The following is a 144,179-nucleotide window of genomic DNA, read 5'->3' on the forward strand; positions in this document are numbered from 1 at the left end:
TGACCAGAGGCCCAGGGGACTCTCACCGTCTACTTCCCCAAGGACACTGCTCCGGGATTTACTAGCCCAGTGTTGGCGGGGACTTTGTAGGACACGGTCACCAGGTAGGATGAACCTGCCTGTAGCTCCGTGGGTCACACGGGTGTGATCTCTAGACACGTGGCCGAGTAACAAAGTAAGGTGACAAATACTGGCTGACACAGGCTCCTGTTCACGTAGGGAGCAGGAGGGAAAAGACGTGTGGCGGGGGAGAGGGAGGGAGGGGGCTAGAGGGAGGGAGGGGGAGAGAGAGAGAGAGGGAGGGGGAGGGAGGGGAGGGAGTGAGGAGGGGGAGGGGGAGAGAGGAAAAGGGAGGGGGAGGGGGAGAGGGGGGAGGGGAGGGAGTGAGGAGGGGGAGAGAGGAAAAGGGAGGGGGAGGAAGAGAGGGGGGAGGGGAGGGAGTGAGGAGGGGGAGAGAGAGAGAAAGGGAGGGGGAGGGAGAGAGGGAGGGAGGGAGGGGGAGGGAGAGAGGGAGGGGGAGGGGGAGAGAGAGAAAGGGAGGGGGAGGGAGAGAGGGAGGGAGGGAGGGGGAGGGAGAGAGGGAGGGAGGGAGGGGGAGGGAGAGAGGGAGGGGGAGGGGGAGAGAGAAAAAGGGAGGGGAGGGAGAGAGGGAGGGAGGGGGAGGGGGAGAGAGAACGAATAAACAAAATCTAAAAAGCATGGCCCAGCAGGCGGAGCAGGAAGCCCCCGGGGGAGGGGGAGAGAAAGTTTCCTGGTGGCGATCCAGTCCCCTGAGTCCTCCCTGTCAGCGGGTCATATTCTACAGAAAGGTAAAGTTTTGTCCCTTCGTGTCTGGGACAGGAAATACACAAAGTGAGCCTAGAACGTCATGCTGTCCCTGAAGATGAGAGCGTCATCCAAGATCCGTGGGGGGCAGGTCCCCAGGGTGCAAGAAGGTCCCCAATGACGTAGTGGAGCTGGCCCAAGGTGGCTCACTGTCACGTCACAGAGCATCTGTGCAGTGACTCAGCATGAAACGCGGCAGAAGTCGAGAGTCCTGCACAGTTCCCACCGCGTGGGTTTTCACGACACCAGCTTGTTTTTCTGAGAACTGATCTTAGGGCGAAGACCCCAAGTGGAAGCTGATTCACTTTGGTATAAAGTCTACTCTGCTGTGATCTAAGAGCCGACGAGGAAGGAGCCTTCATTTACAAAATCCTCAGCCTCTAATGAGGAAGCGACGGACTTCAAACATCACCCCTGTCACCCCCAAAAACGAGTGGGTCCAGGCACCACCACCACAACAAGCAACTGGCAGGAAAGCTAAAGAAGGACTTCCTGAGGGGCGACCGGTCCCCACCCTGTGACCTGGGTGAATCCTAAAGAGAGCGAGCGGGATCTGGTGCGTAGGGAGCTGCCCAGAGCCTGCTCACAGGCCATTCCCTCCTCCCCACCCCACAGGACACACCGGCCCCAACACTGCAGCTCCACAGGCTAAACCTAGAACGTGGGGAAGTCGGCAGACAGACAGACCAGCAGGTTTTTAAATAGATAAACGAGAAGAAAAAGAAAAACCGGGAAGAGGAATTTCAAATGAAAAGATCCAAGGTCCCCGAGGCCCACGTACGGGCACCCGGACTCACCCTGGTTGACACTGGCACTGTCACCGGCTGTGTCAGGGTGTGAAGGGACCTTGTGGGGTGGGACGCTGGGACTACACCTGTGTCAGGGAGAGGTTCTGTGATATTTACAGACAGAAGGGCGTACCGCCAGGGCTGCTTCGAGATGACGAAGGGGGCCAGGCGCCGTGGCGCACGCCTGTCATCCCAGTGGCTCGGGAGGCTGAGGCAGGAGGATGGCGAGTTCAAAGCCAGCCTCAGCCAAAGTGAGGCGCTCAGCAGCTCAGTGAGACCCTGTCTCCAAATAAAGTACAAAAAAGGGCTGGGGGAGGTGCTCAGTGGCCGAGTGCCCCTGAGTTTGTAATGCAGGGAGAGGGGACCCTTGCCTGGCTTGGCCATCCTGGTTGGCCTGGGACTGAAGGGTTCTCGGGACACTGGACATCAGTGCTAACACCAGGAAGGTCCTTGCTGAACTGAGCTGGTTGGCCACCCCAAGAGTGAGCAAGAGTCCACAGGAAACAAGGCTGACCGCAAAGACACTGGCGAGAGCTGGGCTTGGCTCTAATGCCCTCTTGACCATTTTGTTGTTTTGCTGAGGAGGCCCAGGATGGCACTCGGGGGCACCTGGAATCTGAGTACCGACCGCCTCGTGCAGCTGCTGCAAGGATTCCGCCAGACCTGAGCCGAGAGTCCCTGCTTCCAGTGCCCTCCGTTACTGGGTGCGTGACGACACCCGGGCCACTCTCCACCTGCCCCAGTCACCCCTGGGTCGGTGAGGTGCCAGGTGCCCAGGGAGGGCCTCACCCCCGAGCCTGCTGGCGCTGTCCACAGCGGCTCATCTGGATTCGCCAGTGGAAAGCTCCTCTCCGCCCCTGTCCCCCGTCCATCCCCAGTTCTCCTCCCAGGACCCTGCCCGGCAGGTCATGCCTCCTGCTTCTAGGGAACAGTTTGTAAAACAAACGCCACGTCCACGTCCACGTCCACGCATCTTGCCAGATGATTGAGCCGATTCCCAGAGGCCGTGCGCACACAGAGAAACCGACCCGGCCCACTCGGGCAGAGAGACGGGACAGGGGACCTTCACAGGCACCAGGGGCAGGACAGGCAACCAACTGGGCACAGACATCCACAGAACCCAGAGGGGCGCAGCAGCCCCAAACCTAGCTGAGGTCACTCCAGGAACCATCTAGTGACGCCAGCTCTGGCCGGTGCCTTCTGGACCCCCAGTGCCACCATGTCACTGCACATGTGACTGTTCACAAGATTCAGGGTCCCAGGCTTGAGCTTCCGACGGACCGAGTCGATACCTGTCAGCCACAATCAGGGCCCAGCAGGGAGGCCAGACGGGACGTTCTGAAGATGAGTGGGCCGCACCCCGTCAGGGCTGGGCCCGGGCTGGCTTAGCCAAAGTCTCCGCACCACTAACCGCGGGATTGGCCAAGCGGGGAGAGCCTGGCGCTGGGGGGTTCCTGGGCCAGGAGGGACGGGTCAGGGGCTGGGAACCCAGTGTTTGTGGGACCCCGAGTTTCATCATCAACCTGCAGAACATGAGGGGGGTCAAGGAGTCCGAGTCTTGAGACCACCGAGAGCTGCCGCCAGGGAGAACCCTGCGGGGCCTCTGTGGTCCACGGTCACTCCGAAGTGTCTCCTCGACTCCGAAGGAATGGCCCTGGAGAAAGAGCCGGATTTCAAAGAGGATCTGAAGCTCTTTTGGGCGAGTCCAGCAAAGCGGCCTCCAGGGTCACCGTATGTGTCCTTGGCCTTCCTGGGAAGTTGTCCGTCCATCAGTGGTGAATTCTGGAATCGATAAGATACTGAAGTCAATAAATATGCTCTGCAGACGGGGCCTCGTGGGGTCCTCAGACCCTGACTGGCCCCCCCTCCTCCGTCGCCCTGACCGGCCCTCACCTGAACCCCCTCAGCCCTGAGCGCTCAGCTCCAGGCCCAGCGGCGGGCGGCGGAGCTGGAGCAGGGCACCAGGGGCTTCTCACGGGGAGCCTGCTGTGGCTGTGACAGGGAGGAAGCCACGGGAGCTGGGATCTGCTGCGGCAGGCAGCCGATCCCCACGGATGTCACCTGCAACTAACCCCCGGCCAGGAGCTACCTGTCACCCGGGCGGGCACTCAGCTTCTCCCTGCGATGAGGAGCCTTAAGTCCAGCTCCCGGGTGTGCTTTATGCTCAGACTCCTCTGCTGGGTCACCTGTTGGGTGCCAGGAACTGCAGACCCACCCTCTCATCTCACCCCTGGGCTGCTCCGTCCGCATGATGCCACCCGGCTTCCCCTCCCGTGGACGCAGGACCTGGGGCAAGCCGTCTGCAGCATCCATCCCAGCCACGCAGCACGGGAAGCAGCGAAGCCACTGCTCCAACGTGCTGCTTTAAAGAACAGGCTCATAAAGAGGTGGCGCCTTATGTATTTATCTATTTGATGCTGGAGATTGAACTCACCTCCAAAAGGAGTCCGATTACCATTCATATTAACTCCTCATTCCCCCACCCCAGCCCCTGGCCAAAACAAATCCAGTCTCTGCCTCTACACATCTTCCTACTCTGGAAATTTCCTAGAAAGAGATCAATGTGTTCCTTTTGATTCTGGCCCCCCTCACATAGCAAAATGCTTTCATGCCCCATCTGTGTCATGCTGTAGGAGGTATCAGGACTGTGTTCCTTTTCATGGTTCTCTAATATTCCAGTGAGGGGATAGACCAGATTTGTTTATTGGTTCATTGATGGCTGAACATTTGTTTCCACTGTTCTTGTGACTAATATGTCATGAACATCCAGAATAAGTTTTTTGTATGGGCGTTATGTTTTTAATTATTTTCTGAGTATGTACCTAAGAGTAGGATTTGGGGGTTAGATGGTAACTGTATTTTAAACTCCTCAGGAACTGCCAATGTGCTTTTTGCAGTGGCTGTTTGTGCCATTTACATTCTCACCAGCCAAGCAAGAGGTCCGGTTTCCATACATCCTCTCCACTGCTTGTTACTGTCTTGTTATGATTATTATACCCATCTGTGCAGGTGTGATATGGTATCTTATTGCAACGTTGATTTGCATTTCCCTAATGATGAATGATGTGGAGCATTTCTTCCATGTGCCTTTTGGCCATTGATGTACCTTTTTATTGCTATTCTTTTGAGGCAGGGTCTCACTAAGTTGCTGAGGCTGGCCTCAAACTTGCAATCCTCCTGCCTTAGCCTCCCAAATCATTGGGATTACAATCATGCATCACTGCACCCAGCTCCGTGATGTATCTTCTTTGGAGAAAATTCTATTCAGATTATTCACTCATTTTTAAACTGGCTTGTCCTTTTAATGTTGAGTTGTAGGAGGGCTTTATAAATTCCGTACACAAACCTCTCATCAGATATATCTTTGGAAACGTGCTTGCTTCCACTCTGTAAGTTGTCTTTGCGCTTTCTGGATGGCATCCTTTGAAGCATGAAAGTTTTACATCTTTGCTGGGCACTTTGGTACATGCCTGTCAACCAGAGACCCGGGAGGCTGGGGTAGGAGGATCACAAGTTCAAGGCCAACCCAGCAACTTAGAGAGGCCCTAAGCAATTTAGCAAGATCTTGTCTCCAAATAAAAAATAAAAAAGGCTGGGGGGGGGGTGTGGCTCAGGGTTAAGCCATCCTGGGTTGAATCCCCAGCACCCCCCCCCAAAAAAAAACCCATAAAATGTTTTATTTTTTATGGAATCAAATTTTTGTCCTTTTTTTCCTCCTTTATGCTCTGGTGTCATATTTAAGAAACTGGTGCTTCATCAAATGTCACCAAGATTTATTGCTGTTTTCTTCTAAGGATTTTGGAACTTAACTCACAGATTTAAGTCTCTGATCTATTTTAAGTAAATTTTTGCACATTATAGGTGGGGTTATAACTTTTTTTTTTTGCTTGCATATATACATATGTTGAAAAGATTATCCTCTCCCCTTGCTGAATTACCTGGATACTTTTGTACAAAACACAGGGTTTATTTGTGGACAGTGGATTTCTCCCACTGGTCTATGTGTCTATACTTGAGCCAACATCACACTATCCTGATTAGTGTAGATTTGTAGTCAGTTTTGAAATAGGGACGTCTGAGTCCTTCAAGACCCCTTTTCATGAACTTTTTTGGATATTCTGGGTCCTTTGTATTTCCATATGAATTTTAGGATCATCTTAACTCATGCAAAAAAAAATGTACCTGGGATTTTGATGAGGACAGCACTAAACCTCTCGATCACTTTTCATTTTAAAACTATTAAGTCCTCCCACTTATACACAGGACCTAAGTTTCCACTTAGCTAGTCCTGCATTCCAATGATGTTTTCTAGGTTTCAGGATGTAAGTCCCATACTTCCTTTATTATATTTATTTCTCAGTATTTTATTGTTGCTGATAACTTTGTACATGGAATTGATTCCTTAATTGACTGATGGATTGCTAATGCCTAGCGTGGACTGAAATAGAACTGATTTTTGTAGAGCACTGTTATATCCTGCAAACTCACTGAACTCACTTATTAATTTTAAGAGATTTTTATATGTGAATTTTTTTAGGATTTCTGAACTGCGTAACCAAATGCTCCAGTGGACCTTTCTGGGTTGGGTGATGTTCTATTGATTTTCACCACTTATCATCAATCCCCCCATTCCCCCAGCCCAGGGAGACATTCCCCTCCCATTCCCGATCTGTGGCCTTTTGGGAAGTGCCAGCTCTGGGGATGGGGACAGGCATAGGATACAAGCCTGTCCATCAGATCCACCTGGGCTGCACGGTGTGTCCAGGGCTGGGCACAGGGCACCTTTTAGAACCAATGGGTTGCCATCTCAGAACTTTCCAAAACCTGCCATCGGGTCCCAATTTTTTCTTTTCTGCTGGACTTCAGAGTCAGTACAGGAGGAGAGAGACTGCGTCTGAGGCCACCACTTCAACCCAGCGTCGGATACCCTTGACTCTTCAAGTGTGTGATCTCATGAATTCTCTCTCTGCCTCAAACCCCTCTGATGAGACCCTGGACTGTGTGTAAGTCACCGAGACCTTAAGAGGCCACAGTATGCTTTCTTTTTTAATTGTTTAGTTGTAGATAGACACAATATCTTTATTTATTTCTTTTTATGGGGTGCTGAGGCTTGAACCCAGCGCCTCACACGTGCTGGGCAAGTGCTCTACCACTGAGCCCCCGTCCTGATAGTCTGTTTTTTCTTTGCAGCTCCTAAGGGGTTTATTTTAAGTGAGTGGTCTAGCGAGGACGGTGGAGTGAACGGCTTTAAACAATACCGCCATGCTTTACTTTGCCATTCTGTGCAGGAAGCTCCAGCCAAGGAAACTGATTTTCACTAGAGGCACATATCTGAATTATTTAGCTCCACGTTTGGCGACGCTCTCTGCTTAAGCTCCGCGTGCAGCCCCTCGGTGCCTCATCTCACATATAGCGGCTCAGGCTTCTTCTTCTCCAAGCAGTTCTGCTAATGGTGACTTGGTGGCCGCGGGTCTGAGGCCATGCAGACTCATCTCTATCATACTTTTAAGCTAATCCCTTAGGTGGAAAGGGCCAGCTTATGTTTATCAGAAGGCTCTTTTGTACTGAGTTTTGCATCACATCCCACAGTATTAAGCAAGGAAAAAAAATCCTTCCAATTACCAGTTTCCCCCTTCCCACGGCTCAGGAACTCCAACCTTGAATTCCAGGGAGAGAAGGCTGCCCTCAGCTTGGTTTAACATTCACGGGGAGCTGCAGAGGGTCTCACCTCTTGGTACTACAAACCATCCCTGTGGCTCAGTTCTTCTGGCTGAGAGGGAACAGGAAATTCCTCCAGGGAAGGAGGCTCCTTTATCTCCCAGTTGTGGATGTATTTAGACAGAGGGGATTAAGGAAGTCAGACCACAGTCCTCCCCTGATTAAACGGTGTTCATTTATTAATTGGCATCTTTACGGTGCTCTCCTAAGGCAGACAATAGCATTTTAACAGCTTGGATTTGCAATTCCTCAAACGTGAATCCAGAATGTGCCTTGAGGACTCAGCGGAATGTGCCCACAGGGAAAGTACTGGACCACTGGGAGCCTCGGACTCCTCTTCCGTAAAATAGAGTTCATAATGAAACCTAATTGTTTTTGAAGACTTCATGGAAACCTGCCATAAGATACACTTAGTTCTTGGTGCTCCTTAAATATTATGATGTCGTTCTTCTTTTCTCTCATCAACAGAGGGAATGACAGACCTGGCTGCTTTCCTGTAAGAAGGTATTGGACACCGTGCACCCTCAAAACCCAGGTGACCTGCATGGGCAACCCTGCTAGACTTGAGCCAGCCTCAGCCAAGGTGGCATTATCTGGTCCCCCAGCCTCCTTAAAGGAACAGGCTTTTCAGCACCTCATGGGATCTACTGCAACCCTCTAAATGCCAGGGATGTCAGCTCTGCCATCACATGTTGACTTCTGCAAGTATTTCCTGTATGCAAAATGTATAAAAATAGTAAAATAAATGAAATGTTCATGCAAAATACAGAAAAGCACACAAAACTACATTTTTAAGTAGGTGCCGGTTGCTAGTTTCCCCTCCTGCCTGCCTTTCCTGGTCCCCAGCCTCCGAGGGAGCCGCCACTCAACTTCCCAGGTCTTTGTTTTTCTCGCACCAGGTCGACCGAAAGCCTCTCTTGTGAAATTTGGCCAGAAATGGCAAAGAATCGTGAGTGGACTCCACCGAGCAGCCGTCGGGATGAGGCGTCCCAGGCGGTGGGCACCGTGCGCGTGGCCATGGGCCGCCCAGCGGTGACGGATCTGCTCCGGGCACCTGAGCGCCGGCGGGGGACAGCCGCGCTGCGGGGGAGCCAGGCTGGGCGAGCGCACTGCTCCTGCGCGCACGGAAGGCCAGGGCCACTGCCAGGTGGCCGAGACCCGGGAGGCAAGGACAACGAGTTCTGCCCACTGAAGGGAGGGAGGGATTCAGCAGAGGTCACCTCCGGGAGGAAGGAATGGCGAGGTCCCCCTGCCCCCAGCGCTTCCGGTCCCCCCGTTGGTCTATCCCTTACTCTCGCCGAGGAAAAGTGCCTCCCGTGGGCTCCTTCGGCTGGAGACCGTCCTGATTAAAGCCATTCGTCAGAGGCAGGTCGTGCCCATGTGAGAGCGCAAGAATGGCGTCAGGGAGGCTCCCCGCGGGCGCGGATTCCGCCGGGAGGGTCCCTGTGCTCGGTGACCAGGCCGCGTGGCTCGCTTTAGTGGGATTTTAAAATACACGCGGTAACGGGATTAAGTCTGATTAAAAGGGAGACACTTTTGGAATCTTCTAAGAGAGGAAAGCTCATCAGATCTCAGCCTCTTTTAGGGGAGGAAAAGAAGACCCCACTCTTCCTCTCCTGTGTATTCAGCCAATGGTCATCAGAGACGCGCTCTGCCCCGAGGGCGGAGGACAGCGGTGGACAGCAGGAGAGCCACGGGCGTCTCTGCAGGGTGCCCAGGCTGGCGGGGGAGCTCAAACCCAGCCCCGTACGACTCCAAGTTCAGTTATGATCAGGACAGAGGTGTCAAAGGGGAGGCACGGAGCCCCTCTCCTGGGGATACCCGGGAGCGCACCCCAACCTGGGCCATGGAGGAGGTCTTCTGGGGAAGTGGCGTCCAGCAAACACTGACAGATGAGCGCCAGGAAACAGTGGGGTCAGGAAGGGAAGTGGATGCCCAGAAAAGACTCTGGCATCTTCCACGGCTCTGACCAGCCGCAGCAAGTTAGGTGACTGGATCCGCAGAGGCACCTGGAGGTCCTGGAAGAGCCGACAGAGGCCACTGCTCCTGGCCTGGATCCGGTTTGCAAGGCTGGGTCAGGCGTGCAAGGCCTCGGTCGGGATTCGGCTCCAGCCCGAGAGCCCTGGGGAGCCACTGAAGGCTTCTAGGCAAGGAATGGCGAGCAGCTGTGAAAGCTCCCCCCAGTGTCAATGTGAAGGGGGACTCAATAGAGCACGGAGGAGTAGAGATTCAGGGGGTACTGGGGCGGGGGGAGAAGAGCCAGCCTTGGAAATCGGCTGAATATAGAACTGACCGGTGGGTCGTTGGATGTCATGACCATAAGATACTCTAGAAGGAAGATTCTGCTTTAGAGAAAATATCTTTGGCCTTGGGGGAAATTTCCAGTCATGGTCTCACAGCGACCACCTCTGAGCTTCCTCCAGGTGGAACAGAAGGGGAGTTGGCTCCGCAGACACCGGAATGTGACATTACCATTGGGCATGGTCTGGTGATGCTGGGAAAATAAGTCTGAGTGTCTAGCACACGACTAAAGGGTGGTCACCTTGTTCAAGTTGTCAGCCCCCGGGAGGGTGGGAGATGGCTCGTCCTTGGTGCACCCAGAGCCCAAGAGCAGGATGCACTGACGGTACCTGGAGCCATGTTTCAATGCTGAGCGTCACCAAGAAATTGCAGACTTGTACGGTTTCCTGTGTACAGGTAAGTTCCCGTCCTCACTCTGTCCTCAGCTCTGACTCTGAGATCCTGACTTCCTCTCCCGAGGTTCACTACCCTCATCCACTAGATGGAATCGCCAGGGGCACTCTGTGTGCGAGACTCTGAACCATCGTATTGATCATAAGACAGCGGCACAGGTTCCAGAGTGCCTCAGACGCACCAGCAACTGTTCAAATCCCTTCTACTTCCCCATTCGTCCTAGGCACTACCCTTGCGCTCATTTTACAGATGACAGAACTGAGGCCCAAAGACCCAGGGGTCACCCAAGTGAGTGCTATCTAAGACTCAAAACCCAGCAGCCTGAGTGGGTACCAGAGGAAAAGAAGTTTCCATAAACACAGGAGTCAACACGATGCAGAAAGAGAAGCTGACATTTATGCTAATCACCTTCTGAGATGCTACACTCTCCATAAATCCAGAGGGGAAAAACCCAACTCGACAGGACGGTGGCACCACGCACTGAAAAACGGACCAGCGAGCCCTGCGGACGAGGGGCGCAGGCCGCTGGACGTCCACCCCACAGCTTCCCAACACCCTCTGCCCCTCGCCTTTCCACAGAGCAACAACAACTTCAATTTATAGGCCAACCCATCACAGCCCAGCCTGGCAAGGTCCCTTGCTGGCGACGAAGTGCCGGGGTTTAATGGCACCATGTGTCACACCGGGCTAATGACGGAAAGTGGACACAACAGTGCGCCTCCGGCCTGGAGTTACAGGACAGGACTCGGGCAGTCTCCTCTTTCACTTGGTCTGTGCTGTGGCAGGGTTGAGGGGGTGGGACCTTTAAGAGATGGGGCCCAGTGGGAAATCACAAGACGGGTCCCTCCCCAGGGGTCTGATCTCCTGTCTCTCCGTGTGATCTCCCCCTTTCTACACACCCCCACCATGATGCCGTTTGCCGAGAGATCCTCACCAGAGCACAACCAAGGCCAGCACCATGCCCTTGAACTTCCAGAACTGTGAACTAAGTAAACCTCTTTTCTTTATGAAGTGCTCAGCCTCGGGCGTTTCATTACAGTAGCAGAGATGGACTATATTACGATGACATTGTACAATGAGGAAATGGAGCCACAGTAAGTGTGATAGCAGGTTGACTCGGCTACTAGGTAGAGACAGGATCGAAACCAGGCCTGGACTCTGAAGAGTTCCTACCCCCTCTATGTCATGATGAAAGGGTAGCCGTCGATGCTTACGGAATACAGATAAGTGTCTCAGAAACTTCCACAGAGTGGGGTGTGTAGTCAGGGAGTAACTAGGCGATTCAAACCTCCCATCCCTCTCTTAGCACTCACAGCCCACCCCTGGATGAGAATCCCGACTGTGGCCAGTCACCTTTAGTGGACAGTCGTGTGTTTTTCCTCTTTCCAGCTTATTGAAAGGGGAGAAAAAAACACGTGTCCATTGTTGCTGTAGGACCGAGGTCCTCAAAACTGCATGTAATTTAGACTAAACCCCCGAGAACTTTTGAATCACTAATGTCCGTGCCCCACCTTGGATAGATTAAATGACTCCTGGGGATGGACGTTGGTGATTCCAAGATGTGGTCCACATTGAGAAGCACTGGTCCACTCTCCTCAGTGAAGAGCAACCGAGGGGTGCTCCAGGCCCACCCCCCACCCCCCACCCCACTTCCTTAGAGGTGCAGATATTGAGGGGGTTGGGTGTGTAGATTCTAATTTAAATCAATCAACATTGTGTGCATACCTCCTCCTACTTGGGAAAGACCAAGGGGCACAAAGCACAACCTTCATGGTCAGAAAGGTGATGATGCAGCCCAGACGTGAGTGTGCAACATAGTTACCATATGTAAGAAAGTACCATAGAGATGAGGAGGAGCCGGAAGACTGTCAGGAAGAGAGGCCTTGATGGAAAGAGTGACTCTCTGGGCAGCCAAGGAAAATACCATGGAGGAACAGAGGAAAGAGGCTGAGAAAAGCAGAGCAAGAAGCGAGAAAGCAAAGACAGCGTCTCTGATTGTTCTTCACCTTTCTATTTCAAGGTCATTGGAGAGTCTCCTGCAGTTGTAAGAGTTAATGGAGAGAAATCCCCTGAATCCTTCTCCTCCCAGTTTCCCCCAATGGTAACTGTTAGTCAGTTTTCAATCATTGCAACAAAATATCTGGGATAAGGAACTTAAAAGATTGAGGTGGACTCAGCGTCAGAGGTTTCAGACCCTGGTCACTTGGTTCCATTGGACTGGGCCCGGGGCCAGGCAGAAAATTATGGTGGAGGGGGAGCTGCTCAGCTCAGGGGGCCAGGAAGGAGAGCCACCACCAGGGGTCAGGGACAAACACACCCTCAAAGGCTCGCCACCGGTGACCCACTTCCCCCAACGATGCCCTGCCTCCGAGATGACCCTCCACCTCCCCAGGAGGCCCATGAAGCTCCCAACACGTGAGCTTCGGGCGGCCATTCAAGGTCCAAACCACAGCAGTAACAGCTCGCTGACCTGCAGTGCGGATCCCATCGCGTGTTCTTTTTGATCAAAGGCTTCGAGGACGAGGGACAGATTTCAAAAAGGAAAAGAAGTCGACTGCCCTCTCAGATCGCTTAATGACAAGCAGGATCAACGGTTTATCTTCCACCTGGGACAAGGGACAAGACGCTGTTGACCTTGGAAGGGACACTGCCCAGGAGGAGAGGGGAGGGAGACGATCGCCGCTGGACGGGATGCAGGTGAAATGGATGGCTGGTGAGGCTCATCAGGCCCGGGCCGACGGCAGCTAAGTGGGTGGGTAGTAGCTTCCCAGAAGAGGTCTTCATCTCATTAAAGTTTAATGTAAAACAGCTTAAGCATTTTATCACAAATCTCAATTTCCTTCCTAGTAGGAGACTGTGGATCACATCATGAAAAAAACCTCTGTCTCCAGCCAGGTTCAGGACGATTTTTCTCTACCATCAGCCAGGTCGCCAAGGACAGTGTGGGCGACCCAACCTGAGTTCTGTGTTTCCTTTGTTTTGTTTTGATTCTCACTCTCAATGTGGTCATCTGATAGAGACTTTCAGTTGTTTTTTTTTTTTTTTAATTTGTGCATTATAGTTAGATGTCATATAGGGGTTCATCTTAGCATGATCATATAAGCATGCAAGATAATTTGTTCCATTTCCAAAAGAAGTGAAATCAGCATACGGTAGTGATACAGGCACGTCATTGTTTATAGCAGCACAAGTCACAATAGCCAAGAGGAGATGACGGATAAAGAAGGTATGGCGTATAAGCACAACAGAGTCTTATTCAGCCATAAAGAAGAAAGAAATTAATATGTCGTGCACACCTGTGATCCCAGCGGCTCAGGAGGCTGAGGCAGGAGGATCCCCAGTTCAAAGCCAGCCTCAACGAAAGCAAGGCCCTGAGCAACTCAGTGAGACCCTGTCTCTAAATGAAATACAGAATAGGTCTGGGGATGGGGCTCAGGGGTGGAGTGCCCCTGAGTGCAATCCCCAGTACCCCCTACCCACAAAAGAAGAAGAATGAAATTATGCATTTGCTGGTTCATGGATGGAACAGGAGGACATCGTGCTAAGTGACAAAAGCCACCCTCAGAACATCAAGAGGGAATGTCTTCTCTCATATGCAGAAATTAGACCAAAATAATGGCGGGAAAGGGTGAGGGAATTCCAGTGTAATTCAAAGGCCGTCAGGGGAGCAGAGGAAGGGAACTGATGGGAGGGAGGAGCACCAGGGCAGGAGAGGAGGGGTGGGATGAAATTGCCTGGTTTGAGTTTTGGAAGGAACAAGATGCTGAGACCTGAAGCCCTGGGGAAGATGACCCAAGAGGGGACCTCCCGGGTGACGGACCACCAACCCAAGCTGTGACACAAGAGGCTGGATACCTGTGATTCGTGACTTCCAAACAAGACCGTGATTCCTCTGGATTCTTCTCTTTGACAGTGAGCTTTCTTCCCTGGGGTGTGCACACAGTGGAGTTTTATTCAGCCAGAAAGAAGAACGAAGCTGCGTCATTGGCAGGAAAATGGGTGGAACTTTGGAACATTAAGTGAAATGAGTCAGACTCAGCAGGTCGAGGGTCATGTTTTCTCTCATGTGCGGAAAAAGGAGAAGAAAGGTGGGGAGAAGCTCTTGGAAATCGAAGGGAGATCCGTAGAGAAAAAGGACCAGGCGGGTGGAGGAGGGCAGGCGTGGGGGAGGTCCAGGGGAGCGACACTGGTGGAATCACACTGCCCCAGCCTGTGCGCGTACGACGGTGTGACAACAGATCCCGCCACGGGGTGCAAACTGCAGGCACCAATAAAATATGGAAAAGAAAAAACTGGTTCCAGAATAAGAGAGAAAAAGATTTAAGCCTACCCCAAAGAGCTGCAGGTGAAGGAAATGAAAGAGAGAGAGATTAGGAATCAGAGGTGACGTTGCATGTGCTGTGGGTGATGCTCACGATGGGTTTCCAGCTTCTGAGTGCTCTCTGTAAGGTCCGTGTACTTTCTCATTCTAGATTTCAGCTCTGCCTTGCCGTGTCACATGTTCTCATTTACGTTTCCGTGGTAGTCAAGTTCAAGGTCCCCTGTTTCTCAAAGCACAGACTCCGAATTAATGGAGGCACCTTTAACTACCAGCTCTCCCACCACCCGCTACTGAGAACCCGACCATCCAACCCCTTGTCGCCTCAGTGGCCCCATCATTGAACAAGGATCAAGGCACCTTCCAAAGACCTGTGGAGATTAAAGAAGACCGTGGGGCTCAAAGAGTGACACCTGACCCAAACACACGGCTGTTCTGATTGTAAACACGCCTTCGTTGGCCTCTGCTTCAATCCCCACTCTCATTTCAGAGTCGGTGATCTATAATTAACCATGTTTTCTGAGGTTAGAGAAGAATAAAGTATGGGGTTAGAGAAGAAAAAAAAAACGTGGGGAAATGTCTCATCCGTTGAGAGAAGCCGGTGACATCCTCCAAAGAGGACAATGTCTCTTGAGATGATGATGAACATTGGGGGTTTTATTATTTTTTTCCTTAAATTCTGGTAAGATTTCCTGTGAAGCTACATATCACTGTGCCAAAAAAAAAAAAAAAAAAAAAAAGCGATGCAAAAACTTCCAGAACCAAGATCATCAGTCCCATTCTGAGGCACGGGCGCCGTGGAGATCTGGAGATGGCACCTTCCGACGACACTGTAATTTAGAGTTTACCAAACAGTTGCCTGGATTCTGTTTCATTTTGGAAACGGATGACAGCCATTCGAGGCAGGTCTTATCCCTGCAATTTTACGGATGAGGAAATTAAGGCTCAGAGAAAGCCCGGTGCCACCCAATACAGAGTGGTCCCAGCCTGGACAGAGGTCTTCTGGCCCCAAGCATTAAGCCTGCCCTACAAATAGCTCTGCAGATGAGGCTCAGCCTGATGCGGATATTTTCTCCATTTCTCAGACTCTGTTCCCGACTCCTTGGCTCCAAGCCTGCACATCTGGAGCTCACCGAAGTGCAGGGAGGTCAGTGCCGCGCCCTCATGGTGCAGACTGTGAAACCAAGTCTTCAGTCATTCAAGTCCAAGGTCACCTTTGTGAACTAGCACTTGGGTGATGCTGGAGATTCAACCAAGCTCATCATTTCTTGATTCTAAATCGAGCGTCCTCACCCACTCACTATAAAACACTGCCTCACAGGTGACTTTTTTTTCCTCGTCCTGGAATTTCACATTCTCTCTCAGTTTGGGTGGCAGAGACCTGTGTGCTGTTACGGTCAGGGGAGAACACGGGTCCATCTGCTTGTGCACGCAGACGGGAACAGAAGGAAAAACTAAGGCCGATTAGTCAATATCGGGCACATGTCCCACAAGAAGAAGGTCCCTGTGAGTGCAGGTACCTGCACACGTTGTCCTTCATGATGGGCGGGGGGGGGGGGAGGTGCAGGAGGGAAACTGCACAGCAGCCGAGCTACGGGCTTCAAACAGAAGGGGAAAGGAACAACTTCTAGAGACAGGCAGTGCGTTGGGAGGCCTCCCAGAAAGATGCCATTGTCCCAGAATGGGAAAAGGGCGTAGGCCTTGGGCCTGAGGGAGCAGAGTCTCTCTGTTCTTAAGGACAGGACAGAGAGGCTGAGAGGCTGAGGGCTCAGGAACGGGCGGGCACAGGAGCCACTGGGAATGGGGATCCGCCTGGACGCAGGCATCTTGCTTCTAGGGTTTGCCTTGGGAAAAATCTTGCTAGAGGGGGCAAGTGAGAGTAGTGGTATGTGTGTGTGTGGGGGTGGCGGGGGTGGTGTGTGTCTGTGTGCACCAACTGTCTGATCTTTGTGGGAAAGAGCTAAGAGCTTTGGGAGCCCAGGACCCGCACCCGCCAGACCACCTACTGCACCAACAGGTTACTCAGGGGAGAAGAGAAACTGGGAGGCTGGGATTGGCAGCAGGGTACACCCAGCCCGTGCAGAGAGGACCACCCTGCATCGTTCAAATGACCACAGGAGGAAGGACTCCAGGGAGGGGACCACACAGTCTCACAGCAGAGGTTTCAGAGATATCTAATTTAGGTCATAAAAGGAATGTGACCCGGCTTCTACCTTCAAGGAGGACAGTGGCTTCTATCACACTCCATCTTCTGACCATAACAACCATAAAACCTGGTGAACTGTTTGCAGATGCTGCCTGGAGCCCTGGAGGGACAACCACACAGTGAGGCCAGATCAGGCAAAGACGAGGACACACCGAGGGAGCCCACAAGCCAATGCACAGAGCCACGCGGCCCAGCGGAGAGCAGCAGCTTAGAACTCGCAATTCACTTACTATGACACAAGGTTCAGCTTCAGGACATCAAGTCTAAGATCTTGGAGGAAAAAAGAGGATTTCTGAGAATTGAGCCAAAGATTCTACCCTACTAAGATTCCCTGGAGACATCTGTCAGTGACACTCACACACCCCACAGGGAAATGCCAAGTACCCAAAGAGAAAGCATAGGAAGAAGATAAAAATGAGGATGGCAGAGATAAAGTTGTGGTCCAGGAATGCAAAAGAGAATGGGACCTGGCGAGAGGGAAAATAAACAGGCTCACTGGCCCGACATGGCCAGTGGCAGTGACTTTGGATGGAGGGTCACACTTCAGGAGTTCAGACAGAGCCGGCTCTCACTGAATCGAATCCTGGCCTCCATGAAAGCAAGCTAACCTGCTCCTGTGCTTTCTCTGTGCCAGAAAATCAAGTAAATCCTGGAGGAAGATCATATTGTGCAGAGGCTCTAATATTTTTCATAGAAAATATCCAACATCCTCCGAAATACAAAATAAAACACACAAAACAACCTAGGCATCCTGGGAAATAGAACCCATTAACTAAAAACCCAAAGACAATGCTAACTAGACTGGGGAAAATCCAAGTATTGAATTATTGTACACAGACTCTCAAAGAATGATTGTTATTTATAAAATCACACAAGAAGGTGGAGAATTTGTAATTGGAGTGGAACCTCTAAGAGAAAAGCAAAGGAAAATCCTAACGTTAAAAACTGGTAACTCCAGTTTAGAATTCAGGAATGATTTTAGCAGAAGATAAGACAGAGCCAAGGAAATTGACGGACGGCTCATAAGTAGGATATATAGAGGTTGAGACATGAAGGGTGAAACACGGATAATACGACCCATGGGACGTGACAACAAAGTCTAACAAGGTGTAATGACAGTCTCAGAGAGAGAATGGAAAAGGTGGAGAGGAAATATTCAAAGAGATACGGAATCGAAAATTTCCAAAAGTCACGGAAGAGCAAAGCACGGATTTAAGAAGCTCTTACAAACGCTGAGAGGAAATGAGTGAAAAATAAAATATCGAGGCACAGGGTTGAAACCAAAGACGAGGGAAAGGCTGGACATGGGCAGCCAGGGGAAAGAAGAGGCGCGTCACTTTCCCAGGAACAGCAACAAGATGAACAGCAGACTTCTCCATCGAAACAATAGAAACTAAAAGACAATGAAAGAGCATCTGCAAGAGACTGACAGAAAATAACTGCCATCCCCCAAGTTCCACCCACAGCACCAAAGTGAGGGTAGAATAAATACATCCCTGGATAAGCAGTGAAAAGATTTACGTAGAGCAGACTGATACGAGGGGGAAGTTAAAGGGGACTCTTCAGGTAGAAGAAATCCTTGTGGAGAGATCCTGGAGGAAACGTCCAGAATAAGGAAAGAGCATCAGCCAGGACAAGTTTGCAAGTGAATCTAAATGAATAGGGACTGTGACACACTGGTCGTGCGTCCCGTTGTATTGACTGCATTTTCGGAATTAAAACGTATCGCAAAGATGACCTAAGGGGCTAAATAGAAGTCAAGTGTTGTAAGGCTCTTCCTTTGAGAAACTACAAAAGTGTTTATAGACAGCAGACCTTGATAAGTTAATAATGCACATTAATTTCTATCAGAGCCACTAAGAGGAAAATGAAAGAATGTATGAAAACAAGCTAAAAATGGGCAAAAAGGGAGGAACCAAAGATCTCTGATTGATCCAAAAGAAAGTAAATATATACAAAAACATGGTGATAACATTTTTTTAACATACATGTTTTAGTAATTCACATTAAATATCAATGCACTAAATAATATGATTAAAAGGTATTTTTAACCTCAATAAAAGTGGCTAAGACCACACTGCTCGCGAACATAGACTTAAACACCCTAACCGTAAAAATATAGAAAGTTGGTGAAATGACAGGAATGTCACAGTATACTAAAGCCAAGGTCTGTGACAAGTACATCAATATACAGTAGAGTCATGCAAAGGGACCTTACTCGGAGATTAGAGCAAAGTCCCACTAGACAAAGGTCACAGATGAATTCCACAGGCCAAAATGCTGAACACCGATGTCACCACTGAGTGGGCATGAGCAGTATGACTCCATCCATTAAAAAAAATTAAGAATGGGCAAAACTAGTGAATGTCAAAATAATGTACATTTCTAAAGGAGGCAATGACCAAGGCACATGGCATCTTCCGGGCCTCCAGGTGATATCACCCAGCTGTGGGCCCACATCTGAACATTCTCCAAGCAGTACACTTGGGATTTGTTCATTTTTCTTTTTTATGACCTATGTTCCACTTCAATACGATGGTTTTAAATGAATGGGATTCCATTTCACACACCCAGCTCCTGGATAAGGGTGTGTGGTCCATTTTTAATCATGTGACTATGATAGACATCTAACAAGCCACAAATAGGTTAGGACCACTACTGCTATGGCTTCCGTGTTTGTCCCCAGAATCTGTGTGTTGAAAACTTAAGCCCTAAAATCGTGTGTGAAGAACTGGAGGCGAAATTTGGGGACGTGACTGGAGCTTGCAGTCTTGGCTCTCATGATGGGGTACTGAACTAAAGAGCTACGGAGGAGCAACTTTGTCATATAAAAGCAAGCTCTCTGGCATGCTTGCTCTGTGTCACCATGTGACCTTCTTTCCAACGGCATGACCCAGCAGGAAGGCCCTCACCAGAGGCTGGGCCTGGGCCAGCACCATGATCTTGGACTTCCCAGGCTCCCAAACTATGAAATAAATAAACCTCTCCTCTTTCGGACATGATCCAGTCTCAGGTATTTTGTTATAGCCGCAGAAAGTGGGCTAAGACATCTATTAATTACTCCTATTATAATCCCCATTTTACAGATCTTCAGGAGGAAGATAAATAATGCCCCCAAAGACACATACATCAGTAGGAGGCATCCTCTCCCTCTCTCTCTCTCTCTCTCTCTCTCTCTCTCTCTCTCTCTCCCTCTTGCTCCTGTTCCCTCTTCCCTCCCTCCCCTTTATCCTTCTCTCCACTCTCCATCGCACGTGGGAATCACTTGGGGAGATTTTTTAAAAATCCCAATGTTCAGACTGCAGCCCAAACCAATTAAATCAGAACGTCTGGAGTGGGATGCAGGCGACAATCGTACTTTTAAATGAAAAGCAGCTGCTGTTGTATGACGGTCATTCGAAGATATGGAAGCTAAAGCCACGTCAGGTCGTAACTCATATGTGAAGTTGAATTAATTAAATGGGAAAAAAAAATCAGAATTTGAAGCCCAACGTGATGAGCTCAAGAATTATATATACCTTCCAGCACCTCCCAGGGACCAGGAACTTCGGATTCCTTTCCAGAGACTCCATCTTAAAGATATACCCCCCACTTTATCAGTTCAGTGGGGGGGGGGCAAAGGTAGGGGGTCTGGAGTTTTAGGAAGCCTGACCTTCTTCCTCAGAAATCCTTGGAGGTAGGTGGTCACCCAGTCTAAGAAACCAGTGCCAAGGAGGAGGACGTAACTTCTACCCCAGGCCCCTGTTCTGGAACCAGGGCCCTGGCCCCGACTCTTGTAAGCAGGCCCCCCAAGGACTGCCTTGTGGGCAGCTGAAGTAGAATTGCCGTCCACCTCCAGAGTGACAAGTGACTACATCACACTGTGCACGCACATTGGCAGGTTGGAAGATACTCAAGGGCAACAGGGAAATATCTCTCTCTCTCTCTCTCTCTCTCTCTCTCTCTCTCTCTCTCTCTCTCTCTCTCTCTCTCTCTCTCTCTCTCCCTCTCTCTCGCAGTGCTGGAGAGCTCAAGATTGAACCCAGCACCTGGCACATGCGAGGAAAGCGTTATACCGCAGAGCTACACCCCCAGCCCTTCACATCAAAATACTGTAACCGTAAATGTTGGCAAAAAAAAAAAAAAAAAAACACATCCTGAGAAATTATTCTTAGAAAATTTCTATTACCCAAATCTCAGTATGGAAGAGATAAAAGAGAAGAATGTTTGTACAAGCTTCATCAGTTAAGGGTGTTACAATGCCTGTTTCCAGCCACGGGAAGGAAAAAAAAAGAAATCTATGAAGTTCTTTCAAACATACATTTAAAGCCACAAAATGGATTTTGAGTGTAAATTAAAGCAGAAAAAATTCTTCCAGGTGTCTCCCTGTACCTGACTGTGGTGTGTCCCTGAGAAGTAGGATGGAGGCCCCCTTCTGGGGAAGAGCCACGTGTTTCTCCAGCCTCCTCTGTGCGCCCACTCCCCAGTTCCCTGAAAGGTCTGCTTTCCCAAGAGCTAACCCCCACACCTTCCCTATATCAGCTTTCCTGCTTCACCTACTCCTTTGAAATTCAAATGAAATTGGCAAAGACATATACCATATGCTGCAGAGAAGCTCAGCAGCCATCTCCACCTCTGGGGATCCCTGAGATGTCAGGAAAGGGTTGTTACAATCACCGGATGATTCCTCGCTCAGGTGAGACCACCGAATGGGTGGACCAGCTCCCCCTCTGCCCATGTCTGTGCGTATTCCCAGTCCTTAACCCAGGCTGCATGGACAGCAGGCTTCTAAAAATATGCCACACTGAAGGTTTTTTTTTTAAATCCTAGCAGCGAAGCACCTCACAGTATTCAAATTCCATCAACCTCTCTGCCTGCCAACGGAAGAGTGTTTCCCAAGGACCACCTCACTCACCCCCATTTTCTCTCTTCTTCCGCCTCCCAGAATTTCTGCTTTGTTTTGCTCCACGCTAGCAAAAAAAATCCCAGGTTACTGCTACTCTCTTTGGCAGATCTGCTTTCAGGATCTGTTTCACGGCTACCTCCCTCACCATGCCTTACCAACTCTCTGCTCTCCAAACCCAAGGGGTCTATTCTGAGCTGTTTTTCTAAACAAAAGTAGCTTTCCTCCTGAAATCCTGCTGTCAGATGTAAAGTGGTTAGTTCTTTACCATGTGTCCATCAAATGGTATGAGATCCCTTTTCCTTCTGCACTCAACCAGCAGGTGGTACCTAATCTCTGCCAGCACCGCTGTACTCGGGATATAGTGGGTGAAGGTGACAAAGTTCCTAATTTTATCATGCTCCCCCTAAAGGGGGTTCAATAAATGCTCATTTGCTTGAAAAAAAAATCTAGTAAAGTCTTGTGCATTAATGGATGAACCAAGGGCATTATTTCCACACGGATGATCTGGATCTCAGTTATATGTGTAATAATGATTCTTTCTATGCTCCTTTGGATTTTCCCGTAGGTTCTCTCCTGCCTTAAATAGGGGACCACAGGCTACAGACACAATGCTCTTAACCATCCCTGCTAAAAACCACTTCATCAAAATTACCAACGCTCCTCATTTCCTCTGCAAAACACACTGCCCTCCACTGAAGGCGGAAATCTTGTGGCTAATAGACAACTCTTAATTCTTCTGCAAGATTAACCAGCCAACTACCAGTTCTAATTATATCAGAGAGGCAAGCTTCTGTATTTGTCCAAATAAAAACAGTTTCTCCCCAAGTGAGCTCTAATGCAAGCTGTTGGGGGAAAAAAAATAAAGTCATTCTATTTCCTTCCTATCACATGCAGATGACTTGCTGCTTCAGAAAAACTTTGCCAAAAAAAAAAAAAATCTCTCCTCGGTGTAGAGTATGACTATAATATGCAGAAAGAAAATTGAAGTAGTTATTAACAGCATCAGCTACCTATTCCTGAGTAATAGGTCCCCTCATTCTTAATGGGTTAAAGCAATGAGCTATGATTCTGTTATTTCTCAGAGGTCTTTGAGTGAGCAAAGAAGTTCTATGAATGTACTCAGCCAAAAAGGTCACCTTGCACTGCCTGGTCAAGGGCAGACTTACCTGTCTTGTGATTGGTTGACTGTGGGCGGGAGCAAAGCCTTAGGCATCCTGGGAGAGGTTGGCTATTGACGGATGCAAAGCCATCCTGTCTTGTGACTGGTTGTCTGTTGGCGGTGATTCCCTGCGCCCTGTCAATCTCCTCCTCCCCCAGGCTGGACCACGCCTGATGGACAGTGTCCTAGGAGAGAAAGTAGAAAGTACAAGGCTGATGGAGATCTAGGTTCAAAACGGACACATTGTCACTTCCACGACATTCTAATGGCCTAAGTAACTTGTAAGGCGTTAGGGACAATCTTGGATCTCCCCGGCCCCAGACTTCCAGTGTGACTGTATTGAGAAAGAGGGCTTCAAGAGATCATTAAGATGAAATAAGGTCAAGAAGCAGGGGACTTCATCCAGCAGAACTGGTCTCCTTATGAGAAGAAGGGATACCAGGAATGTCTACCGACAGAGAAAAGACCATGGGAGGACCCCAGAGGGGGCAGCCATCCAGAGGCCAAGAGAGAGGCCTCGGGAAAACGGAACATGCCAACACCTTGATCCTGAACTTCCAGCCTTCAGGACTGAGAGAAAATAAATTTCTGTTCTTTAAGCCACCCGGTCTGTGGCATTTTGTTATAGCATCCTGGTCAAATTCATATACAAAATGAACCCCTATTCAAGGGGCAGAGAAACACAGTCCATCCATTTATGAAAGGAGCTATAAGTTCATCTTCAAGGGCTGTGGCTCTGGGGGGTGGGCAATAGAAGCCATTAGCTTCATCAGCGTGCCCCCTTGATGGAGGTATCGTTATCAACACTTTGTGTATCTCAAATATATCTGTTAATTTTAATACTCAAAAGAAGGTCAGTGGGTTCCCTTGTGTTTTGGAGACAGAAAGTCCTACAGGACAATCACTGGCACTCAAAAAATCAAGATAAATCACCTGAGCTACATCAAAATGCTGAAAATATTCACAGGCTTGGTCACAGGTCTGATCTAGAGCTGGGGACCTGTGCGCGTAAAGCAGGGTGAGAAAGATCCCCCCCCACCAGGACGCAACCAGTAATGATATCGTGTCTAAAGGAATAGAGGGGTGGGATGGCACAGTGAGAGAAATCTCTCTCCCACACACTCCACACTCTCCTCTAAGGAAGGACAAGTGGGCAGCAGGACAGAGAGAAGCCACAAGAGGTTTCAGGCTTTTGGTCACTAAAGAAGAGGGGAAAAAGATACCATCAAATCTCCCTCTCATGCACTCTGGTCCTGTACGGTGGGAACAGTCGTCACCCTCAGAAGATCTGGAAGGAGGAAAGCAGAACTGGAGGAGACAGAGAACTTTCCAGAAGCCCACAAGCTGGTGGCTGGTGATGGAGCAATCAGATAGGACATCAGATAGGATCAGTCACTGCTCCAGTGACCTGACATGGAAACAGTCGAAGCAATCTTGAGAAAAACCACCACCACAAAGCTGGACACATCATGCTACTCCATTTCAAAATATACCACAAAGCTGTTGCCATCAAAACAGTATGGCACTAGTATAAAAAAATGCATAGACCAATGGAACAGAATGGAGAATCTGGAAATCAACCCATGCATTTACGGCCAACTGATTTTAAACAAAGATGCAAAGAATGTGCTGTGGAAACCAGATCGCCACTGGGTCTCTCTGTGTCTGGGAATGAAAACAGAGCTTGGTCTCACACCGCAGGTAAATGGATGAAAGGCGTGAGTCTAAGATTTGAAACTGCTGAGCTCATACAAGCCCACGCAGGGGCAATGCTCCACACCATTGCTCTGGGAAACGGTGTTCTGTTTGTTGCTCTGGGTCAGACCCCAGAACCACAGGCTAACAGTCTAGACAGATGGGATCACATCCAACCAAAACACAGCTGCTGAGCAAGGGCAGCAATAATAGAGAGAGAATCCATGGAATCGGAAAATGCATTTGCATCTGACAAATATGTTAATATTGAAAATATGTAGGGATGAATATTCAAAATACATAGTGAATTCAACTCACTAATAAAAATAATTTTTTAAATGAGCAAAGATATTCCTCAAAATAAAACGTACCATTAGGCACACGTATGCAAAAGGCATAATAAATCCCGGTACTAAGCATGATCTCCATGCACCAATAAAAATATAAAAAGGAAAACATACAAGTGGGAATCAGGTGTATGGAAAAAATGCCCAATTCACTGGTCATCGGGGAAATGCAAATTAAAATTACAATGAGCTAGCGCCTCGTACCTGTTGGAAAGGCTTTTATCCAAAGGACAAAGGACACGTTGGTGAGACTAGAGAAGGGGGAGTCCTCGCATGTTGTTGGGAATGTGAAGTAGCACAGCCATTATGGAGAACCATCTGAGGCTCTGCAGAAAAACCAGAACTGGGACTCCCACCATATGATGCAGATGATATAGATGCTGGAGATATAGAGATGATATGAATACGATCTACTATAATAAAAGCTTGTATTTTGGGTCCCTTATCAAGTAAAATAAAGGTTATATATATATATGAAATTAATATTAATTTTGTTGAATGTATACACACACACAACATGGATGAATCTGGAGAGCAGCATGTGAGGTGAGATAATCCAGGCACAGGAAGACGAATCCAGCATGGTCTTACTTACGTGTGGAGTCTAACACAGTTGCAGCTGGGCAGAAGGAGATTGGGGTTGAGTTGATTAAAAAAGATAAGGGCTGGGGATGTGGCTCAAGCGGTAAAACGCTCGCCTGGCAAGCACGGGGCGTTGGGTTCAATCCTCAGCACCACATAAAAAATAAAATAAAATAAAGATGTTGTGTCCACTGAAAACTGAAAAATAAATATGAAAGAATTCTTTCTCTCTTCTCTCTCTCTTTAAAAAAAAAAAAGATAAAATTCCAACTAAGAAAATTCCAACAAGAAAATAAGATCAGCAGATCTACTGTAAATCACGATGGCTCTAGTTAATACAAACATTATATATGTTAAAATTGCTTACAAGTGTTCTCACCACACCAAAAAGATGAAATATGTGAAATACATGAGGTACACATTAATTATTTTTGATTTATTCATTCTACAGTGCACACGTGTATCAAAACATCAGGTTGTAAATCACAAATAGGAACAATTTTTATTTTTTGATGAAAATGAATTTGAAAGATACTGAATTTCAACATCTTCTTATGACTTCTTTTTTTTTTTAAAAAAAAAAAACTCAGTCGAAGAATAATGTGGGTTTATTAAAAAGATGCAGAAGATAATTCAAAGGTGCTCCTACCAGCCAAATCTAGGGAATTTGAGCCTAAAAAGTAAAAATTTTAAAAGTTGGGGCTGGGGCTGGGGCTCAGTGGTAGAGTGCTCGCCTACCATGCATGAGGCACTGGGTTCAATCCTCAGCATCACATAAATGTAAAATAAAGACATTGCATTCACTTAAAACTAAAAAATAAATATTAAAAAAAGTTGAATCAATTAAAACCTATTAAGCATGAGTGTGTGATTCTATACTGACAATAAACTCAAAATTGGATGAAAACAAAAGTTTCAAAATATCACTACGCAAAATATTTATTATAAGTGAATAAATACTAAATTCATGGTGGCAAGCCACCCTAGACAACCGACCAACGTGAGTGAGCATTATCAGTCAAGGAACAAATTAAAACTACAATCCTCCGCAGGAAGAACCTCACTTCACTTCTCTGGTATTTCTGCCAAAGCTGGAGAGTCTACATCTAATCAAAATGAAAGAGTAGGCCATCCAAGTTCTACAAGATAATCTTAAAATTTGTCCAAATTTCAAATGTCAAAGAAAGATGGAGGAACCTTCTCAGATGAGTAAAACCAAACTGAACACGTGATTCTTCTTATAAAGAGCAGTTGGGGAGCAACTTGAGGACCTGAGTCTGAAGATTATGTGTTAACGATGGATAGATGTGTATTTCTAATTTTTATGTTAGTATTGAGGCTGTCTGAGGGAATATCCCTGCACTTATGAAACACAAGTTGAAGTATTAAGAGACGATGGGATATATCCTTTGGGGAATTTACTCTCCAATACCTCAAGAAACGAGTTTTGTTGTTGTTGTTGTTGGTTTGGACTTAGAATTTTTTGGAATGTTTCAGGTTATTTTAAAATAAAAAGAAGCAATATTATTTTCAATAACCTCAAAATATCAGATAGCTAGGAATAAATTTAATGAAATGCAAGACCTACCCATTAAAAACCACAAGACATTGCAGAGAAAAGTCAAAGAGCTGAATAAATAGTTCCACGGTGTCCACAGATCAGAAGACTCAATATTATTGATGGAGTCATTGTTCCTAAATCAGTAGATATACCCCCCAACATGATTCCTATCAAAATTCCTTCAGGCTGTTTATTAACATCGATTTTAAATTTACATGGTAAATAAATGAAACAATGTTGAAAAAGATTGACCAAGCTGGAGAACTAACATCCTTTGATTTCAAGTCTGATTCTAAATCTACTGTAATCGAGACAGTCTGAGAGTAGGATTGAAGGATTGAAAACTACAAAATACCTTATATACAAACAATATGAAAAATTGTGGTATATATGTGTATTAGTAATTGTAATGCAAAAAAAAATGCATAATATAATGACATAAAAAATAAAATTTAAAAAAAAGAAAACTACATCAATGGAACAGAAAAGAGACTATAGAAACAGACCACATTCATATATGGTCAGCTGATTCTATATAAAGATGCCAAGTCACTCCAATGTGGTCAAGAACACCCTTGTAACAACTGTTGAGAAAACAACTGAATTTTTATAGGAAAAGAAAATAAATGATTCCTTTACTCTCTATACACAAAAATTATTTCAAGATCTATTATATACTTTGACATAAAACTCATAATCATAAACTTCTAGAAAAAAATATTTTCATGAGCTTGGGCACACAAAGATTTTTGTCTTAACAGGATACAAAAAGTATAAATCATAAATGAAATTTTTTTTAAATTTGGAGATTCATCAAAATTAAATTTTTCTGCTTATCAAAAGATACCATTAAGAAAACAAATAGACAATCACAGATTTGGAAATATATTTACATCTATATAGATCATAGATTTATATCCAAAATATAGAAGTTCCCAGTCCCTCTTATCCAGAGTTCTATTTTCTGCTGTTTCAGTTACCTGAAAAGCAATTTCAGTCTGAAAATACTAAATGGAAAATTCCAGAAATAATTCAAATAATGAATTTTAAATTGCACACTATTCTGAATAATGTGATGAAATGTTGTATCATCCCATTCCATCCCCCCGGGAGATGAATCACCCAGAGTATCTATGCTGTATACATTACCTACCCGTTAGCTACTCAGTAGCCACCTTAGTCATCAGATCTCCTGTCGTGGTATCACAGCGTTTGTGTTAAAGTAACCTTTATTTTACTTGATAAGGGTCCCCCAACGTATAAGCTTTTATTATAGTAGATCGTTATAATCATTCTGATTTATCATCAGCTATTGTTATTTCCTTAATGTGTCTAATTTACAAGTCCGACTTCATCTTTAATATGTCTATATAAGAGAAAACACAGTACTTGCAGGGTTCAGTGCTATTCACAGTTTCAGACATCTATTAGGGTCTTGAAATCCATCCCATGCAGAAAAGCGGGGACTATTCTACACAAAAACCTGCACATCCGTATTTTCTCAAACAAGGAACCAGATTTTTCAAAACAGACAAAAACGTTTCAATGGATGCTTCACAAAAAAGATAGATGAATAATCAAGAAGCATTTTCAAAAGGACTCCGTGTCATTAGACATGGGGGAAATGCAAATCCACAGCCCATAATCAGTTAGCACTTGACACCTGCTGAAACGGAGCAGATAAACAAGACCAGATGTTGGGAAGGATGTGGAGCAACTGGCGCTCTCACAGGTTGATCGCGTGGCAGCATGATGTCACAGTGGCTCTTAGAGCTAGGTGGCACTTTCTGTAGGAGTTCCTAGGTCCCCCCACGATCCAGCTCTTCTTGAGTATTTACCAAAGAAATGAAAACCCGAGTCCCTTCAGGCATAACACACCGTAGTCCCAAAGCCAACAGAAATCAGAAAATTAAAAAAAAAAAAAAAATCCAACCATAGGAGTGACCACATCCTGGGAATCCACCTACAGATAAGAACCATCCTGAGTTGGGGACAGGTATCAGGTCACGGAGGTGGGGAAGGAATGGACTTGAAAGGAGCCAGAGGGTTGGTGGGCTGCTGGCGGCTGCGTCATTCTGAGCAGTGATTTAAAACTGTTGTCCTGGACACTTCAGATCTGGGCACTCCAGCGAGTGTTACTGCTGTCTCGATGAATAAGACAACTCTCCCGTGTCCAACACGGAACCTATTTCAGATTAGTGCAATTTTCAGTGCTTAGCTTTCTTGGTTTCGTTTTTTACTTCCTGAGAGCACAATGCTTGAAAACCCAGAAACTGAGCACACGATACACAAACACACAATGCGCAACTCGGTTGCTGCCGAATGGTTGTCACCCCCAACAGAACAGAAGGGACAGTAAGCCGTCCCGATGAACGAGCCGTGGGCCAGACGCCAAGGACATCAGGGTTGGCGCCCAACGGTAAGAACCGTCCCGTGCATGATTTGGTGATGATAGGGTCAAGGCTACGGCCGTGTGCTGCAGAGTGACATTTCGGTCAACCGTCGTCCACAGATACTTCCCTGAGCCACTGGTCTGGAGGTGAAACGGTGGACGTTTTTCCCCATGCCAGTCTAGACATGGCCTTGCATGGTCCCTCCTCACTTTAGCTCTGTCCCTAAGCGTCACAAGGTCATGTTCCCTCCCGTGACTCAGGCAACACGGAGATTGGAGAGGAACACTTGACGCAGCTCCCCCCACATGTGGCCACCCACCCCTGGTCTTGGGGACTTGGCAAGCTAAGCACACGAGGCCATGGCAAGTGGCCCGGGTATGGGCCAGGATTGCAGCCAGGAGGGCACACGCTTTCTGTGAACAAGACTGTCAACCAGCAAACAGGCATTTACTTATTGGGGGGATCCCGCATGACCGAGGTTGCCAGTCTGCAGCCCCCAGTTCTCATTGAATGCCCCTCAGGCGTGCAGTGGTTCAACAAGCTTAAAACACGAGTCTTTTCCAGAGACGGGAACAGACCCTGTGGCCCCCCTGCCCGAGAGCCCGGAAGACAGAGCCAACCGCGGAGGTGGAGAGCCACCGAAGCGAGGAAAATGCTCCTTTGACATCTGAGAACTCTCTGCCCTGAGCCTGTAACCGTCAGACAATCCCACGTTTCCTCACCAAAGCCCCCAAGGCCCATATCTCTCCTCACTCTCCGATATCAGTGGGACCCTCTTCTCTTATCACAGTGCAGTGAAAGACCTCTGGACTTCGTCACGGGTGCCACTGGGACCCCCAGACCGTTGTTCGCTGAGCCAGGAAGAACAGAGAGCAAAGGTGACAATTGCCTCCCCCCCAACAAAACCCCACAAGCTCAAACCTCATTCACACACTCGTCCTCTGGGCAAAGCGACAGCCATTTAAAATAATCTAACGTGGATCTTCCTGGAATGACACGAATAGGAGTTGAGGATTGGTTACTCCCTGCTCCCTGCGGCCACCTCTGCTGGAAGCCCGCCAGGAACCAAATCAGTTGAACAGTCTCTTTAAAAGAAATGGAGATTAGCAGGTGTTAAAGGCAGATTAGCAACCAAATGAGTTTCTCCCTGGCACAATCAGTATTCAAAGAGGACGGGCTTCGGGGAGAACTTGGACTGCTGCTGGCAGCCTGTTCTGGCAAGACGACGTGGTGCCTGGATTCGCCAGGACTTAGAGAGCTCAAGACACCCGCGTGCCTGGTGTTGGCAGCAGGCAGGTACTCGGGACCCGTCAGGGACGGGCGGCAGGGTCACAGCAGGTTGGGTTTGGCTTTTCAGGAGGCGCATCTGAAAGTTCCATCTTTGTACTTTTTTTTTTTCTCCTTGATTCTCATTCTGGGTTCTTGATCTGGGTCCTGACTCTCATTCCCAGGCTCCTGTCTGTGGTCTGTCCTCTCTGGACCCCGAGGTTCGCCTGTGGGGCTGGGAGGGTAGAGGGAAGGGTTTGAATAGACTCAGATGAAACGACCCTGGGGGCGCCCATCCAGATCACGGGTACCGCAGAGCTGCCCGCCCTGGAGGCTGGGAGTCCCCGGCACCAGCAGGCCAGCAGACTCCCCGGGTAGCACACGGCTGCCTTCTTGCCGTATCCTCTTGTGGCTGGGAGAGATCATCTCTTACGTCTCTTGTCCTGAAGGCACCAGTCCCATTCACGATGACTTGGTTAGATCTTGAATGTCTTCCAAAGGCCATGTGAAAGCTTTAGTGCTGGGGCGGTGGTACTGGAAGGTATGGAACCTTCCAGAGTGAAATTGGTGGGAGGTCCTTGGGTCGTTGGATGCATGGCCCTGAAGAGACCCTTCAGAGAAAGGGATCCGAGCCTCTTCTTCTCTCTTTTTGGTTTGATAGCACTCCCAGCAGGACATGCTCTCTCAACACAGGCCAAAGCAGCGGAGCCAAATTGCTCATAGATTGAAACCAAATCAAAACTATGGGCCAAAATAAACCTTTTCTCTTTATAAATTAATCATCTCAGTCATTTTGTTATAGTGACAGAAAGCTAACTAATGCAGAGATACACCCTTATGACCCACCTCCAAATACCATTACAATGGGGATTAGATTTCAACAGATAAACTTTGGGAGAGACACAAACACCAAATCCATGGTCATAGGTTTTTATAGATAAAGGAAAAAAAAATCTCTTTATTAAGTACCTAGTATATACCAGGCCCTTTGGAAATTGATTTTAACCCAAAAGACCTGATCCACATTAGATTTGCCATGAGAGAAACTAAAGACAGACCAAATTCCTTATTTCTTTTCTTCCCAATGGTTTTGTTATTTCCTTCTTAATGTTATTTTGAATTTGTTTTGGCTCAAATTATATTATACCCTTGTCATCTCCATTAGCTAAAATGTATTTATGGCTGATTATGCATGCAGAAAATAAATTAAATATCTGAATAACATTACCAGTAATTGGTGAAATTGCCTCATGTTTTCCCATCCTTACAACTAAAAAGGCATCAACAAATGACCGGGAAAACAAAGGGATAATCCATTATAATTGTCCATATTACCATAGAGATAGGACAGACACAATTATGGGCAATTTCAGTGTCTAAAAATCAAGTACGATGAAAATTATATTGAAGTTAACAACAACAACAAAAAAATCACTTGTGCCGTTGCTCCAAACCAAGGGGTAGTCAGGAGAGTAGACGCCAGGCCCGCCCTGCAACCCAGCCGCGACTCGGAGGCTGACATTGAATTGCTTAAGTTCCTACAAAACATCAACCGCAGCTGAAGGGCTCATTTGGATTTGCTTGGGTGATTCCCCATGATAGGGCTTCCCTGGCCACCCTGCTGGTTGATGGGTGAGACATTTGTGCTGATTCAGAGAGAGATCCTAGTGGGTTTTGTACCGCATCCAGCACAGCCTGGTCTACTTATGTTTCAGGCTCTACACTGGATCAGGGTGGTGTCACCACTACTGAGGCTGCTCACTTGTGGGTTTTCATGATGATCCGAATGCATAATATTTAATAACCATCATGGCACCGAGATTGTGCCATGGAGAAGGATGTCAGATGTTGCGATAGAGCAGGGTCCTGGGACCCCTTTCTGGGCAGGATCAGCAGAGGCCCCAGTAATGTGGATTCACAGAGAAGCTATTTACCAAACAACATGGAAGTCTTTTAATAGTTTAACAGTCGTACCACTGTGCCCCAGCTAAATATCAGCACTGAAGGAACACACACACACACACACACACACACACACAAGACCAAAGGCTGGGGCCTCTCATTTTACCTCTGTTATCTGGGTGGTTTGGCTCAGCATCCTGCCAGGTGAACATGCCAGGAAAGTGTACCCTGGAGGGCCCTGGCAGGTGACATGGCAGCCCAGGCCAAAGGCCATGTCTACAAGGCAACACCTTCTTTCTCAGCATCAACACCTTGAAAGCCACCATCCTAACTCACAACAGCAGAGGCCCTGCCGCAGTCTGGCTGGGCACAATTCACGAGCCACTTATTAAGCAGAAATGAACTTTATTTTTAGAACACACAGGCCACACCACACAGCTCTTCAGGAACTCCCTCAGAGCCCAACTGCCACCACCAGCTTCCCACAAGCCTCTCAACCCCCCACTCCTCCTGCTCTTGAGGCCGATTGGTTGGGTCACATGGGCAGAGCCAAAAGAGTCCCCCAGTGAGCAGCTCCGTGGTCTGAAAGGGCGGGGAAACAGCCCAATGAGCATCACCACAGAGGAGCCAATCAGCTGGCAGCTGGAAGCTTGCTGGGGCCGCTGTGAGCCAATCATCAGCCGGCAGCTGGAAGTTTGCTGGCAGCTGGAAGTTTGCTGGGGCCCCTTCAGCTGTGGCTCTCAACATCTCCCCCTCTCTGTTTAAACAACAAGCATGTGGCTTAGGGACCGTGCCTGCTTAGGTTGTCCAATACTACATATGGTCCTAACCCGTCATCGGATGAGCTGACCTCAAGGCGTCAGCCTCCTGTCTTAGGTTGGTACCATGCAATTGGATCTTACCCATCATTGACTACCGGTCCAGCATACAGCCACACCTGTAGATAAGCCTTTGTACCAGTGGGGGGATGGGGGGGTGAGGTTCTTTGCCTCATCTCTGTTGGCCCCCAAATTTTAGCTGAATGACCATCACAAGCAGAAGGGAGGAGGATACACCAAGCCAACTGACGGCTCCTTTTGGAAAAATTGTACCACCGATGACACCATCAGCAAAAATACCCCAACACTACCACAAGTCGCTGCACCAACAGATAGTTCACAATGCATAACAAATGATACATAGTCCAGGCAAGTGCTGCAAGCAGTTCAGTGATAGCTATTGCAGAAGCTGTAGATTGGTTTTATCTTTGTCTTCACCTGCACTGGGATGAAGATAGGAATTTTGGCAATAATGGCTAAAGAAAAAATTATGTAACATTCCAGTAGGCACTAAAAGAAAGCAATTTTCTGAACAATTTACATTATCCTGAACAGAATTATTAAATATATTGAAAAGGAAAGGTGAAAGTAAACAAACACATCTGTTAACCTCCTTTTTTGTTTACATATTAAAACAATCCTCAACAGCTGTTTACCCAATTTAAATTAAACCATTTAAATCACGTGAATAAAAAAGAAAATTTGGATCTATTTTTTCATGAGTGCTCATCATATATGATAAATGGACATATATCCATGTACATACAAACATACAACACAAAACACAAACATACAACATACAAACATACAACACAAAACACAAGTGTGCACACGTAATATAATACATACAACACATAACATAATAGTAAAGGCCTTATAACTTTTTACAGGTGAAATCTCCATTGCAATGTTTAAAAACTCTATAGTCAAAAAATAGAACTTATCAGCAAAACATTAACCTAGGTCTGTATGAGCTGTATGATGTGGGAAAGGGCAATAATAAAGTAGATATTGAAAAAAAAATCCTGGTTTCATTAGCCTCCAGGTGTGGGAGAACCACTGTCGAAGATGTAATGATAGCCAAACTGGAGTTCTGGATATCAGCTGTAATGGATTTGAGCAAAATCATCTTCTTTTTGGTCTGTAGAAATCGCTTTAGTTAATCTCTCTGGAATCCAAATCAGCTGCTGTTCTCCCTGTGGAAACACACAAACAGACACCCGACTCCAGACAACCACTGGGTCAGGACCTTTCCATTGTCCTGTTAGAATATCCTTTCAAAGTACCTTGGGCTTATGTACATTTTTTGGACACATATGCCTTTCTGCAGCACTAAGCCTTGATGAACCCAAATTTTAAAAGTTTAGCATAAAAAGGGTTATTTTAAGTTTATCTTTGGGGGATATATACCCCTTCCCAATTCCCTCTTTTTGCTTTAATAAGTACATTTTAATAGTTTGATAAGCTCTTTCAACTATGCCTTGTCCTTGTAGATTGTATGGGATTCCTGTTATATGAGTAATGCCAAATGATGAGCAAAATTGTTTAAAAGAGGTAGAAGTGTAGCCAGGACCATTATTTTAATTGTTTTGGAACGCCCACAGTGGCAAAATTTTGTAAGCAATGAGCTATAATATCTTTAATTTTTTCTCTGGTATGAAGGGAGCCCATCAAAAATCCAGAAGAAGTATCAACTGTAACATGCAAATATTTTAATTTTCCAAATTCTGGCAAGTGTGTGACATCCATCTGCCAAATATGGTTAGGTATCAATCCTCTAGGATTGACTCCAATCAATCTTGTGGTGTAACTTGTGGTAAAAAGGTCACACAATTTTGACATTGTTTTATTATTTGTCTAGCTTGTTCCTTAGTTATTTTAAAATGCTTTTGTAAAGTATTAGCATTAACATGGAACCTTTTATGAAAATTTGTAGCTTCTTCTAGTGTAGAGAAAATATGTATGTCATGTGTAGTTTTATCTGCTAAATCATTGCCCAAACTAAGGGCTCCAGGCAATCCTGTATGTGCCCTGATATTTCCTATAAAGAATGGATCTTTTCTGTCCCAGATTAGACTTTGTATAGTGGAAAACAAAGAGAAAACAGTAGAGGAAGGGGAACTCCTACCAGCATCTTCAAGGGATACTATAGCATTAACTATATACTGACTATTGGAAAATAAATTAAATACAGAATCTTTAAACATCATAAAAGCTTGTAATACTGCATTAAGCTCTACCTTTTGAGCTGATTGTTTGGGTACTAAAAATGTAAAAGTTTGATCAGGTGTAACTATTGCTGCTGAATCATTATTTGACCCATCAGTGAATATATTTGGAGCATTCATGATAGGTGTTTTTCTTGTCATTTTTGGAAAAATTACAGGAAGCGATGACCAAAAAGACAATAAAGGATTAGATGGTAAGTAGTTATGAAATGAAACATTAGATTTGCACATGATTATTGCCCAAGTATTTGACTCATTAACTAACTTATCAATTTGATCCATAGTATATGGAGTAATAATTTTATTGGGAAAAATTCCAAACACTCCCTTTGCTGCTTTTATTCCTTTGAGTATTAATTGTCCTACAGCCTCAGGATACCTAGTAAGAATAGTGTTAGGAGAATAAGATAAATGTATCCATAATAATGGACCTTCTTGCCAAAATACTCCTATAGGAATATTTTTTGTTGGTAGTACAATAAATACTAAAGGCAAACTTATATCAATTCTATCCAAATGCATATTTTCCATATATGTTTCAATGATTTTTAATGACTTGCTTCAGGCGTTAACATTCGGGGTGAATTTGGATCTGATGGACCTTTTAGGATATCAAATAAAGGTCCCAACTCTCCTGTCGATATGCCTAGATAAGGCCTTATCCAATTTATGTCTCCTAATAACTTTTGAAAGTTGTTAAGTGATTTGAGTTAATCTACTCATATTTGAATTTTTGGTGGATGGACCATGGTTGAGGATAATAGAACTCCTAAATAATTAATTGGAAAATTTAATTGTACTTTATCTATTGCTATCTCTAGATTATAATATTTAATAAGTTTGTAAGTGTGGCATAACATTCTAGCAATGTGTTTTTATCTTTGTGTGCTAATAATAAATCATCCATATAGTGAAATATTTGTAGTTCAGGATTTTGATTTCTAAGTGGCTGGATTACTTTGTTAACATAAATTTGACACATAGTTGGGATGTTAGCCATACCTTGAGGGAGTATTTTCAATTCATATCTCTGATCGGGACCTTCATGATTCAGTGCAGGGATAGTAAATGAAAAACGTGGACTATCCTCAGGATGAATTGGAATTGAAAAAAAAAACAATCTTTAATATCTATAACTAAAACAAACCAAGTTTTTGGCAAAGCAGACAATTGAGGAATCCCTGATTGAGCAGGTCCCATAATAACCATCTCATTATTAATGGCTCTTAAATCTTGCAATAATCTCCATTTACCAGATTTCTTTTTGATGACAAAAATGGGAGTATTATCGGGAGATACAGAAGGTTGTATATGTCCTTCCGCTAATTGTTGTTTGACCAGGTCATGGGCTACTTGTATCTTTTCTTTAGTCAAGGGCCACTGAGGAACCCATACTGGTCTTTCTGATTTCCAAGTAATTTTTATTGTCTCAGTGACCCCTCCTGAAAATCCAATCCATGTCTGTCTGTTCCTTGATCTATTTGTATTGGTGCTGCTATACCTTGTTCTTGTTCTCCAAATCTTTTTCCTTTCCTAAAACCTTGGTTTTAGGAAATAAAACCTAATAGTGGACACATTTGAATTGATGTTATTTGTTAATGTTAGTCCTAATTGATCTAGGACATCTCGTCCCCATAAATTTACAGGAAGATGATCCAATACATATGGCTGTATGGCCCACCAAATGCTGAGCACAATTCACAAGCCACGTGTCAAGCAGAAAAGAACTTTATTTTTAGAACACACACACCCCACCACAGGAGCTCTTCAGGAACTCCCTCAGAGCCCAACTGCCACCACCAGCTTCCCTCAAGCCTCTCAACCCCCCCCACTCCTCCTGCTCTTGAGGCCGATTGGCTGGGTCACGTGGGTGGAGCCAAAAGAGTCCCCCAATGAGCAGCTCCATGGTCTGAAAGGGCGGGGAAACAGCCCAATGAGCATTACCGCAGAGGAGCCAATCAGCTGGCAGCTGGAAGTTTGCTGGGGCCGCTGTGAGCCAATCAGCTGGAAGTTTGCTGGAGTCCCTTGGCTGTGGCCCTCAACAAGGCCCAACCTCTGTCACCACCATTTTGGCTTTTAAAGCCAAACTCATGTGAAGTTGAACAGAAAGGAAGATTTCAAATCCACCCAAAGAGAAAGATGAGAGAGAAGCGGGGGAGGGGGGAGGCCTTATTTATGTTCTATATAGAGAAAGAGAATCCTTTCCTTTCCATGGTTGCTATCAGAGGGAGCTTTATAAAGCTCAAATCAACTCAAATCATGTCAAGTCACTCCTCAAAATTCTTTAATGGCTCACCACCACCAATTCCTTAATATGGTGGACAGGGGACTTCATGATGGAGTCTTGCCCTGATTCCTATTGCCCAGATCTGGCATCCAAGCAATAGTGAACCACTTGCAGTATGGGGACATATCATGTTGTTCCATACCCGGCACCCCCAAATTGGGTGATAATCCGCTACAACCCACATATCGAATATTGGAACTGGTTGCCAAAAGATGACCTGGTTGCCTTCAAGCAAGCACCCTGAGCACCACAAGGTCTGCCACATGCTATAATTACCTTGTTGCACTGAGCGGTCAATATAACCAGGAAGTTCTAAAGAATTCAAAATGGCAGCCAGGCTCTCACAGATCTTTATTTAGGGGAAATGAAGGTGTATCCGATGTAGTCTAAGATTGTATGTCAAAAATGAGCAGGAGTTAAAACTAAATCCTGATCATATCCAGGACTGGTAAGTAAGGAGTTACTAGGATGTTCATACTCTGCCAGTGGAAATGCAAAATGGTACCACCATGTGGGAATCCATTCGGCAGCTTGTTAAAAAAGGTGAATCTACCAGATGACCCCCGACCACTCCAGTCTGCCGTACTTATTTACCCAAGAGAAAAGAAAGTGCATGTCCATGTAGGCCTTGTACCCACACGTTTGTCAAAGCCTTATTTGTGGTAGCTTAAAGATGGAAACAAATTAGATGCTCCCTGTGAAACAACAGAAGGAGATACAGGCGCACCCACGCCAGAGAATTCTACCAAGCAAGGAAAAACAGAGGGACCATTGGTACGCGCAACAGCGAGGGTCAGTCTCCAACTAAAGATTCCCAGGGACCGTAACCATACAAAATTCTAGGAAATGCCAATTAATCTGTAGCAACAGAAAGCAAGTCGGATCTTCCTAGAAACAGAAGGAGGAAGACAGGAGAGATTATCAAAGAGCAGAGAGAAACTGCGGAGGGCACAGCTATATTCAACACTTTCAATGTGATGGCGTTTTCCAAGGTGCTTAGGTGAGTGAAACCTCCCCAGACCCTACGCTTTAAATGTGTGCACTTTATTTCGTTTCAATGATACGTTAATCAAGCCACCAAAAAAAGAAAAAAGATTTAAAAACTGAGCAAAGGGGCACACTCTATGACCAAAGACTCTTTGTAGATTGGGAAGTGACAACGACATATTAAGAAGGTGAGATGGGAATGCTGTGGTTTGGGAAGTATGCATAAGAGGTTGAGAATGGTAACACTTCAGAAGGAAAAACAGAAGACACAAAAGTCTCCTGGTCCAGCCTGTCCAACGCCAAAATAAACTGCCCCCCCCCCCCGGGCAGCGAGGCCCCGGGGTCCCCAGAAGTACTAATTGGACGGTCATGAAACAGACCTGGAGATGGGCTCTCGCTGGTGGGGCCACCGTCCTCTGAGCGCTCCAGGATTCTGGTGTTTGCTTGTTCACCAGGTGGCACTGTCGGGGAGCAGGAGCGGGCAGTGAACTCTCTGCTCAGAATAAAGGAAGGGAGAGAATTCAAAGGCCTGGGACTTCAAAGGAGGCCAGTTGAAAGGAAACCGGCTCCTCTTCAGACAGAGGAGTCGCACGTGGGGACAGAGAGGAGCTGTGCCTCTGGGGGGCTGGGAGGCAGGGAGAGAATCTCAGGGAGCGGCTGGGCCCCGGGGCTGGGGGCAGAGGCCCCGGGAGGCGGGGACAGAGGCCGAGGTCATCAGGGGGTGTGGGCAGGGGTGGGGAAGCCGGATCTCGGGTGATTTCCTCGCAGACAGGAATGATCCGGAATGATCTAAAGGACAAAACCCACCCGTGGTCAGAAACGTCCAGTGGCTTCCTGTGGCACCCAGAGGACCATTACAGTTCTCCATCGGGGAAGCCGCAGGCCGTGGAGAAATGTGAACAACACGGGTGACACTTAAAAACAAAGGCGGCCTGGTCCGGAGGGCGTCCCTCCATGGGGACAGTGAATCAAAGGTCCTCGGAAGCCATCCCGGGTCCCACCCTGGCCTACGGGGAGAAAGGGACGATGGCTGAAAGCCGAGGGGCTCCGAGGAGGAGCAGTTGTGCCCCCAACCCCCAAGAGGCACAGGGGAAAGCAATCAAGTGCCATTGACCAAAAGACAAAAAGACGACCAAAAGACACCGAAAAGATGAAACCAATTTGGGTAAAAGAAAAAGGAGGTCGGCTCCCTGGTGCCTGGACGCCAAGGTCAGCATGAGGCACCTGGCCCTGCTCCCCATCCCACATGCCTCCTGGGCCCTGGGAGGGAGGACGGCCAACTCCCTGTCCACCCCGCAGTCCTCCCCCAGAGAGGACCAAGGGACAGCACAAGGCCCAGAGAGCAAGTCCTCCTGGGGCACGGTTTCCTAAAGGGCAGGGAGAGGGCAGGGAGAGGGTCCCGGGGTGACCACCCTCTTCAAACACTTCCCAGGCACCCGCCCCTCTCCTAGTGGGCAGTGGGCCTCATCCCTGGACTGGGTGGTCGCTCAGGTCAGACCTGTCCTCAGAGCCAACAGTCCGCGGTTCCAGGGAGGAGGAGGAAGAAGCTGAGAGCTATGACTCCCGACACTCCCGACACCAGACCTGTGGGTTCCAACAACCCATGATCCAGCTCGGACACCACCTGGGACTCCAGGGGGTCATCTCCAGTCCGACACTCACCACCCGGACTTGGCATCGGACCCCACAAGTTCAGGGCTGGGTTTCATAGGACTGCTCCCACGTCAGAGGCCAGCGGAAAGCTCTGGGTCTCCTGTCCCCGTGACCAACCGGATAGACCTGGAGGTTCCCACAGCCCTGTGGAGGGACCCTCCTGGGACACCGTTAACCTGCTGCAGAGGATACAGATGAGCCGTGGGCAGAGGGACACCCAGGTCAGGGTCCAGAAGGATCCTGAGCACAGGAGCCTGTGTCCCCCTGAAGCTGGCCTGTGCCATCCTCGTGGCACATGGGTGCCACCAACTCGGAAGCCTTCATGCGGCTTTGGCTTAGAGGGTTCCGCGGAGGATCCACGTCGTGGGCAATGGATCCTCCACCAGCTCCACCTCCAACCGCTCTCCCCTCCCTAAAAGGCAGGGGACGGGCTGGAAGTCCCAACCCTCTCCTCACATGGTTGGTTCCTCTGGCCCCCAGCTCCCTCCATCCCAGTGAGCCCAGGAGTGACCGAAAGGAGCTGAACCTCGGTATCAACAGGGACCCTCGTTTGGGAGTGTTTGGGGGGTGTCTGAGCAGCTATCAACGAGAGGAAGCCGTGGGGTTGGTGGGGGGAGCTCCTCAGTCAGGATCCTGGGGGGGAGGAGAGGGGCCTGGTAGGGTTTGTCCCCCCACTCCTAAGTGGTGAGAAAATCCACAGAGGGCCGCGGAGATGACCAGGTCCTCAGGCACGCCCCTCTTTCCCGTGACAATAAGCAACGCCGTCCTCGTTCCACACAGAACCCTAAACTCCGCAGCTAGTGCCGGGACCCAGGCGTTTCCAGAGAGTTCTCCGTCCCCGCCCCATCTCACCTCTCTGCACGCACGGAGACGCCTTCTAATTGTCACCACATCGTCACGGCAATCTCAAAAGAGAGAGTGAGCCAAAGGCCACCAGGGTCTTCTCTAAGCGGAAGACAAGGCGGAAAGCACAAGTGTGGGGTGGTGGCCGGGTCTCAGGATGTGGCCTCAGAAGACCCGGGTCCAGACTCGGCCCCACCCTGAAACTCCACCACCCCCCCTTCATCTGGGAAACCGAGTCCCTGACGAAGCCCCGGGCTGTGGTTTGGATGTCAGGTGTCCCCCAAAAGGTCACGGGGGAGGCAAAGGCCTTTAGAGGAGAAGTGACTGGGTTGTGACACCCCCGCCACACGGTGCGCTGAGCCACTGATGGGGGTTAACTGGGGGGCGCCTGCAGGCAGACGCGGGCGAGGGCCGTGCCTTTGGGTTTTTACTCTGTCCATGGTCAGCCGCCTTCGACTCTCTCTGCTTCCTGGTCATCCTGTCTTGAACATCATCCCTCTGCTGACCCTTCCGCCATGATGTCCTGCCTCCCCTTGGGCAGCACAGTGGAGTGGGCCGTCTGTGGGCTGAGACCCCAAATGAGCAGGTCCTCCTCTAACTCTTCTTGTCGGGTCTCTTGGTCACCGCGGTGGAAAAGCCGAGTGAAGCCACACGGAAGCACCTTAGCCACTGCGCACGGACACACACGTCTTACACGGTGGCACTCTGAGTTGTCACAGCACACCAGCCCTGAACCGGCCCAGGGGTCCTCTATCCAGGGTGATTTTGTCCCTCAGGGGACGCTATCTGGAGACATGTTTCGTTACCAAAAGTTGAGAGAGGGGTTGCTGCTGACCTCTAGTGAGGAGAGACCAGGAATGCGGCCGAGCCTCCTCCTCCGATCCTCAGGATGGCCACTTGTGACGGAGAATCACCCAGCCCCACCTGTCAATAGCACCCAGGCCGAGAGGCACGGGTTCGGAATGAGCTGATGTGTTCCGACAGTTCAGGAACAGAGTCGGCGTTCCACGGATATTTATTAAATAAATACCCAAACACACCAAGAAGGCGTCGAGTTCAATCATGTGCCTAACAGGAGGTATCAATGTCAGAGTAAGTCAGCAAGCCCGGGAGACTGAGGAAAGAGCCACTTCCTTGCACCTCAAAGAAGCAAGTGTGGTCCACGGACCACCTGCTGCTGGAAGGCGGCACCCTGGACCCATAGGATCAGCCCCTGTATTTTAACGAGATCCCGGGTGCTTCATAGGCACATTCAGGTTTGACAGGCACCATCCGAAAATCTACCCTGTCGAGTTGAAAATTTCCCAATTGTGGTTCTAGGTTCCAACCAATTTGTGCAGAAGCCAAGGTCCCCTCGAGGTCAGCCCTGACACAGCCTCCCTCTTGGCTATGAGACCTGTCAACCCACAGGTAGCCTCTCCCACTGGACACTCTCCATGTGGGTACCAGACTCCGTGTCTCCCAGGCATGAGCAGGGCGTGCGCGCTCTCTCTGTTCACCAAGCTGACTCTAATGAGAGGCGGCATATCATCAATACCCCCTACGCAGAATCTGCACGGAACGCCACAGCTGAAAGGTTCCTGGAAGAAGAAAAGAAAATCCTATTGCGACTTTCATTTGGAGTTTGATCGCTTCATTGCCTTTTACCCTCCGGGCTAAGGGGCAACCAAGAAAAGTAGAATCTGCAGGATGCTGGGCACCCGGGTCCCTGTCCATCTGGGATGCTGCCTGGACTGTGTCCTCCTGCACGGGGACAGGGAAACATGCTCTGCCTCAGCCCAATGCCACAAGCCCACCAAGCGGGACCATCACATTCTTCCTCCAGAGAATATGGGGACATCAGAATCCAGAGTTTACTGAGCACTGGGCTAAGTACCAAGGCACGGCTCTGAGTGTGAAATATCAAATTCCTCATTTTCTAGATCAGGAAACTTAAGCACAAAGAAGTTCAGCCACTTTCCCAAGGTCCTGTACCTAGAAAGTGAGCGGCGAGGCTGAGATTGGAACCCAGAGGTCTGGCTTCCGAGTTGGTGCCCTCACCCCCTGTTCCGTTCCGTTTCCACTTTATGAGAATCAATGAGGTGGAACTTCAGCCCTGAGGAAATACCCACCCTGGTAAAGGAGACACACAGCAGCTAAGGTGTGTCATCCACAGGCACGTGGAGCGAAGAAGCACGGGTTTGCTCCACCTGGGACCGACACATCCTCCCTTCTTCCCCATCCTTTGTCTAGTTTGGCTCGGTGGTTTGGAATCCAAAAACAGAACATGCCAGGCACCTTCTAGGTAGTCATTAGATACTGTTAAAAGAATAAATAGATAAATCCAGGAGTGGCGCACACCTGTCATCCCAGAGGCTCAGGAGGCTGAGGCAGGAGGATGGCAAGTTCAAAGCCAGCCTCAGCAAAAGCGAGGTGCTAAGCAACTCAGTGAGACCCTGTCTCTAAATAAAATACAAAATAGGGCTGGGGATGGGGCTCAGTGGTCGAGGGCCCCTGAGTTCCATCCCTGGTACCTCCCTGCCAAAAAAGTAATAATAATAAAAAGTAGATAAAATATTTGACAAATGATTGGACCTGTTTCTGCAGTGAGACTCTTCTCACGCTGCAGATGAAACAGCCTCAGTGTGAACATTTGCTTTCCTCTTTCCGCCAGCGCCGTCCCGGAGCCCCACCTTATCTGTGGAATAGCTCCTGTCCCCAGCTCCACCTGGGTCGTTCCCACTGGTTCTGTGATGACCTCACACTGCAAAGCCCCGGCCTCAGCTGACCAGCCAGGCTGAGCTCCTGAAGCATGCCCGGCCCATGAGCACCTTTCTTTAGGAATTTTGGAATCAGGAGAAGGAAAACCACAGCCATCTCTCCAGGTAGATGAAGCCACGGGGTGGGGGGGGGGGGCTGGGGAGGGAGATCTGCGGGCATTTTCCTCATTTTCATCCCAGGGACGCAGGCAGCCCGTCTGCGTCACCAGAGCTGCATGAAGCTTTATGCTAATGCACAGCCAAGACCCAAAGATGAGAGAGAGAGAGAAATTACTCCTGACGTCGTTCAAGTCTCCGTTTCAAGACACTTACCCTCTCTTGAGCTGTCATATCTCTCTCTCTCTCTCTCTCTCTCTCTCTCTCTCTCTCTCTCTCTCTCTCTCTCTCTCTCTCTTATTAAATATTGGGAAGGGAGGTAATTAGACCCCAAAAGGTGACGTTCCACCTGGAGGGGCTCAATTTTATTGAGCCGCACCAGCTGAAGGAATCCGGTTCCTTCTGTGCCCGACTTCTCCCAGTGGCTCTCTTCTTGGCCAGTGTGACGGGCGTTCATGGGTGATGGACGAGCAAGGTGCTTCTTACATTTCTCAGAGCACAAGGGCCTGCCAAGTTGACACACTGGCCTCCCGTGTTTGCGGGTGCCATGAGCCATCTCCCAGGGTCTGCTCACCTGGATGGTCTCGGCACTCAGATCCTGCTCCTGCGGGGCTGAAAGACCGTCGCCGGGGCTCTCCCCAAGCATCTGATTTATACACGGTGGTTCTGCGTGCCCGTCGCAAGCTATGTCACAGGAACACTGAGGCTCCATGGAGAGAGCCCTTCGGATCCCCTGGACCTCTATTTTCTGCATCTTGCTCCGAGGATCCTCAACCACCACCAAGAAGGGATGGGGTGGTCCTTTTCCCGGCTTCTGCCGCCGTGGCAGCTCTCCCTGCCGTTTTATATCCTTGGGTTTTGCACAGAATATGTGCAACATTCCGACACCCTCTAGTTTATTTCTTCAAAAATTGAAAAAGGCAAATATGTCCCGTAAAATTAATGTTCATGATCTCCTAATGGGTCCTGACCTCAAGTGTGAAGAACATGACCTTGGCAGGCCCACAAAGCCCTTCCCGGCTGGAATTTGCATCAGATGAATTGATGAAGCCCAAGGTCACAAATTGGCTCCCACAGATAGGAAGAGACATTTAATTTGAGACCCACGTGGTTGGCTAGCATAATGTTCAGAAACAAAAAGCTTCATTTCCCAAAGCTGCAAATAGAGATTTGCACACTCTGGGGCTTGGGTGGGGGGCAGAGAAGTAAGCAGCAAGGTGGGTGACGCAGGATCTGTGTCCCCTTATAGCTGCAAATGGCTGGAGCTGAGTGGGGGGCCTGAGCCGGATCCTTCTATTCCAGGCCTTTCCCGAAATAGAAATTCTGGTCAGGAAGCAATGCCAAGCCCACACGACTCACCCCGGGGTCCCCAAGTCCCTTCCCACCCTAAACCCCATCTCCCTCTCGATTCTGCAAGCCGGGGCCTCTCTCCTTTTGATCAATGCCCTTTTGCTAAGATGCAGGTCAGTGTAATTCTCTGAAAGGTTAGGAGGACAGAGGGCTCCAAGAGGGCTCGCTTATTATTTCAAATGCCACCATCCCGTTCTCTGGCATGCACAGAGTTATTTACAACTTGACTCCCGTCACACCTGCCGTGTCTGACCTGCCTCCCCCGCCCACCATCTCTCCAGCCCCCAAATGGGAGTTGGTGGCCAAGAGCCGCCCCTCCCGAGCCAGGGTGGTCTCTAACCTAAGAGGGGAGCCACAGCAATGGGTCATTTCTGTACCCAGCCGCACTTTCAAAGTCATCAATACAATGCACCTATTTGGAGGCGTGTGGGGGTGTGGACTGTATCCACGTGGCTGCAGAAGCCAAGGTTAGAAACCCAGTACTGACGTTGTAAACTAGTGAGCTACAAAACAGAATCCTTTCCTCCTCTCCATAACGTGCGGCATATGGTTTAAGAGGTGGGTCATTTCAGTTAAAGAAGCACTTCAGGGACAAATATCCCTCCCGGAAGATGGCCAGCCCTCTGTCCACTCCCTCCGGCCAGCCAGAGGCTGAGGAACGGGCAGCATCGGCACTTCCTACAAGGGACTGGTATCCAGGAATAAAAACTTCATTTCCTGATAAATCTGGAAAGTGCCGATTTAAATAAATTCAGACCCGGCTCTTTATTGCAGAATCGGTCAGAGCTCTCAGTACCATGAACGAGGGATCGAGGTAGACGCGACCTGCAACATTTCCCAAACTCCAAGAACCAGGCAACTCCTGAACCTGGGAGTTCCGCCGCCCTCGTGTTCTTCCAAATCCACCACAGGAGATTCCGATCTGAGTCCTTCTGTGGGATCAAGCATCGATGAGGTCGTGAAGCAGATAAGAACCACACGAAGATCCCACTTCCCACCCCGAGGATGACCAGGACCACAGATTGATACGACGACAACGAGAGTTGGCAAGGACGCAGAGGTACGGGACCCTCCCACCTGGCTGGTGAGACCGTGAAAACATGCAGCTGCTCTGGGAGAAGTCTAGAAGCTTCTTATGAAGATCCAACGTGCAGCATGACCCAGAGATTCCGACTCCTAGAAGGAAAATACCTCTCTGCATGTAAACGTTCCCAGCAGCTTTATTCAAAATAGACCCAAATAAGAAACGACCCAAATGCCCGTCCGGGGGTGAGTGGGTGAGTGCGATCTGTCTTTTCAAGGTTGTTATCAACCAGCAACAAAGAGGCAGGTGGAGCCGATCCACATGAACCTCAAGCGCATCCCGATAAGGGGACAAAGCCAGGCAGGAAAGACCCCTTGTTGTATGGTCCCATTTGTAGGAGAAGCCCCAAATGGTAAACACAGAAAGGGAGTAGGTTGGTGGCCGCCGGGGGATGGGACAGGGACTATGTATAAATGGGCAGGAGAGATCTCACTGAAGGGACGCAACTATTCTAAGACTAGATTGTGGTCATGGCTGCCGAACGGTAAATTTTCACAAAATAAATAAAAATCATGACATTTCAAATGAGCGAATTTTACAGTATGTAAATCATACATCGATAAAGTTGTTTTTAAAAGAATGCTATTGCCCATGAATGAAATAAAATTTTATCCACCTAAAAAAAAAAAAAAAAAAAAAAGTTCCCTTCCGATTTTACGCTCAGCCCTGTGCTTGCTGGAGATAGTAAGGAAGATTTCAGGCACTAAGTTCTGCTTCCCATTTCGGAGCGTTGAGCAAACTTTGAGTTCAAGCACCTGCCTTTTGAGTGGTGCTCAGAAGCCTGGATGGAATGAATTGATGGGAGAGAGGGTCCCGTGCACAGGTATCTGCACCCTGGAAGTCCCCCTGAGCTCTGTTTGCACCCTGGACAGAACCAGACCCAGCTCTCGGGCGTATTCAAATGGAGTCATTTATTAGAATTCCAGGGCCCGAAGTAGACGTGCTCGGGGAGGGAGGCTGGACTCTTTGATCCGCCTGGTTCCACTCTGACTTCTGTCTAATTAGCAAAGCTTTTGAGGCGGCGTGATAAGCATGCAGGGCACCGCCGCACACGTCTGGCCACTGACTAATTAATTAATTTTTGACTTTGAGCAGTGACACTTAATTTGAAAACTTTCTACCATCCACGGATGAACATGGGAAAAAGTAGGGCAAGAGATTCTTAAATATGCTAAAGGTGCTATTCCAACTCCCGCCGATTTCCGAGAGGGCCCAGCGGGTCAGGGAGTTACATAAAGCCAGGGACGGTGGCTGGGGAGGGCCAGGTCAGCTCCAGGTCCAGGGTATGCTGGGCTCAGCCACCTGGCCTCTCTCTTCCCTTCCTCATTGGATCTGAAATCCAGTGGTCTCCTCAGCAGCAGCCTTGTTTATTGAGCACTGACTGTATACATGGTCCGCACAGAAAAAAAAAAAAAAGTGTGTAGAGGGGTAAGACCCAAAATGATTCACAGACAGGAAAATAGGAGCAGGGACCAAGTGTCCAGAAGATGATTAGATGACCAATGTCCAGACCTGGGGTCTGCAGGTGACACCCCGTAGGCCAAAGCCAGCCCACACCAGGGCTCACAGATCCTGCTCTAGGTGGGCTTTGTTTTATTTTCGGTACCAGGGATTGAACCCGGGGTGCTCTACCCCTGAGCCACATCCCCCAACCCTTTTTATTCTTCATTTAGAGGCAGGGTCTCACTAAGTTGCTGAGGCTGGCCTTGAACTTGCCATCCTCCCACCTCAGCCTCCAGAGTAGGCGGGATTCCAGGCTGGTGCCACCGCACCTGGCTCCCAGGTGGGGTGTAACATGGTCATGTGTTAGAGGAGGAAACGGAGGCTTAGAAAGCTGACCCCTGACCCATAAAGTCCCAGAACTGGTGTGTGGAACCAGGCTCACCTGCGACCTCACACCAGGTTTCCTATCATGTCAACATCATCTGACAAGAGGCTCCAGGGTGTCTCCTTTGTAAAGGGTCGGGGGCGGGCCTTGGGGACAGTTTGAGAGTGACATGTTTGATGAAGTCTGTTTAGTCATCTCTAAGCTGCAAGAGCAGCCCCCCTCATGAATGGCCCCCTCTGAGCAGGTCCAAATACCAGGCCACCCAACTTAACAGACTTTTACCAAAGTGTGGGGGGGGCTTCGAGATTTTTCCGAGAGAAGGTCACTACGGCCCTGAACCCCAGATCTCCCCAGTTCCAGATGCGAAAAGCGCCCCTTCCCCTATCAAAGGCCTTCTCCTGGTTTTCCATCCAATATCTCCCCTCAGAAAATAAAAACCCACCCCACCCACCCACAGCCTCCACCCTCCAAGGTGCAGACCCGCGTCGCTCTAAGAGCCTGCATTGCCACCAAGGCCGGTCGGACGGGCACCAAGTCCTGTCTCCAGCCTCGGGGAAGAGACCCAGCCTGGCCCCATTTCCCTCCCGGCGAGATTCTCCCCCCCTGACCACCTCCAGCATAGGGAAAGGAACTCGGTTGCTCACGAGCAACCGTGTTTCAAGTCTTTTTGGGCCCAAATCCATGTTTGGAGAACATGTTCCCTCCAGCTCCACCCAGGCCAGTCTGCAGAACACAATCTCAGCTTTCGTCACTAAATGGAACTCCGCATTTCAGGCCACCGCTCCTGCATGTGTGTGAGCATTAACCAAGGCCACCAGGAGCTCACAGGGCATCCTGTGACCAAATTAGAAAATCGCACCTCTTCCCCAGCAGATATTCCACTCGCCTGCACGTGGCTTTGTGGGAATTAGAACGAAGCACCCCCTCTCAGCATGGGTGTGAGCCACACTGGGATCCAAGGTGGGGCAGAGAGAGGGCTTTGGAGTAATGTCACTCTTGCGCAGTGAGCAACCTGCCCAGCTGTCTAGGACTGTACCTGGCTTTTCCAGCGAATACTCATCACTGTTTGACTAAAGGACACGTTCTGATGACACTCTCATACAAAGTTCTGGCCTGAAAAAAAGCGAAACTGATAGCCACCATTATCAAAAACAAAGGCAGGGGGAAATCACTGGAATTTTCAATAGAATAATTTGAAAATCTTGCTCTGAATTCACAACTCAGCCAGCTTTCTGCCGTGGGATTGGAGACATGTCACCTGCCTTGTCTCTGGTTTTCATTTGTAAATCAGAAGCATCCACGCTGGCACTCCTAAGATCGCAAAGACGTCCAACAAAACCTCTGCTTAGAAAACAGAGTAGCCGGTCAACATCCAATGCCAGGTGGGTGTTAAGCCATAACCACATCAAAGGACAGAACGGGTGGGTGGTATCCTCCACACTTTCAGGGGAAGCCACCGCTCCGTCCTGGCTGCTTGTGGCCACAGTATTCTTCAAGGGGAAAAAAAAAAGGTCATTCAAGCAATAAAGGGTTTCTAATGTGGAAGCTAATTAGTCCTCAAAGCCTTTTGGTCCCGACTATCAATTAGAGTAAGGTGCAAACCCTCTCTCCCCTCAACCGCATCCCCTTGAACTGTAAGTGGGGCTTATCGGGGTCGCTTTAAAGACTTCCGCAGAACACCCCACATCCCAGCCGGGCTGTCTACACTCGCGCCTTTCACCACTGCAATGTGCCATCCGACATCGGGGACGGCGCTGGGCGTGAAAACCAAATGCAAAGCTCATTTTTCTTTGTCTGAGGCTCCCGGTGGTAGGAGGAGATGTTAGACACCCTGCACGGGGGTTTGTCTTTGCAACCCACCCAAGCAGAGATGTGCACCCCTCTCTGGGAAGGCGAGTTATTGACAAGACGCATTTTTTGAAAGCAGCTTCCTCTGCATGTAACGGGAGGGCATCGGGGGCAGAGAGACGCCTCCCGGAGCAGTTTAAGGCAGGATCGATGCCTGTGTCAAAGGCGGCGATAAGACACGCTGTGCTTATCAAAAACGGAGGGCCTGATGACGGGGTTCACATGTGGCAGGAAGATAAGGAGAGCCGGGCTCTTCTCTGCCTCTCTCCCCTGCTCGAAGATCCTGTTTTAATTTCCCACCCTGCATGGGACGCGCTGGGTCCCGGTGGAGACCACGGAGCCGCGCTCAATGCCTTTTCTAATCTCACTGTAAATGTTTCCGGGAGATGATAAGCAGACGCTGGACCTCGGTGCTATTTGGGGAGAGAATGCACAAGCCTGTGTCGGAGACCTGAAAGGAGGCGGAAGGTTCTGGAAAACACTCTGAGCACCTGAGAAAGGAGTGGTGGGAGGGCTGAGCTGCAGGTTGAGAATGCAGGCAGTGCTTTGAGCGTTTGCATGAGTAACGTCACCTCCTGGGAACGGAGGCGCCTCTTCTACAGAGCAGGGGGAGGTGGACCGGGCCATCACCACGCATCTGTCCATCTAGAGCAACCCCTGCCCGCTCCTCTCGGCTGATAATGCTACAGTCACCTGGGTTGCATTATCCCAATTGCATAATGTCTCAGCTTGGGCTGCTGTAGCGGCTGGTGGAAACAACACGGTGTTTTGTTTGTTTTTCTCACGTTTCTAGAGACTGGAATCCAAGATCAGGGGGTCATCAGATTGCATTCCTGGTGAGGACACTTTCTGGCTTGCAGACAGCTACCAGTCACTGTGTCACCACACGACAAAGAGGCAGAAACCTGGCTCTCTTGCCCTTACAAGGGCGCTAATCCTGTCACTGGGGCTCCATCCTCGGCCCTCACGCAAACCCCGTTTCCTCCCCGTGGCCCTGCCTCTTAATGACATCACGCTGGGGGTTAGGCTTCATATATGAATTTGGAGGGTCCATAACCCAGGACCAAAGCTCCCTGCGAGATCCTTCTGCAAGATCAAGGAGCTTCCAGAATCTGCCCAGGAAAGCCGAAGGCCGCTGGTGGCTCCCGACCGCTCCTCCCTCCAGCTTGGCCATTGTCCCCACTGCTGCTCCTCAGGCAGAGTGCCACTGTCCCTTTGCTTATCCCAAGCCAGGAGGGTGCTCCTAAGGCTCCCATCCTAGCTTGGGTCTGCTCTGCTTTTCCTTGATGACAATCAAAGCCACCTTCTGTTCCCTTTGTCCAAACCCGAGATCAAACCTGCCCATGTGAAAAAGGGATTTCTGTTTCCCTACTCCGCTCCTTGGCTTTCTGTCCTGTTGCACGGAAAGCGGTGGCTTGGCCTTGAGAACGATCCTAAGGCCACGTTGGGGCTGAGACCAGAAGAGAACTCTGATTGATTAGTGATGTCTGCCACGGGTGCTGCGTGGGAGAGCACGGCGGACACCCAGAGCTGGCCCTCCCCGAGGCTGAGCCTCCACCACGGCTCCCACACACCGCTGGTGCCCTGGGGTGAGCGAGGGTGCTTACTTATTTATTGTAGCTACCGATATTTTATGACTATTCTTACAGTGACTCCAAATAAGTCGTACCGATTCTCGTGCCCCATGGGAGATTGTGACGGTCCCTCTGCCTGCTTGAGACGTGGATGGCGTGCAATCCAGAGAGAGCTGGGTCATCATCTTCTACGACTTCTTTTTTAAACGAATGAACTATGTATTTCTGGAATTTTCTACATGACTTAATTTTTTAAATAAAAGTGACACAGGAGGGCACACGACATAATGTTTTGATAGACATACGCATGGTAAATGACCACTGCGGTCAGGCACGTTCACCCACCCATCTCTTCAGTTACCTTTGGGTGTGATGTTGAACCTACTCTCTTACCAAGTTTGCAGGACACCCCTCCCTTACTTGAAGGCTCAACCTTCTCAGACCCCCCACCAGGGATGCCTAAAACCTGGGACAGCACCAAATCCTGTATCTACTAGGCTGTACCCTGTACGTGCATACTAATGGCAAAGCTTAACTTACAAATTAAGTACAGTAAGAGGTTAATAATAATCACTATAATAAATAAAAAACAATTAGAACAACATCGTGCAATAACCATCCTTTAAAACTCATGGACTGTTTATTTCTGGAATCTTCCATTTAACATTTTGGACTATGGTAACCAACCTCCAAAAGCAAAGCCAACTGTGCCTAATGTAGTGTGGTTGGGTTCGACACCTAATGCCACCAAAGTGAGGCTCAGCACATAGTTCCTGACGGCAGCCCTCAGGCCATCCTTCCAGCTCTAGATGGCATCCGCCTCCATCCTGCGACTGTAGGGCCCTTTCCCCAGCGTGGACCCTCTCCCCCACCAAACACCCTCTGTCTCTATGCATTTCCTTGTCCGTTTCGACACAGTGAGGTCACGCAGTGTCTCCTTCTGTGCCTGGCCCAGTCCACTTAGCAGAATACCCGCCCCCAGGTGGTTTCAAGGGCACATCCCGGACCTGCACCAGACACTCTGGTCTATTAAGCCCAGAGTGGGCGTGGCACCTCGCCGTAGGGATGACCCGAGGGGATTCTGGGACCAGAACCGTGCTGCAAAGATCTGGGAGGAAACTGGCTCCCTGCGTCCCAGCTTGAGCAGCCTGAGGTTCTAAGTGGGCCTCAGGAGTGTGCCCCCCGCTACCTCTATGGAAGAGGGGATGTCAGTGTCTGAAGCCAAAGGGGTGAAGATTCCTTCCCTTAAATTCCCTTCTTACTGTCCTGGAGACTGAGAAGTCAAGTTCAAGACTCTGGAAGGTTCGGGGTCCGCGGAAGACCCTCCTCTTGGCTGGCTGACGACCTCCTTCTTGCTGTGTCCAAGGGACCTCCCCCAGGTCTCTTCCGAAAGGCACGACTCGTCAGGGGTCCCCTCTTCCTGAGACCCCACCTCCCGACACCCCCATGCTGGGGACTAGCTTTGACCATGTGGATTTCTGAGAGACAGAATCTCAGTCTAGAGCAAAGACTGACCCAGGAGGACACCGGCCACAAAAATGTCGACTCCCGAGCTTCAGGCCAGGTTCACTGAGCCAGAATATTCCCAAAAGAAGTCCGGGGAAGTGCCGGGCGTGGAGGTCTCCCAGCTGAAAGCCAGGGAGCCCCCTGAGTATCGGTGCCCACCTTCTGGGCACCACGACCCTCCCTCCCTCCACAGCACCTCGCTCGGAGGCAACACACAGCGACACAGGGAAGGGTCTCTAGGATGTGGGCACTGAGGGACGGGAAAGTGTCCCATTGAGAGAGATGGATACTGGGGAGAGAATCCATGAGCCCGTTTGCCGCACAGACCTTCACACCTCGTAGGGTATAAAGGCGGGTCAGTGGGTCACTGTTCCAGGGCCCAGCCCTGTCCCTCTCCAGCAGGGCCATCTCAAGAGCTGGAACCCGGCCCTGGTTCTCTTGACTCTGCCCCAACCATGAGACGGAGGGTCTGAAGGCAGGAAGTTAAGGGGAGACAGCAGCCCTGCCTGGCTTAGGGGGGGCCCAGTCAGCCCCCTGGAGACAGGTGGCTCTTCCAACTGAGCCAGAGCAGAGCCCGGGACACCAGCTGACATCCCTGAGGACAAGACCTCCCTCCGAGCCCTCACCAGACTAAAAGAGAAAGGAAAGAGAACAGGGGGGGGAGACAGTAAGGGGACATTGTGCCTCCTCGCAGGATGGCACTTGGGATAATGCAGGATTCAGAACAAACGCTGAACGACTTGCAGACTGCGTCTTCCTGGAACTTTTCTCCCGGCTCCTCTGTTTGTTGGCTCTAATCGAGAGCCGTGTGTGCCTCCTGGGTTCACGTGGCACGCCACCTTCACTCGCTCCAAATGACTTGGGTGGCGGGATGTGGCTTCCGTCAGCTGCAGAGCGCATTTTATGTCTCCGGAACTAGAGAGCAATCTCTTTCTAACTACCATCGCGTGCAGAAATGGCTTCGGCGCTCAGGTACGACTGGCAGCTCCGGAGGAACGGGAGGGTCGTGCCTGGGTCAAAGACGCAGGGACCGTGGAGCAGATGGCCCTCGCGTTGCCTCCCGGGAAACCGGCTCTGAGCAGACAGAACACAGCACCCAGGGGAAAAGCAGATTAAAAGACCCAGACCGTGGCCAGAGAAGGAGGATTGTGCACTCGAGCATCCTGTGGAGCCAGAAGGAGCATCACCTGCTGCAGCTTCCAGGTCAAAAACTCAGGAAGCCTCATCCTCCTTGATTGTCCTGCTGTGAGCCCACCCCACCCAGCAGTCTGAAAACACTCAACACGCCCACCTTTGACACCCTCACCCTGGGAAGTTTAAAATAGTCCAGGGCCGGGCACAGTGGTACACGTCTGTAATCCCAGTGGCTCAGGAGGCTGAGGCAGGAGGATCACAAGTTCAAAGCCAGCCTCAGCAACTTAGTGAGGCCCTAAGCAACTCAAGGAGACCCTATCTCAAAAAAAAAAAAAAAAAGGTCGGGGGCGCTGGGGATGTGGCTCAGTGGTCGAGCATCCCTGGGTTCAATACGTGGTACAAAAACTAAAAACGAGAATCAGTCCTGGGTTGGTTCAGATCCTTCAGGATAAATATTCCAGCATTTCCAAGGTTCAGACTCTATACCAGGACTACTCTGTCTCCCATGAAGTGTCACACGGGCGCAGGAGACAGTGTGTGTGACCTCACAGGAGGAGCAGGAGGAGGAAGACTCAGCTCCGTCACACATGGGCAGATCTTCCTGGTGTCTGCAACGGCACAGCCAGACTGGCCTGTCCCCCGTGTCTCTTTGACATCCAGGTCCTGGAACTTCTTGGTGAAGTCTGTGGTTCCGGCCACTTGCTTCTGGTTACAAAGGCTCTGTCCTCTGAGTCCTTCTCGCTCGGACCTCAGTGGAAGTCCATAGGGTTTCTCTGCACCTCCACCTCTCCCTGGCAGGTCCCGGGCTGCAGGGATTCCATCACCCACGTCCCTCATCCAAACTGAACGTGGGCTTCTGAAGGACAGAGCTGTGCAGCTCTCCACTCTGCACCGCAGAGACAAAGAAGGGTGTCGCACCCTGCGCCGAGAGGCCCCTACCCTTCTCTATTTCTTTCTTTTTTTTTGGTACCTAAGGATGCTTAACCACTGAGCCACATCCCCATCCCCAGCCCTTTTTATTTTTTATTTAGAGACAGGGTCTCACTAAGTTGCTCAGGGCCTCGCTAAGTTGCTGAGGCTGGCCTTGAACTTGTGATCCTCCTGCCTCAGCCTCCGGAGCTGCTGGGATCACAGGCGTGCACCACCGTGCCCCGGCCTCTCCCTGTTTCTAATATCACTCCTGGTCCTTCGTGGGGGGGCCATCAGGACCCTCCGACCCCCACACTCCCACTCCCTCCGGCCTCCTCCTCTACTGCTCCCCTGTGGCTTCCCCTAGCCCCCGATTTGCTGGGCGCAGAGATCTGTCCTGCGACTCTGTGGTCGTGGTTAGCGGGACCAGCTCCTGGGTGTGCAGAAAGTTCTTTGGGAACTTAGAAAGAAAGGGCAGATCAAAGGCACAGACCTCTTTATTTTCTTAATGAAGTCTGGCTCTGAAGAGAACTGTCTGGCTGTTTCCTGAAGCAAGGAGACACCCTGAGCCACCGCCAGGAGTCCCTTCCCTCCTTTCCATGGGGCCCCGGCGTCCCTCCTGAGGGCAGTAAGCCCCTCTGGGTTAGCCTTTGTAATCCAAGGGGCCCTCTGAGGAAAGAGGCGACTCCTGAGGGAATACCGAATCACCGAGAGGTATTTCTAAAATGACAGTGTAACGTGCTCGTCATCCCCGGGAGCTGGTGTGTGTGCGCGTGTCGTGTGCGAATCTGTTGTACAAATGACCCACGTTCTTCACGGGGGTCTGCAAACGATGGTTCACAGGCCTCATGTTTAGTTATTATTATTATTATTATTATTATTATTATTATTATTATTATCGCATTTCTGTTCTTTTAATGGGCTTTTTTTTTTCCGATTTAAAAACATGTGTGGAAGCCCACGTAACCCGGCGCTCACCATCGTCACCATCTTAGAGCACACAGCTCCGGGTCACTGAATGCACCCATGATGGGTGACTGTCAGCACCGTCCACCTCCACACGTCTTGTGAGAGTCACCCTCTGCTCCCATCCCACAAATGACTCCCCCTCCCCCAAGCCCCTGGGAGCCACCACCTGTCCCTTCTGTTTCTGAACTTGATGACTCTAAATATCTGGACACGAGTCTTTCCTGGTTCACTTCACTCTACGTAATGATGCCAAGTTCAGCCCTGTCACAGGATACGCCACGATGTCCGTCTTTTTCTGCAGGCTGAATAATCACCCACCCCCTGCGCATGGCACACGTTGCTTGTCCATTCCTCCGCCCACGGACACTCGGCGGCTTCTGCGTTTCAGCTACTCTGCCTAACACCGCTCCGCGACTACCCCTTCCAGACCCTGTTTCGTTCGGATCACCCCTGTTCTGCGTGGCCAGAAACCAGGCTTCCGTTTTTCAGCGTCTGGGAGAAGAAAAGCAAAAGGAGAAGAATCTTTTGCAGCACGTGGAAATTCTGGAATTCAACCGTCAAGAGGCATAAATAATGTTTCCTTGGAACCTAACAAAGCCCACGCCTTTTCGTTTTGTCTCTGGTTGCTTCTTCTTGGTCTGTGACAGGGACAGACCACACAGTTCACAAAGCCTTTGAGGACCTGTCCTTTTAAAACCTGCCCAGCCCTTGTCTACCCTGGCCAGCACTGGGTTCTACATCTCAGACCTGTGTTGGAGATCACCGCACGTCACGCGCGTGGATCTACTCCGTTCTTCTTTCCAAAGGTTGTTTCCAGAGTTTAGAGATGATAAGCCACAGCATAATGAATATTCCTAGGCATCTAACTTTCTCATAGAGCCCCACGCCCCTTGGCATCTGTCCATCCATACAGACACACACATACGCCCAGGACGAGGAGCCCCAGGAGACGGTGACCTTGTCTATTTATCTTCATGGCCCCAGAGCAGAACAAAATGAAAACATCAATCGATTCCTTTCAATGAGTACCTCTGGTTCTAAACGGGACATTAAAGCTGATTTAGAAGTCCCCGCAAAAGTCCGACAAGGTCCAGACAAAGAGATCTGAACTTCAGGAAGTCCCGCGTCCTTTAGTGTCTCTTCCCTCCTTTATACGTTTATCTGTGCGCCTCCCCCGCTCCCCCTCTTTCCCCAGCCATCTGAGCTGTGTTGAGCAGTCATCCCAAGATAGCAGATTCCTCTGTGACAAGATTTAATTAAACTTCCAGCAAAATAATTAGCAGGGCTATCTTAAAAGACGATTTTAAAATACCAGAGTGATACCAAGGAGCAAATAGAGTGAACACTGTCATCGGAGATCAAAGCCATCAGAAGACGTGACTGCAAACCTAACCTCGAGCCGCGGCCTTAATGAAGAAGTACACGCCGGAGCCGTTGTGATGTCCTCCCTCCAGGGTCCCATCGACAAATTCATTTGACATGGAAAATTTCCCAGAGGAAGCTTAAAAATGGTAAATTTCCATTAATTACAGAGCCAAGAAGGTCCTCTTCGTAATTTATGATCCATTTGGAAACTTGGGGGGAAAGCCGAAGCTGCCTCTCATCACACAGACGATCCTGGGCTTGCCGTCAGCCAGTGGCTGCTCGCCCCCGAGGGGGCTGATATGGAGCCAGACACTTGGTCCAGCCACGTCCACTGTGGGGGCGGCTGGGGATATCCTGGAGTGAGGCCCAACCAGCCCAGCTGTGACGTGGGACTCTAGGGAAGCATGGGCCAGAGTTCAAGGGGGTCAAAGTCAGAAGCTTCGGTTTGACCCTCTGCTCCTCCAGTGGGCCAGTCCATGGTCAGCACGTGGTCCTTGGTCCTCTTGGAGCCTCACGATTCACCTGTATGATGGGGGCCAGATTCCCCTCCTCACCTCTTGTGGGAGGAGCAAGAGGGGCTGTTGCTCTCAGCCCGGTGACGGGGCTGTGATTCCATTCTCGAGTCTGTAGTTGAATTGTGCTTTATTTATTTTTTTCCTGTGCTGAGAATATATTTATAAAAGTCTGTTTACTCTTTGGGGATGCAGGTCCAACTACTTTCCAAGTAGCGGTGACCAACGATCGCCCTCCGGAAATTTCTTTCGTACTTAGAAAATCCCGATTGTTGTTATCCCGCACGAGAGATATTAATATCTACTATTTAGGCACTTAGTGTTGAGCACGCGGCTAAGTGCCTTTGGAGCCTGTGCTATTATTATCATCCCTATTTTGTGAGTAAGAAAGTATTTTTCTGGATCCACAATTTTTTTAACCTCTCTGCCTCGTGCCCAGGACGTGTCTGGGCTCCCACCTAAGTCTGTCACCCACCTCCCCAACATCAGCCAACCACTAATCAGACACCCACAGACCCTGCTCCTAGGTCCTCATCCTCCCTATTGGAGGGACACACACCTCAAGGGGCAGGACGGCCAAACAGGCAGGCTCACACTTGCCTAGAGTCACACAGTGACCACACCACACGTGGCGGGTGCCATAAAGGCTGGGATTCCATGTTCTTGGCGGAACTCCACCCCCTCGGAGGGGGACCTGAGCCCACCTACTCCAAGACGCAGCTTCTCCTTGGGAATACAACCTCCCCTCACTGGGCTGTGGTGAGGAGAAAATGAATGAGAGGCCCGGGGACCCTAGGACCCAGGCTGGGACCTTCTCTGGCACCGCCAGCCCAGCCAGCCGGCCAGCCCCCACTGCTACTGTTGTTTCCCAGCATGCAAAGCTCTGTCTGGTGAGCTCCTTCTCCTGGGGGGTGGGTGGGGGTGTGAGCACCAGCTGAACCAAATTAACCTCAGGAAGCTATTACCTTTAAATCTTGATGGCAAGCATGCAATCTCATCCTCTCCGTCCCGTTAATACTTCTGCTTATTATTTTATTTTTTTTCTTAAACAGGGTTAGATTGTCTGCCACACAACAGCAAGTTCAATAGGGAAAGCAGACGGGCGGGGAAATCGGTTCCAGCCACGGACGGACGATGCCTCTCGTGCCTCCAGCAGCCTCTGCGGCCGGCCCTCGGCTGACCCTTTTCACCTCCCACCCGCCCTCGGGCTCCCTTTAATTTTCCTAGGAGCAGCGCTGGGTCAATCCACCACCTCCGGTGACCTTGCCAGCAAAACCAGGCCCCGGAGTGGGATTCCAAGTTCAGGGAGTTTCCAATGCAATTTAGACTCAGCGCTCACGTCCGCGCTGTGGTCAGCACCCGGCCTTCGCCTAAGTGATTTGCATATGCAGAACAATATTCTCTGAAGCTTTGGCCCATGGAGGGGTGATTTGCATTCAGGAAAGGCTAATACTCCAGTCTTAGCAATTATTGAAACACATCCAGTCGGTACTCTAATAAATTATCTTAACCCAATTACTGAAAACATTGCAAAACATTACTGCGCACCCAAGACCATCCTGCCCAGGAATCCTTATTGGCAGGGTAATTAAAGGCAGGCTCGCTATGGCTTCTGCTCAAATATTCGGGTGTTTTGTGCCATCAGAGTTGGCACTCTTGGGCGGTGACAGGAGAGAGATCTGTTACTTGCATTATCCATCCCTGCCTTTGTGACTCCTTACTTAGGGGATCACCCCCAACTAGGGTCCCCCGAATGCACCTACAGATTCCTTTCTACTCCAGTTCTTCTTGCTGACGTACCTACGTAGGCCCTGTCTGCTTCCCTCCAACCCTTCCTTCTCTATTTAAAGCAAAAGATGGGTGCTTCTGATGGTCCAGAAACTTCTGCATTATTAATAAATTGTACAGAAGCATAGCAGGCCATGATATCTCCATCCCAAAGGATAAGAAAATTGATGATTCCCAAAACCACACAAACCTCTAAAGTTCACATAGGTGGATAAGTGTCACAGCCAGGATCAAAGCCGGGTCTGGTGGTTCCCAGTTCCCTCTTGAATCGTATCTCTCAACTGCCTATATGCGTCAGGCACTGTAGTAGGTCCTGAGGATAAGTTCATAAGCAAAGTCAGGAAGACGCTCCGTGCCCACGGATCTTGTATCTGCTCCTCAGTGTATGAGTCAGGGTTCATCCATTTGCCGAGGTAACAAGCAAACCTGTCACTTCAATGCAACAGAACCAACATTTCTTTCTCCTTTGTGCCACACATCAACGGGCATTGACTGGGACCACAGCAAGTCACATGTGCACGGCTAACTTTAGAGCCCATGGGGAAATACAAAGCTACTTGGGGACTGGAAGCAGAATGTTGGAAATGTCTGGTGGTGAGCCCAACTTCAGCGCCCGCCAGAGGGGAGCGAGCTGCTTTCAGAACAGCGGATGGGAGCTCTGCCGGGAATCCACAGTCCAGTCACAGTCCTGGCCCTCGTTCCCGGTGCTCCATTTACAAACCCAGCATGCATCGCCAAGGGCTATCTCTATCAGACCACAGGGATCCCAGCATCCAGCCCTGATCTGATCCCAGGAAGCAGTGACTCTCACTCCTTCATAATTAGGCTTGTCCCCACGCCCCCAGTGTGCACCAGGCAGCTGGAGTCCTGAGCCAAGATCTAAGGGTGGAGGCGGACCTGCGACCACCGGCAGAACAGGCCTAGCAACCGGCGGAGGGGCAGAGCCACCCCAGCGCCTGCAAGGTAGGTGGACCTGCGACCCACCGGCAGAACAGGCCCAGCGGCCTGACAGCGTGGTAGATGCATCCCCCCGGTTGGGGGAGGGGCAGAGCCACCACCCTTGCCTGCTAGGTAGGTGGACCTGCGACCACCAACAGAACAGGCCCAGCAATCCGCGCAGGGGCAGAGCCACCCCAGCACCTGCAAGGTAGGCGGACCTGCAACCGACAGACAGATCAGGCCCAGCGGCCCGTGGAGGGGCAGAGCCGCCGCCTGCACCTGCAAGGTAGGTGGACCTGCTACCAACCGGCAGAACAGGCCCAACAGCCTGCCGGTGTGGTAGGCACATTGCCCCAATTGGAGGAGGGGCAGAGCCGCCGCCCGCGCCTTTGAGGGAGACTTTTCAACTATAGAAGAGCAATATAAATATATAGGGGAAAAAGTCAATAACACAACAGTTTCACCAAGCAGAAAGAAACGCAAGCAGTATGAAAAGACAAAGAAAGGACCACAAGCAATGCAGGTCAACTCAACGTTAGAAGAGGTAATATCTGCAGCAGATGGAATGTCAGATAAAGAATTCAGGATATACATGCTTCAGATGATCTGGAGTGTCAAGGAAGACATTAGACAGTAAAATCAGACAATGAAAGATCACTTCGACAATGAATTACATAAACAAATCCAAGAAGCAAAAGATCATCTATACAGGGAGATAGAGGTTATAAAAAACAAACAGAAATCCTAGAAATGCAGGAAGCAATAAACCAACTTAAAAACTCAATTGAGAATACTACCAGCAGAGTAGAACACTTAGAAGATAGAACATCAGACAATGAAGACAAAGTATTTCAACTTGAAAAGAACATAGACAGCTCAGCAAGAGTGTTAAGAAACCATGAGCACAACATCCAAGAAATATGGGATAACACAAAGAGGCCAAACTTAAGAGTCATTGGGATACAGGAAGGAATAGAGGTCCAAGCCAAAGGAATGAGCAATCTATCCAATGAAATAATACGAGAAAACTTCCCAGACTTGAAGAATGAGACAGAATCCCAAATCCTAGAAGCCTACAGGACACCGAATGTGCACAATCATAAGAGATCCACACCTAGACACATTATAATGAAGATGCCCAACATACAGAATAAGGAGAGAATTTTAAAAGCTACAAGAGAAAGGAAGCAGATTACATTTAGGGGTAAACCAATCAGGATAACAGCTGATCTTTCAACACAGACTCAGAAAGCTAGAAGATCCTGGAATAACATATTTCAAACACTGAAAGAAAATGGGTTCCAACCAAGAATCGTGTATCCAGCGATATTAAGCTTCAGGATGGAAGATGAAATTAAAACCTTCCATGATAAACAAAAGTTAAAAGAATTTGCAGCTAGAAAACCATCTCTTCAAAACATCCTTGGCAAAACATTACAGGAAGAGGAAAAGAAAAATAACAATGAAAACCAACAGTGGGAGGTAGTACAGTAAAGGGGGAAAAAATAATCAAAGAGGAAAAACAATCCATGTTAAGTAACATAAATAAACAAATATGGCTGGAAGAACAACCAATATCTCAATAATAACCCTAAATGTTAATGGCTTAAACTCACCAATTAAGAGACACAGGCTAGTAGAATGGATCACAAAACAAGACCTAACAATATGCTGCCTACAGGAGATGCATTTGATAGGAAAAGACATACATAGACTGAAGGTGAAAGGTTGGGAAAAACCATATCACTTATATGGACTTCGGAAACAATCAGGAGTGTCCATACTCATATCAAATAAAATAGACTTCAAGCCAAAGTTAATCAAAAGGGATAAAGAGGGACACTACATACTGCTCAAGGGAACCATACACCAAGACATAACAATCATAAGTATATATGCCCCAAACAGGGTTGCCCTCTCTCACCACTTCTGTTCAATATAGTTCTCGAAACACTGGCCAGAGCAATTAGATAGACGAAAGAAATTAAAGGCATAAAAATAGGATAAGAAGAACTTAAATTATCACTATTTGCAGATGACATGATTCTATACCTAGCAGACCCAAAAGGGTCTACAAAGAAACTATTAGAGCTAATAAATGAATTCAGCAAAGTGGCAGGATATAAAATCAACACACATAAATCAAAGGCTTTTCTGTATATCAGCAACAAATCCTCTAAAATGGAAATGAGGACAACCACTCCATTCACAATATCCTCAAAAAAAAAATAAAATACTTGGGAATCAACCTAACAAAAGAGGTGAAAGACTTATACAATGAAAACTACAGAACCCTAAAGAGAGAAATTGAAGAAGATCTTAGAAGATGGAAAAATATACCCCGTTCATGGATAGGCAGAACTAACATCATCAAAATGGCAATATTACCAAAAGTTCTCTATAGGTTTAATGCAATGCCAATCAAAATCCCAACGGCATTTCTTGTAGAAATAGATAACAGAATCATGAAATTCATATGGAAAAATAAAAGACCCAGAATAGCAAAAACAACTCTAAGCAGGAAGTGTGAATCAGGCAGTATAGCGATACCAGACCTCAAACTATACTACAGAGCAATAGTAACAAAAACATCATGGTACTGGTATCAAAAAAGGCAGGTGGACCAGTGGTACAGAATAAAGGACATAGAGACTAATCCACAAAACTACAACTATCTTATATTTGATAAAGGGGCTAAAAGCATACAATGGAGGAAGGATAGCATCTTCAACAAATGGTGCTGGGAAAACTGGAAATCCATATGCAATAAAATGAAACTGAATCCCTTTCTCTCACCATGCACAAAAGTTAACTCAAAATGGATCAAGGAGCTTGATATCAAATCAGAGACACAACATCTGATAGAAGAAAAAGTTGGCTACGATCTACATACTGTGGGGTCGGTCTCCAAATTCCTCAATAGGACACCCATAGCACAAGAGTTAATAACTAGAATCAACAAATGGGACTTACTCAAACTAAAAAGTTTTTTTCTCAGCAAAAGAAACAATAAGAGAGGTAAATAGGGAGCCTATATCATGGGAACAAATCTTTACCCCTCACACTTCAGATAGAGCCCTAATATCCAGAGTATACAAAGAACTCAAAAAATTAAACAATAAGAAAACGAATAACCCAATCAACAAATGGGCCAAGGACCTGAATAGATGCTTCTCAGAGGAGGACATACAATCAATCAATAAGTACATGAAAAAATGCTCACCATCTCTAGCAGTCAGAGAAATGCAAATCAAAACCACCCTAAGATACCATTTCACTCCAGTAAGATTGGCAGCCATTATGAAGTCAAACAACAACAAGTGCTGGAGAGGATGTGAGGAAAAGCGTACACTTGTACATTGCTGGTGGGACTGCAAATTGGTGCAGCCAATTTGGAAAGCAGTATGGAGATTTCTTGGAAAGCTGGGAATGGAACCACCATTTGACCCAGCTATTCCCCTTCTCGGTCTATTCCCTAAAGACCTAAAAAGAGCATGCTACAGGGACACTGCTACATCGATGTTCATAGCAGCACAATTCACAATAGCAAGACTGTGGAACCAACCTAGATGCCCTTCAATAGATGAATGGATAAAAAAAATGTGGCATTTATACACAATGGAGTATTACTCTGCATTAAAAAATGACAAAATCATAGAATTTGCAGGGAAATGGATGGCATTAGAGCAGATTGTGCTAAGTGAAGCTAGCCAAGCCCTAAAAAACAAATGCCAAATGTTTTCTTTGATATAAGGAGAGTAACTAAGAACAGAGTTGGGACGAAGAGCATGAGAAGAAGATTAACATTAAACAGGGGTGAGAGGTGGGAGGGAAAAGGAAAGAGAAGGGAAATTGCATGGAAATGGAAGGAGACCCTCAGGGTTATACAAAATTACATACAAAAGGAAGTGAGGGGAAAGGGAAAAATAATACAAGGGGGAGAAATGAATTACAGTAGAGGAGGTAGAGAGAGAAGAGGGGAGGGGAGGGGAGGGGGATAGTAGAGGATAGGAAAGGCAGCAGAATACATCAGACACTAGGATGGCAATATGTAAAACAGTGGATGTGTAACAGATGTGATGCTGCAATCTGTATACGGGGTAAAAATGGGAGTTCATAACCCACTTGAATCAAAGTGTGAAATATGATATGTTAAGAACTGTGTAATGTTTTGAACAACCAACAATAAAAATTTAAAAAAAAAGAAATAATAACTAAAAAAAGGACTGGGGATGTGGCTCAAGTGGTAGCGCGCTCGCCTAGCGTGCGTGCGGCCCGGGTTCGATCCTCAGCACCACATACAAACGAAGATGAAGATGTTGTGTCCGCCAAGAACTAAGAAAAAATAAATAAATGTTAAAATTCTCTCTCTCTGTCCCCCTCTCTCTCTCACTCTCTCTTTAAAAAAATAAAATAAAATAACTAAAAAACAATAAAGTATTTGAAGAACTGTGGAAAAAAAAAAAAGATCTAAGGGTGTAAATGACTGCAGCCTGGAGCCGGGGCCTGGAAGTGGCGGGCGGCTCTGCTTGTTGGATTAACTCTTTAGAATCACGGGAAGGTCTGGGTTCCCTCAGCGGCACAGGGTGTGGTTGTCACCACCACATTGATGACATGGTCTGCCACTTGTTCCCCTCCCTCAGACCCTAGGCTAAGCCGTATCATCTAATTTAATCTGCACACTGATGCCAACAGCAGCATGTCAACGGGTCCATCTTACAGATGGGGACAGGAGGGGAAGGATCCACCACAGCTCCTGAGCAAGGCTAAGTCCTTGTGACACCTGAACACTAGGGCAGCCAGGGTGCCATCAGAAGACCCACAGCAAAACCCTGATTCCCTGACCCAACAGCTAAGGAGGCCAAAGTCATGCCGAACTGGGGACAGAGATAAGCCAAGTGTTCCAGAGTCCAAGGCAAAAGTGACTGAACTCAACTCAAATCCAAATCCACCCGCACTGAATGTGAGAAAAGAAACTGATTTTCAGGTACCAGAACGTCAAACAAGTCCACTCTGAGTCCCCATATCGAACATGGCCTAAATTCAAGACATCATCTCCTTTAACCTTTCCAGCATGGCCACAAGTTGATTATTTTCTGAATAAGAACTCTGAGTCTCAGAGAGGTTGAGTAAGTTGCCCAAGGCCACACAGCTTGTAACAGGCAGAGCTCCCCTGTGAATCCTGGGCCTCCTGGCTCCGGATTTCCTCCTCCTCCACTGTGGTGTTTGCAGAGGAGTCTCAGAGAAAAGCCAGGCAAGCCACTGTACAGAGAGAGAGAGACAGACAGACAGACAGACAGACGTGATTGTCTCCATAGTACAGCATCAACCCAGAAGTGGGTTTGACTCCTCCTCTAAGCAACAGGGAGAAGAGGAGGAAGGAGGAGAGGAGAGAGAAGGAAGCCAGAGGCGGCCACCCTCACTGCCCTGCCCAGTCAGGAAGCGCCCCGTGAGGACGAGGTCCGCGGACCGCGCATGCAGGGCCCCACAGAATCCCCACAGAGAGCCCCCAGGGCAGGAGCTGCTGCTGTCCCCACTCTGCGGACCAGAGAGCGATGCTCGGGAAGGCCCAGGAGCCTGCTGGCCGGTGCAAGAGCCTGGACTCAACCCCACCTGAGGGCAGAGTCCCTTCCCTGCACCACCCAGCTTCCAGCCAGAAGTAAAGACGGACGGGGTGGGCTTGGTCTCTTTCAGAAGGGGGCCCCTGGTCCCCTGTGCCTGGCCACCTGGCCACCTGCCCTGGCCATCCATCCGCGTTCTCTTCCTCGGGGTGCGGCCCTCCCCAGATGCCTCCTGGCCACGTGGCCGCCTCCAGGGCACCAATCCGCTCTCTCTGCAGCCGCCTGCTCCCAGCTCGGCCCCGCCCATGGCCTGGCCCTGCCCACGGCCCCGCCCCTCCCCAGGAACGCCCCCAACCTCACCTGCCCCAGGACCCTGTTCTCAGCTGGGCCCCTGGAGGGGCAGACCTGGGACGCCCCACGCCCCCTGCTCGCGTCTCTGCTGCTGGACACACACTTCTGACCTCGGCTTCTCGGCCTCCGATGTGGGAGAAGCAGGGGAGGTGACAGGAGGGACCTGGGGATCCGGGCGTCTGGAGAAGGCGGCCAACTTGGCCAGGCTGGCAGCCCGCGGCCGCCCCCGCGTCCACCTGCCCCCGGCCCTGTGCACTTGGGTAATTAAGAACAGATGGCCCTCGCCTGGCCAAGCCTCATTAACTCCCTAATGCTGCCCTTCTGCAGGCTGGATGGTCGGCCGGAAAAGCCAGCTTTGGAGGTCATCTGATTAAATGGTGCGGGGCGCAGAGGGCTGCCCACGCCCCCTCTCCGGCCAGCAGCTGCCCCTGTCGCTTCCTCTGGACTGGCGCGGTGGCCAGATGGGCTGGAGCCGGGGCCGGGATGTGCCTGACGGGGAATGTCGGAGTGAAATGGCTCAGGAGGCCGCACACCGCCCTGTGTCCTGCTCGGCCACTTCATGTGGGTCTCCGTGGTATCACCTGCCCAGTGGCGATCGGGACAAAGTAACATTCTGCTTTTCTAACAGCAGTTGTCCTCCCTTGAATGATAATGATTCCAGCAGTAACTAGGACGCTGCTCCCAACCTTCACGCGCGTTGCTCTATCAATCTTTGTAACTGCCCTTGGAGATAGGACTGTCCACCGTCCCCATTTTACAGATGAGAAAAACCGAGCCTGGCAGGAATTAAGTCCTGGGCCAAGTTCACTTATCTGGCAAGCGTGGCTCCCCCAAGGCCTGACCTCTCACCGGGATTGCACTGAAGGGGAGGCGTCAATGTAAGGACTTGTGGGGGACCCAGTGGTCCACAGCAACCGCCATGCTGCAATGCCCCATGCCACCTACCCCCAGAGATGTCAGATCTCAGGGGCAAAGAAGAAAACTGCTAGCCTCCCTGGTCCTGTCCTGGGGATACCAAGGCCTCTTTGGCTTCCTACAAACAAAACTAACTGAAAAACAGTAAAAGACTTCAACCAGTCCACTCTGCACCCAGATCCGGAAATGCAAAGCTTGTACAGGAACCTGCAGGTTCTTTGCAAAGCCTCCTGGTCACGAGAACAAGGGAAAGATACGCACAGGTACTTGTTTTGGATGAAATTGATTTACCAAGGAAACAGAAGCTACTGTGTCCTTGGTGGGTGAAAAAAATCCAAGAAACTCAGGCACCTGTGCTTCATTTGATCAGTGGGCACATCAGTGAGCTCCAGGTGACCCTCATGACACAGGCAGAGGATATGGGATCCAGGGAGCCTGAGCTGGGGCCAGGAAACCCACTGGCCACATGTACCATTAGGGTTGGCAGATGCCAGGGGAATTCAGTGCCACTTGGGGCACTGACGTGATGGATCACTCAGAAATAGTTAGTTACCTGATTCTGAAATTTTAAAAATGGTTTTGGAGCTGGATATGGTGGCACACACCTGTAATCCCAGCTATTCCAGAGGCTGAGGCAGGAGGATCTCAAATCCAAAGCCAGCCTCAGCAACTTTAGCAAGGCCCTGTCTTAAAATAATCTTGTTAAAGGACTGGGATGTGGCTCAGTGGCAGAGCACTGACCTAGCATTCTCAGGGCCCTGGGTCCCATCCCCAGCACCACAAAAAGAAAATGCCTCTCACAAAAATCAAAGTTCCTGGGAGAGCCCCAGCTGCTGTCCAAGTGTACCGCTTTGTCCCCTGTGCTTTAAGCCCCGTGCTGCCCACTCTTACCCAGCAAGACCACCTCTCCTCTTAAACAAATGGATGCCCAGCCCACCAGCGATGCTGTGGAATGACCCTGTGACATCTCTTGGATCCGACCCTCTACTGTCCCCTCACCCCTCTGTCTTTGGAGGGGAGAGGATGGGCTGGAGAAGTCCCAAGACCGGGGATTGCAAGCAGCCTTCTGAAAATAGAAAAGGCAAGAAAACCAAGTCTCACCATTGCCTCCAGAGTGAACACAGTCCTGCTGACCCATTTCAAACTTCCATATAATACATTTGTGTTATTTTAAGCCACCAAATGTGTGATGATTTATGATGGCAGCAGTAGAAAATGACTAAGTCACAAGGCAAGTTGATGCCCTCCTGTAATCCTAGCAACTCGGGAGGCTGAGGCAGGAGGATGGCAGGTTGGAGGCTAGCCTCAACAACTTAGTGAGAACTAGCCTCAAAATAAAAAAAAAATAATAAAAATAAAGATGGTTAGGGATGTGGCTCAGTGGTAAAGCATCTCTGGGTTCAATCCCCAGTACAGAGAGAGAGAGAACTACTAAGTCACTTAACCTAAATGTCATTGCCACCATTGATGTACACGTGGACATTATTTTCCCAAAACACACCACTCCTCACCCCTTGCTTTGATTTAGTTTCCCCCACCACTTACCATCTGACAATCAGAGTAAATAAGGGATATGGCACCTGTGTCCCGCAGGTCCAGAAATGGAGATATCACCAAGATGGCAGCGAGTCTATTTTAGTCATGACCATAACCCTTTAACAAGCTGCTGGTTCGGCAATATTGAGCATTCAAAGAGACAGGCACTAAACTGGTTGCCTGCAAACTTTCCTCATCTTAGCACTTATTCATTCTGTTCTTATATCTAGAAAAAAAAAAAAAAAAACTCTCTCCCACCTCTGGACTAGTTCTCTGCTACATCGTTTCACGACTGCAGCGCTACTTTGTGTTGTCCCATCGGCATGCCCAGGAGCCACGGGGCCAGCGCTACGGCGTTCTATACATCTGAGCCGAGAGTTGTCAGTTTTCCAACCCGTCACGAGCCCTCACATTTTATTTGATTGCAAATATGTCTAATTCCCCGTTCACTGAAGCAGTAAGAAGAAAGAGAAAAAAAACGCCACTCAAGTCGTCTGTGATTTACAAAGCAAATCTGCCCATCAGAAATATTCATCTTCAGAAGATGGTGGGATCCAGCCGGTTTCTAAAAGGGAAAAGAAAGAAACCCCCGTGGGTCCTGGTCCCCTCTGTAGCATTGTGTGCAAACCTTCTGAAAGCCGTTTGAGGCCGAGGCTAATCATTTTGCTTCGAGGGGCTCATTTCCTGGGGCTGGTGGCACTTTGGCTGCTGAAGATGGGCCCAGCAGGCAGGAGAGCAGGCTGTGGCGGGAGTCCTTCGTGGGGAAAGGAAGCAGGAAACCCACAGCCCGTCTCCCCGGGTTCGCTAATGAGAATTCCAGGAGTGCGGGACCTCGGGTCCCTTTGAAATCTTTACAACAGTCAGATAACAGAGATGTCCCTAAGAGGGAATGTACAAGGACATATTGAAATTACATTATTTTCACTTTAGATAACCGAGTAGAGAAACCTGAGACGAGACGCTAAATTAGATGAGTTGGGGGGGATCTGGGTAGAGGAAGCGCTCCTGCTTCGGAATCGCCTGAGTCACAGACGGCCCTCGTCCTACCAGGTCACAGAGCAGCCCTCCTGGTCTACGTCCTCACCCACGTGTGAACCCCTGGAGGTAGGGGCCATGTGCCGGTTGTCTCTGCACTCCTGGAAGCCAGCATCCTGCCCTTCATATTCTAGATACTGTGTTAAATGAACAAATAGGTGCCTGAGTGAGTGAGCGGATGAATGGACAGATGGAAGGATAGACGGACAGATGGCGAGGTGGGTAGATGGATGGATTGATGGGTGGATGGGTTGTGGGGTGGATTGTGGAGTGGGTGGATGGATGGATAAATGGATGGATAGAAAGTGAGGTAGGTGGATGGATTGATGGGTGGATGAGTTGTGGGGAGGGTGGATTGTGGGGTGGGTGGATTGTGGGGTGGGTGGATTACAGAGTGGATGGGTTGTGGGGAGGGTGGATTGTAGGGTGGATGGTTTATGGGGTGGGTAGATTGTGGGGTGGGTGGATTGTGGGGTGGATGGGTTGTGGGGTGGGTGGATTATGGGGTGGGTGGGTGCATAGATGAATGGATGGATAGACAGTGAGATAGGTGGGTGGATGGATTGCTGGGTGGATGGTGGGGTGGGTAGGTGGATGGACAGAAGGAGAGATGGATGGATAAATAGTGGTGTGGGTGGGGGATGGATGGATGGACGGACAGTGTGGTGGGTAGGTGGGTGGATGGACAGAGGGTAAGATGGATAGAAGGATGCTCAGAGAAGGGAGGGAGAAGTTGTTGGATGGATGGATGGATGGATGGATGCCTGGGTGGATGCCTGGGTGCATGCTTACTTTACCTCACTGCCCCTGTCCCACCGTTGAGGAATGTGTACTGGACAGTCTCTCTAACTCTTCAGGACCAAGCAGACCCCAGGCCTCAACTTCCGTCCCACAGGGACAACATCTTGCTTTTTGGGTTCCATGGTTGAATCTCCATCAACATTGGATTCAAACAAAGGATTCTCTGGATCAAAAGGTTTGCAAATTGCTAAATGTCTAGAACATTTTTGAGCCCACGGACAATGTTGCTTAAGACAACATGAGAACAAAAAGGAATTGTCTTTTAGGACTTTGAGAAGCCAGACCCGAGTATTGTAGTTTCTATTTACATGGAGGTGACTGGCCACCACCACCCGCTGCACCTGGACCATCAACTGTTCCTGGAAGCAAAAGAAGTCTCAGAGGAAATTGATAACATCTGCTCTGGTCATCTAGGGCTGTTCAACAAACTGCCCCAACTCTGTGTGTAAAGAGCGGCGGGTTTGTTAGGTCAGTTTCTGCAGATGAGGTGCAGGTCCGCTGGGCGGTCTGACTCAGTCTCTAACAAGGGCCTGAAGGAATGATAGAGGGTGTGGACACCTGAGGTGGAGCCTGGTTGAGCACCCTGGGGGTGATGTGGTCAGAAGCAAAGGGGTAGGATTTAGCCAGACACCCCGGCTGCTCTGGTCGGAGTTCACCTGCTTGCTCTCTAATCGTGCTGAAAGCTTCGTCCCTATTATAACCATATGAGGACGCAGTGAGACCTTTAAAGATGGCGCCTGGCCTGAGGTGGTCAAGTCATGAGGACGCTGAGTTCCCAGGCCAGTTGCTGAACTCCGCAGAGTCCGAGTTTGCTCTGGTATGGGGTAGTAAAAGGACTTTCTGGGAAGCGTGTCACGAGAGTCAAATGAGATGATGCTGATGAACATATTGCCAAGTGCCTAATGAGTAGTAGCAGGAGTCGTCACCGTCATTATTGCCAGTGATAGTAAGCGGCAGATCCAAGATCTGAAAACATGTGTCTTCATCTATTTGAAGATAATAACCCGAGACTGGGTGCTGGATAGAGATAAGAGGTTTATTGGGAACTCCTGGTTTGGGAGCCTGAAAAATCCAAGCTTGGGTCGCCACCCCCTGGTGAAGGTCTCATGCTCTGTCAGAATATGGCGGATGGGATCGCCGGGTGGGAGGGAGTGGGGGAAGCCAAACACGTGGGGTACACCTGCTCTATGACAGCACACTCTCCTGGTCACTGGTCTCGTCCCCTTAGACCTTACTCCCTGTCTCTAGGGTTGGGACTTTGTCCAACAGAGTTCTCCTGAACACTCTCTGCCTCCCTCACTGGGCCCTCAGGACACCTGGAGGTAGGTGCTTGGAGAAGATGCCCTGGGGGCCCTCACCCTTTCTCGCAGGGCATGCAAACCCAGCGCCAGCCAACAGCATCCGTGTTCTTTTGCCGGGGCCTCCTTGTACTGCCAAAGCCTGCCTCGACCTCCTGCCCAGCAGGCGGGGCCCGGCCTCCCCTGGGAGCTTCCCCCGCAGATGCTGAGACTCCAGCCTGTTCACCCTCCCAGAGGGACACTTAGGGATGTCCCGCGCAATGTCCCCCACAGTGGCCCAGAGTGATTCCCATCTGTTTCCTCCAGGGTGGTGGCTTATTAACACATCCTTTGTGCGCATCTGTCTATCTGACTTTCCTTCTCCTCCCCCACCCCTAAATAAATCACTTGCATCCAAATCCCTTATCTTAATCCCTCACTTTTGATAAAACCCAAACTAAGATGATACTATTATCATTACCAACATCATTCCTATTTTCAGATGAGACAACAGAGGCACAGAACAGTGAAGCAACTTGTCCCAGGTCACGCAGCTGAGAAGCAATGGTTGGGATTCACACCCAGGGAGTCTGTTCCTAGGGTGCCTAGTGATGATCCCATTTTTCTTTCTGACCACGCTGGGTAAATGGAGTAGAATGGTTGCCTTCTGGTGCCGAAGCTAACCCAACTACACCAAAGCACTTAGGGAAACCAGTGGCCAGGTGTGCAAATGGTTTTGGGTATTCCTAAAAAGACCAGCCCGATTCTCTACAGGACAGGTCAGCTCCCCAGCCCAGCCGGCTCCAGTCCCACTGAAAGATGTGATTACGGAAACCATGTTAACGGTGTGTGTTATCTTGCTGCCGCGATTCTGGTGTGCTTGTAAACCTAAAACCGTAATTGCCAAAGAGAACTCATCTCCCACAAATCAAGCCCCTCTGTATTGACAATTACATCCAGCGTTGCATGGAATTTAATGCCTAAATAATGAAGTCAAAGAACAAAGCTAGACAGCGAGCATTTGAATATACTTGATTGATTCATTTCTTGCTCCCGTTTAATAACCCACTTAGTCGGTGCCGCTTAAGTGCAGCAGACTTAGAAAGAACATAACACACCAGAGAGACAACATTTCACAGATTAATAACTGGATGTGGGTACAAGCTGGCGCTCCCTAATAGCAGCTTCAAAAATAGGTTATCGTCAAAAATCTGGATTTAATGTTCCAAAATGGGGATTCGTGCTTTTCTTTTATATGGTTCTATACTTATCACCGCAGGCTAATGAAACATAAATCAGAAATCAGAAGCTAATAAATGCAATTCTGGGGGAGTTTTCTTTTTTAAATTTAATATCTTCCAAGATCGTGATCTTTGTTCAACTTCTTTAATGTTCAAATTACAATGTGTGAATATTAAGCATATTCGTTTATGACTGAACTCTCTAAAAAGTTAATTTATGAACCCAGCAGACTGATACACACGCACCATTTAAAGAAGGGTATGACCACAGTTCATTTATATCAATTTCTCCAGAATAGAGATAAACACTCGGAAACTGCCTGTATGAATAAAGCCTTGGGCCTGTGGATCTGGCTGGTTGGAGCGACTGGTGCAGAGGGAGATAGACAATTAAATGATATTGACTCAGTGTTTAAAGCACTTTTGGCAGGAATGTGGCTTTGGGGAATGTCCTCTTAAGCTCCTTTCTTGCCGTTGGGATAAAGTAAAAGAGTGGCCAGCCCAAGAAGAGGCACATTTGCAAAGTCAGACAGAGAGAAAATGGGCCTCGTCCCCAGTCCGTGTTCTCCTGGTGAGATAATTTCACAAAGTCCTCTAGGTAAAATGTCTCCCTGATAAATTCAGCATTAATGTGAGTCACATTTAGACCTTTTACTCGTTGTGAGATTTAGTATCTTTTGCCCTGTTAACCACCAAATGGCCAAGCCATCAAGCAGGAGGAGAGCTGCCCGGCATGTTTCCAAGTGTCCAGCCAGCCTATGGGGACACATGGCTGACTCTAGGGAAGTGAAAGAAGGGAGGCGTTTCTCACCAGGGATAAAGTATCCAGGTCTGGAGAGAATCTGCTTCATTCATTCTGTGAGTTATCGACTTTGGCCATGGTATCATTTTTTTAAATGCATCATCATGTCGTGTAGGTAAACAAATTCAAAATATGGAAATGTAAAACTAGCATTCAGGTCAGTGTAAATAGGAGGGCAAAATAGAATGCAGAAATTAACTTCTCAAGACTCTACACATCTATTCCGTTCGACGCCTTTGACTCTGAGCTCCCTAGCAGTCAAGTCATAAAGGGAAACTGAATCCATTTTGGGGGTTCCTGGGTAGAGTGGACATTTCCTACCTCTGAGCAAGGATGGCTACAAACCTGTACAATGTCTCCAGAAAGCTGGTGGCCACTCCCCCCCACCCCACCCCCACATACTGCCAATGGGCACATGCCTTTGCCTGAGTACAAAATGTCTTTGTGCAACTGACCGATACATTTCCCCATCTCTGGGTGGAAGCAGCCCTGTGACAGCTGCCTGTACCCTGTCATCCTCTCTCCAGAAGGACGCACCAAGGACGCACAGCTTGGCACGTCAATGCTGGCTTCACATCAGCCTCCGCAGATGCCTTTGGCGGGATTGTGCATAAGAACCTGGATTTAGTCGAAGATTTTTCATGCAGTGTTTCCCAGGGGACCGTGGGGAGACGGGAGGGACGGAGGTCTCCACAAGAGGACGCATCTTCAGAGCCTCGTAAGAGCCAAGATTTGTTCTAAAGGACATTTAGAGGGAAGAGGGAAAGAGAGGGGAAGAACTGGGGAATGAGGTGGGCCAAGTTGCACTAGATGCATAGAAGAACGTCACACAATGTGTCCCGATTTCTTGTATAACATAATGATTAAAAAATAAATAAATACAAGCAAGACCCATAAAGTACAGAAAGGGAATGTGGGGGGAGGGTAGGGGTAGTGCTAGGGATTGAAATGGAGAAAACTATCTCCTATGCACTTATGAAATCTGTCAAAATGAACCTATTGGGGATAACTATAATTTTAAAGTTTTTAGTTTAAAAATAAATAAATAATAGAGGAAAATGAAGGAGGAAAGGTCGAAAGGAGTTTAGACAATGGGGTCCACAAATTCCCAGTGGTATAGTTAGGCTGTCCAGCAAGGGGCAGGGTCTTGTGTGTGTGCTTCAGCTAATCATCCAAGTTCCAGTTCTCTCGAGGTCCAGGATATCACAGGAGAGATCAGAGATGGTGCAAAGCATTCATCTCAGCCCATTCTGCAGAAGCCATCGATAGAACCACATCCAGACCAGGAGCAGGGCTGCCAAGACTGTGAGAGTCTCCAATGGTGGACAATAGTGGCCGGGGGCAGAGGGATGAGAAAGGAGGACCATTTCTACTTTCTTTTATTTCAATAAAACCTTCTCTTTTTTTTTTTAGAGTGTCCTGTGTTAGGGAGCTTGATTTAAAGACTCATTCGGATGGGCTCAAGAGCATAGAAACAAGCTATAAATTCTGAAGGTGGCCCAGAAATCCTGTGGTTACGTGGAATAGAGGGTAACCCGAATGGGAGTGGCTTCAAAAGGATGCCAGAGTCCTGTCCCTTGGCAGAGGAGAAGGAAGAGAACAGGAGGGATGCGAGTCCTAGAACTTGCTCCTTTTGCCAACCTCCAGGATCCTCTGACACTGTAAATCCAACCAGGGACAGAGACCCCAGGTTGGAACACTGGGCTGTATTTCTTCAACATGGTGTCACTCAAAGGGAGGGCCCCTAGTCCTGTAAAAGTCCCTCCCTCCAGAGTGCCCAGGGAGGAGGAGCCGGTTGTCAATAAAACAGATCTGGCCAACCAGAAAACAGTATGCAAATCACCACCGCACTGATTGGACACAAGCTGGAAACCAGGACAGGAGTGCCAACCAATACCGTTGCGATAGGGTTTAACCCTTCCATTCGGTGCAAAGACCGTGTTTATTCCGAAGTTAAATTCTTTGTAAAGAATGTCTTTACATTCCCAGTTTATGGAGCTGGCAGGAAAGATTTCATCCAAGATTTCATCCTGGACTAACTGATATTCCAACTACAGAAAGCTCGCCTGGGCAAGAGAAAAAAAATCAGGTTGAACAGAAACTAATTCCTCTCGTTCCCAGAGTGTTGTTCATGACCCCTGATATTATGGTCAACATCTGGAAGGAACAAGGAGTAATTGCAGCGGTGCCTTCAGGAGTTTCCGCTATTTACATATAAATAGTTCTGACCGGACCTGGCCACCAGCAATGGTTAATTTAATTTACTATCCCCTGGCCAAAGAATAGTCATTGGTTTTCCAGCACTTTTAACCTTGGTAGACCCTTGGGAAATAAAAATTAGATTGAGAGAAAATTACCAGTGCTGGAGAACAGTATAAAAGTGACAGTAACATATATAAACCTCCGGCAGGAGTGGAATAAAGTGGCATATTATTGTTTGCAGGCTCCCAAAGTTCCATATTTCTTGGGTGATTTACACAGGCACTGTTGTCTCACCCCCCCTCCCTGGAGTCATTCCGGAGGCTCCAGGCGGTCTCTCCCAAGGTACACATCCATGTTACTGTCACCGAGGGGACGCATTACCTGGCTAAGCAGCGAGGGATGTTTGGACAAAGGGCCATGAGAAAATGGGGCGCCACAAATCCTAATTTAAAGAGGTGTCAGGAAATACAGGAAAGACGGACACCATCCCTGCCTCCACGGTGGTGTGTGTGAGCGTGTGTGTGTGTGTGTGTGTGTGTGTGCATGTGTGTCAAGAGGTATCCAGGTTAAGTATCTGCCGTGGCCCCAGCGGTCACTTTCACGTTTTCTATATAATTCTTCTTATTATTTTTTTACTTTACAGCCATCTTTTTTGTTGTTATTGTTTTTGAGATATTCGTGAGAGTCGGGTGTATTTTGACATACATACAGGAATGCAACCCGTTCCAATTAGGATCCCATTCTTGTGGTTGTACATTAATCTCCAGGATATACAGAGAACTCAAAAACACTACACACACACACACACACACACACACACACACACCTACAGCTATTTCTCTTCTCTGGACCTTTGCTTTGGGACTCTTCCTTTGCTCCTGTGGCCACCCCTCCCCACCTGTTTTGCCTGTCTAGCTCCTGATCTGCCCCATGAAACAGACCAGGCATCCCTCCTTTAGGAACCTTCCCCCCATGACCTCCAGGCCAGATGAGCACCATCATTAACATCAACGTCCTGAAGTGGACACTGATGTCTGCGTCCATGCATTCTTGCATCTCTCCATGTTACCTTCAGAAACCATCATGAGACTGTAATGTCCTTTACAGAACAGAAGAAGTCAGCCCAGGAAAAGCAGCTAGGATTCAAAACAAGGTGGAGGGAGACGCAGGAGAGTGGGGAGATCCCCACCTGACGTCCCCAACAGGACAGGCTTCCCAGCACGGGCTTTCCCTCTGCTGCACCAACCACAATCCTGTCCTTATTCTATTTGTATAATAATTTGACAAATGCACACACACACACACACACACACACACACACACACACACACACACACACGCCGCCACCGACAGAGGCGATCACAGTTAACTTTGGATGATTTCATTTTGACCAGCACCATTGTGAGGGGGAGTCACAGTGTTGGGGTGAGGGACACTGGGCTGCTGCAGGAGAAGGGGCCCAAGGTGCTGCACTGGACCTCGGGGGAGACAGAGGGACGGTATGACCATAAGAGATTTGATTTTTCAGGTCACCTGCCGTGGGCAAGGGGACCCAGACCCACTCCTGTGTTTCCCCCACAGCTTCTCAAGCCAACTCTGCTTATCTCAAGGTGTCTCTTGAGTGAGTGGATGTTCCCTTGCAGGCAGTGGGGAGAGAAGCTAAAGGGTAGGGTAAGTGAGCAACCGACAGCCAGATGTTAAAGAAATGGGGCGAATGATCCTCACCAAGACAGCTGCTAACCAGTTATGCAGGTACCGCAGGGCAGAGGGAAGGAGCCTGAGTTTATTTTGATGCAATCATGTCAACGTTTCTTAGCATTCATCGTGCAACAGTTCACATGACAATCAATGTCACGGCAGAGGGGGCAGTTGGTGCCTTTTCTCTTTTATAGACAAAGGAGGAAGAAACAGAGCGAGAAGGTAAATACATTCAGCCAGTAAGTGTTAGAACCTGGATCGGGTTCCCTGTCTGTCTTTCCGCTGTGTTTCCCTGTCTCCTAAAAATGGCTGCACAGTTGCTAAAGAAGGGAGAAGAGGACTGTGTGCACAGATGTAGAGAGGAGGTGGGAGTCGGTACCCCTGACTCAGAACGGCCTTCCGCAAGTTAGCCGTTACCACCTTTTCTTCCTCCAGAGAGCCAAACTGGAGCCGCTGCTGGAGAAACAGATAACCAAGGGTTTGAGGATTTGCAGGACTCATTCTGCCATCATCATCGGGGGGTGTCAGACAGCATGGGGGGGGCGGTGTGGGAGGCAGGCTCAGGAATCCGGCAGATCCTGGTGTGAATCATGGCTCTGATTTACCACCCCAAACAGTTCAACTCTAAATTTCCCTTTAGAAACAATAATCATAAACATAAATTTAATGATTAGTCAAAAGAGGAGCAGCCTCTGTGAGTCGGGGAACAACTGTCGCTGGAGAATAATAACCCTAAATCTCCTTCCCCGGGGCCCTCGCAGCTCGGCAGTCCGCAGAGCGTAGGAGCTCCATCTTTTAATTTCCTTAATTCCTAAAAATAAACTAAAAGCTTCTGGTGTCTACGGGACGAATATTAATTTGGTGAAAGAGACGATATTGATCTTGGAGATGGTTTTGTGACCTTGGGCACATGGCCTCGCCTCTGTGAGGCCGGAGGTCTGTGAATATGAAGGTGACCATCACCCACAACCGCTCGTCCCGTGGATGAAGGAAGAGAATGTGCGTGACACTTGGAGCTCCGCATAGGCACAAGGCGGGCCTTCGGGGACAGGGCGCGATGGTGATGGTGGTGACATTAATGACAGGTTGGTGGTGATGCGGTGGCTCAGGCAGTGGAGGGGGAGGCGATAATGACCAAGACCAATACTACAGGAAGACAGCCATGAGCGGCGACTGTGATAGCACATGTTTTCTGGTGACAATGACACCGACGTGGGTGACACAAGAGAGGAAGAAGGAAAGGAAGGAGCAGAGAACAGGAGGAGGAAAGAAGAGGCGTCCTGGAGGCAGCAGGCGCCACTCACGGGCAACTGGTCTCACGGGCTGTGCCGGTCACTTTGCATCGCTGTGAACAGGACAGCTTAGAGGAAAGGGGTAATTTGGGTCCTGGTCTCAGAGGTTCAGTCCGTGGTCGGCCGACTCCATTGCTCTGGGCTGGAGGTGAGGCAGAGCATACGGCGGGAGGGGGTGGCAGAGGGAAGCAGCTCAGGACGCGGCCACCAGGAAGCACAGAGAGCTCCATTCACCGTGGACAAAATAAAGACCCAGAGGCCTGTGTCCAGTGACCTGCTTCCTTCAGCCACCCCTGGCCTGCCCCCAGGTACCACCCTGCTAATCCATTCCGGTGGGTTGATGCCTCTGAACATCCCTGCAGGACTCACCCTGAGCTTTGGGGGAACACCACAAATCCAGCCCATAAAGCACGCCCAGACCTAAGGTGCTCTGTCCCTCCATCGAGAACAGACAGCCCCAGGGGGAAATGCCAACCACAGCAATGGACACGGCCGCTGCCACCCCTCTCCGCTGCTTCGTCCCCGCCCTCCCCTCTCGCCAGGGTGAGAGGGGAATTACAACTGGGATCCTCGACTCTGGGTGGACTGGGGCCGGCCTCGGAGGCCCCTGGCCAAATCCCTTCCTGGTATCATCTTCTTTTATGAAATGGAAATGGAGCCTTGTCAAGAGTCACAAGGACGTCAAGTGGGCCACTAAGATCATGGAGGCAGATGTGCCCCGAGCTGTCCCGAGGGCCAACTCTGAGTGTCTTAATTCCTGATAATTATAAAGTGCAGGTTGATCCGAATGGTTAAAAGCATGAATTCTGGCGAGTCACTGAACCTCTCTCTGAATCTCTGCAGGATGAAATGATGCGGATCTGGTTCATGTCTTTAGTCAGCTGTGACCAAGAGACCTGACAAGAACAACGCAGAGGATGAGAAGTTCATTGGGGGCTCACGGGTTTAGAAGTCTCTGTCTATAGACGTCTGACCCCAATGCTCCGGGCCCGGGGGGAGGCAGAGCATCGTGGTGGAGGGGTGTGGTGGAGAAAGGCCGCTCAGGACAGGGCCAGGAAGAAGCAGAGAGAGAGAGAGAGAGAGAGAGAGAGAGCGGAAAAAATAGAAACCTCAAAGTCACACCCCTGTGACTCACCTCCTCGGCTCACACCCTCCCTGCCCACAGTTGCCACCCAGCTAAGGCACAGCAGTGGGCTAGTGCCCCTGTCGGGCTGAAGCTCTCGTTATCGATCCGTTCACCTCTGAACCTTCTGGCACTGTCTCACACATCAGCTTCTGGGGGGACATCTCCTATGCAAGCCCCGACAGTAGTCCCACCATTATCAGATGGTACCAAGTCTTCATGGAAGTGGTCTACGAGAAGGCCTCAATGTGGCATCTCTCTTGCAGTGCGCCTCGGTCACAGCTGATGTTGTTACTAGGCGGAAGACAAAGATTTCAAAATACGTCCAAAACATAAACATTATCATGTGGATCTCCTGCTCAAAACTTTCAGTAATTTCCTCGTAGCTGTAAGGATAAGTCCCTGGCTGGCAAGACCCTTCAAAACCTTGCTCCTGCCGACCTCTCTCCACAGATTGAAGCTGCCTACACGGCTCCATTCCTCCCTGGCCTCAAGCACTCCCCAGGTGGCCCCCAGGTTGAGCCTCCTGAAACACTCAGCCCAGCACCAGGAGCTGCCCACGCCACGCGCTCACAGCCCCCTGGAGCCTCCCCATCACAGCGCAGGTGGGAATCCCCGGGGTATTCATCGGTTTCCTCGATGACTTTGGATGGAGCTGGACTCCTGCCGGTTCCTCCTCACACCACAGTCCGTTTTCCAGGAACTTATAGCCTCAGGAGTAAAAGCACTGCCATCCCCGTAGAGGTGAGGCCCACCGAGTCGCAGTAGCCTTGCGAGTGGGCAGTCTGTATGACCTTCCTCCCGGGACAGCAGGGGCAGGAGTGGAAACTGGGTCCAAGCGGACCATCTCACGCTGTGGACCAAGTCAGGAAAATGTTTCAGGCTCACTATGGTGTGAGCCAGTTAGAAAGGCCAGTGGCAGGGCCCTGGGCCCCCAGACCATGGTATGAAACCAAGAACCCAGGGACAGCTAGGAACAAACGACAGGTCACGCATGGCAAGTAAACCTGGAGAAATTTCTGAGCCTGAAGGGAGGTGATTTTCTAATTTTATATAAATAGCAAAAAAAAACCTGTTATGGCTTGGACCTTTCATGTCCCCTGTCAAGGTCATGCGGTAGGCAATGTTGAGAGGTGAGATTATGTGATGAGACCTGTAACCTCACAGTGGATTAATCCATTTGGTGGATTACAATATGGATGGACTAGTGGGTGGTCACTGTAGGCAGGTGGAGCACGTTTGGAAGAAGAGGTCACTGGGGGTGTGGCCTGCACTCCACCTGTCCATGGACCCCCCCTCCCACTCACCCTCGGCTTCCCAAAGCCCCGCAGCCTTCTCCAACAGCCCCTTCGACCATCAGGCCAAGAGCCATTCATTTGGCTGGCCAGGGACTGAGCCTCTGAAACTGGGAGCCCCAAATAAACATTTCCTCATCTAATTTGTCTTCTCAGGTATTTTGGTCCCAGTGGTGAAAAGCTGGTTAACACCAACTCAGGGGCCATGTTGTCCTAGAGTATTTGAGGTCGTGTTTTGTGGGCCACCCTAAGGGGACTGTCTTGTAAGAACTGAACCCATATAGACACGTAGAATGGAGGTAGTATTGGAGAGAAAGATCAGGATGATAACATTATTTTTTTAAAAAAAATCCCTGGATCCAGCCAAACCTGAAGCTAAACATCCTCCAGTATCTTCATTTATGCAAAGCGATAAATTCCTTTTTGTGGTTTTTTTAAGCAACGTGAATTAGGTTTCTTGCAGCCAGAAAGTTTTGATGGGTACATGATAGCAGATGCCAGTGTGCGTGAGAGGTGGGAAACAGGTCCCACTTCCCAATCTCCTGACTCCCACTCCAGTGGGTTCATTTCAACACACGTCAGACAGGAAAGATGTCCTGGTGGAGATGTCTTTTGTTTTAGCCAAAGAACAACGTTGCCAGCAAAGACCTGGATTTTGCTCCAAGAAACCCCTGCTGGTTGAGATATTACTAAAGGAGAGTGTGTGCCGGAGGGAGGGACGCGGCCCAGGGATGTGGAAAGTCAACAGAACAGCCCTGGAGGGCCAGATGGCGCCCAGGCAGCTGTGACTTGATAGAGGCGCTCCATTTGGCAGGACCAGGGAGAGCCCAGCACGGCGGCACCAATTAGCAGCCCTCTTTGGAGAGAGGGTGATTAGAGCGCGTCCTGCCATCCAGCCTCATGCAACCACTACAGATAATGGTTCTCCAGTCTCCGTAGTGACATGCAGACACGCTTTATATGATTTTAAAAGAGCAGAGCAGAACCGTCTGGAATGATCCCACGGTGCTGGAGGGACGGCAGATTGGAACGAATTCTCTAGAAAGCAACCTTGCCATAGGTATTAAGAACCTTTAAAATAAAATTTAAAAATAAAAAATAAAGAAAGAAAGAAACCTCATGATATTTGATTCTGGACTCATCCTCCACCCCTGTAAAAATCTACCCTGAGACGGTAATCAGAGACGCAAACACGGATTTCTGCAAAAAGATATTCTTCACACCATTATTTATAGTAGCAATGAAAGGAGGTGGAGGAAGCACCCAATGCCAAAGGCAGTGAATGAATAAAATACACTATGGCATCCACCCACAGGGTGGAAAATGAGGATACTATCAGAATTTGATTAGCAAGGATCTTAAAGGACATGGGTCATTTCGCCTACCATGGGGGGTGAAAAGGCAAGACACAAATCTCATATGTGATGAACAGTAACTAAATACACCACGTGAGTCTTCACTTTTGACTTGGATTGCGACGGCAAGACGCTGGAGTTGGGGGAAATGCCCCCCCACCTTTGTGGGTTTCCTGGCATTGGGCCAACTGTCTGGGGCCAAAGAAGAATCAAGGAGGTGGCAGAAGAGTCCCTGAGAAACTAATCAAAGAGGTGCCGGGAGGTGACAGTGCCCAGCCCTGGCCCTGGTGCTCTGGGACTCCCCGGGAGGAGGTCTAGGTGGAATTTGGAAGGTGGGAAGCGCTGCTTCTTCAGGGAGCCTGGCCCTTGCCTGAGAGGGTGTCAAAGGCTGCAGCGAGACACTCTCCATTTCCCCCTCAAACCACACCAGCGACATCGCCGTTCTCACTCCATATTTAGGGCATGTGAGATTCTCTCTCATCAGTCCTGCCTTATCAGACAGGGTCGCCACTCGAAATAGCAAGGGGTGACTTACATTCCAACATGAATTAATTCAGATAAAGCCAAATCTTGAAAGTCCATGCCTCAGCCCCACTAGCCACCGGGTGAGCGCTCAGAAGCCACGTCTTGGCGGGGCGGACCCCCCACGTGTGCACCGTGGCCTTGTGAGAGAGCGGCGCGGACTCCCTGAGGTCCTGCTCACGGGACCCCCAGTTCCCAGCGCACATGCCTGGCGGGTCCCAGTGGGTGAAAGCGTGAGCTGAAAGAGAGCAGTCAGGTGTTCACACAGGAGGCCTCGCTGTGTAGCAAAGAAAAGTTCTTGCACACTCACACACACTCACACACACACACAAATACCCAGCACCACCGAGATCCAGCCGTGAATGTACTTGGTAAAGAACCAGCAGAGACAGTGAGGAAGGAGCTCTGACTTCTAAGGGGCATCTAAACAGTGAGGACAACAGGACACAAGTCAGATCCACCTTCCCCGGATCAGAGCTGAACCAGCAGCCGGACACCCCTGTCCCTGGGGCCAGGGTGCCTGGTGTGACAGAACTGGAGAACTATCACACTTGGCATCTTTTCTCTTGACAGCTAGAAGAGTTTGAAATCCTGGCCATGAGTGTAGACGTGAGTGTTCTGAGCCTTAGGGCTCCGGAGGACCCGTGCTCTCCTACCTTGGTATACTCTTGTCCCCTCCCTGCAAGGGACAACAATTCAGGAACTTCAATGTGAAACTCTGTGAAATGGTACCCTAACCCCCATTCCTACCTAGAAGAGGGGCTCGTACAAATGTTGAATTAACAACAATCCTTAGTCGTGCAGGGCTACCGACGGGGAGCACCACTCATTCATCCACCAGACGTTTAACTGAGCACATAGTGGCTGCGAGGCACGGTTCTCGGGGCCTGTGAACAAAACGGAAGTAAGGCAAACCACCTGCCTTCCCCGAGCTGGCCTGCAGCCCTCCGGGATGGACATGAGAATCACCTGGCGAGCTCTGAGGAGTCCCAGTTCTTAGACCACACCCCTCAGAAACCGTAGTCCAAGGTGAGGACGAGAACTTCTTTATAAAGTTTCCCAGGGGGGTCCAGAGGTGGTCACCTTGGCAGTCACCTGAGAACTGCTCTTCTAAACCAGGGGTTCTCAAAGCGTGGCCCCAGGACCAGCAGTTAGGGGCGTCGCCTGGGAACCGTCAGACATTCAGCTCCTCAAATCTCCCCCCCCACAGAAGTGCAGAATCAGAACCTCCTGGGGCGGGTCCAGCGAGCTGGGTCTTAACCAGAGGTGAGTCTGACACCTGCTGACGTCTGGGAACCTCCACCCTGAGCACAACCATCTGGAGGGGCGAGCTTAACCCTGCTCTCCGTCTTTTCCCATCCGCGCCAGGTCCCCACACCCAGAGAGGAACCAGGGGAGCAGTGACGAGGGGGTACCCGATGGCCCTCTCGTGGCCTTCCAAGTCTCTCTCCAGGCTCTCGGGGTGCTGGCTCGCTTACCTGGGCTCCTTGCCCCACCCAGTCTCCCATCTCTCCTCCCCGGCTGCCGTGAGCCCCAACGGTGGGAAACTGCAGGTGACCTCTATCATTTTCTGCTGTCCTGGTCCCCCCACAGGGCTGCTCAGAAAGGGCACACAGCAGTAGAGAGAGGCAGGACCCAGAGGGCACACACAGAGACCCTCGTGTCCCCTGGCGCAGGGAAAACACCCTCCCTATCGTGACACGACGTCACAACCCCCCACAATCCCCTGGGGGGCACGCACCGCCTCTGCACACTCACGCATCACAGTGATTCCCAGGGGTGTCTGCCTGGCGGCCTCACCTGGGAGCGTTAAGAAGTCCCGGTGCCAGGCTCACCCCAGGTAACTCGGGCTCTCTGGACTCGCAGCCCAGGTGGGGGGGTGTGGGTTGAAGACACCCAGGGAACCCGGCATGCAATGGGGGTTGAGAACCGCCGCTGGACACCAGGGTCCTGCCATGGACGGAAGGGAGGAGGAGGTCAGTCTCTGCTTCCTCTAGAAAGGAAGGGACAAGAGGGAATTTTCCAAGGGCCCCAGGCACCTGGATGCGGATGGCCCAGACCTCCTCTGGGTGTTTCCTGCCCGTGTCCTGCTCACTAGTCAACGACCGCAGGGAAGACACCTCCATCCAGCCAGGTTGGGATCACGGGCACAGCACAACAGGGGGCGTCACCTGTGAAGAGCACTTGGTGTCTCGGGAAGCGACAGGGAGCGGGGACTGAGCAGGCAGGGCCTGTGCACGTGGTCAGGGGCGGGCTGCAGGGACACAGGGCTCCGCTCTGGATGCGGGGTGTCCACAGGGAGCACGACTCTGGCTGGCCATCTCCCTGGCTTGTCCAGGGGCCACGAGGAGGAAAGCAGGCCTAAACCTACCATCAACGAAGCCGCAGACGTCACTCACGGCCTTGACGAGGTTTGACAAAGTGCAGAGTGGACTTGTGTCTGTCTTGCTCTACAACAACCACGAGAGGCCTCTCATCTGCTGCTGGCTGTGAAATGGTTCGTGTACAATGGGATGAGCTGTGGGCTCCAGGCAGCTCCCCACGGCCAGGGCCGCTTCCCCCTGTGTCCTCCTCTGTGCTCCATGTTAACCTTCTACCGCCCTTGGCTTGTTAAACCGGTTCCTGCTTCCGCGAGGTGACCAATTTCACCTTTTCCAGTTCCTCTGCATCACCCAGCAGAGTGCGGGGGCTGCAGACAAGGGCACCTTCACAGTGTGAAAAGTTCATCGGGTTTAAATTTCATATCGCGGGGCCCATCGCGCAGGTCCCACTCTGCACTTGCTCAGTGCACAACCTGGGCCAAGGACTCAACTGCTCTGGGTCTCAGGTGGGGACCCAAGTCCCCGTCCAGCTCACTAGATTCCTGGAGGCAAGAAAAGGAGGCAACTCTGCAACCCTGAGGACCTGACAAAGCAGCAGATTCTCAAGAAATACCGTCAATGGAGTGGAGAGGGGATCACTTTGACCATCTTGGTCAAGGGCAGCACAGGACATTAGCTTAAAGGACCCTCTCAAAACGCTAAAGTGGGCGCAGGAAGACGGGCAACAGGTGCAATTATCATGCCCCGGGTGACCCTCCCGCTTTTGAAAACAGCATTGGAGGGTTGGATTGGCCTAGAAAGCTGATCTCTCACATTTCCTGAGCGCTTATCATGTGCTAGGCACGGCGGTACAAAGGCAGGGGGGAAAAATATACCCAACTTCTACCCCAAAACACTCCGAGTTTATTGGAAGAAAGAGACTCAAACCAAACAAACGCAAGTTCCCATTCCTAACGGTGGAAGCCGAGCAGGGAGGAGTGAACTCTGTCGAGGACTGGGGAGGAAGCCTGGATGTCAGGAAAGACCACGCAAGGAAGGAGGAATGTTTCAGTTGGGGTTCTGAAGGATGTGGAGGAGCTCTCCAGGCCGATAAATGAGAACGTGTTAGGGGAAGGCGATCCCCAGCAGCGGGGGCTACAGGGGCAAAGGTAGAAAAGCATGCAATACCCTGATGTCTCTGGGATCTTGAGACCCCACTCAAAGGTCAGTCCCTGCGAGGGGTTTGAGATCCCAGGTCCACCGTTACTGTTTCTTTGTAAATCAGGAAAGCAACGGATGAACTCTGGAGCTGTTCTTCCCAGGTGTTTCAGCCACTGCTACAGACCTCCCGCCATTACAGAAGCAGAACCTAATGTATAGTCTGCATTTCTTGATAGTTAGGGTGACGCCGTGGTTTTGGTCTTCTTGCTTATTGATAACCGTGGAATTAACTTGATGGCTAATTGGTTCCAATGCTTAAAACCAAGTTCTGTGAACAATGACCGCATCAACACTGAGTGTCTTGGGTTTTCTCTCCAACCCTTAGTCAGCTGCCGTTGTCTTTACACAATTTACTCAGGAAGAGTAGCACCCAAGGGCGCAAGAAGAGGCCCTCCCCAGCCTCTTCTTCTGCGTTTGGTGTCCAGAAAGCCGAGCTGGGTTTTTTGGTGTTAAGATTACAGGCCACCAGAGAGGCCTGGGCCCTTCCCCAGACTTTTCTCTTTTAGCAGAAACTCAGAAGCTAATGCAGGGGCAGCTGCCAGGGGCTTTGGGCTTCACAGACTGTGGACTGAACCTCCCCTGGGCCACTGAAAGGGATCTACTTGGCCAGAGTGAGGCTCTTAGGACATGCTACATGCGCTTCAGAGAAGTGGGCGCCCCTCCGAGTGGCTACTCTCTGCAGCCCCCCGGGTTGGCTCCACTCCTTAAATAACCCCTGCAGCCACCCCCACGTAACAGCTGTGACCAGTGGCAGCTGAGCTCACTGACAGCGAGCTCTCCTGGGTGACTGAGGGAATGACCAAAACGCAGACGCCATGACACATACCCAGAGGCCACTCTGGACAATTCAGTCTGACAATCCATCGAGCACCAGAGATTTATTTCTCATGGTTCTGGAGGCCGGAAGTCCGAGTTCAAGGTACCTGCATGATTAGGTTCTGCCAAGGACCCTCTCACGGCTACAGGCAGCCAACTGCATGCCGCGATCCCCTGGTGAAAAGAGGGCACTGATACCATTTGGGAGGGTCCCATCCTCCAGAGGGCACTAATACCATTTGGGAGGGCCCCACCCTCCTGAGGGCACTAATACCATTTGGAAGAGCCCCACCCTCCTGAGGGCACTAATACCATTTGGGAGGGCCCCACCCTCCTGAGGGCACTAATACCATTTGGGAGGGCCCCACCCCACCCTCATGATCTCACCTAAGCCAAATCACCTCCCGAAGGTGCTACCTCCAATACCATCACATTGGGAGTTAGGATTCCAACCTGTGGATTTGAGGAGGACACAAATATTCAGTCCAATGCAGATTCCAGATGAAATTGTTCCATGAAATGGGAACATATGGGGGGGGGGGAACACGTTCTAAAGCAATCTGTTATACACATGATTGAAATGGTCATGTGATCTAAATAAATTAAATGATAGAGACTTGACTTTCTCATCCACATCTCTAGAAGTTCATATTTTCACGTTGATAAAGAGAAAGAAAAAGGATTATTATTATTTTTTTTTTGCATCACTTTTTGCATCACTGTGACCAAAACACCTGACAAGAACAACTTAGAGGAGGAAACGTTTATCCGGGGCTCACGGTTTCAGGGGTATCAGTTCATGGATGGCGATTCCACGGCTCTGGGCCTGAGGTGAGGCAGCACATCATGGCAGAGAGTCCAGCTGGGGACAGCTGCTCGGCTCAAGTGGGGTCAGGAAGCAGAGCAAAGGAGGGAAAGAGGGAAAGAGAGAAGGGGTCTCCAGGAAGATGCAGTCCCCAGGGACCCACCTCCTCCAGCCACCCCCCACCTGCCCACAGTCACCACCAGTGACTCCATTCGCACCAGGACGGACCGACTTGGCCCCAGCCCTCGCGGAACCTTCCATCTTCACAGATTCCTGCATTAACCACAGATTCGGGGGACACCAAGTGAATGTCAGCTGCTGAGAAGTCACGTGGATGGCGCGTACCCCAGATGGGACACACGGGGAAGGGCGTGGCAAGTCTGTGACACCTGACCAGTACTCTCCACAACTATCCAGGTCATGAAAAGCAAGAAAAAGCTGAGAAACACCACAGATGAGAGGGAGAGTTGGGAGACACGACATCTAAGTATAATGTGCTGTGCCGGGGGACATCCTGGATCAGACTAAAAGGGGCAGCAATGGGGAAAAAATAATGGGCAAAATCTGCATAAAATCCGGAGTTTGCTAAGTACACTGTGGTGAAGGAAGGTGCTCACCACAGAAGAATCTAGAACTGTCGATACTATCTTGGCAACTTTCCTGCAAACATAAAATTATTCCAAAATAACAAACGAGTTTTGAATTTAAGGTCACGCGCTGTCATTCCCCACACTGGAAGCGGATAGGGACCTCCCGGAGCTGTGGCCACGGCCCCTGAGCCTGCTCCGCTGCCCCACCCCCTGCACCTCCTAAGGGAGGCAGGAGAACCCCGTCCACTCTCTTTATTTCCCCTTTGTCTAGATGTGCCTGGGATTTGTGACTATTAAATTGCTGCCCTGTTAATACAGCCAGAAATCTTGATGGTGGCTTTTCCCACAGGTGGGCCAATAAAGTCCCCCAAAGCAAAGAGGGAGAGGTTCCTCTGAGCCTCTGAGATGTGCTCACGGCCAGCCCCGGCCAGCCGGAGGGAGAGAGAGCAGAGGGGAGCATGCACCCCCCCCTCCTCCCCGGAGCTCTTCGTGGGCTGCAAGCTTGCACCAGAGACCCTGCGTTTCCCACCCTTTTCTCTCTCCCTCCAAGAAGCAGGCCCCACGGTGTGGGCGAGGTGGACGTTTCGCAAACCCTGTCCCCAGCTCTGTAGTTTTATTTCCCGAGGTTAACGGTCTAAATAAATGGGCCCTGTCTCGCCTCTGCGAAGCGGCTTGAAAAATGACGTTTTAGAGTCAACATAGATCAGATGGGTACTTCCTTCCTTGGAAAGTTCTCCTCGGCAGAAATTCTCACTCTACCTAATGAACCAATATTAGTTTAACTACATGTTGTTAATTAAAAGCAGAGTTTTATGCAGGCTTCCCCCCCCCCTTGCGGGGAAGGAAAGAATGTTGTACTTCAAAGTTCCTGAAACAGAAACAGCATTCCCAGGATGTAAAAGCCTCTCTTAGTGGAACTGGGGAAATATCTTTGAAGGGGTGTCCTACTCTTGGGGACCTCGTTCTCCTTCCAAGCAAGATCTGACCACGGATACTCTCCGTGGCTCAGGTCACTTAGATCTCCTGTGGGCAAGAAGACCTTTGTCCTAGGTTCTCAATCTTCTTGTTTTCACCCCAAACCATGGTCCTGGTCAGTCAACGGGAACTGTGTGCGTCGCAGGAAACCAAAGCCGCCACCTCTGACCATTCCAGCCAGAGATTTAAAGAAGCACCGTCCCTGGGGGCTTCGAGAAAGAAGCCCTGAAATGAGAATTCGATGGACGGTAATTTGTTAGGAGGTGAAGGGTGTGTGTTTTGAGACAAGTTGCCCCTCTGCTAACTGGGGCTTGGCCACACTGGTTCACTGGGGGGCAGTGAGGAGCACACACCTCAGGTCCTCCGTCCCAAGAGCTCGGTGGCCACTCACCTTCCAACTCCAGTTCCTTTAATTTCCAAGCCCTTCCGGTCTCTGGGAAGAGGGGACTCTGGTGACCTCAGGGAGCCTCTAGGCAAAGAGACACCGACCCCAGGAGTTGACAGTTGGGCCATCTTCCAGAAGGGGTGAGAACTCGGGGGAGGTGGCAGCCTGCCAGCCCCCCAGCTCAGCAGTGGTCCCAGCAGAGATGGGGACGGAGCCCAGCCTGCCCGCCAGGCCAGCCAGTCCCTTTTCTGTCTTTGACAGCAAGAGGTGGCCCACCTGGGGTCCAGGACAGTGCCGTGTGACCAGCTCTGGCACCGCATGGGTAGGACTCGACGCCGCCCCTCTGTGTGTGGTAAGAAAGCAGCTGCATCAGCAGAACTGGTCATGCCACTGATGGTGACCTGGGGAGAGCACGTGGTCACTCTGAAACCCCACGTCCTCTCTCTTGTGGTGGGGAGAATAACATGCCGTGTCATCAGGACCTATCTTGAATGAAAGCTGTTACGGCCTCAAGTTGACAACAGAAGAACTCGGGGGTCCATGTTGCCGGGAGAAGGAAACAAGGCCATGTCCCCAAGAGGTAAACAGCATCTGTGATGGTCTCGATGTCTGTGTCCCCCAGAATTCACACAGTGAGGCCCTAACCCCTACTCTTAGGTACCGTAGGTGGAGCCTTCGGAAGGTAACTAAGGTTGGGTGACGTTATGAGGGCGGAGCTTTGTCAAAGGCCTGAGAAGCCTTATCAGAAGACAAAGAGGCAGGAGAACTGTCCCTCTCCAAGGACACACACCAAGGACACAGCGAGAAGGCAGCGGTCCACCAGCCAGGAAGAGGAGCCTCCCCTGACGCTGGACCGTGAGCGTCCTGGCCTCTAGGACAGCGAGAAATGGTGTCTCCTGTTTAACCCAGGGTCTGGGGTTGGTTACAACAGCCCTGGCCGCGACAGCGTCCTGCAAAGATCAGGCGCCGCTCCTGAGGACTCAGCCGGGGAAGCCTCCTGAAGACCGAGCCCAGGAGCCTAGAGCAGCCGTCCTGGGGTCTCAGGGGATGCTGATTAATGTAGGAAAACGGACTCTAGGTCCCAAGGGTTGCGAGAAACAGAGACTAAATCGACCCTGGATCCTAGTTCTGATCTTGGTTTTAGGAAAAAAAAAAAAAGAAGTTTAAAATACATTTGGTGACAACTGCAGAAGTTTGAAGGGGGACTCGGGGAGCAGGTGGAGGGAAGGAATCTGTGCTCCTCTGTCAGGTGGGAGAAGCCACCTCCTGCGCAGGAGAGCCATCGTGGAGACTCAGATGCGCATACTTAGAGGGGCCATGTCGGGGTGTCTGACTTTCATTTAAAATGATGAAGACGAGGGAAAATGCTCACAGGTGCTAAGCAGAAGGCTCCGGGGTGTTTGTGACCCGTGTTTTGTGGACTTTCCTACGATGTTTGAAAAAGTTCATAATAAGGATATTTAAACGTTTCTAAGGAATTCTTACATATCCGAACATCAGAAAAGACGACAACCTAACTGGAATGTACCTAGCTGTTTATGTGGAACCTGGATCGTTTATTTTTTAATTGAAACTTTTATTGCAATAAGGATAGATTCACATGCAGTTGTGAGAAATGGTACCGTGTCCCTGGATAGCGTTTACCTCCTTGTCCCCAGGGCTGCCCTTCTCTACTTTAGTTCCTTCCAAAAGCTGAGAAGCTTTGCTCTTCATGTGAGTTGATCATTGAGAGTCCGATTCATTTAAGAGTTTTGTTCACGGATGGTATTTTTCCCTGATGATTTTAAATGCTGCCTTGAACACAAGGCACACACGTGTGTGTGTGTGTGTGTGTGTGTGTGTGTGTGTGTGTGTTACAGGAAAGGAGGAGGGGGAGATGGGGTTCTGGACGCCCCTCTCTTACCTTACTGTCAGGCCTCCGCCCGTCCCACAGCGTCTCAACAGATATGTGTGGAGGAAAAGCTTTGAAATCAGAGCCTCGACCCTTTTCTACTTCAGAATTTTCCTCCCTTCTCTCTGCCCATTATTCCTCTGAATGCTTTTGCAAAATAGTTTACTAAGTACCATCAAAGTCATTGTTTGTATTTTGATTGTAAAAGTGCACTATTTGGAGAGAAATTTACATGCCAATAAGATGCAGTCTTCTCCTGAGATGGAAAACATCCCGAGTCCAGGAAAATTGCTTTTATGAAACATCTAAACAGGGCGAGGTTTTTATGCACTCACCCCAGCATGAGAAGACTGCCCACAGAGAGCCCCTGGGGCTGGAATAGGCCCTTCTGCCTGTCATCAGGTACAACTCCCAGGTGCCACCAGGTGTCCCTGTGGATGGGAGTGAGCTGCTGCTTCCTGCTGCTGGTCCGTGCTCCGCCCAGAAACCCAGGAATGCCTGAGTCCTATCCTGTCATTCGCACAGTGAGCTTTATCCAGCAGAGGCAATGGCCGGTGGGCAAGGGGGGACAGCGCGGAGATGGGAGAAGTCATCCAGGAATGCCCTGAAGGATCCTCCTTGCCTAGAGGCACTGGGACCTTGTAGCTCCAGCACTGAGCTCCAGCAAGGGCTCTCCTTCCCCTCCATCATCCAGACCACGGACAACCTGGAGGTGAGCCAAGAGAGACGGAGGAGGAGGAGGAAGACCAGCAGAGGGGGAAAATTCTAGTCTCACCTGCCTGATCCACTGTAAGCCAGAAAGAAGTAGAAATAAAAGAAGGAGAAGAAGAAGAGGTGGAGACATTGGTGGAACTGACACTAACTCTCTAACAGGAATCCCAAGAGGACAGTGAAAGAAGGAACGAGGCTCGTCGTTGGAGTAAATGCCCCTTTATTGAGGAACAGCTCTGCATATTTATAGAGCCGGGGGGTAGTCTGACAGTTGACATGGGGTGCTTTTTGATTGGTGGGTAAGGATCAGATGAGCAGCAGGGCTAGTCTGATTGGTGGGTAAGGATCAGGTGAGCAGCAGGGCTAGTCTGATTGGTGGGTAAGGATCAGGTGAGCAGCAGGGCTAGTCTGATTGGTGGGTAAGGATCATGTGAGCCAGCAGGGCTCACCATTGGACGGCTCTTCTTGGGAGATGGGGAAGTTAGTCTTTGGAGCCCGGACGACTCCCAACAGACAGAGCGTGGAATTCCACCTTTAGGACACATTATTCCCTGAAACCAATTAAAACCACTCAGTGAACGTTACAGGTGCCCATCAATCAGGACAGCACCTTCTCCTTCCTTGGGCAGGGAGTCAGGAAGCTGGTCAGAGGTGGTGGACACGGTGTGGGCAGGTGAGCTGACTCAGTTTCCCTGCCCACAACTGTTGATACACTATTTTGCCGCAGTCTGGCTGGGCACAATTCAGGAGCCACTTGTCAAGCAGGAACGAACTTTATTTTTAGAACACACACGCCACACCACACAAGCTCTTCAGGAAAACCCTCAGAGCCCAACTGCCACCACCGGCTTCCCACAAGCCTCTCAACCCCCCACTCCTCCTGCTCTTGAGACCGATTGGCTCGGTCGTGTGAGCGGAGCCAAAAGAGTCCCCCAATGAGCAGCTCTGTGGTCTGAAAGGGTAGGGAAACAGCCCAATGAGCATCACCGCAGAGGAGCCAATCAGCTGGCAGCTGGAAGTTTGCTGGGGCCCCTTCGTCTGTGGCTCTCAACACTATTTCCTCTCTCACTATTCACATATCAAATATTATTTAGCAGAGATATCTTTGAAGGATTGGTTCTAGGACTCCATCCCACCTGCAACACCAAATTCTATAGACATTAAAGTCCATTATATAAAATTGTTTCATATTTGCATATAACTAACACATTTCAATCATTTCTAGATTAATTATAATAACTAAAACAATATAAATGCTATGTGAAGAGTTGTTATACTGTGTTATTTAGGGAAGGATGGCAAAGAAAAAAGTCTGCACATTGTATTAGTCTGTTTTCTGTTACCATAATGAAGTACCTAAGGAGGGGTACTTTATAAAATAAAAAGGTTTACTTAGCTCACAGACTTGGAGAAGTAAGAGCATGGAGCTGGCATTGGTTGGGGTCTGGTGAGGGTCTTGTGGCCATATTCAGCATAATAGCAGAAGGGTCATGGGAGGGAGAGAGTAAATGGTAAGACAGAAAGCCAGAGAAAAGGTAAGGTCCTGCCTTGTTCCTTTATAACAATGCTTGCCCAAGAGCTAACCCAGGTTCCCACAAGAACTACATGAGTCCCTTTCCAGGGAAGTGTCCCCAAAGACCTCCCACTAGGCTCCACCTCTTTAAGGTCCCTGCACCTCAACAAGACCACACTGAGGACCAAGCCCCCAACCCATGGAGCCCTGAAGGATAAACCACACCCAAACCACAGCACGCGTAAGCAGTACAGATGGAATTTTAAAAGAATATTTTCCATCCATATTTGGTTGAATCTGCAAATGAAGAGCCCACAGATATGGAGGCCTGAGTGTACCACCTGTTCTCACTGTTCATGAATTCACCTACTCACTAAAATTTCCTGTAAGCCCTCAGTCAATACTTGTGGCCCAGAGGTCATCTTTGGACAGAGAAGCAAAAAAAAAAATTGAGTCGGCCAACAGGCACACATTCCCGGCTGAGTACCTTTGAATTTCAGCCGATACGACAAATGAGCATCCTTTTTGCAATTTATTTAGTCCTGTGGTTTTTGTGGGTTTTGCTAGTAACTTTGCTGCTTAAAATGCCCCCCCAAATGTCGTTCAGAAGTGCCGTCTAGAGTTCAGAAGCCCTAGAAGGCGGAGATGTGCCTTACGGCCCGTGTGTTAGGTAAGCTGCGGTCAGGCAGGAGTTAGGGTGCCGTTGGCCGCGTGTTCAATGTTAGTGAGTCAACAGTGTGAGTGAAAGGTGTCTCTAAGGAGAAGCACCCGCCCGCAAGGTTATGGGTCGGTCTGCTGATGGAATGTTGTGGGTCACAGGAAGCTCACCCTGGGTCTTCCCCCGGGGTCAGTACGTCCCACTGCCGTGTCCACAGTGACTCCTTAGAATGTTACTACTGCGAATGAGGAGAATCAACCGTCCCTATGAAGTTATACCTTATGTGAAGGGCTGGGGTAGGATGGGCAAAAAGAGGCAGCCCTGTCCACTTGGCAGATGAGCCAGACCCCACCATCCACACAAGTCAACACGCGATGACGGGGAGAGACTGCACTGGAAGCCCAGAGACCTGGGTGGGGTTAGGGCGTATTTCCTCATTCGATTGAACGTGTTGGCATTTGGGTGTTTTCTGCATCTCTGCACTTTTGACAGGAGGAAGCTCTCTCCCCGATGCCTGAGAAGATATTCTGCTCCCCTGGGCTATTCTAGACCGTCCTTACCCTGTAAAGCCCGGGACCCTGATGAATCCATGCTGAACACCCAGGCCACCCCAGGAGGCTCTGGGCTGGACAGTCAGTTAGAACTCTCTTGGTTTCACCCTGACGTTGCTGCCTGTTTCTTTAATCTTCCACCCGGTGGTTTGGACCTTTTTCAGAGTTTGTGTCTCCCCTTCTATTAAAAATAACAATAATAAAGGAAGGAAGGAGGACCACACAACCACTGCGACTCCACACCTCCAGTGCGGGACCTGGGGCTGCAGACACAGGGCGCCACCTTGCACTTGGTGAGCTGAAACACATGGCGCACGCACGCACCTCCCTTCAGCCCAAGTGTGACTCCAAAGTCAATTAATTTACGTTCAATTATTTATTCGGCTGTAAGGCCTTCTCCAAATTACTAATAGATAACCCTAGGAGGAGACGGAAGCCAACACGTGGTGCTAATGTGAGACGGTTTTATGGGCAAATTCCTGGCTGGTGGCAGGGCCCCCCCCCCGGGGGGGTGATTTAGTACAAGGAAAGCCGGGCGGTGGGGCCCCTGTTTAATTAGCTCTTTAACTTATTTAATGGTGCATCCTGGGTGTCGAAAGCTGTTATTGTTTAAGGGTTTAATGTGCCATACGATTCGGGGAGAGGAGACTGGGAAGGAAAAAGGTAAAAGGCTTTCAGGACCCAAGTTCTTGGTGACAACGACTCCGCGCCCCAAGCCATCCTGCTGAGCACCCCTCGCCTTCTCCTTCCCCCTTTTGCACGTCAGGTTTTGGGGGGAAAATCTTGCTTTTTTTTTTTTTGGTAACTTCACGCAGCATTTGCCCTCGGAAGTTCACTTCCCAACCCGACAGTTACGTTAGGTCCCGCTTCCTGTCTCAGCACATTCAAAATCAACAAGCAGCTATTTTTCTCCCCTCTCAGGTTGTTCTTAATTTGGGGTAAAAGTCAGTCCAGAAAGGAGCAGCAGGAAATGAATTATTGGGCTGTAACTGAACTTTCTGTGCGTTTCCAGATCTCATTGTAAAGCACAGGTACCAGCTGAGTCTCGGGACCCCGGGGTCCCCCTTCCCCTGGGGTCCCCTGCAGGCATGCATGGCTCCTCCACTCTCTGCAGAGCAGACCTGTTCCCAGTCCCTGCTGGGAGAGAGTGGGAATCAAGTGCAGCTGCCTGTCCTCTGGGGCCCAGCACGTGGTCCCCGTGAGCAGCGCAGGAGGGTCAGGCGCAAGCCACCACCGTTTTTCCCTGTTCTCTGTCCCCACTGCCAGCAATGCCAAGATATCACCCCAAATTCAGCTCCCCCTGGTATTTCTCCTCTCATTCCAGTTCTGCGCCTCTTTTGGCCTCTTCCAGATGAGCCAAATCCTAGATCGGGGAGTTGGGAACATGGGAGAGAAGGCAAAGACACCTCCATTCCACTCTCCGTCCTTTACAGGGGTGGAAACTGAGGTTCAAGGGCATGTTTGGGCCAGAGTCAGGACTAACCCCCAGGACATCACAACAGTCAACCAGCCCCTGCTCACCAGGACGAGGTGGCCTGGTGGGGCTCACTGACTGGCATTCCTGGGCTGAGTGTGACAGGCAGGTGTACAGTGGGGACATGGGGTTAAGGGAATAATTCTAAACTCTGGTCCTACTGTGCTGATCCTCACGTGCTTTCTTCTAAAAAGCAATTTTCACGCAGCCCCGCCTGGCTTACGTCCACAGGAAGTCTCAGTCCTCAGCAAACAACCTGCTGTCCGCAGGAGAGACGCAGGCCCAGGTGCAGATTAAGAAGAAGACAACTTACCCTGAATTCCAGAGGACCTTTGGGACCCTGAGGCAGGCGAGATCCCAGAACTCGGGGACGTGAAGATAGTTCCTTCTAACCGTAAAATCTGTAAGAACAGGTTCCAGTTAAAACTAGTCCACGTTGACAAAGTGACCTGGAGTGGTCACGCACCATGGGTACTTGAAAACACGATGTTGTCCTGCTATCAGTCAAAAGTCAAGAGGCGGACCTGCCTGGGACTCGGGAAACTTCTCTGGGGCCCCCAGTCAAACTGGAAGGCAGGAGAGGTACACCGTCCTTCTCCTAGGGGACCCAGTTCCTCTCCTGAGCGTGTCTCCTTCCCTGTTCCTGTCCCTTCAGCCAGCTCATGCCTGCTGCGCTTAGCAACCTGCCTGAAGTCTTCCCGGCGTGATCACAAGGATCAGGGTGAAAAGCACCGCTGTGGTCCCGGCTCAGCAGCAGGGCTCAGGCCCTGTGACAAGCAGACACGAGTAGGGCGTTTCCAGACGGGGCTTCTTCCCGGAGGGGAATCCTGAAATTCCTCAGAGTGATGTGGAGTTCACTAACCACTGTCCTCGAGCTGGTGGCTTTCCCCGCCTCAGCGTTCTCATCCACAGTGGGGACGATAACAGCATTCTTGCAAGGGTCCAATGACACAGTGAAAATAAAGCATCTAGCAGCGTTTTTTACATAAGTAAGTGCTCAGTGGATGTTAGATACCAATGTATCACCACCACCACCATCAACGCCATCCTCACCATCACCACCATCAACACCATCACTATCAACACCACCATCACCACCACCATCACAACCAACACCATCACCACCATCACCACCATCATCACCATCACCACAATCACTATCATCACCATCAACACCATCAACACCATCAACACCATCAACACCAACATCACCATCATCACCATTGCCATCATCACCACTATCACCACCATCACCATCACCATCATCACCATCATCACCATCACCATCATCACTACCACCACCATCACCATCACCATCTTCACTACCACCACCATCACCATCATCACTATCATCACCATCACCATCATCATTACCACCACCATCATCACCATCAATACCATCATCACCATCAATACCATCATCACCATCAATACCATCATCACCATCACCACCATCATCACCATCATCACCATCACCATCATCACTACCACCACCATCACCACTATCAATACCATCATCACCACCATCACCACCACCACCATCACCATCATCACCACCATCACCTTCATCACCACCATCACCATCATCACCACCATCATCACCATCACCACCATCACCACCACCACCATCACCACCATCATCACCATCACCACCATCACCATCACCACCATCACCATCACCACCATCACCATCATCACCATCACCACCATCACCATCATCACCACCATCACCATCATCACCACCATCATCACCATCACCACCATCACCACCACCACCATCACCACCATCACCACCATCACCACCATCACCATCATCACCACCATCACCATCACCACCATCACCATCACCACCATCACCATCATCACCACCACCCCCATCAACACCACCATCACCATCGCATCATGACACTCCCTCCTTCGTGATGGGAATGACGTTTTATTAGCTCTCCTCCTTCTGTGGGAAAATACTAGGCAGTGAATCAACATTTGCTGAATGAATAAACTCAATGAAAGGATGTACAGTATAATTGGAAAAACCTCCACAAGATGCCGCACTCTACCTTGAGTCCCAACAGACCACTAACGGTGACAGCAGGAACTGCTGAGAGGGCCAGGTGACCTCCTTCCCCTACTGTGGCAGGGTGGTGGCTTTGGATAGACCTCTGCTGCACTAACTGCTCTCCCTGCTCCTTTTCTTCCCAGACACTGCTGAGGCGCAGAGGGACACTTGCCCGGATTGACGACATCACTCTGTCAACGAGAGAAAGCTGAAGGGAAAAGACTGGGGCTGCCAGACCCCACACAAGGAGCCCACTTAAATGTGAATTCCAAACAGACAACAAAAGAAAGTTCTAGCATGTCTCCTGTGCCGCATGAGCCTCCGCTGTTGTTGGTATTTTGTTTTGTGGCTGAGTCTGGCGATCCTTCAGGATTGCCCCTGCCCCTTCTTGGCAGAGGAAACATAGGTAATTTAGGAATTTCTGTTTGACCAACTTTGACTGGAGCTTCTCTGTATTAAAAGGGATAAAACAAGACCACATATAAAGCCAAGGATCTCCCTGAGAAGAAATGGATGTAGCCTCAGTGAGTTGACGTTTCCATCGCTTGATATCTGCCCTTTACCCCCCCCCCCGACCTGGTTGTCACAGGATGCTGGACATCAGGGTGTCTGGCCAGCAGAAGAATCACAGCAAGGGCTGAGATTTCACAGAGGGAAGCCAGGGCACTATCAGATCCCCACGGAGATCGCCATGTTTTAATAAACCCTTCCCAAAACTCGGCGGGGCATTATACCTGTACTCATTTTACCACCTGGGAACACCTTAGTGCTTAGGATACAGGGAGACACTCCCCAGCCCCATAAGACTATACGCCAAACCCTGGCATAGCTACTTCATCTTAGAACAATCCTACGAAACAGAAGTTGAGGTGCAGAGAACTGAAAACCAACTCAAGATTCCAGAATCCCCATTTTTTACCAGGATAAAGGAACACTTACAATATGACCTAGTCGCCCGGCTCTTGGTTATTTCCTCTGAACAAATAAACACTGAGGTTCATGCACGTGTTGCCTATACGCAAATGTTAAAGCCTTTTTTTTCGTAAGTACCCCCAAATAGAAATGTCCTCGGGTGGGTATTGGGTTACCTGACCCGCGGTACCCGCACACCGTGGAATACCACCCAGCCAAGAAAAGAGCAAACTGTTGATAAAAAAAAAAACTGAGATGAAGCTCCAAGGCATGCTTCTGAATAAAAGAAATTAGTCTCAAAACGTCATTTCCTGTGCCGTTCCGTTCCTATGACGTTCTCGGAAAGATAAAGCGACGCTAAGAGAAAACTGGATTTGAGGTTGCCAGGGGTCAAGGAGGGGGTTTGGAGTGGGATAAGAAAGGAGAGCATGAGCCAGCTCCCTGGGAGAAAGGAAGGACAGACGGACGGACGGACGGACGGACGGAAGAGAGGAGGAGAGCCTGGGTTGGCCAAGGTGAGGGACTGCCCTCTGTCTGATGGTGGTGGCTCCGACATGAATTTTGTGCCTGTTCAGTTATGGAACTCCACACAACACAGAAAAACATCGATTTTAGTGTTCGATAATTTTAAAAATAAAATTAACTTTGAAAAAAAAAAAAACGGAGGCAGCAAACTTGAGATCCAAAGCTTTACCTCTTCAACCCTGCAAAACAGCTCCTGAAGACAGCCGTGATATAGCCCACAAAGCTGTTGGAGGTGGCGGGAACGGCGACAGGTATGTGTTAAAATCCCTGCCGTCTCCAACGTGTATATGTACTGAGTAGTATGGAAACACAGCCAGGGGTCAAGTGCATCCTCTGTGTATGCAAAGACGCATCTTGAACATGTACACATTGAATATTCTATATCCACACATAGATTTGGGGATTTTTCCTCTTCTGAGAGTTTACCAGAGCATCTGGGGAGTCCTGTGGGAATACCTTGAGTTTGGGGCCTCTGGCGCTTGATTTCCTTAATTGCTCCATGCCCCAGACCAGCTGGGAGCGCGGCCAATCATCTCTACTAACAAAGTCACCGCTGATGGAAGCCACCATTTTCCTGACCTCCCGCAGGGAGACTTTCCAGTCCCCCTTAAAGGCCTGCGCCCAACCCTGCCAGGAGTCCCAGGTGCATCCACACTGGCCTGCTGCCTCGATGGCCTCTGTCAGTGTCCACTGGTCACCTCGCACTCAGTGTGGCTGAAAGGCACTGGCGACTTCCTGTCTCCTATAGAAAAAGGGAAAAAAACCTCCAAATAAGAACAAATTTCCTTTCCCATCTCAGTAGGTGGCACCGAGGTTCCCCCAGCTGCTCCAACCAAAACCAGACATCACTCAGGGCTCCTCCCACCGCCGGTCCCACCCTCCATCAAACCCACAGCCTCTGTCCATCCTCCCTGCGCTCCCCTGACCCTGGTCCCCACCTCCCAAGACAGAACGGGGAGGCCTTTGCTTGGACGTTCTGGATTTCACACGTGGCCTTCATCTGCAGAGCGAGCTGCTCCTTAAATGAAAACCGCCTCCCGCCCTCAAACCCTGCACGGCTTCCTTTGTCACATCCAGGGCCGTCCTTGCCAGACCATCTCTGATTTGTCCCTTGCCTGCTTCTCTGGGCCCGTCTCTTGGCATGTCCCATTACTCAGGCTCAGCCACCTTGGCCCGTTCACTGTGCACTCAGTTGGACAAGCCCAGCCCTGCTCCGGGGCCCCTGTCCCGACCGAGCCCTGGGTCTGTCTGAGCCACTCCTCCCCTGCAGCCCGGCTCGCCTCTCCTTAGCTCTGAACTCTTCCCACGGGACCTCTGTAACCACCCGACCCAAAAGAGCCCACGGCGGCACACTGAAATCCATCTCCTTATCTCCCCCAGGAACCCAGTTATCTTTATTCATAGAAACAAACAGCCCTCTGTTGACAAGCCTCACAGCACAGGGCTCCTGTCTGTCTCAGTCTCGGCGATGGCCTCGGCACCGGGAAACGTGCCTCGCATCTGTGCGGCCCATGTCTGATCAACAGTGGATTGGAGGGGAAGCGTGGGCCGCGTGGGCCAAGGAAAATAATTGGGAAATCTTTGCAGAAACTCTCGCCGGCTGCCTAAGCGGGCTGACAGATGCCAAGAGACTCATGGAGACCAGGAAGGAAAAAAAAAATCCTAAGGTACAAACGAGCTCCGTGAAAACCTAGAGCCCAGGGACAAGAGTGACCTTATCTTTGTGTGGCAGCGCCCACCCTGAGCTCTTAGGAGCCTCTTCCTCACCAATCAGGCCCCCTTTTCGGAGAGCAGAGACGGTGGCGGGGATTCAGGAAATGAATGAGTGTGTTTATTGGGGTCACCTCCCCCGAGACCCACCACTTGTCTCCTGGAAGTTACATCTGTCTCCAAAGGAGGGAAAGAGCCTCTGGGAGGGGCAATTTACCCGGATGAACTTAACATATCGGACGATGTTGATTTATGGTGACAATTAAGAGCATATTACCAAAGTCTATTTCACCATGAACTTCCTTGGGGACAGGATAACTTTTAAATCTTCTGGCTGCTCCCTCCCTCAAGGCTTGGATCTTGGCTAAGGACTTAGAGATTATAAATTTAACCAAGGATGAAAACCACAAGGAGAGTCTTCAGCAGCAAATAATGAGTCTAACCAGCATCTCAACTTCTTGGCAAGATTCACAGCGCTTCTCCGCCTGCGGCCAGGGGATCTTTTATTCTGAAGTTTATAGCCTCTGTCACTTACGTTTTTAGCTCCAGATTGTGAGAGTCTGGCCCTTGGATTCTTCACGGAAGCCAGGGTGTATCCCTTCGGCAACACTTTCCTTCTGAGAACTGTTTTGGAGAACGGGAGAGAGAGAGACCAGAAAGCAAGGGCTGCCATTTCCAGAGACGGACACCGATGGCTTGAACACACCGCTGGAGATACAGTTCCCCGGATGCACACTTGTCCGACCCCAAAGCCTGACGGCTAGATTTCCAAGACTCTGGCTTAGAAGAACCCTGGGACTGATTGGTTCTCTGACTCTAGACTTGGAGTCTCACCCCTGGTACAGCTGAGTTACCTTTGTGATCGCCCGTCCACAGCAAAGGAAGAAGAGCAAAAGCTAGTCACTGTCTACTGACCGTTGAAGTGACAGAATCTGAGAGCCAATCACTTCTGGGTCAAGTGTTCCCAAAGCATGGTCAGAGACGGCCTCCACCAGCATCACCTGGGGTACACTTATTGGAGGAAAAGCCCCCTACACCAGACCTACGGAATCAAAATCTACAGGGTCGGGGTTTAGGACTCTGCGTCCTCTACCTGGTATAGAAATTCTTCCTATGCATGCTAAACCTTGGGAACCTCTGACCAAGACTGGTTGGGGTGGACGAGAGCCACGTGGGACAGCCGGACCAGGTGGAGACCTCAGACATCACTCTGAGCACCTCCCTCTTCCTTTGGTTATTTCCCTCTGAGAATGTAACCTGTGATGGGAGCCCCCCCAGACAGAAAGGGAGATGAAATCTATTTTTTTTTTTAGGAAAGTTCATCTCTGAAACGTTTAGCCTCCCTTTGACTACCTCCTAACAGGACAGCCTTTCCATACAACCCTGCTGCAGTTTTGAGATGAAATACGGATCACGCTTATACCTGGCGCTGTGCTACTTGATAGAATATTTCCTTAAGCTAAAATAACTTGAGAATCTACAGGCCATACTTGCTTATCTCTTCCTTATCTGTTTTCACCCTCTCCAAGGGGACTGTCAGAGAAGGGCTGCGTCCCCAGACAATAAATACCATGAATACCAGAATATGACTGCAAATGAGAGTCCAAATTCTCCATATCAGCAGGTCACGAGACCTTCAGAGACCTTCGGAGCCTGGCATGAACCAAAGGGTTAATGTTCATCCAGTGTAAAGAGCATTATTCACACACTCACACACACAAACCCGGGGAACGTCCTGTTTGGCAGGTGCTGGCAGAAGATGGTGGATTGACAGGTACCAAGTCTACCATCCTGGGCACCCAGATCTTAACCACCATGTTCAGAAAGTATTTAGAAACCCCGACATCCATCCACAACAATGCGCATATTTCTCTCCGGGGTGCATTTCTATAACGTGAATCGGATGCGACATGGCACCATGAGATGATGATGGGGATGACCTGTCTTGGGAGCTTGCTTCCTGCTCAAGACGTTCACATGCACCCACAGCGTTAGGAGTGAGGTCTGATCTTCTAAATCTCCGTTTTCCAGATGAGATGAAAGTCAAACCCACGAGAGACTCACTGAGGTCTGCAGCAGAGAAGCCAGGGCGACTGGATTGGAAAACACCTCACTTCAGAGGCAACCGCTTCCAAAGAGGACCCGTGGTAAGTGCTGGAGCTCGGCGGGCCATGCAGGACCACACGGCAGGACCACACGGCACGACCCCTCCGCTCTGCACTGTGCCGGGAAAGCAGCCGTAGCCCACGGGAAAGGAGTGGGCGCGGCTCTGTGCCAATAAAACTTCATTCAGAGGCAGAGGAATTTGAATCTCCTAGAATCTTCATGTCTTCACAGATCATTTGGGACTTTTTTCCCCCCGACATTTTTAAAACGTAAAAACGATCTGCACATGGTCCACTCTGGAATGGGTTTGGGGCTGGATTTGACCTGCAGGCTGCAGTTTGCAGATCTGTCCACAGAACAGATTCTTGGAGGTCTGGACCCTGCCCTTCTGTGCCACGTGTGGTCCTGAGGTCACGGCTGGGGGCTTCTGCGTGGCCCGCTCCTGCTCACCGAGGTTTGCTGCCTTGATTGACAGGAGGCGGGCCCTGATTCACAGGTCCCTATGTCACCTGACATTTATTGACCCATGCTCGGGGCTAGGTACCGGGGCCACCACGTTGGGTCCGCACTGTCACTGAGCTAATACCTCAGTGGGAACAAGGGACAAATAAGCAAGGACTCTACTTACAGGACAAGGAACTGGGATGAGGGGTGAGGCCGTGTCACGGCATCCCGTGGAAGCGACTTTAGAAGGACATTTGGGGCACAGGTGGCTCCACCAGGAGAGGTCCTCCATCGAAGCCAGGGGAACACAGAGACTGAGCCTTCTAAGAGTCACGTGCACGTAAGTGTTTACCCACAGGCTGTCCAAGACTCTGTCCCCGGCTGGTGGTACCCTTGGGAGGTGATGGGACCTTCAGGAAGGGGAACCCATTTGGAAGACGTAGTCATTAGGGTGGGGTGCCCTTGAGGCGTGCATTGGGACCCTGGTTGGTAGGTCTCTCTCTCTCTCCCTCTCCCTGCCTCCTGGTCAGCACGAAGTGAGTAGAGCTTCCCTCTGTCACATGCGTCCATCATGAAGTGCTGCCTCCCTTCAGGCCCAAAAGCAACGGGGCCAAGGGACTATGAACTGAAATCTCTGAACCCGAGAGCCTTTTAAGTTGCTCATCTCAGGAATTTTGTCATAGCAACAAAAACCTGACTGATACATACACCTAATAACACAATAAGGTACAGTGACATCCCGCCACCTTCGCCATAGGACCTAACTGAACCGACCGTCACCTTTTTCAGGCCCACTCACACATTGCTGGTGGGACTGCAAATTGGTGCAACCACTCTGGAAAGCAGTATGGAGATTCCTCAGGAAACTTGGAACGGAATCACCATTTGACCCAAGTGTCCCACTCCTTGGTTTATGCCCAAAGGATTTAAGATAGCATTGCACAGTGATGCAGCCACATCAATGTTCATAGCAGCTCAATTCACAACCACTGAGCTATGGAACCAACCTAGGTGTCCTTCAATAGAAGGGTCTTGGGGATCGGCTTATGTCTCTTAGCATGATGGTCTCCAGTTCCATCCACTTACCAGTAAATGCCACAATTTCATTCTTGTTTATGGCTGAGGAATATTCCATTGTGTATGTACCACAATTTCTTTATCCATTCACCTGTTGAAGGGCACCCAGGTTGGTTCCATAGCTTAGCTACTGTGAACTGAAGTGTTATTAACATTGATGCGACCACATCTCTATAGTATTCAGCCCCAATGTTGTGTCATGAAATGAATATCTCTTCCTAAAAGCAAACCAGTCATCATACATGGGTTCCTAGCCTTTCATTAAAACATGGTTGAATTCTTGCATATTCTAGTAAGTGTTATTCCATGGTATTTTAATTCCATTGCTTTAAATTTTTCAAAACAACACAATCAAGTTATAACACCATTAAAATAATGATCGATCATTAGATATCACCACACTGGTATTCCATTTGAGGCATTTCGCTGTATTTCCTTTTCTAAAGAATCACAGATTTACACGTTTGCATGTGTGATGTCTGTGGGGGGAGAATCCATCATCCACCTACCCAGCAAACGGCCACTTAGGTGTGTGAGGCCAGTCGTATTTGTGAAGTTTCTACGCTGAGCCAGTCTCTGGGATAAGCCTTACTCTGAAAGTTTTCCAAACCAGATTCAGTCTTTAAGCTTCCAGCGCCAACCATCATGGCGCCACGAATCGCAAATATTGTTTGACTCCCTAGAACGGCAATTTCCTATGAGTCCACCAGTTCATAGGAAAATACGTTTGATGATTTCAATGCACAGGAAGGGGAACTGTAACCTGAGATGACAGCCAGGCGCGGGACACGTGAGGTTCTCTGCAAAATCACCACCGGGAACTTGAGTGCTGGTTGGGGATGGGTTTTACTGGTTGGGTACTAACTGGTGGCCCTCATCCCAATGCCAGAGGGAAGCGGGGAGGATGGGTTTGGGATGCGATCCAAAGATGCTCCCAACTGGGAGAGAAAACAAGGGAAGGGTGAGATCATTCAAGTCAGAAGGAAGAGAACCTGCAGCTGCCCTAGGAGGAGCTGGTAAAGGAAGATTTTTAAAAAGCAAAGTGGACAGGGAGAGAGACGAGGCTCCAGTCGGGAGCACAGGCCGGGCCCCAGCAGCCGGATCCAGCAGGAGTCCGTGGGCTGCAGAGGAGTGAGCCCACTTCCTGGGATCCCCGAAGGCTCCGGCCGTGGCTTATCCCCGTTCCTGAGCATGAATCATGGCATCATCCGATCTCCCCTCAGAAGTGGAGGGATCCTATTCAACAAAATAGATCAGCAGGACATTTTGCTGTCACCAGAGCCTGGAGTCAGAAACGCTTTAATTGGCTGAGAAAACTCCCTTATGTCCAAAGTGGGGAAACGGAATCAGGAGAAAAAGCAGCAACACACTTTGGACTCACAAAATAATGCACTCGGAGGGGGAAGGTCTCCCAGTGCCCGTCCTCCTAAAATTGCCTACAGGGACAAACACTGATCTTTGGTGATTAGAAATAAAAGCGCTTTCCTGTGGCCCTTGGAAAAGGGTCAGAGAAGATGTGGACATCTTCTGGTGACAGTAATTACTGGTGACAGTAATCCTGTCCTGGGTCAATCATCCCACAGTATCCAGGACAGCACAGACCTGGCCACATCATCTCCTTGAACATGGCTTCCCCAGGAGGGTGGGTGGGTGCCACCGTTATTCCTCTATGAGGACACCACGGCATCAGAGAGGTCCAGAGGATTCCCAGCGGCTACCCGACTCGTGTACAGAAGAAGGATGTCCATGAGGCCTGAGCTCGTGTCTCCAGCCATCCCAGGAGCCCCAGTGGCATGAATTCTCTCCTGGAGAAAAGAACAAGGAGCTTGAGCAGCTTAGGGAAGGGGCACCTGCCTACCTAGGAGGAGAGGTCTGTGTGGGCTTCTTCCTTTATTCAGCTAACTCTGCCCCATACTGACTATCCCCTGTGAGACTCAAAGCCTACGGACTGGGAACATGGAGGGACAGAGGGGAAACCCACAAACTCTGCGGGAAGAAGAGCTACTGAGAAGGAAGAATAGAACGGGAGGAAGGGAAGGGGTATTACCCCTGCCCCAGAGGCATCTATTTACCCTTCCCCAGAAGTCCCCCTTCATCTGGACATTAGCTTCTCCCAGCCAAAAAGCCCAAAGAAGAATTAAAGAGAAACATCTCAAAGTAAGACTAGTCCTTCCTCATTTATCCATTCATTCATTTTTAAAATATGATATGTAATTATTATGTAATCATTACATGTATTTTGGGGATACAGTGTGATATTTTAGTCAGCACACACTACGTGCAATGATCAAATCCAGGTCATGAACATTTCTGTCACCTCAAACATTTATCGTTCTTTGCGTTGGAAACATTCAAAATCTCCCCTTCTTGCTGATTTTGACACATACACTAAAATCACCTAGAGCTGCCCTCCTGTGATAAGTAACACCAAAACTCACAACTCCTAAGGGCGATCTTGGACCCGCTGGCCTACTTCTCCACCCCCTCTCACCCCCATCCCCTCTCCCCTCTAGTAACCCGCCTTTCTCCCTCCGTATCTAGGAGGTCAACGTTGTGTTTCCACCTGTGAGTGAGGATACGTGGAGTTTGTCTTTCTGTGCCTGGCTCATTCTACTTAACGTAATGTCCTCTGAGCTCATCTGTGTTGCCACAAATGGCAGGATTTCCTTTTAATGACCTAATAATGACCCACTGTGCTCATATGCCCCCCCCATTTTCCTGATCCGGTCACCCACCGATGGCCCCTTAGGTGGACTCCACGTCTTGGTGGTTGGAGACGGTGCTGCCGACCTTCTTGCTGTGACATGGATTCCTGGAGCATCTTCTGTGCCAGGCTCTGTCTGTCTGGGGCCCCTGGGATAGAGCCATGGTGCAAAGAGAGATCCCATCCCACCTGAGGTCCGCCTCCTACTGAGGGGTGGTCATCAGCAAACAAAATGAGTCACTCAAGAATAAGATGTTCTAGGGTTGCCTAAAAGGTGGTCTAGGAAGGGCGACTCGCATAGAGAAAGAGGAACTAGTGAAATGTTCGCACTAGCCAGGCTCAGAAAGTTCAGGGCAAATGTTTTCTCTCATATACAAAAAGCTACGGCAAAATAAAGAAAATAAAGGGGAGGTGGAACCCCATGAAGACAGAGACGAGTGGAGTAGAGGCGGCGGGGGGCGGAGGGGGAGAGGGAACGCGTGTTGCTGTGAGCACAGTGGGTGGAAGAGGCAGATGCCCAGCACTCGTGGGCGCTCAGTCACACTGGGTCAACCAACCAGGGTTGTCCATCATAACCTGCTGCCGTGAGGAACACGTTCCTCGGTGCCATCCAGTACCATCGCCACTAGCCGCACGTGGCTGTTGAGCACTTGAGACACAGCCGGCGCAATGGAGGAACCTGATCTTTAATTTTGGGCCCATGGCCGCCATATTGAATAGCACACCACTCTCATCTGCACTCTCCCATCCTGAGGTGGCCATGTGAGGTTGTCTCACACTGGTGCCGCTGTCCTTGGGGCTCACATTTTCCATGTTCCTACAGGCGGAGGTCAACCTTGATAAATAGCTCAGAGGAGCCTCCATGTCCCAGGATGAGGACCGTGCCAAGGCTCCCGGGAGACCCTGGGAGTGGGCACTCAGGGTCTGAAATCCCTCTTGTCCCTCTATAAGTCCAATTTTGGGTCATGGTAATAGCTACCATTGATTACATTCTTACCGTGTGCCAGGGTCCATTTTGGAGCTTTATCTCACTTCCTCCTATTGGAACTCTGTGAGGTAGACACGGCCACCATCCCCTTCGTACAGACGGTAAGAGGAGGCTCGAAAGCCGTGTGTCGAGAATCCTGCGAATCATGAACAGCGGGTCCTGGATTTGAACCCAAGCGGGCCGAGTCCCAGATTGATTCTGGGTCCTCCAAGTTCTGTGCCTGGTTCTGGGTCCTCCAAGTTCTAAAGAAAGGCCACGGACTCTGCACAGAAGGGAATAGTGGAGGAGGCTCCCACAGCTCACGTTGCCAAAGAGATCACACTTGTAAATGGGAAGATAAACAAGGGAACTAGGAGGCTAAAATCACCCCACATCTCACCCCAACAAGAATCCACCCGGGGAGGTCTCTCCCTCCTCCACAGCCCGCTCCCTTGTCCCTGCAGCTCCAGATCCACAGCCTGGGAAGGCCCATGTCATTGGTTGGACTTGTCCAAGAGCCCGTCCTGTCCTCCAGGACTTATGGAAGACGCAGACTGGCCTCTCAGCTTCTAGAGCAGGTGAGATGGGTGGACGCTGCGCAGACAGATCATCGTCGGCACCAACCACCCCCACCCGCTGACCTCTGATCAAGGCTGGCCCTAGCGGGCCACGGTGCACCTTGCGCTACCAAGTGTTGCTTCTGGTCAACTGAGCACAGCCGGACTCCAGACTCCTGATCTGACCCTAGAGAAAGCCCCATTCAGGTTTATTTCTTCTTCAAAGGAACATTTCCCATGCTCCCGTCACTCAAATGCTATCGTCACGATTTTCAGTCGTATGGGGGCATCTATTATTTGCTTAATATTCGTCTTCAAAGAGATCCTACATTTTTATTGGATTTAACAAGAGACCTTTCTATTACTTCTGAGAATACGGGGCTGTGTCTTGTCCCCGAGTGGTCACTAAAATCAGCATAAAACCCTGAAAAAGGCTCTCAAGTTCACCCAGGAACCATCCAAACACATCTTCCACTCTAGGAGAGGCTGCTGAGTCTAAAATATCACCGTCCAGTTCCCCGTGAGGTTCCAGGGTTGGGGAAGAGTGGTGACGTCCGGAGAGAGCGGAGGAGACTCAGCTGTCATCCCCAGCATTCAGAGCTGGGGGCCCCGGGACATGTCCTCCACATTCTCTCTCCTTCCTCCTTTGGTTTAACCGAGTCCCACGGTGCCTTTGAGCCCCTCCGCGCCTCCTCTGGTTACCCAAAATTCTCTTTAGGATTAACATGGGCTCCCTTCTAAGAAACCGGCAACAGTCTGTTTATGTGCATATGTGTGCATGTGCATGTGCGTGTGCGTGTGTGCGTGTGTGCGTGTGTGTGTGTGTGTGTGTGTACAAATGAACAAATACGAGCCTTCTAAAAATTTTTTTAAAAAAATTAAAAAGACAAGAAAAGAAGGGAGGGAGGTGGGGGGGGGAGTATGAAACTAGAGGAATTTTATTCAGAAGGGACCGACCCCTTTCCTTGCGGTTAAAGTGAGGAGCAAACCTCTTTACAAAGCACACCTCTACCTAGGACCACCTTTGCCCTGCGAGTTTATAAACGCTGCATAAAACCACCTTCTCTCTGCACCGAGAGCCCTGTAAACAGACCTGCTATGACTGCAGAGCAGGAGGGCAGTCAGCAGTTGGCAGGACAAAGTCCTTTGAAGGAACCTGGGAAGGATGCGCCTGCGCTGTACCCTGCTCTCTCTCTCTGCATCCCCTTCCTCCCCTCCCCGCCCTCCTTCTCTCCTCCTCCTCTTCCTCCATTCTCTCCTCCTTTCTATCTCTTCTAGAAGAGGAGGGTGAGCAGGAGGCCATGGGTCATTCTGGATCCCGTACCAAAGATGCTTTCTTGGTACAAGAGCAAGCTACTGGGCTGGTCTCCCTAATCCGGGGCTACCAACAGCAACCTCTCTCATCGAGAAGGGGGTGGACCGCGGGAAGTCCTCATAGTCTTCCTGCTCAATACAGTTGATTAAATGAGTTCGTCAATTAAGTAAGAGGCCACACGGATGCAGACCAATACCCACGCCAACACAGCGAGAGCCTGGCACAAGGAAATTCAGACAGGGAAGGGCTCCCAAGTCAGGCAGGAGCATCGGCATTGAGTGCCGCCCGAGTTCAGCAGACGTCTGTTGACCCATGAGCTCTGAGGAACCAGAAAGGTTTCTCAGGATTTTATAAAAACAGTCGACGCACTTCACCAAAAGATGCTCAGACCTTGGGAGAGCTTGAAGGGCTCTCTGACTCAAAAGATCTTTCCTCCCACAGAGTCAGAGGGAAAAGGGATGTTCCCATGCTCCACAGATGAGCAAGACGGCGGGGTGCACCGAGTGGGCTCCGTCAACCTCCCGTTTCTCAATCATTCCAAAGCACCCAAAGGACCAAGAAGATGGGGAGACAGGATTGGAAGCCCCACCCTGGGCTCGCACGAGGAGGCTTTAGGATGGTCAAAAGGACACTGAACTTGGAGCCTAAAAAACTGGGTGGGGGCCAGGCGTGGAGGCACACACCTGTAATTCCAGTGGCTCAGGAGGCTGAGGCAGGAGGACCGCAAGTTCGAGGCCAGGCTCCGTAACTTAACAAGACCCTGTCTCAAAAATAAAAAAAATAAAAATAAAAAGGACTGGGGATGTGGCTCAGTGGTTAGCACCCCTGGTTTAAGTCCCTGGTAATGAAAATAAATAAATATGAATAAAAACCCAGGCAGGAGCCTGGTTCTTCAGTTTAACAGAAGTGTGTCTATTTGGGCAAGTTTCCCTGGACCTCGGTTTCCCAATCTGTCCAGTGGGAAGGTCATCACATCTTCACCAAGTGGCAGTGAGGATGAAGTCAGAAAGCGTGCCTATCCGAGCTCTGGATGTCACAGAGCAGGTTTCAAAGGCAGAATAAGTACTGTCATGAATAATGGCAACGCTCAGCTCTGAGCTCTTCCCTCCTCCTCCTCCTGCCCTCCTAGGGAGCATAATGATATCTGTGATAATTATTACTCACGGAAATTACATTTCTCCATTAGTCCCTCTTTTATGGAAACCCATTAAAATACTTTCAGCAGCCTGCCTTCTTTAAAACGGGTGTTAATCACTATTTTATTCCAAGACGTTGGTCTAAGGAGAGAAACAAGTGGGACTTCAGACCTTTGGTGACGTGCTTGGATCCTAAGGTGGATTTCATGAGACTTCGTTCCTTCCTTTCAAACTGTCAATAAACAGAAGGACCGAGAGAGACTTAGACAGCCATGAAATATCCAGCGATTAATACCCGGCCGGATCCCCCAAGGTTCTTACAGAGGCTGTAATGAGTTAAGACAATGTTTTGCCCACAAATTCAGCATGTGCCCAAATGACGAGTTTGAGCTCTGCTTGGCCTCAAGGAATGCTTTGGAATTTCTTCCTGTTATTCTTTGAGTCTTTGTGGACCGGGCATCTGCTGTAGATAGAAGATAGACAGAAAGACAGACAGAATTTACGGATAGATTCAACTCAAATGAGGTTCAGTGCTCTCCCTGGGGGCATACAGGCAGAAGGGTATCTTAAAACTATGCAAAACGATTACAAAGAACCTAATAAATAATCTTCACCCACCTTCTCATTTTTAAAAGGTAACGGAATTAACTCGCCCAGGTCACAAACCTGGTGCTGTAGCCATTATTAATGAGAGCTAAGGTGCACTGGGCATCTACTATGTGCCAAATTTTTTCCTGAGCTCCCCATGTGCAATGTCTCAGTTCTCCCAGAAAATTGGGATGCCATCGTCACTGTCAAGGAAACTGAGGCTCAGAAAGGTGATGCAACCGGCCCAAGGTCACTTGGCGGATAGGATGCAGAGACGGATTTGGAACCTGAGGGTACACAGAGCTACAACTGAACCCGAGACTCCCGGTTTCCAATGCAGCCCAAGTTCTCTTTATGTATTTTAATATGAAATTCTTAATTTAAAATCTTTCTGTCACTCCAGTGGTAATTGGGAAATTTCCTTTCTTTTTTAATGAACTTGCAAAAAAAATAATTACCTCCCCAAATTGCACAGGCCCTCTTTCCTAGCAGGATCCACTGCGGGCTCAGAGGACTCCTTCAGCTGGGGCTGAGCCGCTCCATAAATAAGCCATGCCCAGGCCGAGCCGCGTGGCTGTCACCGCGTGTATAATAGACAGGCTGAGCCGGGGAGCAGCCCACGCTCACCTCCTGAGCTCGATCCCTAATTGCCCGACAGCTAATGAGCAGAGCTTTCAAAGAGATGCATCCATCAGACTCCAGCCCCTGCTCCCGAGGTTTGCCTCCCAACCTCCCAACGCCGCCAGCATTTTGATTTCCTTCCCCTTCCAGTTGGTTCCACACTTCCTACAGGAAGGAAGGAAAGCCAGGGCACCCCCTGCAGTGGCGGGTCTGGTGACAGGTTCCCCTCCCGCCTCTGAACAGCAGGAGAACCGACGTTTGAGTCGATGAGGTGCCTGGTCTCCGAGGCCAAGAGAGGTAGGTTCAAGTCCCGGCTCTACCACTTACAAGCCATGTGCCCCTACCCCGACTTTTTTAGCCTCCGGGGTCTTCCACGACTGGATAGGAAACATGGTTTCCCCCAGAGGATTCCGGGGAGGATCAAATTAATGTGCTAATAATCGCTCATGTTCATTCGGCCTGCATTACGTGCAGGACACTTGGTCCAACGCTGAACACAGGCGAATCACTCTCATGGTTCTCACAAATCGATAGGCAGCATCTTTATTCCCATGTCACGGATGAGGAAACTGAGGCACAGAGAGAGTCCTGTCCCTGCTTAGAACTAACCCCATCGTCACGACTACTCCCACCACAGGTTCAGATTTTAAAATGACCAGAGGAAGTTTTCTAATGAGGTCTTCTAACGTCACCAGTGGGGGTGGGGGCTGGAAAATATCCTGATCAGGTGTCATAAGATGACCATTGGGAGAAAACCGGGGTACGGTCTTCAATCAGGCCCTACAGGGAAGAGAAGGCCCCGCAGCTCAGGACAGAAGACCCGGGTTTCCAGACATCGGCACCTGGAGCCCCTCTCTCTGGCTCGGCCCCGTCCGTGCTCTGTGACTTCTGTGTGTCTTTCTCAATTCTTTGTGCAGGACACCAAGGACCTGGACTTCAATAGGACATCCCAAGAGTCACGGTCCTCCTGTCCCGGCCCATCTCCATGTCCTCCCCTGGACCTGCCCCGCTGGGAGGGCTTTTCTGATCCTCCAGCATCAAGATCCTTCCGGGGACTGGGGTTGGTCGTGGCTCAGGGGCAGAGCGCCTGCCCAGCACCTGAGAGGCACCTGCTCAGCACCACATAAAAATAAATAGAGGCAATATGTCCACCTACAACAAAAGCATTTTTTAAAAAAAAGATTCCTCCAGGTTCAAGGCTTGGACTCCGCTCTTCCCTCTTCCTGAATTCTCTTCCGCCATCTGTCATCCCCTGGGGTCAGGACACCTTCCGGGGCCCTGCTCACTGATCTGACATGTTGGTGACATTCCCTGCTCTCCCTAGACAGCTCGACCCCCTTCTGTGATCCAGCAAGAAGCCAGGAAAGCCATCCTTGCCATGCCTGGGTGAACAGGCGTCTCCGGACAAGGACTTGACTCTTGCAAGGCAGGTTGGGACAGCCCGGTGACGCCGATCCGATAGGCGGGGCTTGTATGAACAAAATAGAATATGCAAAATATTCCCCAGATTATGATCTCGCCCAGTCACAATTTACTTCCTGATAATAATTAGGATAAGCAAACACTTTTTTTTTGCTTTCGCGCCAGGCACTGTTCTAAGCGCCTCGCCTACACTAATTTAGGCTTGAAAATAACCGTAGACAGGAGCGATCTTATCGCCTTCCCCAATTTACATATTAAACACAGAGACACAGAAGGGTGAAGTGACGGAGGCCCAACATCACTCGGATGGTCGGCGACTGAGTGGGAACTCGGAGCCCGTCCGGCTGGGTCCTGGACTCCAGGCCCTACACAGGCCAGGGGGCAGGCCGCACCAGCAGGCTTTTCGCCAAAGCCGATAATTGATTCTCTTGATCACTTCCCTCCCGGGAGCACATGCCATTGTATGTGATTTCAAACCCTCAGGAAAGTCTGATGCTGTGAGGGGAACTCCCTGGGGTCTGATTTCTCCTGGGAGCACGGGGAGCGAGCTCTGAAGAAGGAGGCTTGAACAGTAAGACGGAAGGCCAGAGGCAGAGGAGGCCCGGGCAGGGACAGAGAGGCAGGTGACCAGAACAGCCCGCCCGTCCTAAGCCCAAAGATGGGGGGTGGGTGGCTCATGGAAGGACCTGACCTCAAACCCTGGAGCAAGAGGAGAGGGCGGTGTGCCAGCAACGACTTCCAGGACCTTGACCGCGACGAGGGGGCAAGAACCAGTGACCGGAGAGGACCTGGTGTGGCCTGGGCGTTTCTGGAGGGCCCTGGGCGTCTGTGTGGCAAGGGAGAGACTCAGACGCAGCACAGGGGGACATGCCCTCTGAGAGCTTGGGGAAGGGAGAGGTTGGGACAGGCCAGTTTGGGCACATGCATCACAGGTGATGAGATCCTCGGGGAAAACGGGCCAAATGATAGAGTCTAGTAGGGAGAGAACCATGGAGAGAAAGGAAATGAGGGAAGCCCGGGCCTGCGCATCCAACCTGTGCTTGTCTCCCCAGACCCTTTTCCCACCTTTTTCTTCCATTGCTCATAATAGAAGTTCATCAGGCGATAGGATCCCAGAGTGACAAAGCTGCTCATCTGACGGATGAGCAGAAACTAAGGATCAGACTGGGCGAGTCACACCGCTTCCTGCTGCCCTGCCCTTTCAATTACTAAGCTCCCTCGTAGGAGTCCATCTTCCATTAGTGTAACAAAATACCTGAGGCAAGCGACTTTATAAAGAAAAGAGGTTTATGGTGGATTACAGGTCTGGTAGAGCAAGGTTTCTGGCCATATCTCTCGGTAGCCTTCCTGCTGGCAGAATTCCAAAGTGGTACAGAGCGTTACATGGCAAGAGACAGGATGTGTGTGTGTGTGTGTGTGTGTGTGTGTGTGTGTGTATCACTCTGATCTCCCTCCCTCTGGATTTAATCATGGGGGATCCACCCAATGAACTTATCTAATTCTCATCACATCCAAAGGCCCCACCTCTAAACACAATTGATAGACTAAGTTCCCACCCTCTTAATAGCCCACAATGGGGATTAAATTTCAGCATGATATTGGGGTGGGGCTGCGGAGTCACAAACCATATTGGAAGCATAGCACCCCCAGAAGAAACCCAAAGGAGCATGGGGCAGAAAAATACCGCTGACCGAGGCATGGCCCCACAACTCACGCTGATCCTATTAACAGGTCTGGTTCGGACAACCTTGTAAAGCTGAGGGATGTGGCTTCTCTTGCTTTTATACTGGAGTGTCAGAAGCCTCTCCGGCCATTTATTTGATGGAGAGGTTGCTAAATGCTGTGCCCAGCCGCCACATCCATCTGGGTAACGGCTGAGCATCAGCGTGTGCAGCAGCCCCGAGACCTCACCGACCTGAGCAGAGAAGTTTCCCGGGCTTCAGGCCAGGCCCCGCGTGGATATTGGAAGTGAGAAGGTCACGGGAGGCAACGGTTCTGTCCTGGGAGACCAGGGGCTCTCCGTCCCGCCCCGATTCTGCTGCTGACTCCCGTGGCCTTTTGGAGATCCCTCCCTCTCTCTGGAGAAGCTCTGGCTAGAGGGGAGAAGAGGTGGGCAGGAGCGCCCCACCGGTGCCCACCCCAGTGCAGACGGGCATCCTTCACAATCTGGGGCCGGTGAATTCCCCGCTCTGCTCTCAGGTAAGCGCGGCCACAGTGCTGTTTGCTGCCAGGTAACCCACAATGTCGCAGTGGTTGCAATGACAAGCACTTACTCAGCGCAGGCCCCTGCACCTGGGCGGGTGCAAGCTCAGCCCGCCCGACAGGAGGCGCTGACTCCACTCCACTCCCGCGCTTCTGGCTCGGGGTGGCCGGCCCAGGTGTGCGCCTGTCACGGGCGGCAGAGACCCAGGAGAGCGGCTCTCCCCTCATTTTACTACTCTCCGAGTCCCAACGGACGGCCACCATGGAAGCGCCTCCACCCCACTCAGAGCGGGTCCCATCCTCTGGCCTGGGCACTGTGTCCCCTCTCTCTGGCCAGCCTGTGGCCGACTCTAAGACCATAGGCAACAGCTCCTACGGTGCAGAAGGCTCTGGCCACACAACAGGGACCCAGCGAAGGGGGGTCTTCAGCCAGGAGGCATCTGTGACGGGCTATGGGGCCTGTGCACAGTCTCCCCCCTGCACAATGCCCACCCCCAGGTGAGACCCTCGGGGAGCTGAACCAAGCGACTTCCACTTCTGGGGAACCCCCTTGCATCGAGGGGTCTGTGCTGTCACTTTGGCCCCACCACTGTCCCCCACCCCACCCCCGTGTTTCCAATCTCCCACGTCCCCTCAGAGCCCAGGCCTAGCCCATGGAGTGAGTGGATGGCAGACATCCCGGGACCTCTCTGGAGGATCCCAGTCTCTTCCTTCAGTCACAATGTCCCCATCTCCTTCCTTGAAGAACCCTAACCCTCCACAGAAATCCGCTCAGGCCTGAAGACACACAGCAGATCCTCGACTCACAGTTTTTCCAAAACACCCCCCCCCCAGGGACAAGTCCAATATGTTTTCCAAGGTGAGAAATTTAAATAGAAGTGAAAACAACGATAAGAAAAAACAAGTTGATACCAAGAACATGAACACGGAGCTACCACTCAGTATTAGCTAAATTGCAGCCTTGGAATAGCTCGTGGATTCTTGTATAGTGAGCCTGTCTGAGAAAGACCCAATGGGAGGGAGGGAGGAGGGACTAACAGATGGATGGTTGGATGGATGGATGGATGGATGGATGAATAGTTGGATGGATAGACAGATAGATGGATGGATGGTAGGTTAGATGGATGAATGGTTAGATGGATGGATGGATGGACAGACAGACAGATGGATGGATGGATGATTGGATGGATGGATGGATGGTTAGATGGATGGACAGATGGACAGATGGATGGATGGATGGATGGATGAATGGATGATTGGATGGATGAATAGATGGATGAGGGATGGATGGTTGGCTGGATGGACAGACAGATGGATGGAGATAGGAGGAGGGAGATTTATTCCAGGCATCAGCTCTTGCACAGTTATGGAAGAAGTCCCGCCTGCTCTGCTGCCTGCCAGCTGAAGACCCAGCAGAGCCGGTGGCATGAGAACCAAAGGCCTGAGAACCAGGAGCACCGACGTCTGCAGCCAGGAAAAAGAAGATGATGTCCGAGCTCAAGAAGAGAGAGTGGATTTGCCCGTCCTGGGCCTTTCTGCTCCCTCAGGTCCCCACGGATTGGATGGTGCCTGCCTGCGTCGGGGAGGATGGTCTCTTCCACTCAGCTACCTATTCCCAGGCTGGAAACACCCTCACAGACCTGCTGCCCAGAAGAACCGTCTGACCAGCTCTCGGGCACCCCTGGTGCAGAGGATGTGACAAATCCATCACGGGGCTCCGTTCACATGTGGCTTCACAGTCACCCTCGCTAGCTGTAGTGTTAAGAGGAATCGATGACAAAAGACATCTGAACGGGCCCGTTCCTGCCACCATCGTGCCCAGCGGATGTTCCGTTCCTTACAGGCTGGGAGCGGGTTTGGCCTGGATGCTTCATTTTGCCCCCGCCTCTGGCTACGGACCAGGCCCTTCCCCTCCTCCAGGACCTCTCTGCCACCTCCTCAAAGTCAGCAGCGGCCAGCCCCGCACCCCTCCCCTCCTCTCCCTGCGGAGCGCCTGGGGACCACCTACACGGGCTCGTCAGCCGTGGCTGCGACAGACACCGCAAACCTGTGAGCAGCATTCATTAGCTCCTCCGCGGGTCCTGGCGCTCGCCCCTCACACCCCTGCTTCTGAGCGGCATCGGAGGCTCAGGCAGAGAAAAGAGAGAGAAAGAGAGAGAGAACGTCGCCCTGCCCAGCTCTAGGGGCCTCCTGGGGCACATCAAAGTGGACTCCCGTCTTTGCAGGCACGATCGAGAGCCCGGCAGATGTGCCCCAGGCCCGGCCGTGCCACCTCTGCTCAGAATGCAATTTAGCCAATGCTGTCCACGCTGCTCTGGGCAGTGGGACCCACAGAGACTGGTCATCGACCACCCAGGTTCCAGCAGGCTCTGATCCCGGCAGCATCCTGTGCTTTAATTGCTTGAAGATCCGCACCAAGGGCCAGACACTCTAATCACCTGAAGGTGGCGGATCAGGAAACTTCCCAATGGCCTCTGCTCAGAACGCAAGGAAGTCTTCCATTTCAGGGACAGCAGCAGTGTGGGGCAGCTCTGGGGACACCTGTGATCTACAGCACTTCCCACAATAGGTCCAAAGTCCACAGCAAGAAGGGGTCGAACAGGGTGGCCCCAGTGTGGCTTGGAAGGGCCTGGGCACTAGCACAATTCAAATGGACCCCATCGCTCAAGCCAGAAGCCTGGGCATTACCAATGATGCTTCTCCTTTCCCTCACTGACCCTTCAATCTGCGAGCCCTGACCAGGACATCTGCCCAACAGCCCTTGAATCTGTCCCATCCTCTCCACCTTAGGACACAGGCCAGGCCTCTCTGACAGCCCCGTGGGTGGCTTTGAAATTCTCACACACCTTCTCTAGGGAACCGTCACCTGGCGCCATGATGATTTACAGCCTCCTTTGTCCCCCTGAACTGTGAGCTTTTGGCTGGTGGACCTTTTCCCTCCTGTAGTCACTCGATACACATCCATCAGGAGTGTCCCCGTGCCGGACACTGTGCAAACAAATGACAATTCAGCAGCAAACAAGACAGACCAGGCCCCTGCCTGCACAGGGTTCACATTCTGCTGAGGGACAGGGACGATAAAGGAGTGAATAAATAAACAATAGTGACAAACTTCACAGCACGTGCTTCACGTAGTGTAGGTGTTCAAAGAGCACGGAATGAAAACAATGGGGGAGATTCATCTGCATTAGGCAGCTTCCAGTTACTGTCACAAAACACCTGAGGTGACTAACTTACAAAAGAAAATACTAATTTTTGCTCAAGGTTTTGGAGCTTTCAGCCCCAGATCAGGCAGACCTATTGCTTTGGGTCCCTCGGATGGGGGGTGGTGGATAGGAATGGCAGGAAGTGTGTGGTGGAGAAAAACACTCACCTCGTGACCCGGAAGGGCTTGGGTCCCTAAGTACCTCCCACGAGGCACCACTTCTTAAAGGTTCATCGCACCTCCCAACAGTGCCACCTTGAGGCCAAACCTTGAACCTACGAACCTCTGCGGCATGTTCAACCTCCAAACTATAGCAGTATTCACCTGGCAAGGGTGGGCAGAGGAGGCGTCTAGATATCCCAGGACCTTTTCAAACCTGAAATTCTGTAACTTTCTTTTTTTTCCACTCTGAGCTTTTATGGTTTTTATATAGATCAAGGGACTGAAAGCTCATGTAACTCAACAATCCTGACCCTTGGGTCGCCACATCCCTGTACCCCTCCTTATTTCCTGAGACCCAAGAGCATCCACAGGAAGAGATGTGAGGACCAAGACGGAGCCCGCCGATGTGAATGTCCGTCCCTCTGCCTCAAAACCCCGGAGCCCAGTTCTGGTGGTGAGGGACCAAACCTCATTCTGGAAGCATTTATGGTGAGAAAACTTGGAGAGGGCAGGTGATGAGGCGTAAGAGGAAACCCCCCGGGTAAATGATGCTCTTTGGGGGGTGTAACAGCCCATGTGAGCCCCTACGGAGGAAGAGAGGGGCCATTTCTAGACGTTCTCTAGTAATAACCTGAGAAATAGCGCCAGCCACCCTGGGACCCCCCACCCCGCTAAGAGCATAGCGTCAGTGGGAACTCAGCAGGGCCCCCATAATGCTCCTCTCTGTCTTTCTGGTTTCCATGATGTTTTAGAAGTGAATGCTATTTTGGTGCTACTGTATATATAAAAAAAAAAAAAGCCTGTGACGGAAAATTCAAAGTGAAACTCAAAATCCATCCATGCAGCTCTGTGTCCTTGGACGTGTATTCACACCAAGGAAACCTGGAATCATCCTTGTCACAGAGAATGTGTGTTAAAGTTACAGGTTAATGGTGAATTTATAGATTAATCTTGCAGGGGAATTGGCTCAGAAATCCTGAACATCACCTTGTAAAACACTAAAATATATCCAGTGTCCTTTTTTTTTTCCTACCAAGGATTGAACCCCTGAAGTCACCGCTGAGCAACATCTCCAGTCCTTTTTTTTTTTTTTTAATACTTTTTAGTTGTCGTCGGACACAATACCTTTATTTTATTTATTTATTTTAATGTGGTGCTGAGGATCGAACCCAGTGCCTGACACGTGCTAGGCGAGCGCTCTACTACTGAGCCACAACCCCAGCCACCCCCCCAGCCCTTATTTTATGTTTTATTTCGAGATAGGGTCTCACCACGTTGTTTATGGTCTCGCTAAGTCGTTGAAGCTGGCCTCCGACTCGAGATCCTCCAGCCTCTGCCTCCCAGATCTCTAGGCATGATATCCAGTAGTCTTTCAAAACATTCAGCACGTGTTTTTCAAAATACATTCCACTGAGTCCTGCATCCGTAGGACCTTCTAGTTTACAGTGAGATCGCATCCAGGTAAACCCATTGAAGGTAAAGTCAATGACCATTCCACCCGCAGAACCTGCTGGACATCTGAGCTCAGTAGCACAACACATAGAGGACACAGGGACTCCGTCAGGCCTGCAGGGCTCACGGAGGGCTGGGGCTCCCTGGGGCTCCCTGCCCAGCATGAGTCTCCCGCCTCGTATTGCTAACCCAGAAAAAGATCAAAAGTCAAAGTACAGCGTCCCCCTGAATGCACACGGTGTTCACACCACTATAAAACGGAAAAGATCCCACGCCGTACCATGGTCCACGAGGGACGGCATGTATCTCCTATGTGAGTGTCATTGGTCAAAAACACAACCAAGCCAGGCGCACGCCTGTCATCCCAGGAGCTCGGGAGGCGGAGGCAGGAGGAGCACAAGTTCAAAGCCAGCCTCAGCAACAGCGAGACGCTACGCAACTCAGGGAGACCCCGTCTCTAAATAAAATACAAAAAAGGGCTGGGGATGGGGCTCAGGAGTCGAGTGCCCCTGAGTTCAATCCCCGGTACCAAAACAAATAAATAAATAAATAGAGAATTTTAAGGAGCATTTTGAGGATCAAAATGGAGTTTAAACGGTGCTTTGCACAGGTCAAGCGCTTAGAGATCAGCCACTGTCATTGTTGGGATGGGACTGAGGGCTCGCCACCCCACCACCCCACGACCACACTGCCCGGGATGGGGTGGGGGACGAGGGTCCTTTGTGTTTTTGGAGGTCAAGACATTCAGACCACCATGCCTTTGTCCTCGCTGGCTCCTGCCGGGAATGACCTTTCTCATGACCTCCTCATGTCCAGACCTTGCCAGATCCACCTGACCTCCTGCCTTCGAGGACTTGGGGCTACCATTTCCCTTCTCTGGACTTGTGCGGTGTCCGTCTGTCCCTCCAGCATAGTTTAGTACTCAATCGTGCTTTGCTCTGAGGGGGTCAGAGTTTCATCCTGGGTGTGTCCTGTCCCTGCAGCTGGACTGTGGACTCCTGAAGGGCCAGCCTGAAGGGTCCTGGGGGGACCCACACCATGTTGGGCACTTGGGAGGAAAGAAAAAAGAAAAATGGTTCCCATCGAACTGAGCAGTTCAGCAGACGCCAAGTGGACGTCTCAGGTCACAGGGGCAAGGGGGCAGCCCACGATGGAGGAGTGGGTGTCGCCGGAGCCCTCCGTTCCACATGCGACGACTCGGTGGTTATTTGGTCATTCGCATACAGAGAGTATTCTCCAAGATGCAGGGGCCTGCCTTCCCACCAGCGAGGCCAATTAAGAGCTCTGTGTTCTAAAAGCAGGCGGCTTAAGAAATGCCCCTGAGGATAATTAAGAGCACAAAACACAGTAAAGGAAACGGAGTTACCAAAAGCTATCGGAGGAAGGTGAGAAGAACGGGAAGTGGCCACGTGGGAGGCGACGGAGCTTGGGGATCAGATGACGGGCTGTGCAAGTCGGCCACCAGCAGCCTGGGCCAGCAGAGGTTCCCACAGCCACTACGCCTTGGGCACCGTGTGGCCCAACTTTTCAGAACCCAAGTGTCCCCCATGGTAAAATAGAAATCATAGCAGTGCTTGCCTCGTCGGGTGGTTGTTAAGAATGAACGTGTTCATCCATGTAAAGTAATTAAGAGAGCGCTGAGCACTTAAGACGGCCGCGACTGTGGGTTGCTATGACTATAATGATCGCTAATAGACTGTTATGAATTCTCCAAAATAGCAGGGACCTTTTCTCTGTCATTTTCTCTTTCCCCCAGAAACCTGGCAACGCTAGCACCTTGGGGAAAACTCAGTAAGGTTTACTGAATGATCGAAGCCAGCGGCGATCAAGGCTGGGGACAACAGTGACCCGGATCAGCCTGCGGACCCTCGCTTCTCATGGCAAAGTCGCAAGGGCCCTTTAATAACTGGCCGCCCGGGTTGGACAGGCTCAGGACCGTCCTCCTGGCCAAGGTCTCCTCCCCACAGGTCACATCTAGCTCCTGTGTCCTGCGCAGCCCCCTTTGAACTTGAGGCTGTGGGCCTCCAGCTCCTGCCTCCGGGCCCTGTATCTTCCTCCTCCAAGTGGCCCTTGGAGCTGCCAGTCAGCCCAGCCTCCTGGCCCCTGCCTGGTTCCTGGATCCCCAGAACCTCTTCTCCCAGGGACCCAATCACCCGACATTCCAAGCCCTCCTCGGGCTCCAAGCAGGGACTCCACAGTCGTTCACGTGGGCTTACCTCCTGACGTCTGCACTCTCCCGAGGTGCCCCCGAGTCCCTCCCCAGTCCCCCTGCCTCGGGGTCCTCACCTGAACAGCGGGATAGCAATACACCCTCGTGGAGTCCCTAGAACCCCATAAAAACTCTGGCCGAGACATTTGGCCAGCAAGGGCCTGGAGATGGAAATCATGAGCATTGAGTCCATTTCTCCCACAGAGAGCAGAGCCCCGTAATGAAGCTGGACTGTGGCGGGGCGCTGGGAAAGCCGCTCACTGCTCCCTTCACGGGCAAGATAAAGGGCACCTCCTTCGAGGCCAGGGGACAGGTTTATTAATAGGGGCGGCTTATCCACCCGAGATAGCGTGTACTCGCAGATACGATCGCCCGCAGAGAGGCACGAGGACACTTGGGAACTGAAAGAAAGGGCCACAGGACCCGGGACAGGAGAGGAAGCCAGGTGTCCTCAGGCCCTGGACCAGGATCGTCTAAACCACAGGGTGGGGGGCTTAAGGGGCAGAACCGGAACCCATCCCTCAAGTCTCCAGTCCAGGGAGTCTCGGGGGTACCTGGCGATCCCCTGGCAATTTTGAAGGAATCTCAGGTGATTGTGCTGGAGAGGCAGCCAGGTTTGGGACAGTCTGAGTTGTAACCTAAGGGTCATCACATAAAAGAAAAGCACATGTAATGACGTCCGGTGCAGAATGCTTGATCCTGAGGATTGTCGGCTCTGCTCCTGGCTTACGTGTTTGCTGTATTATACTTCTGTCGTCACTTTAGAGTATACTCTGCATCTCTTAATTGGACCACGGTCTCTTTTGCTTGATCTAATCTCAGGTTGCGCCATCCATCATGGCCCCAGGAGCGAGAGCCACACCGGGTGGCCTGAGCATGGCGCGGGCTACACCACCTGGGCTTCTGTAGGTGCGCTCTTCCAGGTTCCCACAGGGACAGAATCACCAAGAACACCTTTCTCAGAACATCGCCCCATCATGAAGCAATCGGTGGCCGTTCCTGGACACATCCATTCGTTATTAAACAATTATCTACTGAACGTCTCTGGAGTTTTAGGAGAGAAATAACAACAGACAGATGTATTCTTCATCCCGCTTACAGCAGACTCCTGAGACGCTAGTCTGAGAGCTCACTGATCCATCATTCACTCCTTTAAAAATGAAATACCTACTATGTGCCAGGTGTGTTAAGGAAATAGAACTTTGAATCAGCTTCTCTTTTTTTTAAACAAAGCAACAAGAAACTCGAGGGAAAGTCAAATCTTAGTTTTTAACATGTCTGGGAACATTGTGGGGGACATCACTATTTTATTTTTCTTCTTTTTTTCAGAATTATGTCCATATCATTTCCTGGGAGAAGGGAAGTTTTGCTTAAATTCAGAGCAAAGATGACAATTCCGAGGTCACAGTCCCCAGCCTTGGGAGAGATGTCAGCAGCCCTGAAATCCTGGAGGTGTATTCTCTGATGGTCCTAATGAGATAAGAGCGAGTCAAAGAGAAATCATCATGGCAGCCCCCATCATGTATCTCAGATATCCAGCACTTACCTGCCAGGCCCTGATCTTGGTGCTGAACACACATACAACAAACAGAGCCTTTTCCTTGGCTGTGGGCAGGGGTGGCGAAGGCAGCGGTCCTTCGGAAAGACAATTCTGGGATGGTACCCGGGGCTTCCAAAGGCTCTCCTGCCATTCGCCCATGTTCCTGCTTCTCAGAGGGAAACATCACAGAGGCTTCGTGCACAGAGATGCTCCGCACCGTTGAGTTGCACAAAACCCGGGAACGAACCAAGTGTCCGGCAGTGGGGGTGTGCCTAAATCATCTGTGGTACATCCAGGTTGTGTCCACGGACAGAAAACCCACTCCAAAACCAACCATGGATTGGTGCAGAAGAACGCGTCACACCTTTTAAATCTGACGTCATGCGCGTGGGTTAACTGTTCGACAGCGATTCAAAGCAACATGCCGAAACCTTTATAGAGTCTAACCCAGGGATCCAAACAGAGACCAGAGAGATGGGGAAAGAATTTGGAGAAAATATTGACTCAGATTTGTTTGGGTAACAGATCACCGGGTAGTGTTCCTTCCTGTGTCCTTCTCTGTTTCTAAATTTAGATGTAGGATAAAATGAAATATTGTATCATGAAACGAGGACATGAATAAGTTAATATAGAGAGATACAGTGGGTCCAGGTGAGGGTCAAGTCTCAAAACATCATTCACAAGTCTGTTTCCCAGTTATGGTTATTTTTTTTAAGTACATTGGTTGGGATCCTTTTTTGAAATTAACAAGGACCTCAAATAACAGTGAATGAAGCAAACGAGGGTTTCTTGGCTCTCAGGGAAGGACTGGCCCTGGACTCGCTGGGTGCGTGGCTCACTCACGACTCCACTGCCCTGCCCTCCCCGCTCGGCCGCCCACCGGCTGATACTGCAGCAGGCCCAACCTCGGGCCCGGGTGGTGGCTCCTGAAAGCCCACGTTCCCTTTTTCAATAAATGGTTCTGGGGAAAAAGAACCTCTGCCTCTTCCACCAGGAGGCGGCAGCTCATCCGACCAGGGCACACCATTGGCTCTCACCCCACCCTGAGAGACGGGAGAAGAGCTCTGATTGGGCAGGCTGGGGGCACAGCCAAGCCCGGAGTCCAGGGTGCCGTCGACACCGCTGACCCACATTGTCCCCGAGCCAAAGGAGGCACCAGGAGAGGAGGAAACTGGGCACCAGGCAGCACGGCAGCTGTCCCCTCAGGGAACACAGAAATGTTCCCTGGTATAGTCCCATGTCCCCAAGAGAAAAATAAATAAAAATGAAAAAAACACATGCAGCATTCAGAGGGAGCTGGGATATATGGGGTGAATGAGCAGCTAAGGAGAGAACGTCGTTTTAACTGGGTTCAAATGTCCAAGTCCAATGAATGAAGTCTCAGAATTCATGCTCATGACCAGAGAGATGCCACCCAAGACCCACACTGGGACACACCTCTTAGAGGAACCGAAGCCCTGGAGAGAGGGCACGGGGCTCTCTCAAAGGGGTTTGGGGAGGAGGTGGAAATGGATACCCAAGAACCAGGGGCAGGCACTGATTTCTGAGGGAAATCAGTCATCCATCAAGTAATTTATTTAATTAATCTAATTAGCATGATGTTTTGACAGGTGCACCTAATGCAGAGCGTCTAACCTGGCCTGATATGCATATGCGCTTATCAGCTTTGGCGGTGAGAACACAAAGCTCTCCCATCGATTCTCAAGAAGACAGCCCATTATTATCCAGATGGTACAACAGAGCTCTTGGACTTGTTACCTGGAGAAACTGTTGAACAAATGACAAGGCAACGGATGCATGAAGGCTCAGAGAACATGGATCAGCAAAATCCACGGTGAACACTCCAAGAGCAGGTTGTGCCCCAGGAGCCCGCATGGGGAAACCACTTGGGGACCTCAGGAGAAAGCCCACTTTGGAAAGAGAGAGGCATTGGGAAATTTGCAAACAGGTTCCAGGCTCAATCTTTGCCCAGGCAGGAGAAAACATGGGTAAGAACTGCAGCAGATGAGCTCTAACACAGCAGCTAACCCATGGCCACAAGGAAATGCCAGGTACCCGGGGCCTCTCACCATGGGCCCAGGCCGCACTGCCGCACCTGATCCTCCCAGCCACCAGGGGGCAGCTACTTATGAAGCTCCTCTTAGAGATGAGAACTCTCTGAGGCTTATGAGGCACAGAACTTGTCCGACTCACACATAACGGAGCTGGCCTCCTGACCCCATCTGACCTCCTGCAAAGACTTTCCCCTCATGGCTGTTATTCCAAACAAAACCCTGCCCTGGGAGTGTGGAAATGAACCCAGTTCACCCCGTCTCTGCAGGGGAACCCTTTAAAGGTGTACAAAAAAACTACAGTGCCCCCTGCAGGACAGGAGGTTAACATCCAAGGGCTAGGGGATGCCTGAGGCCTTTCTGTTGAGAAAATCCGCTCATTTCTATTCCTCTGTCTTCTAGTTCGTTTCCCCCATCTCCATTATCAACATTGAATTTTGTGATCTTATTTTGATCCTGTTTTAATGGCCAAAGTAATACATGTTTATTATAAAACCGTCAAGCATTTGACATCAAGAGCCCCAACCCCCAAGACACTGCTGCTAACAGTTTGGTTCATATCCTTCTGCATTGCTTACTGTGCACATAGGAGCAAACCAAAGTTAACACAATCATATTCGCACCGCAGCAGCAAAACACACACCTGTGCACCCAGCAGCCTTGCCTAGCCTCTGGACCACACACGTGGCTTGACTGTGGATGACTCTCAGAAATGTTGCGATTCACCCCTTAATCTTAGTCGACTTTGTGTTGTTATAACAGAATGCCTGAGACTAGGTACTACATAAAGAAAAGAGATGTGTTTCTTAGAGTTCTGGGGGCTGGAAAGTCCAAGATGGAGGAACTTATTTCTAGTGAGGGCTATTTTTGTCCTATATCATCCCATGGTGGAAGGAGGAAGGGCAAGACAGTACATAAAAGAAAGCAAGAGAGGGCCAAATTCACTCCTGCAATAACCAGCCCACTCCCGTGACAGCAGCATTAACCTGCTCAGGAGGGCAAAGCCCTGGTGACCTGAAGGTCCCACCTCTCAATACTGCTCCATTGGGGGACTGGGTTTCCAACTCATGATCTTTGTGGATGCATTAAAATCACAGTCTTCCCCTACCAGTCAACAAACACTCAAATGCCCTCCATGTGCCAGGGCCCATACCAGGTGCCCAGAATACAGCTGACGACCTGGTAGACACAGCTACCTTTTTAGAGCAGGGCCCTGACCCTGTTCAGTTTTACTTCATAGCATTTTGTACCCTCTAAGATACATTTTTCATATTTTTTAATTGTCCCTCCCCTCCCACTCTCCCAATAGACTCTAAGTCCTTCAAGGACAAGGCTCCTGTGTACTTTGTTTACTGCTGTGTCCCAGTACCCAGAAGGGTGCTGGACACACAGTTGTTCAATAAATATTCTCTGAATAAATGGCTAAACCTGGGGGGGTCCCTCTTTCCAACACCCTTTTTTTTAAAAAACAGAAAGGGTGGAATGGTCACTGGTCAAGGACACTGAGACTCCATGTTGCTGGTTTTCTTCCTTTAAAGCTCTTGCTTGGGGTTGTCTTGTTTTGTTCCCCTGTAGGCCTACACAGCAAGGGACCAGGCATCCCCCGGGACAGCGAGGGCCACACCTGAGGCCAGCCCAAGTCAGCCCAGTACCCTGGAGAGGCCTCCCAACCAGATGCAAAAGTCCTTGATGTGCCGCAGCCTCTACCCTTCTGGGAACAGCATCAGCCTCTTTGGATCTAATTGAAAGATTAAAAGAAACACCCCAACCGGAAGGTCAATTTATAGATCCAACAGTTAAACCAAGCCAGAGCCTGAAGCACAGGGGGCACGAACCTTGTGTTAAATCAAAGACTTAATCCAAGTTAAGCCACCTTGGCTGGGAAGCCGGGGCCGGAGACGCGTAATTAACAGGAGCGCCAGCTGCGCCAGCTGATGGGTCCGCAGCCTGACAGCCTTCTGCCACCTCCAGGCGGCCTTGGGATGCTCACTCCTGGCTGCAGAGATGGTGGAAGGGCTCCTCTCCTGTACCATTCTTCCCAAGGGTCCCTACACACCGGTCCCTGAGGCTTCTTGTTGCTCCTCAAACTAATCAGGGTCACTGCTGTCTCAAGGTCATCTGGACCTGTTCATCGCCCAACCTCCCTTTCAGACTTTGCTCACCTGGCACCTCCCTTACCCTATTTAATCCCATAAACACTTCCCTGGTGTGAAATTGTTCCCTATCTTTCATGCGTTAGAAACTTGGTCCTGAATGCAGTAGAATGTGGAGATGAGGCTTTGGGAGGTGAAGGCTCATGAGCAAAGCCCCAGGAATGGATTAGTCCATTCAAAGCTGTCTAGCATGCTGGCTCTGTCTTGCCATGTGATAACCTTTTCGTGACATGATGCAGCAAGAAGGCCCCCACCATATGCCTTGGACTTCTCAGCCTCCAGAACCGGGAGCTCCAGAAACTTCTATTTTTATACCCAGCTGTGATATTCAGCTACAGCAACAGAGTGGACCGAGACCAGCCTCTCCTCCCTGACTCTTGCTGTGCCATCCTGCCCACACCACCTGACATCCCACAGCACGTTTCACGATTTCACTTACTCCCTCACCCCCCTACTAGTACATATGGGCCCCTTGAAGGCAGGACTTTGTTATTTCACCCCATGTCCCCTTGATCACACCATTGACCATTGGTGACGGAGTCAGTAGACACGGACCCTGGCTCCTCCCTTCTCGTCAGTGTAGAGTGAGGCTGGAGTAAGAAGTGGAGCCCAAATCGCCACCCCTCAGTCACATGCTGGGTTCCTCTGCAACCAGGTATCCTCCCAAAGCTATCCAGGACCCCAGCAAGAGTCACTCACTAGCATAGGCTCAGGTGCGGTTGACAGAGACTTGTTATGGCTACCAAGATGTTCCCCTCTCCCCATCACTCAGGAAATTCCAAGGGTCTGGGACACTCTGTGCCCAGGAATGAGTAGGAACAAGCCCCAAGCATTTACAGCTTACTGTCCCACGGAGGTCATCCCACAGTGATAAGACCGTGGCGTTGAAGACCGTGATCTGAATCCCAGTTCTTCTACGTCACGTCACGGCTGTGACGTTAGATAAGTCACTCACACTGTGAATTTTTTTTCCTAATGTACAGAAATTCATGACTCATTCCACCTGTTCCCAGAGGTTGATGGGCAATGGGGAGATAAGATGAGATGTGGGGGCACTGACTCCAGACCCCAATGCCACCGGGGACTCGTTAGATCAGAGAAGACAGCAATTCCGTGTCCCCTAACACGAGTTGCCCACCTCCTCCATTCCTCCACCCCTCAGGGGCCTGTACCAATGGGCATTTGTTCTTAGTGCTGCCTTCACCTGGCCCCTCGACAGCCCTGATTCTCCACGGGAGGCAACTTCTCCCCACGGGAAAACCGGGAGACCTTTCCATTGTCACAGTTGAGGGTGGCGGCTATTAGTGTCTAGCAGATAGAGGCTGGGGACAGTGCTCCATATCTTGCGGCTCACAGGATAGGCCCCGCCCCGTGACAAATCACCTGCCCAAAATGTCCACAGAGCCAAGGCGGAGAAACATGGCTTTGAGGAATCCAGCAGCTCACACCCTGGACGCCAAACAGAGAGAGGCTAAAATGCAGGTGAGTGCGGGAAATATGATCGCGATATTCCCAGCCAAGTGCACAAAGTTCAAAAAAGACAAGAACTGGCGTGTGGCACACACCAAGCCCCATCCCCTGGTGGGTGGGCGTGCCGGTGTGGCCAGAGCTGCCTGCTGCTCTCATTCAAGGTGACATCCAGGCCCAGTGACCAGCAGGAGGTTCCAACAAAGCTGCCTCAGGGACCCAGGCGCAGAGCCTCACTGCAAGGTGGCGGGAGCAGGGTGTCCTCAGCGGGGACGTGGCCCATCAGAAGTGAGTGAGCATTACAAGTGACGTTTTGGATGTACAAATAGCAATAGAGATGGGCCTTCTAGCCACAGCAAGAGGAGGGGTGAAACTAGCGTAAGATCACCAGCACCATTCCACACGACCTCTGCCTTTTTTTTTTTTTTGGTACCAGGATTGACCTCAGGGGCACTTGACCACTGAGCCCCATCTCCAGCCCTATTTTGTACTTTATTTAGAGACAGGGTCTCACTGAGTTGCTGAGGCTGGCTTTGAACCCACGATCCTCCTGCCTCAGCCTCCCGAGCCACTGGGAGGTGTGTGCCACCGTGCCAAGCCCCAGGACTTCAGCCTCTTTAAAGGGTACATATTGGGAGAATAAATTTACATACTTTAGAAAATTGTCTTGCAATAGTCACTAAAGCTAATGACAGTTTCACTCCTGGAACACTTACCCAAGAGAGATGAAGGCTCGTGTCCCTCCAAAAGACGTGGACAAGTTTCATCCATAGTGGCCTCAAACCGGTAACCGTCATTCATAAACTGAGGTATATCCATCCAGTGGAATACAATGCAGTGATTAAAAAGGAGAAATTACACCCACATGCAGCCTGAGTGAATCTGGTAGACACCATGTTGAGCAAAAGAGGCCAAACTCAAAATAGGACCTACTGCATGATTTCTTTGGCGAAGTTCAAAATCAGCCCAGACTACCAAATAGCTCAGCGTACAACTTCCCCTTGAGAGGTGTAGACTTCATAAGCTAAAAAGGGAGATTCCTACAGTGCTATAAATGATCCGTGTGTGTCAGGCTAAGTGGTGGTTACACACAAGTCTATACGTGTGTGTGTGTGTGTGTGTGTGTGTGTGTGTGTGTGTATAAAACATCCCATTGAACATCTAAGATCTGTGCTCCTTTGTTTTTCTTTTCTCTACCTTTCTAACTGACACATAAAATCATACATATTCACAGGGTACAAAGATATTTTGATACTTGTGAAATATTCAAATCAGGGTAAGCATCTATCTCCTCCAACATTTATGATTTCTTTGCAGTTAAAACATTCAAAATCCTTTCTTGCAGCTTTTTGGAAACATAGACCATTGTGATACAGAGTCACCCGACTGAGGTCTCCTGTCGGACCCTGACTTAGGATCCGGGACCACCCCTTCCCATTTCTCCCCTCTCTGGTCTCCCCACCTGTCCACTCCCAACTTCTAAGAGGACAATTTTCCTGTGCGTTTAAAAAAAAAAGACTGTGTTAACTGAAGTCCAGACTTCCAAGGGGCATTTCCAAAGGACACGGGTTCCGTGGACAACAGCAAGTACGGGCGGGCCTGGGACGCAGAGCGATCGGGGACAGTCATGTGCTGCCCGTGGGAACACAAAATGGCACAGCGCTGTTGGCAAACGGCCCGGCAGTTTCTTACAAAATTCAGCGTGCCATGTGACCCTCTAATCCCACCCCTGAGCCTCCTGAAGAATTAAAACTGTATTCACATGAAAACCTGCACCCAGGCACGCGGTGTTCACAGCAGCTTTATGCAGAATCATCCCAGACTGGAGACGACCCAGATGTCCTTCAGTGAGGGAGTGGATCAATCGCTGTATCGTGGAATATTACTCAGTAATAAAAAGAAACAAACTACTTATTCACAGAACAACCTAGATGAATCCCAGAGGCATAATCCTGAGCGAAAGCAGCCCATCTTAAAAGATGACTGTCTTGGTTGATTCAGACTCCTTTACAAAATGACCATAAACCCAGCAGCTTCTTGTTTTCGTCAGCTTTTTTACTACTTTGACCAAAAAAAAAAAAAAAAAACTGATAAGCACAATTAGAGGAGGAAAAGCTCTGGGGGGGCTTGTGGTCTCAGGGGTCTCAGTCAATAGATGGTCGATGTGATATCCGGGCCCCAGGTGAGACAGGGCGTCGTGGCACAGACGTGTGATGGAGGAGAACAACTCAGGACACGACAGTCAGGAAGAAGAGAGCGCTCTGATCCACAAGGACATAACATGAACACCAACACACCCTCCCAGGGACCCACCCACTCCAGCCGCACCCCACCCACCTGCCTACAGTCACCATCCGGTTGACCCCCTCAGGGGATTAATGCACTGACTGGCTTCAGGATCTCCACCTGTAACCCATGGCATTGTTTCATGCGTGAGGTTTTGGGGGGCACCTCACATCCAAGCCATTCTACTTGTAGGCAACAGAAAGGATCCCCATCGTTGGATCAGAAGTTCAAGATCACCAGTATGGCTGGGATCTGCTCATCTCAAGCCTCTTTCGGGTTGCAGATGGCCAGATTCTCCTCGTTTCCTCGTGTGGCAGGAAGAGCAGCAGAGAGCGCTCTGGGGCCCTTGAACAAGGACCCCAATCCTATGTGAAAGTCTCACCTCCAAACACCATCAAAAGAGGACGATGTTTCAACATCCATGTATTAGTCAGCTTTCTGCTACTGAGACAAAATACCTGAGAGAATGAGCTTGAGAAGAAGAAAGGTTTATTTGGGTTCGTGGCTTCAATCCTGAGGGACACTGAGCCCTGCTACTTGAGCCTGTGGTCATGCCACACACCATGGCAGGGGCCAGGATGAGGAGAGAGGGGAAGGGGTGGGCGGAAGGGCACACCCCAGTGATGTCACTTCCTTCCACAGCTCCTCCCCTTAGAGGCTCCACCACCTCTCCACAGCGCCATAGGCTGGGGACCAACCCTTTAGCCCATGGGCCTTGGGGGGACACTTAGTTAAACCCCAGCCCTGAGCAACATGCTGCTTGGTCCATCCTCCCTCACACTGAGGCTTTGTCTGTGGTCCAAGAGAAAAGGGGAAACGAAACCAAGACGGCTGAGCTGAGCAGGACGCTGGTGTGGCCAGACAGGGCCTTGGTCGTGGGCGCGTGGGTCGGCTCTCCAGCCTGCGGCCTCCTGGAGAGCCTGCCTCCCCTCTGCCCCACGGAGTGGATCCTGGCCACCGGTGACAGAGGCAGGCCAGGTGCCCCCGTCTCCTCCACACCGAGACGACTCCTCTCACCTCTGGCCTGACTGTGTGACAATCAAAACAAACCCAAACTCCCTCAGTAAATGTTTAAAAATAGAGAAGACCCCAAAGGACCGAGGGGCAGAGAACAATCCAGCAGCAGTGACCCTCCCAGCCTCTGCCCCCGCACCAAAGCACCCCAGATGAAAAGGAGAAACGCTCTCATGTGTGCACCGTTTGTGTTTTTTAAAGCTTCAGGCATGAAAGAGTTTTGCTCCCTAATGATGGTTCCCAGACATAGCAGGACCCGCGCCCTGTTTAGCTCGAGAATCGCTTTTGTGTTCATCACAGATTTCCTGCACCTCAAAGGCAGAGGCTCAGCCAGAACAAGAAGCCCGCAGAGACTCAGCAGGGCCCTGATGGTAATTGATCTGGTCCTCGTTGTCTGCTTTTTTTTTTCCTATTATTTAAGCCATGCTACAGTATCACTGGGCAAGTTCCCTACAAAAATGGGTGGATGAGTGGCACGTGGTGGGGGGATGGATGGGGATAAACAGGTGGGTAAGTAGGAAACGGATGGGTAGAGAGACATGGGCAAGGACAGAGACAGACAAGATACAAATAGAGGTCGTTACAAGAGAGAGAGGCTGGGCTCAGTGGCTCATGCCTGTAATCCCAGGAACTCAGGAGGCTGAGGCAGGAGGATTGTGAGTTCAAGGCCAGCCTCAGCAACCGAGTGAGGTCCTGAGCAACTTAGCCAGACCCTGTCTCAAAATAAAACGTGAAAAAAAAAGGGGGCTAGGGATATGACTTGGTGGTTAAGTGCCTCTGGATTTCATCCCTGGTACCAAGTCAATCAGTTAATAAAGATGGAGGTGATGGATCCATTTTTTTCAGCAAGTATTGATTGTCTTCTATTATAGCCCAGCCACCGGTCTAGATGCTGAGGATGTAACAGCTACCCAAACAAACATCCCCTGCCTTCAAGGTGGAGGAGAGACAGACCCTAAACAGGTGTAACATAAGGAATAGACACTGATCATAAGTGCTATGGGAAGGGGGAAAAATCAAAATGGCGGACGTGGTGTTGGCTGGGAAATGTTTCTACTTTAAATCGTAAGGTCACTTGTTGGACAAGTGATTTTTTTTTTGAATAAAGAATTAAGGGAAATGAAGGAATGTGTTTCAGTTCAGGATCACTTCTAAGTGGACTTAACTACCCGAGGAAAAAGAGGCTTGTACCTAAAATGCTGAGACAAGGGGAGATCCCAGAAGTTGGTCTAACACCAACAAGTGTCTGAAGGAGACCCTGGGATCATGAAGATCATTGTGAAGATCTTGGATTATTATCTAGTTCTTTGCAAGATTTGGACTAGGTGAAGCCTAAGAGGGCTGGGGCAGGCTTGGAAGAAACCCCCAGGTGTTACCCAGAAGGACCCACCATGTCCAAGGTAACCAGTGGCTGTAGCAATGCCTGGTGACAAGGACGTGACATAGACATACGGGAAGGTGTGCCTAAGTCAGTACAGGCCAGAGTCACGTCCTCCTCGGTGCTCTCTGTTCAGGATGGCTCGGAGATAGCAACGCGAGGGGGAAAAGATGAATCTCCTCTCGGTAGGTCCCTTGGCTGTCCATGTCTCCCTCTGGTTCTGCCGGATCTGTCCCCATCCATCCATCCATCCATCCATCCTTGATAGATCTGTCCCCATCCATCCATCCATCCATCCATCCTTGATAGATCTGTCCCCATCCATCCATCCATCCATCCATCCTTGATAGATCTGTCCCCATCCATCCATCCATCCATCCTGATAGAACGCATGACTCCAAACGGAATCATCATGCTATTGACCCTGGCCACCGATCCATCCCCTCCCCACACGCACACCTCTTTGTAATGTGACTCTGCTGGACACGAAGGGGTGGCTTCTATTTCTCTACCCTCTCCAGTCTCGACGGCCCACCTGATTTTCAAACAGCCACCAACTTTTAAATCAGCTCTTCAGTTGGATGACAGTGATGTCAACGGTCCCACCTGAACCAGGGCGTGGGGGAGGGGACTTTATATTCATGTCTCTCTTCAGGTGAAGAAACTGAGGCTCAGACGAGACCATCGCCAGCCCCAGATCCCTGAGCTCTAAAGCTAAAACGGGAAGACTCAAAAGTCTGTCCCCCAAAGCCAGCCCCAACACCATGATGAGGCAGGGAAGGGCGTGTTTTAAAGTGGCACTCTCCCAGGTGACAAATGTGCACCCACAGGACTCTGGGAATGGTGCCTACTTAAGGCAGGGGGCCTAGGGCAAGTGGCCAGGGCGGGGTGGCTTCCCTTCCCATCCTTATTGCCCAACATCCTTGCAAACGTCCCTAAATAGTAGGACAGGGACACTCCCAGGGCGGACCCCAGCCTGGTCCTCTGGTGCTCCCGGCCCTGTGCAGGAGGGGCTGGTTAACAGCACTGTCAGGGCGAGACCCAGCTGCTGTTTTCATTTCCCCTTCCTGCAGAGATCCTTAATTACTGGGCTCCACCTGTTGAGTTTCCTTCAACGACGTGTGTGTATTTTAAAGGAGGAAAACAATTCATTAAGAAGCGCCAACATCACCCAGGAGGCAGGGCCCCCGGCTGATGGCTGAGCCCCGCTGCTCCAGCCAGGCAGGAGCACAGGCCCAGGAAGTGCTGCTTGGATCTGACCGCCCGCTGGCAAGCCAGAGAGAGGACCTGCTGCAGGTGGCAGGGAATTGGCCCAGGGACCCTGGGAGGGGCCCCGAGCTCAGTCAGCTTAGGATCACGGCACCAGCAGGCTTTCGGTGCCACCTCCTCAGGACCAAACCGCGCTAGCATTTTATTAAGCCAACGCAACCTTTGCAAGACGCCAGCCTACATTGATTTTGGTCTCAGAAAACAGGCCTTACGGTATTAGAATCCAGGGCTGGGGCCGAGGCTCAGTGGCAGAGCGCTTGCCTCGCCGCACATGTAAGGCACTGGGTTCGGACCTCAGCACCACATAAAAATAAATAAATAAATGAATTCTGATACAGTTGGTCAGGGAGGAAGCTCGTTGCGTACGGGTCTCTTTAAAGCTCCCTCTTCTAAGGGCGACCCCGTTGGGTAGCCAGGGTTGAGCATTTCTCCAGGTCCTGTGGCATTTTGACAGGTTACAAGATGCTTTCTAGGGCTGGGGAGGCAGCTCAGTGGTAGAGCGCTCGCATGAGGCCCTGGGCTCAAGCCCCAGTACCACCAAAAAAAATAAATAAATAAATAAAAATATTTTCTAAAAAAATGGTCCTGGGCCTGATCACCATCTCCCCTGTAGCAGGTCCAGCAGCGCCCGGCACAGACAGCGCCAGGATACGTACAAGGTCACTTCACCCCTGTTTAGTGTCTTCTCGATTATTTAGCCTTATAAATCCACATAGATATATAAACTTTACATAAATGCATAAAAGTGACCAAACGCAGGTGCTGCGTGGGTCAGAGGGAGAGAGAACGGGGGTGCCAGCCGTTTCCTTATGGATATTTGTTCAGTCGCCCCCACTCCCCTCATTCCCATTCCTCCCTGGCCCAAGACCCGCCCCATCAAATCGCTCCAAGATCACTCGGTTCTGTGACCCTCCATGTATTCTCTGTCCCCACTTAATGAGAGAGAGAGAGAGAGAGAGAGAGAGAGATACATGACGGTACAGTCACCCTCTGATTTGCAAATGGGATCCTGTTCTACCGCCAGTTTTCCAGGGGGACATTGGGAGCCCTCCGAGGGCACACGGCGGGCGGTCCTCGAGGGGATGACCATGATGGTCACCCTGTGGATGAGCTCCTCTCTTTGCTCCCACTTCTGCCCATCAGAACAACACAGCGACCAACACGAGGTCAGCTGGCGCTCAGGACCTTCCCTCCCAGACCCACAGCCAAACGCCTGGCAGGCCCCTCCAACAGGGCCGCCGGCTGGCCTGGCAGAAGGGTCGTGAATGACACCAGATCCCATGTGTGAAAGACGTCTCACAGGCCGCAGACGCTCTGTGTCAAAGTCGAGCATCCACGCGGCGGTGGCCAGGTTCTCTGGCCAGTGCGGTGGACAGCCCGCCCGGGCAGAGGGCGGCTCAGTGGCGTCGTTAACAACCCATTGATCCAATCACATTTCTTTCTGTTCCACTTCAGAATTACAATCTCTCGTTCCCCTTGAAAGAGCCCAGATGGATTCCCAATGATCCTCGTAGGAAGAAGTAGCCGCCATCGGGACGTGCTTGATGGACCCCAACGCTCACCCCGCGGCGGCCCGCGATGAATTCATCTGGTGGACATGTCAGACCTCGCTCCTCCGTGGGAACCTGCCGTTTTCTCCAGCCTCTCAGTTTTTGCTGGCGAGATTCGGGGACGCAGCCGGACTTGGGTCGGCCCCAGGGACCTCCCGGTGCTGCCCCCAGCCCTGTGTTCCTGGCCTGTAGTAGCTACTCAATAAATAACTGTCAAATTGAAAAAAACCCCGGGGGATTGTGGACTGGGGCTCACGGCAGAGCCGTCTGGCGGAAGAAGTGGAATTTATCCAAATCATCTCTTTGCAGGATGGGCCAGAACGGGAGCCAGAATCTGAATCTCAACGTGACGCGTAAAATAGGCAGCAGGGTAGGATCAAGCCAAGATGCTGGGGGAAAGCTGAGGGCAAATCAGAGGAAAGACACACGTCCTAAATCCGTGACGGGAGACCAAGTGGCGCTCATTCACTCACCAGCGACTGTGTGCTGGAGGCCTGCTGTACCTACGCCAGGCGTGGGGGTAAGTTCAGGGACGTGGTGTGGAGAAGTCACGATTTCAGCCCTCGGTGGCTCCTGGTCTTGTGAGCACCCGTCATAACTGAGCCATGACAAGACACGCTCGAGCCACGGCCCAGGAGTTGAGAAAACATCACATCCCTCTCATTTTCTCATTTTCTCCAGAAAACCATTCCCTAAGTCCCCAGACAAGAGCCCTTGTGTCCCCCTCTGCCATGATCCTCAAACCCTAAATTTTACCCTCCATCCCATCTCTCTCTCCATCCATCTGAGGGAAGAGCTTTGGCACAGAAACAATCTGCTATTTCCTCACCTGTCACCTGGGTAGAGCGTCTGGTATGTAGTAGGTGCTTACTCAGTGTCTATTAAAGGAATCATGTGTCTGTGAACCGTTGCCTCCGTGAGATTTGGGGCCAACCTCTCCCTGCATCCCGCCATTCTCCAGAGGCCAGATCGCGGCCTCAGCATCCAGCAGGCTGCACGCCCCCCCCCAACATCCTGCCGGCATCCCCCCTTCTTTCCATCACCAGGGTGCGAGTCCATCTCACATTCACGGTCCCTCCCACCTGTTCCACCCATCTGTCGGACGGTCACTCTCTGCCACTTCAGAGCGACAGGGAGTTCTCTCTTCCTTTCCTCTGGGAAGCCCAGGGAAATTACCTCTGATGGATGTGATTTCTTCTTGGGGTCCTAAGGACAAAATGACAGCCAAACCCAGCCCCGGGTCACAACCCACTAGGAAGAGATCTGCTCAGCCTTTGTCTGCCAACCGCAGCAAAAAAAAAAAAAAATCTTGCCTAACCAGGACTTGGAACTGTCCGAATTTTTTTTTTTTTTTGATGGTTAGCAGAGGAATAAAACCGAGAATCCCATTTATTTACTTCTTCTCTTATCACTTGAGAAAAGGGAACGTCTGGGTGAGCCTGTGTTGCTGCCCACTGTCCTTAAATTCCCCCAAAGAAATCGAGTCTCTCTGGGAAAGAGGAGCCTCTCCCAAGGCCTGAGAATTCGTATTCTGGGACTGAAGTCGGTGCCAGAAGTTAGGCAGAGATCCTCGGCCTGAGGATTTTTAGAGACGTCTTCTCTGTCGCTCCTATTCCTTGTCCTGAGAGTCCGTCCTGATTATCTGAGGTCCCTGGTTCTTGAAGTCCAGCTCAAATAAGTCGCACTGGATCCTGAGTAATGGGATCTTCCGACAGCCACAGCTCTAGGTTAAGTGAACGTCTCGGGTTCTCTCTGTTGGATGAGTACCCCGCGGTCTCCCAGGCATCTTGGATCCTCTGTGCCACTCCCTCTAAATCACACCAAATCCCGCCTCGGTACCTTCCCAGGGTCTATGGCACCGTGGGGAAAGAGAGACCTTTCCTGCCGTGCAGCTCACAGACGCTTACCGTCTAGGGGAGGAAGCCGCCCACAGAAGGGTAATTGGATGGACAAGGGGAAGATGTTTCGAAGAAAGCCAATGTTAGATTCCTGAGTGCTGAGTCTGTGCCAGGCACGGGATTAAGAACTCACTTTTCACTCTCTGAGGCCCTACACAACCCAGCCCCCTCTTCCTACCTCAGGGCCTTTACACGTGCCTCTCCCTCTGCCAGGAATGCTCTTTCCTAGGTGCCTGCATGACTCATCCTGACATGCCTTATGTCTCCAGGGTCAATCCAGAGAGGTCCTCCCTCGCTGAGCTGCCCATTTCCCGCACCCACACATTCTCCATCAGGTTCCTTTATTGTCGTTTCTGCAGAACGCGCCACCATTTTAAATAGTCTGAATCGCTGTCTGTCTCCCAGGAATATTGCTCAGGGAGAGCAAGCAGCCTTGATCTGCCTACCATGACACCAGCTTGCCCGTCCATCCTCCCGTTGATAGAAGTTCAATCAATATTTCCACAACTTTCTCTCTGAATCCTCCCCAAATAAAAATTGCCGCCATCTCCCCTTGCACATAAGGAAGTTGAGCGGGTGAGGCAGCTCCCCCGGTTTGCACAGGGAGCAGATGGGGGGTCAGGGTCCTGACCGAGCCTCCCTCCAGAGCCCATTCCCCATCCCTGCTCAACGCTGAGTGGGAAGAGATGACGCTTAATCGATTGTTGTCTGACTCCTGCTAATGAGAGATGCCTGAGCAGCTGTGACTGGAAAGATCTTTTCTGAGCCCGCAGTGGTGAGTGCGTCACACCAGCGGACGCGACTTTGAAATCCAATGCTGCCATGTCGGCGATGACCAGAAACGAAGAGAATTTTGGGAAAGCACCAGTTTCTGGGCTTCCCTGAGGCACCCGCCTCTTTGGGATCCTCCCAATAAGCAGATGAGGATCCGGTAGCAGAATGGGGGCTGCAGCGTCCGTCTGTCTGTCTAGGATGGTGGGAGAGGATGGATGGGGTGAATCCTGTATCGGATGAGGACCATGGGTCCCCACACCTTCTCGCCAAAGCGGCCACCCGCCCAGCACAGAAGCCAGCGCTCGGAGATCATGAAAGCAGCCCTGCGTCCCACCACGGCCATCCTTCCGGGACCTGCTCCCTTTATTCACTCAAGAACTTAGGTCCTTGTCCCCGTTTCTGTTAGTCTCCACCCCAGCCTCCACCTGGAGCTACATCTCCTCTCCAGTTGAGAGCCCAAGCCCCTTCCCATGAAGCACTTCACTTTTTAAATCTTGATCCTTAGGATTCCCCGAAAGAGATACCTGCTTGCCACAGGGCGTCTCCATCACCCTGGACGTGACCGACGACAGCAGCAGGGGGCAATTTGCTCCAACCCAGTCCCAAAGCCCCAACGCAAGAAGGTTCAGAGGAGAAATGACGGGTTGTGAGAGCCTTCACCCCGTCAGCAGTCTGATCCCCTGATAGGGACCCACTGAGTGGGAACAGGAGGGGTGGGTGTGGCTGGAGGAGGTGGGCGCTGGGGCGTGGCTTTGGGGTGTGTATCTGACGAGTCTGTGAGCTGCCTCCCGCTGCCACACACTCCACCGTGATGCTCAGCCTCAGCCGAGCCCCGAGAAATGGAGCCGGCCTTCTGTGGACGGAGACCTCTGAACCCGTGAGCCCTCAAATAAATCTCTCCCCTCGACAGTTTTTCCGGTCAGAGCCTTCACTCACAGCAGTGAAAAAAGCCAACTAAAACACAGCACGTGCGCCCTGAGCAGATCCCAAACTTGCCAGCACTTTGATCTTGGACTTTCCAGAACTATAAAGAATAGACTTTTGTTATTTATAAACGACCCCAATGGCGGTATTTTGTCATAGCTCTTGAGATGGACCACGGCACCACCCCGGTTCCACTTAAAATCATCTGTTAACCTCACAATATCTACTCTACCGAAAATACTATTCCCCCGCCCAGAAGAGAAGACCTTTATGGAGGTGACCCAGCAACGGGGATGTGCTTCCAGCTCTTGGGGCTCCAAGAACCAAGGCAGAAATTACCATCCAAAGGCAAAACTTGGGCCAGATCTTTATTCCTGTTTTTCCTTACTTTAAGCCTTTTTTTATGAAGAGAGTCATAATGTTCCTCCATCTGCATGACACTTTCCATCTTTAAACATTAACTAATTAATTGACTGAAGTGGTACCTCGGGAGCGTTTATCATCTCTCCCATTAGCCAGAGAGCCGGGAAGCCGTCTAGAAAAGCTGCCTAAAGCTCAGCGGAGACTTCATCTTTCCGCTTCCCTTCCCTGAAATGTTTTTTGTGTGTGTGTCTCTGTGTCTGAATGTGTGTGTCCTAGAGGAGAAAAAAAAAATAAAGAAAAAATGAAATAAAATAAAAAGAGAGGATTTGACTCCCACCAACTGCTATTAAAAATAAATAAATAAAGACTACCTCTGGGAGACATGGGATTTCAATGGTGAAATAATCAGTCTTGGAAATGATCCTGT

At 50.2% G+C, this 144,179-nt stretch overlaps 2 long non-coding RNA genes across 3 annotated transcripts; one reads left to right on the plus strand and one right to left on the minus strand.

Annotated features, from left to right (window-relative positions):
* Positions 1-620: 620 nt before the first annotated feature.
* On the minus strand, positions 621-67,001 carry LOC110597977 (uncharacterized). The gene is made up of 3 exons (XR_002483767.3): positions 66,738-67,001; positions 22,601-22,778; positions 621-3,395 (listed from the first exon to the last, which is right to left on the minus strand). It is a non-coding gene; the product is annotated as an uncharacterized LOC110597977 (long non-coding RNA).
* Positions 30,276-46,969, plus strand: LOC110597976 (uncharacterized). Of its 2 annotated transcripts, none has more exons than XR_002483766.3 (3): positions 30,276-30,467; positions 43,809-44,019; positions 46,135-46,969. It is a non-coding gene; the product is annotated as an uncharacterized LOC110597976 (long non-coding RNA). The 2 variants fall into 2 exon arrangements; XR_013427039.1 differs by having other exon boundaries at positions 30,277-30,463.
* Positions 67,002-144,179: the final 77,178 nt, after the last annotated feature.

The sequence above is a fragment of the Ictidomys tridecemlineatus genome, chromosome 10, assembly GCF_052094955.1.
Source record: "Ictidomys tridecemlineatus isolate mIctTri1 chromosome 10, mIctTri1.hap1, whole genome shotgun sequence".
Classification (NCBI taxonomy): Eukaryota; Metazoa; Chordata; class Mammalia; order Rodentia; family Sciuridae; genus Ictidomys; species Ictidomys tridecemlineatus.